We start from the raw sequence: 143,701 nt of genomic DNA on the forward strand, positions 1-143,701 counted from the left end.
GATACCTTCCTTTTTTTACTATTCAGGATTATTGTTGAATCAAAAATACCAATTATTTTATAGCATTGTTCCCAAATTCTTTCCTAGCCCAGGAGAAGCAGTTACTCTGTAAAGGCTATAATATATTGAAATATCCCTAATTAAAAAAAAATAATAATCCCAAAACTGCATACTCCTAACTCTTTATGCCTTTAGCACATTGAAACATCTACTGTGCAGCAGCTCTGGGACAAGCAAGGAATGCAAGACACATTTTTATCTGACCTAGCACAACTCCTACATGTAATAAGATATTACCAAGTTGTCTGTAAACGAAAACCCTAGTGGATCTCTGCTCGGCTCAGGGAAAGTATCACAGTACTTCAGGAAATACTGATTTGCTGGAAATGAAGAAATTAATGTATTAATTTTTTTGTAATTAGATAAACATGGGAGGTAGGTTTCTGAGTTGGCTGCGGATAGTTAATATTTTGAATGGATGTTTCCCACCCACGCTCCTTCCCTATACTCACACTCCTGTCTCCAACCTGTTCCCACCTTCTTTTCTGCAGAAATATTCAGTTTCAGGGTGCAAGTACCGGCGTGAAGAGGAACCTGTGAAGCAGAACCATTCATAAACTGCTGGCACCGCAAGAGGGGACAGCGCTGTTATGGGAGAAGAAGCTTGAATAACCAAAACCACATGGAATGAGTTTCTAAGATTCTTCCTCTGCTGGTGATCCTTCCTTGTCCACTGCTGACAAAGCATGAACCCAAACAGAATCTTAAGTTAGGAGAGGCTGTCTTAGCTTTTATGAAGGCCATGGATTGTATGTTCATTTACCACAAAGTAACTCACCCCTGCTACCTCTTCTCTTTAAGCATTGTTGGTCGTCTTTCTGCTGTCTCTCATCATGCCGTATCTGTAAGTTTCCTGGGCTAGTAAGACATTGTTTTATAGCACTAGGCAGGGCTTTGACAGACCTTGATGTCATGTTCTGATTCACTGCAAATTTTTCATGTGACCAGATAGAAGCTATAATCACTTCAGATATCTGATAACTGGGCCTCAGATCCCAGAGACTTTACGAAAATAAATCAATCAATGACATAGACAATATTCCATTAATGGGGGTCGTATGAACATCCACATTTATATCTACATGGTCTCTTGCATACAAAAGTGAGTCCTCCTGTGTCCCAAGCCAACCAGGAATCCTGGAGCCATCTCCCCACCTGCAGGAGGCTGGGTGGCTCAAATCCTCATAGCTAGAACATCTCCTGCTAAGCACGCTCAGCAGCTGACTGCCAGGGTGACCATCACATCTCATAACATTCTTGATCAGTGAGAAAACAAACAGAGGAAACGCTGCAACTTTTTATTTTTAAATACTGTAGTATTTAAACAACAGGCAATGACTGTACCAACTGCTCAAGCCAAGAATAAGTAGCTGTTCTGAGTGGATCCTGACTGTAGCGGCTGCTGCAGTCAATGGGTAAATCACCCCTTGGGGGTTATGCCATTTAGGATCGTACATTACCGATTAATACACAACACTGTAGTAAGGGCTGTTTCCTGCACTCACCCCTGAGGGAACTCTTAGGGGACACTCCAGTGTCAAGCCTAGAAAGTTCTTCCATCAGTTTGAGCTATTTTAAGGTCACCTTTTCCCTGAAGACTGTAAGAGTAGTTCCCTTGGCTGGGCTCCCTGCACAGCCAAGGTTACAGAAGGAAAACACAAATCTTACTTAATATTTGAAGAATGCTGGTATTTGAAGAAAAGTGAAGAGAAACTGTCTGCTTTTCTACAGTTGTGTTCCATGAAGGCAACGTTTTAAGATGGAGGGAGAAACAGGAGGCTAGGTGAGAAAATGGATGGGTTGGTTTGTTTAAACCTAACCTGATACCTCTTGGTCATTATGAGAATACAAACCAGTCTCCTAAAGATCAGAAGCAACGACTAACATGTGAACTGGGATTGAGAAGAGAATGCAGCTTTGTAGACAAAAAAAACCCCAGAGGACTGTTGGCCTGAAACTGGAAGGGGAAAGTAAATGGAGTAAAGTAGAAAAATATATAGCATATATAATATTTAATAGCAGAAATAGAATACACTAAGATTCATCTATTCTCCGAACCACAATTAAAATGAGGGAATGTATCAAACAAGGCAAATTTTAACACTGTTTAGGAAGATTTCATTGTCACAGTATCTACTGAAAGTCACCTGGGGAATGTAATACCAAGGCAGTTAAGCTCAGTGCTCTACTCAAATGCTGAATTTTGTTCCTAAATGAAGAGTTTCAAAACCTGTGCTTCTTCCTGCCTTTAACTGTGCATACCCAACCCGATACTGCTTTAAAGCTCCTTTCCACGGAGCGGGATAAGGCTAAACATTTTCTAAAACCCACAGCCTTTCAATGCATTTCCAGTTGAGAAATATAAAATACAGGCATCCAAAACCACTGACCTTTGTAAAGTATGAGTTCAGAGGACAGCAAGTTAGGCATAAAATTATAGGCCATACGGGGGCAGAAAAATAGCAGCCAGGCCTGGAAAGAGACCTGTCCTCCTTGCAGCTCTTTGCATGTCAGTGCTGGGAGAACAGTGGTGAGACCTGAAGGACTATGTAGCAGCAAGGTGTGCAGTAGCTCATGCATACCTTGGAGAAGCAAATAGAGCAGAAAACTGTTGCATCAGCATTTTCAGCATTTTTTTCCCTTGAAGAGTTTCCCAAGAGCAATGGTGCCCTCTCAGATGGGAAATTACATCAGGCTGTAGCTGGATTGTCCTGCCTGAAAAGGTGCAAAGAATCAGGATTAGAGCTGCAAATCTGTTCCATTATCCTCATTGTTAGAATAAGAATGTGAAATAGTCTGGAAAATACAGGAATACCTGATGTTAAACTGTACACGTTACAAGTACTTTCCAAATCCAGCTTATACAGTAACACAGAAGGGTGCCTTTACATATGCCAGAACCCACACCAAAACCGCAGGTTTCCCAATAAACACATCTTCTGCGACGACGATACACTTACAGGATTAAAGTTTATAAGAACAACTAAACGAAGAGAGGTCTGCTCACCTGCCAAGCAGTAATTCCTTCAGGCTTTCTGCTGTTTCTGCAGACACTGAACAGGGTACCCTGTTTTACGCACAACATTGACTTGCAAGATGCAGTTTTGTACGGTGAACTTGAAGTCTTAACGTCAGTGCTCAGTTGCATACTTCCACTTAAATCTTTTCAGAGCGGAGTGGAAACTATCTAAAAATTAGCATGCATTTATGCTCATGTCTTTTTCCTAATTTAACAGTTGTGTGCTTGGATCTTAGGGTACAGGGTTCAGGAGGAGCTGGGTATGGCATGAACAAAGTCTCTCAGCAATAAGCTGTGTTCTTTCCCTCTGGGTGTGATTCTTCTTAACCAAAGCATTGCTCAGCAATGTTGACATCTGCAAGACAAAGAAGAACTTCATCTGGCTTTGCGTATTTTATCTACATATATATATACACACACAAAAAATGAACCAAAAAGTGACTTAGAAGTGTTAATTCGTTAGGCGAAGAAAAGTTCTCCAGGGTGCAAAGCCTCTTTTCTCAGTGAGGTTCCTGGCACTCATATTTTTCTGTTACTTTTTTATTATTAAAAAAAGGACTTTGAACCTGTATTTTTTTCATCTTAGTATGTACCTTTGTGGTATCCAAAGAACTCCAATAGTGATATTATCTGTCTCTTTCCTCCAGGGAGGAATTCATGCCAGACCATGATATTCCTGCTTATTCCTGGAGCACAGAGCCTCACACCAAGGTTAAGATAGCAAGCCTCCTTGGGGGCGCGGGGAGGGGAATGCAGGGGGAATGCGTATCACAGCACCATCCACTGTATAACCGTACCTCCTGCAGATCCCTCCCCTCTTCTTGAGAGCTGTTCAGCACTATAAATTAAGAGTTCAGGTCTGTATCCTACTAAGGCTGATCTCTGCATGCAGATACCCAAGGCTGTTCTTCAGCAGGATATGCTCACCAGCAAGGCTTTGCCCATAGGGATATATTCCTCCATGAATATTCTTCTCAGGATATGTACACGTGGCATAACTGGGCTGCAGCCCTTGAAGTAGTCTCTGATTTTTTAAAACAGATGATCCACCTTCAGCTTGTTGAGTCCCCCAGCTTAGAAAGGAGGTCAACTGTGCCTTTAGCTGGCTGCCTGCATGCTGGTGGACCTGCAGGAACAGATGCAGATCCAACCTTCCCAGCGCTGTCAGCCTCCTTGCAGCCACCTCCCCTCCATGCCGTGTGAGGCACCCCCTCGGTCAGCAGCACAAAGCTCTCCAGCCCGCACCGGCTCAGCCTGACACCACTGCAGGAGAAGACCAGGACCCCACCTGGGCTTAAGTCTGGGCTTACATAGTACATAGGCTTAGAGCATCACACAACCAACGGACTGGTGCCCTTGACCACCATCTCATGTATCACCCCACCCCTCTCCTGCTTCCGTCACAACCCAAACCCACAACCACTCCTTCCCAATAGCTCATAAATGCCTTTCCTCCCCCAAGTTAGCAAGTGCTAACTGTATGGAAGTGCCCTGCTGCTTCGTTAGGAAAAAGCTGTGAACTTCAAGTTCTTCTGCTCTGGGAGTAACAGAGGACCAAAAAGTAAGGTGCTGGTGCTAAGCTTTTGCCCTCAACCACCATGTCCTGAAGGCAGTAGATACTGAAGTCTCCTTGTTGCTAGATTCTACCTGCTAGAAAAATCCCACTGAGGCTTCTGTGCCATGCCAGAGGTGTTGTCTTGCTGAGTCTACCTTCTAGAGGTTCTTCCAGAAGTAAGGAAAGACAGTCCTTTCCCCAGATCCTCAGACATCTGCTAGCTGAAGAGGCAACAGAATCTGAATTTTCAGACTCCAGCAGCCACGTATGTAGTCCCAGCTCTGACTGTAGACTGTCACAGATGGTCAGACTTAGTAGTCACCTCTCAGTGAAAGATGTCATGAGACACTATTGGCATATTTGCTGAACTGCCTCCAGCCCTGCCTTTCACAGGGATCTCAATTTTTAGGTGTAAATCAGTGCTGTTTAGTATCTCTCAGCAAAGGTAAAGCTGTAACAGGTCCCTCTCCTCCAGGTGCTGCAAGGGAAGCCTGTACTCTAGTCTGGACTCCATATGGTATGCTCGCAGGCTCACAGCGTGGCTTCTCAGCAGGAAGGATCCTAGGTTGCCCCCACAAATGTTTTATAGTGTTGCTGCTGGTGGAGCATGTGGTCACGAATGCACAAGGGTTTGTTGGAGGTCTGTAGATAGCACAGGTGGCCTTGGGGGATGATAAAGGCCATCATTTAGTCTGTAGCCCAAGTTCTACAGCTAGGAAACTAATATATTCCTGAAGAGCAGTGATGTCAGTTAATATGCACAGGGGGTTGTTGGGGAGTCTTATGCAAAACACTTACAAAATAGAAGAATGGGACTGCACGGGCATCTGCTCTGTCACTGTTGCACTACTGCTTCTCAGTCTCACTGAACAAACTTTACTAGCACCTGCCTTGCCTTCAAGGACGCTTCCAGGGATAACTGTTGCCAGCTAAAACAGAAGACACACAGGCATGGTTTTAAGAAAAAAGCAAGCTTGCTACATTGAAATAAATAGAAACATCGGACAACTATAGCAATAATAAAATGAACAATTATTGCATTATGGAACATGCACATTGAATTTGATTTGATTAACAGTGTTACTCTGTAAAGCAAACTTATGATGAACATGCATCTATTTTGAAACCGCTGAAGATGTGTCTAAAACTTCCAACTCAATTTTTTTGCCAACACCTCATTACTTATGATCTAGGGTTTTCTAGATCAATCAAGATCTAAAAACCCAGATTTGTAAGTACTGTTTTCCTTAGGGAAAGCAGGCAGCATTAGAGGTCTGGAAATTACTGAATGTTAAGCCTACTTTGGGATAACACCTATTGTTATTCTAGGTTAGCAACTGCTGCCTGAAACAGATCCAGGAAAGAGATTTATTTTCATCTCCTTGGAGTAACTAGGATGTTTCTGGCAACTCGAGATTTGCAGTGTTGCACAGAAACAGCACGTGGGGGGAACAGGATAGCTGCACCCGGAATCATTAAGCGGCTCTGGTCCTCTGCTTCTTTACAGCAAAACCCTCATGGCCAAACAAGCAGGATTTCTGCAGACAGTGACAGAAATAACACTACAGGAGACAGAATGCTACATGCTAATTTTTCAAAGAAGCAATTTCTGAATTTTCTAACAGCATTTCCTGTTTTCAAACAGGAATTCTGCACATGGGAAAAGAAAATAGATTTTGTATATAGAAACAAGCATTGCTTTCAAAGCACAATCAGCTGAGCAGCTAAGGAAAACCCACTTTCACTGAAATTGTATCTCAGCAGTGATACTTAAAATAATTTGAACAGACCTGTCACTTCATTACACAGAATGTGCTAAAAGCCAGGTCAAAGCAAGGTAAATACCTCAGATATACCTTGGAAATACATCCTGCCAATTCAGGGCAGTATGTTTAAGATGATAATTCCCTCTGTCTCAAGAATCTGTAAAAAAAAAAATGGAAGCAAAGTTTACCTTCAGTGATTATTTGTCCCATTTTCAGACACTTCTCTGTCAGTCTCTGACCTGCTCTAGCAATAGCATTCTCTTTACAATTATGTTACCAGATTCTACTTCAGTCACACCCTTTTGCTGCACCTGCAGAAATAAGAAGGGAGCCACTACAGCTGCAGTAAATGGTTTTCCTCTGCACAACTCTCTTCAGTTAAAGGGGTAACTACCACTGCAATCTGTGATTCTTGTGGTTCTCCGCATCCTGCCAAACCATCGCTATTCAGACTACCTGCTACAGCTTCCTAAGCGATGCACTGATGCATCTAAAAAATGAGGCATTCCTTACCAACAGGACAATTCAAATAGGCTAAATAAGCAGCTTCTGATTGATTACAATCTAAGCATCTCTGTGAAGGGCAAAGCAACGACTGAACACAACAAGCAATCAAGGCTCTTGGAGCCAGCTAATTAGCAACGCTAGTCACAACGATATGTCTCAGCTGAGCTCCGGAAGACACTTCAGTAGCTAAAGGAGTGTTTTACTGCATTTCCCTTCTTCAATTTGCCTCAGTACATTGTAAATGAGATCTTTTTGACCACAGTCAGAAAGTAGTCTTCAGCTCTGCTGGCCAATTACACAGCACTGGGTATCAATTTTCCTTCTCTGATTATCCCTATAAGCCTGGGCTCATCCAACCTGACTTTACTGGTGTGGGGCTTACCAGCTCAGAGGTCACGACCACCTCGCTTTGTTGCATTTAGCAAGGGAACTCACAGATGTTCCCAGGATAGGAAAGATTTATTTATTTTATTAAAATTGCAATTGAGATCTTTAAAAAGAGGACAATTTTCTATATAACTTCTAATTACAAAATGCCTTTAATAGCATTAACATAGATTTGGGCTATTTTCATCTATTAAGAAGAACAGAGCAAGCTATTAGCTAAAACACTTTTTACTGATAGAGACAACAATTGCATTAACATGAAACCATGCCAGAAAGCATATAACTAATAGCAGTGGAAAGAAAAGATGAAACTTTTTAAGAGTAATTTTTACTACTCCAATGTAAATAAATGCTGCTGAAAGCATTTCTTAATATGTACATTAGCCACTTTAATATCCAAGGCTACTCAGTAAAGTGTTGGGTTGTTGGGTTGTTTTTTTCCAAATTTATTCTTACTGTTTGACCATGTTAAATATTAAGAACTGTATTTGTCATAGTCCCTATAATCATGCAACTCTCTGTTGCTGGGGGCTTTTCCAACTGTAACTGGGAAGTATATAAAAGACAACTATAAATATGTTATAAAATTGACATGCATCAGATAGCTGCAAAACTTAACTTTTCAACCATTTCAAATTTAATCAGTTTCCACCTGTTTCAGTTAGACAGAACTTCCACAATTAAAAACACTGTATTTCATGCCATCTCAAAATATTTGTTTCCTGTGTCTTAATACAATGCCACTCACTAGAATTGCAAGAACAATGGAGAAAAAATTGCCAAAACTTAAAGGTACCTTACAAAAGAACACACATTCTCAGGCACAGCTTTACTAAGAAATTCAATACTATGTACAAAGCAATTCACATTTTATTTTAAATTGCAATAAACTGTACAAAAATGTTTCATTCTTGCCAAAAATAAACAGCAATATTTTCAAACTTACTTCTAGACAAACAACAAACTCTTGTTTTAATCTTTCCTGCATGAGTTTACAAATAGACAGTAAGATGCATGGGTTTGTGTCAGTCAGGATAGAACTAACAGATTTAAATGTTTGTAAAATAAATTTTAAGTTTTTAGTGTCTTTTAGGAGTTTCAATACTCCTGCCATGCTTGTTAAAAGCCTAAAGAAAAAGAAAAATTGTGTCTCACACAAAGGAATGTAAACAGCCATCGTGAGATTAAAGAGGTTGACTCTCCCAATGAAACCGTAAACGTACCTCTATATTACTAACATTCACTTTACACCAAGAACAGTCCACAGCACGGGGATCGTGCAATAGCTGAATCCACTCTCCAAAATGCCAATTTAAATATACATCAAAGACTTTTTCAAAAAGTTTTCAAGAATAAAATCCTAAGTAACAGAACTCAAATGGATTATCCTCTTTTTTAATATCTTGTGGTGTGGGGGGGTGGTGTCCTTATCCTAATTCATGAGCAAATATATAACTGCCCCATCAGATCTACAATCACAATGTACTTTTTCCATGATGCAATAACATAAACCAGCACCTAGTTAAGTCAATCGGATGTAGAAAACACCTCTGCCAAGAGCATGGGCTTATTTTCAGGCTTTGTTTTGCTTGCATAACACATTTAATGAGACTAACAAAACATAACTTGGGTCACTGACCACAGCTTCTTCTGTTTGAGACCTAAAATAGAAATACAACTGCAATGATTTTTTTAATTTCACAATTTTTTTCCTCAGCATTGAAACTCAATTAATAAAAAGCTGTTTCAACAGATCGGTTAGAGCTTAAAAAATTAAGCATCTTCTGCTCCTTCAGAGTTGTTTGAGGTCGTCTTGAAATTCCACTTTATCTGGATAGAGTTTAATGTAGGTGTCCACCATTAAATCTAAGTCATGTTTTATATCAAAGTTTATGTTCAGCAAAGCTAGGTTGCTTGACCTTTGCTCTGTCAAGGTGTTTTTCAGGTATGCCTTTAAGCGCTTTCGTCCCACTTCGTATTTTTCATTTTCCACCTTCATCACTGGAAGTATGCACAAGACTTTCAGCAGTGCATAAACATTAGGGAAAAACTTTATGTCAGGCAAGTGAAGTGCTTCGTAAATAGTAGCTGGAAGTTCAATATCTTTTCCTCTGTGCTTCCACTTGATTCTCCAACAATGAAGCTCAGCAGAAAGCGTGTCTGGATTAGGCAAGTCATTTTTGTACATGTCCGCATGATGCTCCTCAGAAGTATTGAATTTGAGCTGCCCCATGACTGAGGGCACTAACGATAAACACTTGAGAGCTTTTAAATGTTGTTCTGAGAATATATCTTTTAATTCTTGAATAATGTGCTCCACTGTGGGGACACTAAGGATTTCTTTGTAGTAGTTTTCTGATGTTACCTCAGAGTCTAAGTTCCCCTGTTGTGCCCTGCGAAATTTTCCTGGGAGTTTAATTTGTACGTCCAGTTTTGTAGCCAAATTTGTTGCTTCCTCAAACCAAAATTCATGGTAAACTTCAATATTCTCCATCACTTCATTCAGAGAATGCAACACTGCTGTTAAGCTGCTAGCTGCAAAAAACACATCTGATGTTTGTCCTTGGAGATTTTTTCCAAATGCTCTTGTAAAAGACAGAACATTTTTCAGGATTACGATAGTGACAATGAAGTCAAAATCTGTCAATGCACTTGAAAGTACAAATGCTCGACCGGTAATAAAGTTGTTCCACCTGACGGATGAGTCACTGCTTACTGCATCCAAGCACAGCACCAATGCTTGCATGAGGTCCACCAAAACCTCAAAAGTATCATGCCTGCCTGTCCACTGAGAACGGCAGATCTCCTTCAGCTCATTACCCTTCTCCTCATTGTTCTGAAAAAGAACAGAAATTGTGTTGTCCAGTTCTACTAGTAATTCTGGAGACTGATTAAACAGACAGCAAACTTCTTCAATTGTTCCTAATGCAATGGAAACACCAACAACCGGAACGGATTTTGCTAGCCAAACATTTAAGGCACACGAGGAACACAGCGTATAAACAGCTTGTGGATACTTTTCCAAGAGTCTTGTAGCCACAACTTTCATTTTAGAAGCAAACCCACTGGAGACAATGTAGGCTTGACCTCGACAGTACTCCATGTTTAGACCCCACTTTTCAGTAATAGTTGCGTGAAACTTAACAGCTAAAATTTCAGGATCAGCCTCATACGGCAAAAAGCCTATGAATTCTTCTCTTAGATTATGAGCGTCATCAACAAATCTCACCAACACTGGCAAATGTTCCTCTCCTGCTATGTCTACTACTTCATCAGTGACAATAGAAAAGAAGTGTGAGTCTCTTACTTCCCTCAGCGTCTCTTCTCTAACACAGCTTTCACAGATCTCAAGCATTTGTTTCTGCTGAGTTTTTGAACAGTACTCAAGATTGACTGCAGTCATCTCAAATCGTTTCCTCAGAACTTCGTCTCCAGCATTTATTCTATATTCCAGTAGAGCCTGAAAGTTATCTGAAGTAAAGATACCTTCTGGCAGCTCGTCAACATTATGGCCATCCAAAGGAATATTTTGTTTGCCCATTAGGATCAAAATTTCAAACAAAGACTTAAGGTAATCTTTGTTTTCTCTTTCTTCCAATGTCAAGGGGCCAGCTTCTTCCTCTTGTTCTTCCCCTCCTTCTTCTGAGACAGTATTTTGTTCATTGCTTTCGTTCAATTCTTGAGTTGCCTGTTCCCGTTCAAAAGCTTCATCAACTACAAAAAGTAAAATACTGTAAGTGTCAAGATAACATGAACAAAAAACCCCGTAAGATTTGCTTTCCCTTACTACCCCCATTACTTTTTAAGTTGCCGGAGCCCAGAGAAGAATGTTTCCAGTTTATAAGTGAATGAGTATTTCACAAAGAGTTTAGACAGCCTGTTTGAATCAAACAGGAACTCAATTATCCTCCTGATATATGTAGGAACTTAGTTATGTGTCCTGCATTACCTTGTCAGCCTTAGTAAACAATTTTTTTATGAACTCAGTTATTTTGCTCACTTACTCTTTTGTTGCTTCAGTGTTCTTATTTCATCTTCACTCTTACAAAAAAACAAAACAAAACAAAATTGTATTGATGATGTCTAGCACATGTCCTTCAAATATTAGAACACATCAAGACCAGATACAAATTCTGCAAATGAGACCATTTTAAGGGCATTAATATTTACCAGTAAGCGCTAGAAGGTGCAAGAGAAGGAGGTTTCTTCAGGTAGTGTATTGCTATCACAGCACGTATCTACTAACTAAATGACAATCACCTGCTACTACTTCTAAGACTCCCATACTTATATAAGGTGTTTGTAATAATTATTAGTAAAGAGATTCCATTCAAGTATTCTGTTTCAGTATGAGCATGCACTGTCAGTAGACAGAAACATCTTTAACTTATTTTCACTCAATAAACACTCGAACTCACGAAGAAGTTTAAAAATTGGCTGTAATCTTCCAACATACAAGCAGAGTTTAGGAGTTGAATTCCTCTTAATTGTCAGCTTACTTATAGAAAAAGTGTCTCTAGGTCCCTGTGGTTATAAATCACACAAAAGAGGTATCAGTAAGACACAATTCCACAAAAAACACTTCTTGATCTTGCTTTTATACATAGATTATCTTTCCAGAACAGTAAGCTAAAATACACATCTGAATTGGTGCAGATTTCAAAAGTTAAATGGGTGAACTGAAGATCACAATCAATTTGTAGCATGAATTTCAGGGTACCGTGCATAAGTTGTATTCAGTTAGCGCTGTAATAACAAGCAAAAGGAAGTTATGCACTTTCTTTGGAAGACAGAATCAGTTCTGGACCAACATATTTCGTTTTCCGGATTATTTCATCAAACCTTCCTTAGCAGACAGAATTTACATCAGTATAGTATTTGGGCATTTAACTTATAATCCACAAAAAGATACTAGAATAGGCAGTACAGAAAATGCAAACACTCAAGTGCTTAGTACTGTTACTTGACATTTTTGCATAAAAGTTTCACATGAACTTACTTGCCTTTATTGTTTTAATATTAAAAAATATCTTTCATTAAAAACTTACGAGCTCTTTTATCCTTTTCCTGTGTCTGCTGTGGGGATTGTTCAGGTGACTTGTAAGATCAAATATAGTTGGCACGGCATTATCCCGTAAAACTGTCCTGTAAGGGCTCTGTAAGAAGACAGACACCTAGATGAGGTATTTCTTTGGGGAATTCTCACTGCGTGTGCACAAAAAACCCCAAAAATTTCAGATGCCATGCTTTTTTTTAAAAAAAAAAAAAAAGTATTTTTACTTTCTGATGTTTGAAGAACAGAAAGCTATGCTATGCAATTCGCATTTCAGGGATATCAAGAGACCACTGAAAATGAGGAGAGGTACTAAAGAAAACCCCAACCCAAACCACAGATATTATTTCCTCCCTTTTATCTTCACATCAAGGACCCCAGATGCAATAATTTTAATTTACTGAAATATTATGATTAAAAAAAACCCCAAACATACATTTCGGATAAAGAGACATTTATGTATCAAAAAGGAAACACTTTGTTACTATTGTGCTTTGGTTTTTATCACTTATTTCACAATTCTATAAACAATCACATAAACATTTTCATTGTGAAAGTATTCAACTGGCTTCTTTATGTAGACTTACAAATTCGACAAAACACTACTGTAAAAGGTCATATTAAAGAAAAATTTATCTGCCAAAAGAGCACGAAAAGGAAAAGACTTCTAGATATCATGTAAATGTTTCTAGCAGTTAAATACTAAGTAAAACTTTTGTATTTGGATATACTGTAAACTTATGTTGTCTAAATTGACTAATTTCCAGTAAGTATGATATTTATACCTGTCATTAGATTGAAATAAGTTTCACACAAACCAAGATTCATAAAGCTTCTTTTCATATTCAGAATTACCTCCAATATTCATTTGTTTGTTTCTGAGATGCGGGCTAATGAGAGACCTTGTCACATGTAATATGACCAGGACCTCACAGTCTGACCTGCATAGTTTAATTATCCTTCTTAACTAAAGGACTGATTTTACCTATATATCAGAGTGAAATTCAAACTCGATACAGAGCCCCAGGTCCACTGTTTCCTACTCTTACGTAAGCTCTTAAAATCAACATTATCTTGTTAACAAAAAGAATTGAAAGCCATTATTTCATTAACAGAAAACACCGCCATGATTTTAGCTGGATGAAACGTAACAGGAACCAAAAGCTTGACAGATGCATGTTTAAATTTCTTGGTCACAACAGTGTAATTTAACCTGATCACACCATGTACACACTTCTGTAACAGCACATTAATGATTTTAAGTAATTATAAGTATGTAAGCTTACACACTTATACCAAATAAATTTATACAGTGTTGTAACATCTAGTGACAATAAACAAAATGAGCATTGCTTAGCATGAGGAGAACTGCAGTGAAGATTAGTGCTCCAGAAACATGTTAAACCAGCAGCAGCAGTTCTGCTCTTCTCTTCCCCGACTGCTCGTTTCCACCTCAGCCTTTGTGCCAACATCTGCGAGCCTGCGTGGTGCCCTGGACCATGACAATGATCTCAATTAAGACTAAGAGATTAATTTTCCCAGGGATAAGTTACCTAGAAGATCAAAGATTAAAATGCAGCATTCTGATGAAAAGCATTAGTCAAATTTTGCAAGATGCGATAAATGCTTGGTTTTACTTACACTTCTACATATCATAGAAGTCTCAAAATGCTTAGCACACAATCTGTAATGCTTGTTGAGTTGATCTGGAGTTTTATCTTCTAAATCTGCCCTTCGACAGTTCTCTACCCATCTTTGACATCTGCATGTAAGCAAAAGAATTAGCTAATTTTAAGTTAAAACAAAACCCCCTACAATTTCAACCCGTACTCAAAACTGGATCGCAGTGAGCCCTGCCTTTTATGTGAGGCTGAGGAAAGTTCTGTACACCTTCTGTTGTTACATACCATCAAATCTTTTTATAAATCTGTTTTCCTCCCTTTGCTCACCACTTAGCACCACCCCAGAAAATTCAGGATTCTTTTCCCTTAATTTATATATTCTTGCTTTTTCTCACACACACAACAGATTGTAACGCAGTTGCTCATGAAACCTGACCACTTAATTCTCACGAATTTAATCTTAAAAAGAAAACTTAACAAAGAGATGTGTTTGTAGACTAAAGTCATATAAAGTTTTTGAAGGCAGCTATTAAAATAGCTATCTTCTCTGCCTCCCTCCAAAACACAGCATTTTTCTTATTTATTGTGGTCATTGGGGAGTTTTGAGTAGATTTTTGAGAAGTGCCATAATAACAATTAAAAAAAGCAATCATTCTAATGACAGTGCTCAACATGCCTGAACTAAGTTATTGTTAAGATGTGTATTTTTACAACATCTACTTCTGCTTTAGATTAGTTTTCTGAGATATAACACAAAGCTAAGGAAACATTTCCCCTTCTAATACTGCTTCTCTTAAATACACAAGATATCATTTCCTCTGGTGAGCAAACCACTTGCAGTAATTGATGTAAATGCATTAGTTAGCTTGTATTTCCCTCAAAGGGGTCTATGCAATCGCTTTCTTGCTACAGATTTCTGAGCAACAACATGCAGAGACAGATGCTGCAGAGCTACTCCAGTAAAACTCACATGCCATTTCATTTGTGCTGTAAAAATACATATATATGAATTAACAAGACTCCAGCACCTATTGATATCCCTGTATTTAAAAATCTGGGGGCAGGGAAGTAATCTCCTTCCTGCAAAAATAATCCTCTGCAGCAGCATTATTTTAATGCACTTGCTTGCACCCTGTGGCATCACAGAGCCACCAATTTACAATGGCACACAAGTAAACAAAGTTGAAAACATACAATACGGAAGACTAAAAACCTTCACATGAACTCCACTGAGGATTTGTTCATTATTCTAACTGTACACAGTGCTTACACAAGCTCCTATTCCTCCTAGGGTAAATCCTTACCCAAACTCAAGAATGCCCGAGAAAACTACATTGTAAAGAATTACAGTAATACCAAAATAATTCTACAGCAAAAAGGAAAGGAACTTTCATTACAGTCTGTGACTTTACTTTAAAATCCGTCACTGTGCTACATACTTTTCAACACTGGTTCATACTTAAAAGTGTTGCGTTGTTTGCCTTTTTAAAATTGGTACATGTTGGCAATGTCCACAAAGTTCCAGGAACCTACACAGAGAAGTTACATGAAGAGTCTATTATTTCAGTACAGCAAAGTGGGTGAGATCTTCCCACAATGCAATCCTGCTGAAATTCATGAAAGTGAAAAAGCTACTCTGCCTGATTAAAAACAAAAGGCTCTAAACAGCCTTTTTCACTCCTAAATTAAAAAGAAGATGGGTCCTGACCCAAGAAACAGCTAGAAGTTGTTACTGCATTAAAATACAAAAATATTTTAAAATTATTTTTGACTACAAACATGTAAATTACTGCTCACAGGGACAAGGAGGGAGCAAAATACTTAATGATTATTCAACAACTTACGAAGGAGGGCTGTCCCCTCAGATGTTTTGGTGGGCAGCCCCAATGAGGAAATCCACAGCTCTGAATGGATTCACCATCATCTACTTTAACTGAGCGCAGTAACAGGCACCTGCGATGACGAAAGGGGGGAACCCTGAATTCTGATCTCTGCTGGGTAAACGGTTTGTGTACCTTAACTTTTAGTTCATGCAAAGTACCAAAATACCAGTGGCAGCAAGTGCCATAAAACAGGAATAATTTCTAATATTGCTCTTGGAGATCCACACATAGTATTCTTAATATGACTTAAAATAAGAAAAAAAATGGTTTAATATTTTTTTTTTTTTTTGTAGGACTGCAGATCTGGTGCTCTTGCCTGGACAGCAAGATCACCCCAGTAAGAGAACAGGAGAGCGTTCTTCGCTAAACCAAACTGTATAAACACAGTCCTTTAGCATGTAAATTAGATTGGATCTGGCTCTCATACTTTCTGAGTGGGTGCTGATTATTAGGTAACTCATAAACACTATCACATCAGGCTGTCACAAAGGCTGACAAGCCTCCCCTATAGCTAGTGGGGAGGGCTTCAGTCCAAAGGGGTATGCAGCAAAGAGCCCAGCCCTGGTGTTCTTACCTGCCTCTCTCATTGACCCAGTGAAGCTGAGGAAGACTGCCAGGGAGCAAAGTCAGAGCTCCTCACATTACGGTAACTCCTTTGAATCACCTCCTGGCAACCACACAGAGACAAATCGGTGGCAGCGATGGCACATCTAGAACTGGCACAGAGTTGTCAAGGACAGCCAAAAATCAGCCTGAATCCCTTCACCTCCAGTGTTGCTGCCAACCAGAGAACAAGTTAAGTAGATACCAGTAACAGCTAGGGACCAGAATCAAACTAATGAGCAATGGCAAAAGATACCATCAGCTCTTCAGAGGGGGCTTACTCAGGAAATGAGTCTCACAAAGATTAGATTAACCACCCAATCCTCCTTTCCGTTACCAACTTCTACCATTACACAGAACTGGCTATGGCCATGGCCTCTTGTGCCGAAGTCAACACTGAGTACATGATTCAAAAGAAGCCCTCAGCATGCAGTGCCCCAGTTTGCAGATCCGGCTCACACAGAGGCACCAAGTCCTCACACCCCACGGGTGCAGCAGATCAGTAACCAGAGCTCTACACATCTAGGAAAGCTGGAGCATTGACATCCTCTCAAGTAGCTACAGGACTAGAGGGAGATGGTAGAGGTTATGCAGCTGGACTCAAACACACAAACTCCATCTGAGTCTGAATTTGGCCCTTCAGTCTTGCTATGAGTTTGGCTCCAAATAAGTTTGACTTTCCGAGGAACAAAAACAAAGAAAAAGGAGATCAGTCCCCTGAAATCACCCAGCATAGCTCCGCAAGGTATTTCCCAAGCAACAATTCAAAAGATTTTAGAATAAAATTATGTATAAGATTTTGTCCAGTTTTTTGGTATTCAGCTAACGCAGACCGTACACTGTTGCACAGATGCTTTAGCTGCAAAGCATCTGGCACAAATTAAAAGCCATCTCAATCCAATATATTACACCACTGCTTAGGTATTGCTCATTAGCTTTTAAGGTTTTTTTCAGTCACAAACTTTACATTTTCAGAGATCTGCTGACATCTCATGGAAGCTCAAACGGCATTTTATTGAGGTGCGGATAGAGTGTAACTCATTTATGTTACCTCAGTAGTAGTCAACTGCAGCAGAAGAGCACCTCTCAAGAAGTATTTTGTTCTAAATACTCACACCTCCCTTCACTAAAACCACCGTGACAGTCACAGACATCCTTATTGAGGTCTATTTACATTCATGTTTGATATGAAAAGACTATGTACCGTTCATTAAATGCAGCTGGTTCTTTTTCAAAGCCTTATCTGTGCACCCCTTCTAGTTTTCTGAGGTAGTAGCAATAAAAGATGATAGTCCTAAATAACTGGTTAGCTCTCACAGAACTGCAAATACTCTGAAGATCTGACTTGAAATACCTTACTGGAACTGCTGAGCACTGAAATGGGAAAGTTGTAAAGGCAATTATTCAGTTATTGAGGAAAAACTGAAAGCAGTAAGGTAGTCAAGAAATACAATGGCTGTATTTCTCAATTATTTTTATTTTTTTCTTGATTGAAATTTATTTTTAAAGATGCATTCTAATGTCATTAGTGTCAACTTTCTCACCGTAAGCTGCCAAGTGCAGACAACACATTTCTGGCATAAAGTACTTTGCTTGCTAGACCAGTTTGACCTATAACGGTAAGAGGTTTCTATGACAGCAAGCAGTACAAGCAACACATTGTCACTGACAACTGCAGATGACTGCTGTAGTTCAAACCCGAGAATAAACCACTAACATGCTCCGGTCTACAAAGCCAGAAGGTTGCATGGATTTATAATATATAATCTGCTCTGGACATTTTAACATAGGTTTAAATGAGAAAGGCGTTAAGATATTGGGGGCGGGGGGGGATGGGCAGGGAACCTGTTGAGAACTTCAAGAGTGTTATCTTTGTCACTGCATGTTTTTAAGAGCACAACAAAGACACCAGAAACAGTTTAGGTATAGCTTATCCTTCCTTTAGACAGTGCAAAGGTCTAGATGATCCTTCAGGGTAATTTTTAACTCTATTTTCTACTATTCTGTTACAGGAACATTAATCGTATTAGCATGAACTACTTCAAGGGGATTATGAAGTAGACGTGCACTCAGAAAGCATGAGAAAGCATGCTTACTCACACACTGTAGAAATGTGAGCCAGTACATGGTTCCTAAAAACATGTCTGTGATCCAGATCAACATCTGCAAAAGAAATATCCATAAATCTGTACGATTCCAACCCCCTGTAGCTGGCAAGCATTCTTTTTTTTGAAAGGGTATTTTATTTCTAAACTTCCATAAATGTTAAAAGTAGTAGTATTCTAATTTTGAAATACTGGTGTGTGTGTTTTTTAGAAATTGTCTTTAGAATATGTGCATTGCTTAATTAACTGCACACTTTTTAATGTATCTATGTATTACTACCACAGAAGACATTCATTTAAAATGTCTTTCCACAGAAAAATTACGAACTGAACGGGGCATTTTCTTCACATGCCCAGTAACCAATTTTGCCCAATCTGACATGATCCAGATTTCACAGCACAGACTCCTTACAAATTAAGACTGAAATCCAGACAGCACCAAATCTCTTCAATTCCTCACAAACTGCAGTCATCCCTTGGACTGTTTAAGTCTGTGGCTCTCACAGGACAGGGTGGAAAGTGACAACACTAGGTGAAATCATACAAACGAAAGGTTAAGAGAAGGTAATCAACTATTTCCATTTTACTCTTCATTAAAGCCATAAACGTATGTAATACTGGTTGTACTACAAAACCTCACATGTATGGGCATCAGGAAAGAGGTCTGGTTACCCTAGCATTGAATTCACTCAGGAGAGCCTGATGACATCTGAAAACACAGCTTTAAGCAGCAGCTACTACCTATAGGAGCTTTTTGTATCTTAGTCTGAAATCACTTACAGGGGACTGTTTTCTAAGAAGAAATTATGTACCCACAATTCCCAAGTGTTTTGAAATTTTCCAAAAATCAGGTCAAGTAGCTTCAAGGAAGGAAGCAAGTGGATGTCAAGTATAAATCATCAAAAATTTCAGCCTTAATTACCTACTGTTAGGAGATAACTGGTATTGCTCTAGTGCCTATGCACCTTCCAAAATTGTAAGGAGCAAGTTAAGTCAAACGATTTTAAGAATATTATCTAGATTTAAATGTGAGGTTGTACGTGGGGGTTTCCATGTCTAAATGCATGTTTTATTTTTCATGGTATTTTCCATGTCTTCTCACTCACACGCTTCTCGCTTTACCAGTGCGCCACTCCTTTTCATCTGCTGGGAACTTGAAATCCTGTCACTTTTGCTGTTGCTTATGATGCTTTGCCACCAACCACCACCCTTGCAATCCTGTGACAGCTGCCTGTCACACTGGTGTCCTATTTGTCACAATGCACACCTCACTGTCCAGCACCACATCACCTCAGTACACACAGGAGGACTGACGGACTTCCACCACCTGAGCCAGTCCTGGCCCTGCGCTGGCCACCCACAATGCGTGGGCTCCCCTGGCTCATCCCATTGCTCCCGCAGCTTCTAACAGCCACACACCCCATCTCTGCCGCACACTCCTAGCAGATGTGCAGCCTCACACACACACCCCCAGCCAGGCAGGCCCCCACAGCCAGGCACTCCATCACACTTCAGCCCGCATCCCCCAGCCAGGCAGCCTTCACACCCTCAGCCCCCCACTCCCCTCACAGCCAGGCAGCTCCTCACGTGCCCAGCACCCCCCACTCCCCTTATGGCCAGGCAGCCCCTCACACCCGTTTTTGTATATATATTTATTTATATTTATACATATAAAGCACCTACCACCATATTGATAAACATTCTTTGAAACCACTCCTGACAGTAGAGGTAAGAACAGGAGTCAGTCTCCTCACTCACAGAGCCCCCACTCTCCTCATAACCAGGCAGCCTCTCACATCTCAGCCCCCCCAACTCCTGTCACGGCCAGGCAGCCCCTCACACCTCAGCCCCCCTCCCAGCCAGACAGCCCCTCAGCACTACCCACCCTCCACAGCCCCCCCCTTCCCCTCAGGGCCAGGCAGCTCCTCACATATTCAGCACCCCCCACCTCCCCTCAGGGCCAGGCAGCCCCTCACAGCCTCAGCCCCCCCCGAACACCCAGGCAGCCCCTCACAGCCTCAGCCCCCCCGAACACCCAGGCAGCCCCTCACAGCCTCAGCCCCCCCGAACACCCAGGCAGCCCCTCACAGCCTCAGCCCCCCCGAACACCCAGGCAGCTCCCACTCTCCTGACAGCCATGCAGGCAGCCCCTCACACCTCAGCCCGCGCCCCCCGCAAACCAGACAGCCCCTCATCCCCCCCCCCCCCCCCCAACATCACTAGGCAGCCCTTCAGCGTCCCCCCGCCCCGGCAGCCCCTCACCCGCCCCCCCGCAGCGGCACCGCCGCCTGCCACCGCCACTCCCCCGTCCCCCCGGGGACAGCGGCGGCAGCGCCAGCGCATGCGCAGCTGCTCGCCCGCCTCCCCGCCGCAGGCCGGAGGGTCCCGCGGAGCCCCGCCCCCCCCGGCGCCACAGCGCGCGCGGCCTCCGCCAGGAGAGCCGGCAGCTCCGGACGGCTGCGGCCCCCCCGCGCCCCTCCCGCCCCGGCCCCGCCGCCGCCGCACCCCCGCTAGGTGAGCAGGCGCGGCAAGGGGGCGCGGGGGGAAGGGAGAGGGATGGAGACGCCTCCCCGCCGCCGTATCTCCTCAGACGGAGCGGAGGGCTGCGGACCGGCGGGGCCGGAGGAGAAGAGGCGAGCGCCTCCACACCCCACCCCCCAGCCGCCAATCTTGCGGCGCGGGCTGCCTTCCTGAGGCGGCGCCGGCAGTGCCCGGCTGGGGTCTCACCTGACCGGGTCCCGGGGGAAGCGGAAGAAGGCCAGGTCGGACTGGGTGCTCTTGCGGGTGCAGTTGGGGGCCGCACAGAAGTTCGGCATGGTCCCCCGGATTGGCGCCGCTGCCCCTTTAAATGCGCGGGCCGGAGGGAGGGGGGGTTGTATGTGGGGTGGAGGAGGAGGAGGACGGGGGGGGGGGGGGGAGGGAGGGAGGGAGGGAGGGGGGGTAGGGGGGGGGAAGCGGCTCTACACTGCTGTGAGCGGCCGGGAGGATTCACCGCCACCCTCCGCCGGGACAAGAGCCGCCTCCTTCCCACAATGCGTCGCGCCAGGCCACTGGCCGGAGAGTGCGCATGCGCCGCGCCGTGCCGGCGGGGCCCGGATAAGCGCTGCGCGTGCGTCCCGGGCGCGCCACCGCCCCGCCCAGCGTGCGCGCGGGCCGACACCGAGCCTGCGCGTGGGGGGGGGGGGGGGGGGGGGGGGAGCGGCCGCCGGCAGTGCCGCACATGCGCGGGGGCTGGGCGCGCCGGGGCGGAGAGCGGATTGTAGGTGTTCGCTTCGTCGGGTGTGTGTACCTTAGAAACGGAATTGGGGGCTACAGCGGAATCATAATCTTCTTCTCTTGTGTGTTTTCTTCTGTTTTGCTTTATAGGAAGAAGTTTGCCTTATGGCCCGGATGGATAATGACAGGAGCCACTTCCGTTTTAAGTAGAAGTCAAACAGGGAGTGTACCGAGCATGAGGGCTTTGTCAGGCTAAAAATGAAACAAAAGCCTAGAAAAAAGAAACAGGAAAAATAAAACTGGATAGCTGGAAGAAGAAAAATATTTATTCACCAAATGTGGCCTGCTAGTAGTTTGAGGGAGTAGATACGGTAGCTGTGAAACATATAAATTCTGATGGCAAATGGTAATTGTTTCAGGTTGGGCTTTAGGAAGCGTAATTCAAACATATTAGCCAAAGTCTGTGTCTTTTCAAAAAAGCACATAAAGGAAAAACAAACAAAAAAAAGGTACTCAATTCCTTTTGGCTAACTTTGAAACTTCGATCCTTTTTTGTTTGGTATGAGTTGGACAAATTCTGTCTTTTACATGAGGAAGCCTTGCCGTCAGGTGCCCTTCAGACTCGAGGCATGTGTCTGTCAGTGGACTAATTGCAATAACTTCAATTTATTTGGTGGTATTTCTTTGCTAGAATTCTAACTCTGGCATTCCTTTTAAGTAGTTTTGAGTAGTTGTTTACGCCAGTGCTAAACATAAGCTTAGCTGAACCTGACTGCTTTCACTTCACTGGGTGATCACCAATGTTCTTCTACAGTGAACTGTATACAGGAGTTAATCAGATCAGGAAACTTTTTTTAAATAGGGTCATTTAGCTTTAGGTTAGATTTAATTCAGGTAACTGCCATCTGATTTGCTATGCGGATTGCATAAATGTTCATGCTGACACAAGGGAACACAGAGCAGGATTATGTTCAATCGCAGTAATAGCTTAGGAGCATATTGTATAATGTTAGTGTGAAATTTAAAACACTTAAAACAGGTTTCACTAGGCAAAAAATACTTCTTCAGCATGAAATAGTAAGAAAATTGTCTTTTGCTCAAGACTGAAGGGCCTTTTCTCCTCCAGATTGATTCACCAAATAAAAGTGTGTGCATACTGAAACTCCTTAGGGTTCTGAACAGCCAGACAAGAATGTTACAGTGGCAATATTAAAAAGAAATTAACCAACGTATTTCTGAACTGCTAGTTCTGACAGAAGCATCTATTGGTATGCATCATTTCAATCATTATACAAGGATGTTATGGCTGTTATCTTCAAATGTGTATGTAGTTACGTATGAGCTTTCCTAATGAGCTGAATGCAATGGCTTGTCCAGAAAGTTAACTTACTAAATTCTGCGGGGTGATGTTTTCTATGGGGAGACTAATTTTTAAGAGATCCCCATATAATGGAAAGAAAATGAATGTGATTATTTTCAAAACCTAACAATGTTACCAGTAGCCCATTATTTTAAAAGAAAATTGGTTTACATTACTACTTAGTTGGAAAATTCCAAAATTAGCTTTTGTTGTTGAGTACAGGAAATCACCAAACCCTTTGATTTTTCTGGCAGAGTAGCCTTTGTAGTGTACATGTATAATTTCTTTCCTGGTGATTTTGTGTGTTAAGTGATCCTCCAGATCATTGAAGTATTGTTCACAGTGTGTTTCTAAGTGTGTCTGTCTGTTGACATTGAATGGACATTATATACTGTATTAGTACTGTTGTACATCTGTATTCTCTGGATAAACTATTAAAGGAATTTTGTGTTTGTGTGGATTTTTTAATAGCTGTTTTTTCCCTGCTGTGTCATTAAGTCAGCTGTATCTTAAATCCAGGATGCTCTATCACATAATAATGGTTGTAAATTAACCTTGTAATGTACTTCTGGAAATCAACTGCATGTCTCTTTCCCAGGCTGAAAGTCAGGATGCCTTTATTTTCCGATTGTACCATGTTAAGTACAATTGTGTACTCCTTCAGGTTTCCTGCTATTAAAAGTTTATTGGCAAGGGAATATTTGAAGTCTGAAATGCTTTCATGACTCTTACTACTATTATGTTACCTTGCAAGTCATACAGCCCCATTGTTGCTGGGATAACCTGTCAAAGAACTACATGGACATCAGGTTAATCCCGTAGATGTATTTTTGTAGATCTGTATCCAGGCGTCCTGAAATTCACAACAACAGAATGAAAAACAAGATGGTTCTGTCCAGGGTTTGCCTGCAGTTCTGGAGAACTGGGAGGCAAAGGTGGGGGAATAAGTCTTGTACACTGTATGACTGCAGCCCTCTGACACTGCCTGAGTGTGTGCTGGGCATGTGATACTGGTGAGCAGTGTGCAATTTGGACTCCAACCCTAAGTTGGAGCAATCCAGCATGCTGGCTCCCTCATGGTTAGCTTTTTGCAAATGAGCGTTGGCAATGTCTAGGATGATACTCAAAGGTTATAAGACCCATTTCCTGTTAGTGTTTTCTCTTGATGGATTTCTGTTAATTCCAATTCAAAGAATGATGATTTTCACAGGTTTTGTGTCAGGTCTTCAATGTAAGGAAATCCAGAGGGCTGTTGGCTTCGCAGTACTGGGCTTTTATGCGAGGGTGTGGTGTCGGGGTCTACCCAAATCGCATGATTCTATGCACAGGCTGGCTGTATTCTTGCCTACTCGCCCACTCTGTCTTTACTCATAGCTGTCTGTATTCCGGCTTAGAGATTCTCTCCCTGCATAGGAAAGCAGCCTTCTAAATTACAGGCAACTGCTCTGAGTCCAGTCCTTGCTTCCACCTGCTTCCACCTGAGCTGCTGGAGTTTCTGAAGTGTTCAGCCAGCCCACGCAGATGATCACAGCCTACCGTGCTGCTCTGTGAGTGGCACATGCTAAAGGAAAGACCTTTGTATCACCATGAAGGAGTTAAAGTGAGAAAATGTGAGCCATCATTTATTTTCCCTATTTGCTCCTTTTGCAGGGATTACAGGTTGACTTTTATTTGTTTCTGCAAGCCTTGCTAACTGCCAGTGTTAAACTCCAACCTCTTAAAAAGTACATGAGCCGACCCCAAAGTTTCAGCAAAGGGTGTGCAGTGACAAAAATGTTACTCTTTCTGGTTTGCAAACTCGGCACCAGCTTCCTTTCCTTTTCCATTGCTGTTTTCACCCTGCAACAACACTGTATGTTTAAGTGAACTTTTATTTGCAAGGTGTTCTGGGATCAATATAATTTATTGAATTCAGGGCACAGCAAATGGATGGGATCCTTCAAAAACTGTTGGGCATAAAGAGTTTCCAGATGATTGTATTGCTAGGAAAAAACAAGGTCCTGGATTGTCCAGATAAGTGAATGCCTAGTTTCATTGGCCATTAGGTAATTCTGATCATTAACTGTCCTGTTGTCTGTGGAGCTGCCGTTGTTGTCCAGTCTCCACAGTGATTGAATACATCCTTTACAGTTGATAGGTTTGCTTGCTCCCCCAGTGTTTACAGCATATCTAACCTTGTAAAAATCTTTAGTCAAAATCAGGAGCAAGTCATTCACCAATGAGTTGAACTTCAAAGCAATCCACAGTCTGTTGATCGGTTAAAGGTGCAACTGGAGAAAGAACATGTGAACTCCCCTAAAATGCAATGCAAATTAGGTCCTAGCCAAATTCTTCTAAGTGCTAAGCTGGGGTATGTTCTTTGCATTGCAGAATTATGCTTGAATTACCAATGGTTTGTAGAGCACATATGTGACCATAGATAAGGACACAAGTTGTGCAGTGGGAGTGATAACTTTAATACTGCGCTGTGATCCCAGGCTTTCTGCTCTGAGAAGTGGCTTTGCTTTCTTCCCCACAAGTCTGTACGTTCTTCACCAATACAGCACACCACAAGGAGGATGGAGGTTTGCATCTGCCTCCCCAGATTGTAGAGGATGCTAACTTTAATTTGCTCTTTGATATGCTGTAGGATGACACAATGAATGTTGTTTTCATTATCTGAGGTTATATAATAAAGTTTTTGCCTCAGTGCTTAAACAGGTGCTCAACTCGATGCTTAGTGGTGTTTTGATGGATTTAAGCCTTGCTGAATTTAGGTACTTTCAGCACTGAAGCTCTTAGGATTTGTAAAATAAATACGTATGTTGAATATAATATGCATTACTTATAATGGGGGAGGGGGGGGAATCTATGTTAACTGGCAACACAAAGCTATCTTCAGTGAAAGTAGCTGAAATATCTGTGTGGATTTAAATAAATAGTCCTGAGTGACAATCCCTGTATCTGATAAGGCTGTATATAAAAGGCTGCTCTGGCAAGCTGCCAGCACCTAAACACTGCTGAAGCTTCTGCTGTTATCTTATCCAGGAGAAAAAATGTGACGGGAAAGTGTTTGAGGAGGAAGAAAGAGTTTAGGAGTGGTCTGAGGGTGATAGAATAAAATTAAAATAGAGATGCTTATGTCAGGAAAATGTATCAAGTCACTGAATAACCTCTTTAAGAGAATTAGAAGCTCCATTGGTTAGGCCATTTAACTTGGGGGGGTGGGGAAGACCAAGAAATCTTTTTAACTTTTATTAGAATCTAGGCTATTTCTCTCTTATGCAAGACATGGGAGATAGTTTAAACCATCTTTAAACTCCCTAAAATTTAAAATTACCAACAGCATTGCATTCATCTTAGTATAAAAGCGTAGTGGGTTTCTTACGTTTCTCAGTTGCTGGAAGACTGATACAATTTTTGTTTGTTTTCCTTGGTTTTCCAATTTTACTTTTGTAATTACCAGCTTAAGACTCTGGGAAGCTGAAAATTCTCTGTTTACAGCAGAAAAGCAGCAGCTGCATGAGCTGTGCACGGTTCTCATCTAGTACCGCACTGACGCACCTCTCTTCTACCCAGGAAAGGCTGCACTGAAGAAAAAGGATTATTTCGGAGTCTGTATCAATCAGGTTGCAGCGATGTGACTGGATATGCAGTTAATAATCCAGCAAGAACTGCAGTGAGGCTGCTGTGCTCGTTTCCTCTGAGCCCCCAAAGAGCTGGGAAGCGCAGCTTTGTCCTGGTGACCTGGGCTGCATACAAATCACCTTCTCCATGTGAAAATCACAGCTCCTCCCTTGGGCCAGCTCACCGCTGATGCTTCCAAGCTCATTGTCTTCCTCCTCCTGTTGTTTTCGGCTACAGAAGGGAGTGTGGTGAGACGTAGATGATTCTGTTAGTGCCCAGAAAGTTTAACTAATTAGACCAGTGTCTGTATTTGATGAGAATCATATTATTTCAGCTGATGGGGAATCCGAGGATGTCGGGTAGAGAGACCATAATAGAAAGTAGGAGTTTTCTCTTACTGGAAGGAGGAAGAAATTTTGCTTAAATGCAGGTAATGGAGCAAAATCTTAAAAAGAATCCCCAGCACTATGCTGTTATAAATAATAATGCATGGCTTTTATGTAGTGCCATCTGTTATTAGTTTTGAAAATGCTTTATGAAAGTGGGAAACGGAGGCACAAAAGAGGTGATGGAACTTGTGTGGGTTTGCTCACTAGGCCACCATCAGATGAAGAACACTCCAGATCCTGACAAGTTTCATCCTCTGCTGGCTGTAAGGGGAAAGCCAACGGTGAGTTGCTGTTAACACATTTAGAACTAAAGTATCAGCCTAATATGCCCAAGCTACAAAGATTCAGTGATTTGCTGCTTGAAGCTGTTTTAATGACGTGAGTTCTTAGCTCGCCTAAGAACTGCCAAGTAAAATGGATTATTACAAAATACTTTTACCTTGTGGTTTTGCATTCTTGAGCCTTGCCTCCTTGGGCATTATTGCTATCGACAAGTTTGTTTCTTGTTTTACTTTTTGAACAGTTAGAAGATGCTCTGTAATTTTGGGCCTCCTTAACTTGGGACCCAGGGATGTAGGTGATGAGAACTAAGAAAGTGATTAGCATCTGGAAGGCAACTAAGACTAGAAAAAACGCTGGCATTTTCACATTCTGCCTTTTCTTTCTTTACCCACAATGACTTATTTCATATGAATTTTCTGAGAAAATGTGTGACATTTAGCCACATTTCTGTATTTATGAAGTAAGCCTAAACCATATTGTTTTTATTTTCATTTTTGTAGTCTATAACTGGAACACTCTTGACGTTTTATTCATTAGATGTAAAAAAATACTGTCAAGTCTATCTCTTATGGGTGACCTCCCTGGATTAGGCTAGAAGATCCTAAACTGGCTGCATGCAGTCATTCTGAGTCCAGATAGCCTTAATTTAGTCTTATGGAATGATCTGTGCTACTCCTGAGACTGATTAGGGCTGTACAGCAGATTGGTGATTCTTATGTGATGGTGGGACTTGATTCAAGAAGAGCCTCCTGACCAGAGCCTGCTGAGGGTGGCTCTGACGCATCTGCTGCGCCTCATCTCTGCTTCTCTGCAGGGACAACCTTGGTAGATCCATCCAAGTAGATCAACCACTGCAGAGCTCTGGCCTTGGTTCAGGTTACTTATGCTTTTCAGGACTCATAATTTATGTGCTTTGTTGGTTTATTTTCTTTGTCCATGGTATCTCAACCATCTCATTTTTATGGAAAATGGAGAATGGAAAATTGATTGTAGGTTAGTCTGAAGTAAATGGCAATGTTGGTGCCACAGCTACAAGCAGAATTTGGCCTTTGGACTTTCTGGATCTCTCTCATGTGTTTCCAAGTCTGGGCCTGAGTAAAAATAGGAAGTATTCTTGGAAATCATCTTATAACATCTGTAGAAATGCAGCAATCTGTAGTGTTTTAACCCTAGCCATTTACCAAGTACCATGGAGCTGCTGGCTAATTCCCCCTCAACCAGAGGGATGGGGAGGAGAATCAGAAAGGAATGTAAAACTTGAGGGTTGAGATAAGAACAATTTAACAAATAAAGCAAAAGCCCTGTACATAAGCAAAGCAAACCAAGGAATTCTTTCACCGCTTCCCTTCAGCAGGCAGGTGTTCAGCCATCCCCAGGAAAGCAGGGCTCCATCATGCGGAATGGTTACTTGAGAGGACAAACACCATAAAGCCAAATGTGTGTCATTGTCCCCCCTCTCCCGCCCTTCTGCTTCCCCCAGCTTATATATACTGAGCATGACACCATATGGTATGGAATATCCCTTTGGCCAGTTCGGGTCAGCTGTCCTGCCTGTGCCCCCTCCCAGTTTCCCGTGCCCCTCCAGCTTCTCGCTGGCTGGGCCCAGGAAACCGAAAAGTCTTTGATTGAGTATAAACATCACCCAGCAACAACCAAAACCATCAGTGTGTTATCAACATTGTTCTCACACCAAATCAAACACAGCACTGCACCAGCTACTGAGAAGAAAATTAACTCTATCCCAGTTGAAACCAGGACACAATTGCAGCTTCTGACTCTTCATACGTAACTGGCTTGTTTTTTACATCTCTCTTCTGTTTCATGTGCCGAAGGAGATGAAGTGTATACCGTTTTCTTGAGTACATGCATATGTAAGTATGTGAGTATCAGTGTGTGTCTGTCCACCTTGCCCATACTAACTTTTGATCCTGTGGCTAGTTTCATTCGCATTTGAAAAAAACCTAAAGATCTAAAAAAAAAGTAGCAAATTGATCTAATTAGTCTTAACGAATATAGCTGCTGAGCAGGGCTGAGAAAATGCATTTGTGCTCTCTCAAACTGCGTTGTTATCAGAGATTTCACTGGAGAGCAGTATGAAAACAGTGCATTAATAAACACACAAACTGGAAGAAAACATTTAGCTAAAATCTATACCTTAGTGGGTAAATTTAGGTTTTGGTAGTTTCTTGCTCAAGGAATGATTTGTTCTACAAATACAAGGACGAGCTGTTGAACACCTCAGATGCAATAAAACTGATACTCAGCTGCAGTATCACAGTTACAAGTGACAAATAAAGCTCAGAAAGGTTATTTTATTCTGGTAAGTGGTGAGGTTGTCCTGCCTGTTCCTACTGACCAGAGTAATCCAACTAAAAGGCGCATATGCAGATCAGTTTGCAGTGGAGTCTCTGACCTGCAAAGGGAGATGCTAACTTCTGGCACTAACCTGGACTGCATCTTCTTCAGTTTTGTGCAAAGCTTAGGACGGTTGTTTTTATTAAGGAATATTACACAGAGATTAGGTTTGCCTTCAGCTGGTTCATGTTTAGGAAGGCAGTAAAAAAGGAGGAAAATTGTTCTAGCTCTCCTGTACTGTTCAGCATTGTTTTCAAGTACTTCAGATTTATTCTGCTGTGAAGAACAATAGGAAATTGCAACTGAGAAAATGTTCATCAACCATCACAGGGAAGAAACATTTTTATCTATAGTTAGGTGGCAATAACAGCACTTGCAGATCTGGAAATAGGTGTTGTGATTCAATGCACACCATCCATCCGCCTTGTCTTCACCTCAGCAAACCTCCAGCTGTTTCTGGCATTCTGAAAGCAAACTATAATACACAATTTTCTGGGAGAGAGCAGAATAAGGAGGAGCCCTTCCCTCCTCTTCATTAAACTGTGCCCCCCCAGGGCGCCTGTTTGCTTCGCAAAACCAGAAAGCGTGCAAGATGAAGCATGGAAAATAAGAGCCTGCAGCAAAAATAATGACGCCCTGGGAGATGGAGAGATGGGAGCAAACGCTCATCCTGAGGGACCTTGGTGCGATTTTCCAGCCATCACCTTCCAGGCGGTTCCATGGATGGGATTTTTTTTTTTTTTTTTTTTTTTTTTTTTTTTACTTTCTCGCTGCAACGCACAGCTCTGATCAGCAGTGTTGCTTACAACTTTCAGCTGTACCCCAGAGATATTTTATTTTACGCTTCTAATCGGATCTAGGGACTTTTAAAGAGATGTAATTTACAGCTTTTCCTGGAAACCTGCCAGAAAAAAAAGTTCTGATGGCTGTTAACAGGCAATACGCAGCTGCCAGGCCCAGCGCTGCCGGCCTGCGGCCCTGCTCGCCCAGGGGTCACAGCGGGGAGCAAAACCTGCCGGCCGGGGGTGCGGGGCCGGCCGTGGGGCGCGGGTTGCGTGCCCTGCGCGTCCGCGCTGCCCGCCCACGGCCCCGCGCAGCTCCCCGCTGAACCGCTGCCGGTTTTCAGTCAGAAAAGCTGAAAACGGCCGAATGACGTCAAGGCTAATGTCGACCCTGCCAGGTTTCCTTCCCGAAGCAGCGGTCAGCCGTTAATGCCGGAACTTTAGGGGTACGTGGGAACGTTTCAACGCCGCCCCTCTCGCCCCGCGCTGTAAGCGGTTTCAGTCAGCGGCGGTGCAGCGCGCCTCAGCCCAGCCGCCCAACGGCCGCGGGGTTTTGTCCCCTCTCGCCGCCCGTACCCAGCCGCCAGGCCATGGCGGGACGGCCGGCGCCGCGTCCCAGCACGTCGACAAACGCTGAGGGGACTACAGCTCCCAGGCGTGCTCCGCGCCGCCGTGCAGGGCGCAGCGTCCCCCACCTCCCCACCCCCTGCGCCATCTTGGCACCCGCTTCTTCCATCTCCTCGCTCGCGGAGGGTGGTGGCCAGGGAGGGCGGGAACTACAGCTCCCGGCGTGCCCTGCGGCTCCCGCGCATGCGCTCTGTGTCCCGCCGCCATCTTAACCCGGGGCAGCGCTGCCGCCGCCACCGCCACTAAACAAACCCGAGAGCGGCACCGGCGGGGGGAGGAGGAGCAGGAGCCCGAGCCCTGTCGCTGAGGAGCCTTTCGATGTGCCAAGCACGGCCGGGCAGGTGGGTCCCGCTCCCCGGCAGCGCCGCCGCGCCTCCGCGCTTTGCCCCGGCTGCTTCCCCTCGGGGAGAGGGGCAGCTCCCCTTCCCTGGACGGCGGGGACTCGCCGCCCCCTCACGGGCCCCGGCCCGCAGGCAGCGCCCCGTCCCCCGCCCGCAGGCCACCGGCGCTGTCTCTGTGCCCGGCGCGGGGAAGCCGCGGCCGCGGACCGCTCCCTCCCTCCCTCCCTCCTGCCGGCGGGGGCCCCCGGGGACGGCCGCCCCCGAGCCCGGTGGGGACCCAGCGCCGCTCGCTCCCGCCGGTCCCCCGCGCCGAGGGCCCTGGAGGGCCCCAAGAAGGGCGGGCGGGGAGTCCCCGGGTGGCGGCTGCCTCCGGGTGCCCTCGTAGAAGATTCTCCCTCCCTCCAGCACCGCGCTGGAAGCTGCGACGGCTCCGGGGCTTTTGTTCCCGGTGCCCAACCCCCGCCGCCCCCCCGCTGTGCCGTTCCCTGCCCGGGGCGCACGGCGCGGCCGCGGGCTGGTCCCAGCCGGCTCGCCCTGCTCGCCTCCGGCTCCTCGTTTTCCTTTATTATCCTCGTTGCAATGGGGAGATGCGCCCTCCCTTCTCGTCACCCCCGGAATCTCGCCGCGATGTGATCGGGCGAGGGGGTGTTCCCGTGTTTGGGTTTTTTTTGGGGGCTGGTGCTGGTACGTGGAAGGCAAATTTCCACGGTGTTTTTGCCATTCTGTCATATAATAGGCTAGTGCTAAATGCATTCCCCGGGGGGAAGGGGGAGCGTGCGGTTAGCTGGAAGAGTTCTTATAATAGGTACTCAGTGCATAAAGAGAGGGAGGAGACTTGAACATCAATTCGGAGAGCGTTTCAGCATGAAAAAAGGCTGGAGAAGGAGAAAGCAAACTCGGTAAAAAGGCTTGGGTGATGGATTCGAGCAAGGGAGTGCAGGAAGTCCGTGCCCTTGTGAAGCTGCTGAATTCCTGCATGGCAAAACATGCCATTACAAAGGTTGGAGCCTGGAGCTGGAGTGCGAGGGAGTATGTTGGTGGAGATGTGAGCAGGCTGAAGAGAGTTTACATTAATTGGCTTGGGAAATCGATAAATGATGGACTTGCATTTACTGCATTTATATTCCTTTTCCAGCGAGGCTGAGCTCAGTGGGCACACAAACACAAGGGAAAGATGCCTGTGGTGTGGCCAACTCTTCTGGATCTTAGCAGAGATGAATGCAAGAGGATCCTTCGCAAACTGGGTACAGTAAGATACAATTTGTGGGTCTGTATGTTTGCCCTTTTAAGATTTGCCTGCCTGCTGCTTCCACGAAATACTTTAATATGTCTACAGGCAACTTACAAGTCATTTCCTGCATTTTGCATGTGTCATTGGTTTGACAGCCCTGGCTTAAAATGATGTTTGGCAGATGCTCTCTGCCTGAGCAAAATGAATAGCACAGAATTGTTTTGGTTTGGTTGATTCTCTGACCATGGATGTCCTGGTCCATCTCAGCCTCGATGTTGCAGTGTTGTGCTGTTGTTCTTTTTATGACTATTAACGTGCAATGGGATGCACTGTGAGAGGAGGGTCTTCATTTTTTTTTCTAATCTGTATTGGACACCTTTTTGTACCAAAAGAGGTGATGGTACCCTAGTTTAACTGGCACTGCGGGACTGAGGTCAAGCAGTAAAGACTTGAAACAGGAGGAAAAAAAAAGATTGTGATGGTTTGTGATTTGCAGTTGCACAGATTATCAGGGAAGTGTGAAACAATGTTCTTACTTAACTGTCATAACAACAGCAGCTTTTTGCATTGTTATAAATGTAGATCAATATCAGAGTCCCCTGCCCATTAGATAGGTATTGGCAGACTTTTTTGTGCTCTGTCCTTGTAAATATATGTGTACAAGGAGACTTGCTTTTGTATTTTGGAAGGTAATAAAAATATTTGCTCTTTCCTTATGTATCCACTTCCAACTACCACAGGAGAGGGAATCCTTTGTTAAGCCATTGATCTGATCTTGCATGGTTGTTTTTGAGTTCTTGGAGATTAAATTCTTTTTAATTTAGGTGTTTTTTTGGTTTTGTGTGGGTTTTTTTTTTTTTTTGCCAGTTACATGATGCATAATAATAGAAGGGAAGAAAAACCCCATAGATTTGGTTTCAGACTTTCTTCTGAGGAGCATAATCTAGGAGATGATGTCAGGAAGAAAGCTGAGGCTCCCTCTAACTTCCCGTGACTGTCAAGTCACAATTATTCTTGTTCTCATTTTACTTGAACGTTAAAAGATGATGTGCTGTACTTTTTAACTATGCCAAGGTTCTTGTATATTGTGAAGCCATCCACTTTATTTTCTGAGAGTTGAGGATTTATTTTCCCTCTATTTGCCCTTTTTATTTGATTTCTTGGGAATCTGGGATTTGCGTTCTGTTGAAACAGCGATGCAGATGTTGCACACAGCATTGCAACTAAGCTGTGTATCCATGAAGGCGACAACCCTGCACCTTAAGCGAGGCTCAAGAAGTATGAAAGCTAGGAGAAAGTGCAGGGTGCCAAGATTTGGACTGGGTCTGTGCTACTAAATTTTGTTAACGTAGCTCTGCTGGCTAGGAGCATGGAAAAAAAACTTCTACCCCAGCTGACAGTGGTGTGCTGGCAGAACCTTGCTGGTGCAGCCGAGCCAAACAGAACTGCGGCTACACCTCCTTCAATGACATAACCTAGGCTGACAGGAAATTATTTTTTTTTTCTTACTGGCATGAGCAGTGTCCCCACAAGAGGGCCCTGCCAGCGTGATAGAGGATTGTAGCAGCCCTGTCTCTTCTGGGGTGGAGAAGCTCTTCTGTTAAATAGATGTACCACAAGAGTGGAGGGTGAAGGAGCAGTGGGAGCAGCAAATAGCTGTCTAACAGTCATATCCAGCAATATTTATAGAGTCCCACTTTCCAGCTCTCAGCCCAACATCTTGTTTGGCTGACTGTTCAGCAATTCCATCATGAATGAAATGCAGTGGTGTAGGTGAGGCTGAAATGCACCTGAGGTGTGCAATACCTAGGGTTTTTCTGCAGCATTTGTGACTTATAACTGAGTAAGGGGGTGATGGTAGCACCTTACACTTGAAATAATGATATTTATTTGTGAAACCTGTTTTGGCTGTTTGTATGTTGTGTTGGAAAGAGAGCGCACCAGCTAGTGATTGCTATGTAGACATAAGGGTAAGGAAGCTAGTTACAGCTGTTCTGTAATCTTTACTACATTCCAAACAGCCAGAATATGCATTTTTAAAGCCCTAGTGTAGTGGATCTCTATTAAAAATGCAGAAAGAAGAAAAAAAATCTGTCCTTGCTAAATAATTATATGGTTGTATCTGAGAATTACTTTATGTTGTTAACAGAGTAAAATAATTAGTATCTTAAATATTGTAACATGGTTGTCTAAATAAATGTTGATATTAGTAATAACCATTGCATTAATTAGCAAATGTTTTATAACTGAAGCTGTAAATGCTTCTGTAGGTCACTCGGCATCCCTGTGCAGCCTGCATAGTTAACAAAAGCGACTTTGCTTTGTGTTTTGCCTGCTTAATCAGGACAGGAGAGCAGGACTTCTTTTCAGCACAATTCCTTGATTTGATTTCTAAATTAGCTCTTTGGAATACCAAACTGAAAGCTTTTCAGAATGGTATCAGTCTTTCTTTTGCAGCAAACTTCAGAGGTGTTAGGTTTTGGCCTGCCCATTTGATTCTTGCTTTTGGTTAACTGGGATCTGTTGTGGGGTTGGTTTGGGTTGGCCGCTGAAATGGGTGTGATACTTACATAGAAGGCACCTATGTAAGTATTAGAAGAATTTGTATTTCTGGTTAAAGCAGGAGTTTCAGAAATGTTTCCTTAAGCTGTGCTAAGCTTAGAATAGAAAGTCGTTCTTTGCCAAATTAGCAGACTCCATTATTTGTATTAGGTATATTGTCACTCTGTTTACTAGGACAAAATTCAGACGTTTCAGTAGTCTTAACTATTTTTTAAAACACCAATGGCATGACATTTACATAAGTCACCTGGAATTACAAATACATGTTAAATCAGAGTTGTATTTTTGAGAATTAAATCTTCATGATGGCTCTACATTTAAGAGTAGCTGGATTGTTTCTTTTGTGTTGAGCAGATTAAATTCGGTGTGTTGCATTCTTTTCAAATTCAAGCAGTTGTACATATGAAGTAAATGGGCATAAAAGATTATGGTGATCGTATTTAACAAACTAGAGCTGATGTTCTCCATGGGAATTGAGGAAGGGCATTACAAAAAAAAAAAAAATATCAGTTGCTCTTTTGATAGTATATTTCTTTTTCAAGCCAAGCTTTTCCATGGAACTTTCAATAATGGTACGTGTTAAAGATCTTCTGCTTCTGGAGAATTCTGAGCTATTCTCTCCAAATTTGGGGACTATTTCTTCAAGCTTTCTGGCTGAACTGTCAGCTCAGAGAGAGCTTGACATATTCGGTTGGTTTTTAAACTGGATAATCCTCTGTGATGATACAATTGTTTCATAGAAAAGCTGTATGCTGCAGAGTAATTGACTGAGAGAGTTCTAAATCATCAATCTCTTTTGAAAAGCACGAAATAATTGAAAGACATGTTCCTCTTAATGATTTTGAAAATTAATGGAATACTGTCAGTAATACTGAAAGTAACTACCCCACCCCCCCACCCCCCCTTTGCTGTGAGCATTAAATAGAAATACCGTTTGTTCTAATTCTTCAGAACTGGAGGCATATGCAGGTGTCATCAGTGCCTTACGTGCACAGGGAGACCTTACGAAAGAGAAGAAAGATCTTCTTGGAGAACTCTCTAAAGTGCTTAGGTAACCCTGACCTTTTTAAAATAAGGACCAATGACCTGTTTTCTTTTAAAGTATTGCATGCTCTTTCTAGTCACTACTATCACAAAGCAAATCTTAATTTGGAGGAGTAATTCTCCATCTTGTGGAGATTTAATTCTTATTCTGCTCTGAGGTTTTGATAAAGAAAACAACTGTGCTTCTGTGGCGGAAGCGTTTCTGTTTTGTGGGTACTTTGTGAGTTATAGAGTGTTAAAAGGATTACAGCTAGCTCGTGAGCATGTGCTAGCTTGCAGTTTTGTCAAGGTAGGACTTCAAGGTCTTTGGGCCCAAGTTCCATCAAGAAAGAAGGCTGCATGTTCGGTGTGAATTTTTCTACTGTATGCTTTGCATTTATTGCTCTCATTAGGAGGTTGGATTCTAGCTGTTTTGCAGGGGTACCCTCTGAACAGTAGTGTTTCTTTTATTCTTCGGTAATATTTTTAAACAATAATACATTCATTCTTTCTCACTGTGATAGCACAAGTTAAGTGACAATCTCTTAAATGTAAATGACTGTTCCCTTTTGTCTCTTGAGTAGATTATTCATAAGTTTAATTTTAGCTAGAAGTTTTAGATAAATGTTCATGTCTCCCTCTGACTAAAATATATTGCTGGTTTTTTTAATAGTATTTCAACAGAGCGACATCGTGCTGAAGTTCGGAGAGCAGTAAATGATGAACGACTAACGACTATTGCACACAAGTAAGTTACAGGTCATTTTCTACATGATTTCCAAAGGTACCCTTTGGAAAATCCATTATGTCTTATATGAACGATAGAACTTTGGAAGATTGATAATGGTTTAAAGAACAGTAGTTAAAACAATGTATGGATGAAGGAATGATGGTGTCAGACTTAAACCAGGGAACTAGAAATGGTTGTTTAGTACTGTTGCATTTTGGATCTGAAGACATGGCAGTCACTGTACAAGTACAATATAAGAAACAGTCTTTTGTCTTGAAGAAGTTCCTGTGAGATAGGTGAGAAGAAACAGAGTGGAGAAAATAGAGAACTCCATTTGCAGGATAAACATGTTTGCTTTATTATTATTTGTTTTGCCTTTAATTTTATTTAAATCTGTTTGGAAAGGTTGTATTAAGAGGGACTTTACATAGAACAAAGAGGGAGAGAGGAGGCAGAGATTAGTGGAAAACAGTGTATCAGCACAGAGGGGAAAAAAATTGTCAGAATAAAAAAAATGCAGCAAGCTAACTGATGACATCAGTGTCCACCATTCGCTGTTTAATGCAGCTGCTGTGCTGGTATTAACTGGGCTGATTCCTGCTTGCATTTGCTTTCGCAAGCTCCACATGATTTTGAGAGGTGGAGAGGAGCAAGAGGGCCAGTGCTTACATGTCTTTGAGAGTTATTTAACAGTCTTACGATTAAGGACTGTCTTTAAACAGAGCTGGATTGTATTTTTTTTCTTTTTTTGTGTGTGTTAAAAACATTGATTTTTAAGTTTGACTACTGTAGCTTAGGTGTTAGGGGGAGAAAAGAGGAAATCCTACAGATTTCCTGTAGCAGGCCACTTGAAGTTAGCAAATGTCTGATCCAAGACTTGCCAAAATCAGCATACTGTTTTGAGTGCTGCAGAAGGACATTTTCACATTTTAGTGTTTTAATGTTCAAATCTGAAGAGTTAGATGTATGCTGTTTACCAAACAACAACCACCAACTTCCTTACGCTCCTTTAAAGAAAGGGTGGGGGGAGGGGGATGAGCATTTAATTGTCAAATCAGGATTCTTTCTTGAATAGTTTCCTTTTTAAGTATTAGTCCTGTTTTTAGCGTTTTACAGAATAAGTATAAAGTTTGTCCTGAGGTGTTGAACTTCAAATGGATGAAATATAATCCAGACAAGGTGCAATTGTGAAGTGGTGCATATTTTTATTTTTCCTGGGGTAATTCTTTGTGTAAGTGATGGTTGGTAATACAGTATTTGACTTACATAATTCTCTAACTCTTTCGGAAAGCCAACTTTGTGCTAGCTTTGCTATGGGCAAAATTTCTAGTCTTACTTTTTATTTTAGAAAAGTATTTTCACTTCAGCTGATGTAGCTCTGCTTATACTATATAAATATGTATGAAGAATGCTGAAGCATATCAGGATTTAACGACAGAACAAATCCTTTGCATTTTACAAACTAATTTGTGGTAGTTTTTGCTGGAACTTATTTGCAATAGTTCACTTGAAGTTGTTTTTCAGAATATATTAATGGGTTGATTTGCTTAAGAACATAACATTGAAAAATAATTTGCTTTTCTGGTTTTGCTGATTTGACAAATGACTCATGTAAAACAGCCATAAACAGAAACATTTTTCCATCTAGATAAGAACAGCATTTTTTGGAAACATTCTCATTTGTGTGTAAGTACTAAGGTTAAGAGAAAATTAGAGCAGCAGGCTGGTTTCTGCTGAGGAAGATGCGGAGGGTGTGTTTAAATCACCTTATGTTCTGTTACCTTGTTTGGGACTACTTTAGTAAGTCTGAGAAACTCTTCTGCTTAGGTAAAACAGGATTTGCATTAAAGCAGAGGGCTTTTTCCTCTAATGTAATCAATTTCAGTAGTCTTGTATACAGTCTATTCAATGCCTAGGGATTTTTGTCATCCAGAATTGGAGAGTGTACCGACTCTATCTGAATTCTAGGTAATCTAATATGGCAATATTGAGTATGACATGCGCATACCTCTGGCCCATTAAGGGCTTTGTAAAACAAAACAGTAAAAGAAGAGGCAAATCTTACATTTTTTATGGGACGGTTTCTGCATGAGGTGGGAAAAATGTAAGGGCTTTCATGAAATGAAGAAAGTTGATGATTGCTGTACTGTGTCTTTAGAAACTGCTTTTTAGGCTTTCATTGTTGAAAAAAGGCACTTAAGAATACTGCATATTTTGGAAACTCTGCAGGATACTTACAGAATGTGCGTTTCTGTTTAGTATGTCTGGACCAAATAGCTCTTCTGAATGGTCTATAGAAGGTCGTCGACTGGTACCACTGATGCCACGGCTTGTTCCACAAACAGCTTTTACTGTTACCGCTAATGCTGTTGCCAATGCAGCTGTTCAGCACAATGCATCTCTTCCAGTTCCTGCAGAAACTGGGAACAAAGAAGGTGAGAGAAAGACGGGATTCTACTGCAGTCTGTGGGAATATAAAAAATGTCACAGTTGAAATTGTTATCTTAGATGTGAAGTGTTAGATTAAAAAAAACCACCCAGATTTTCTCTTATTATATTCATAGAAATATGAAAAAATACCTTTGTTTTTACTTCTTAAAGATGCCTTTGCAGCATCTGCAGCAGAACTCAGACAGCTTTGTGTTAATGAACACAGAAGCAACTGAAACTTAAAAAAGAAAAAAAAAAGCCAGGAAAATAGGGGGAAATTCACTGGGTAACTTGTTAATTTCTATAAACTATAAAACCTTGACTGATGGCTTTAGATTTTATGAAGTTCTGTAAGTGGTGAAAGATGTTTCAGAACGCTATTCTAAGAATGTAAGTAGGTTTTGGTGAAAGTCAAGAAAATTTTGTTGGGTTTCTCCCTTCCCCCCCCCCGCCCCCTTCCCCCTTCAGATGAAACATACTGAGTTAACAAGTTAAGATTGCTTTCTGCTTTCCCTATACCTTTTAAATAATGCTAGTACACATTTCATCTGGCTTGGCTGAATGGGCTTGAATTAGGCTTCATGCAACTGGAGAATGTGTAACACTTCTTGAAAGAAGCTGTTTTATTCTGGTTTTGTGAGAAGTACTGGATTGTTGTTCTATTACTTATAAGCAACAGTTTAAAAGAGCTGATTAGCAAAATCAGTTGTTCATTACTGAAGGAATATTTTGGTTTCTTCAGCTGATGCGCTGTTGAGGAGCGGCACTAGCTATTTTCTATCAGCAGTGTAGATATGGTCATTTACAGAAAAGCAAAAATTGAAATACTGAATTAATGCTAAAATGACAAATAACAGGTTGTAAAGTAAAACTTCAGAATAATACAAATAAAAAGTCTAGAATGGGCAGTGCAGATTTCTGGGATGGGTGGAGGGAGGTTAGATTTCTGTGTTGTCTTTGAAGGCAGTTAATTCCATGGCTATGCTTAAGTCAAGCTGGGGAGTATTCAGCAGTAACAGGATTGCAGAGGCAAAGATGTGGATAATGACCCAATAAGTCTTTGGCTTCCATTTCTATTGTTAAAAGAGTGATAGAATAATGGGATTCTGCACTTCAGTTATATGGAAGGTGTCTTTTCTCCTCTTCAGTGGTGGTTTGCTATTCCTACACAAGTACCACTTCAACCCCAACATCTACCCCTGTTCCAAGTGGCAGTGTAGCAACAGTGAAGTCCCCCAGACCCGCCAGTCCAGCCTCCAATGTAGTCGTCTTGCCAAGTGGAAGTACTGTTTACGTCAAAAGTAAGTGATACTAGCAACTGATTAACCAAAGGGAAAGAAAGGGACAGTCTTGTGGCTGAAGCATGAAGTGAGTTAAACACTCTGACCCTGGGCAAGTCATTTAATGCCTTTGTGTCTTCATTTAATCTAAAGAATGAATTTGTTGCTTCCCTTTTTCAGAGAAATTGTGTTCAGAATAAATCCACTCACTGTAAAATGCTGCAGGGAGCAGTAATGGCAAAGTCAACAAGTGAGAGGTGTTTTGAAAATAAAATACAGGAATTGCTGTATATCAGTGGATTTCTAATCCAGCTTGTTAAGAACTAGTCTTAAAGGTGGCTCTGCTGGTTGCTTCTGCAGAGGACTTCCCTTTTCCTTCTGTTTAAATAATGCATAGTAGTCACTTATTTGAGTTAGGAAAGGTCCCTCCTTTCCACTTTCACAGTTGACCTAGATTATTTTAGAATACCATAGTTTGGTAAGCATTTATATGCTTACATTAACTATGTCTGGCCATTTTGTGATGTATTTGGAAGCAAATCTTAATGAGGTTTGTGTTCCTGGGCAACTGTGAAAACTCCATACAAAATCCCACCAGATACCCATCTTCATGTTTTTAACTTTGGAAATACAAGGTTCTATCCATGTCTAGAAACAGTCTTTTTTTCTTGTCTCCCCCAACCTTTTTTTCATTAGCTAATAAATCACCTAGTTCTTAAAGCAGAATTACGTCCTCATACATATGCCCAGCTCATCAAACATAGTTTTATTTAACTAATAATTAAAAATTTTTCCTTCCGCCTTTTTTGGTGTCTATCAAAATGTAGGTGATAAATACAGATTAATAGTGAAGTTGATAAGTGCTGGTTTTATGCTTGCTGTGGATACCTTTAATATTAAAAAATTATTTTAATCTTTATGCTAGATGTGCATGTTTGTATAAACTTCGAGCTAGTCAGAAATGTCACATTGTACGTAAATGTAATGTTACCTGCAAACCACCATCTTTAACGGCTACATTAACCCACAGAACCCATTACATTAAGATTTTTCATTTTTCTGATTTAATGCACTGATCACTCAGCTTTAGTTTAAAGATTCAGGGGAAAATGTTCTTAACCTCTTAAAAATTTAATTTAGAGTTCTATTGAATTATTACGTGGTAATGAGTATAAAACCAGTGTAGACACACGATAGAGGGATGAAAGGTTCTCATTTTTATTCTGTTCATCCCTAGATTTAACTTTTCCCCCACTTCATGCACTTCATTTTATTCTTTTTCTTTTTTAAAGGAATTGTGTTTTTCAGAGTATATCAGTCACATTAGTTTTAACAAACCTACTTAAGAACAAACTGAGGAGGCCTGAGTTAGTTGTGACTTTGCCACTGATCTGTTATGTGACCTTATCCAAGTCACTGTCTGATTGAGCCATTAACCTCTCCGTGCCTCTGCTTCCTTGCTCGTCAAGTGTGAATTATGGTTAAGCTGTATTACCTTTCAGCTAAATGCTTGTGGAAGACTTTGTGCAAATGCAGTTTCTAACGTGAAATTATAGGAATAACGTTCTTAAAGCCCCAGCAGTGAAAACAGGAGATTAAATGAGCTGTACTAACATGGAATAATGTTGTGCTAGTTTAATCTTACTTTCTTACTTCTGTGGTTAATTGGGGTGGTTTTTTGGGTGGTTTTTTTGTGAATAACAAATAGCTTTATCTTCAGTATTTCTTGGTGACCCACCAAAATAACAGCTGTGTCCTAACATCCTCTCGCTTGTGGATTTTTGATTCAAATGGGTTCTGAGATTCTGAAATTCCTGCACATTTTCAATGCGATTGGAGACCTCAGAGTTGAAAGTTTGTGTAGTGCACTCACTAATACTTAAAAGCTAGTTCATAATAGACCTTAGTCATGTAACCAAATCTCTGCTTTATAGATGGAGATCACCACCGGGCTTCTTCAGGGCCATAAAGTAATTGCTGATTAGAGCTTTGAAATCCAGACTTGTAGATCCGCTCTTCATCTGTACTGTTGCAGCCAGCTAAAACTATGTTTTGGAGTTCAAAGCGAATTTGAAATAGAGCCTTTGCTTCTCTTCTCTAGTTCAATTTCCCGTTTTTATGTGAATGTAACTGTCAGCCTTCTGAAGTGTACCTGCAAATGAGCTGGTACTCATACTAAGGGCAAATCCCATTTTTCAGAAATCACTTGCTATGCTGCTGGGCACTTTCTTGTCCATGTCAATTCCTGCATCTTCACATTTTGCATGCCAGAATATTTAGTTATTTTAATTAGAGATTGACCGTAATGAGATACTGTCTGTAATTAGAGGTTGACTGCCAACCAGATTTGCTTGGATTACGAGCAAGTCTGCTTTTTGCTGTGACAGCATTTTTTGTCTTGAAGCCCCAGGCATAGGGAGCAAGATCTTCAGTCTTGTTCAGTATAGAGGAGGTAGTGTCTTTTCAGCTTATGGATGTTTTTCAAAATTTTTTTACACTGGCTAATTTGGTAAACATAAATGCTACCCAATAGCTGTAAGAGATTTTCAAGGTTATTAAGCTGTGTCTTTCTGTAATGTATACCAGTTTTTGAACCTGTTGCCTACTTTGGAAGATTTCATATGGATTCAGCATTCATTGGTCACGCTGTTATCCTTTGCTCAGCTGAATATTGCAGCAGATTTGATTTTTTTTGTATGTACACAGATAGTGAGGAAGAATGAAACTCCTTGAGACTGGACTTTTGTTTTTAATTGTGTTAGGTGCCATTTTACATCTGTTGCACAAGATGCACCAAACAAGGCAGAAGCTGATAAAGTAAAGTTTGACCTTTATGGTTAAAATATATATAATTAAAAAAAAGTATCTCAAGATGCAGTTCAGATGAAAGGGGGGAGTGGTACTGTAACGATATAAGCATGGCATGAAAGCAGATGCAAAGCCTGAAATCAGAGAAGACTACAGGATGACAAGCTTAAGGGACTAGTTGCTGTTAACAAAACCACCACTACCAGTGTAGCGTGAAGTTTTAAACCCAAGTGTGCATGATGTTTCCCCACCACCCTTGTGTGTATAGGCTCATTGGTCAAACTTCTGTAGACACCATGAAATCCCTGTACTGGTTCTTAAGTCCTTTTAATCTCTTAAACTGAATGAAGTGACTCAGTAACTGAGTAGCTTGGATTTTGGTTTTTTTTTTTTTCTTTGTTTTATGGCACTGGTGGTGTGGTTTATATCAAGGGCTAAGACCGTCTGTGGTGTGGTACAGGTTAGTTGTGACTGTAAGATGTAAATCATCCTCTGTTTCTTTTTATTATATTTGAAAGTGGGTGTAACACTCAGCAAGTTTGTAGTGTTTTAGGAAGCACTGAGTGCCACAGACAGAGAAAATATAATACAGAAAAAGTACTTCTTTTCCAGGTGTTACTTGCTCAGATGATGATGAAAAGCCCCGCAAAAGACGGCGAACAAATTCTTCTAGTTCTTCCCCTGTTCTCCTGAAAGAAGTCCCGAAGGCTGTGACTCCTGTCACTAAAACCATCACGGTGCCTGTAAGTGGCAGCCCCAAGATGAGTAATATAATGCAGAGCATTGCCAACTCTTTGCCACCACACATGTCGCCTGTGAAAATAACCTTCACTAAGCCCTCAACACAGACAACAAACACGACAACACAGAAGGTATGTGGGGGAAGCTGCCAAATGTTACTTTATTCTGGTATTATCAACGAATAAGATATGATGTTTGACTCTTCCTTTCTGTGAACTGTCTAGCTGTTTTCTAAGGATTGCACTTGGGATAAGGCAATCCCCCTTTAAAAAGAACAAAGAGAAAACCAAACTCTTGTATGAATTTAGTTCACCTGTGTGTGAAAGGACCTGGATTGACAGCCGTGGAGACTGAAGCCCTCTTTTTATCCACAGAACAGGTACAGCACAGGCAGCGGGAGTGCAAGCTTCCCCCAGACTGCCCCACCAATGTGCCTCAACCCTGACCTGAAGGGACCACTTCTAGGGATGAGAGGGGATTCAGTCTCCATGCTCATTCAATTCTTGGCCTCTCTGGTGAGACTGCCAACAAGGTTGCCAGTTAGTACCATTTGTGGTGTTGGGTTTTGTGATATGGACACTAGTCCACTGAGAACTGGATCACATAGGCCACTGAACAGCCTTCAGATGGTAACAACTATTGGTCAAAGGTAATCTTTCTTATTTCTATTTTCCTTATTTATAATTATTCTTTGCAGTAGTAGAATTCCAGGAGAGGTGGCATGGGCTTTCCCTTGCCAAGCCTTTTGTCTAGAAACTAGTTTTTTGGGGTCTATAAAGGTTACTCTTGGAGTTGATCAAAGACTTGGGGGGGGCTTTATTTTCCTTTCAGTACTAGGGTGCCATTTCTCATTCTACGTTAACAGTATTATAGTGGTCAAATTCAGTTGCATTATTTCAGCGGAGCGTGCCCAGCTTTCACCAGAACGCAGTGTGTGAGAGAGGTTTTCAGTGTAAAATTTGTTTTGGACTCAGATTTTTATGTGCTTAGTCTATGGCATGACTATTTTCCCATGCTTTAGGAAGCATTTCAGATGCACCTACTTTTTTTGTTCTTAAGGTTTAAAAAAAGATTAATGGCTTAGACCAACTTCATTCTTGGTACAGTTATTAATTAAGGCAGACTTGGGGCAGGGGGTGGTCTGTGGAATTAATTTGGCCTTGATACTGACAGGCTGATGGTAGGCTGGCCACTAACAAGCATATTTTTTCCAACTGTGAGAGTTTGACTATTGAGCTCAAACCTTCACGTGGTATTTGCTTTTCTTAATTGTTTTATGACTATTTGGATTAGCAGAGTTCCCATGTCCTAGTTTTTGGAAACCTTAAAGCCAAGGAAGATTAACTGAAGTAACATGCAATAAAAAGCTTGCTTTCTGGCCTTTTCCCGCTTCAGAGCTCTTTGGTGCTTTCGTTTGATTCGCTGTTCTTTAACAGTGTCCTTAATCAAATTTAGTCTCTGAATACATGTATAGAGATCTGTGAGTGAGCATAAACCATCAAGTAGAACGTCCTGCATTCAGTGCAGCAAATCCACAGTTCGTATAGGGCTTAACCTACCCATCCTGTTGCTCTTGTTAGACTCATCTTTTGTGCAGGAAGAATTTTTTTTCCTTAAACGTCTGTAGTCTTGTATTAAGTTTCACTATTATATATCATGGTAGTTAGAGATGGAGTGTATTAAATCTCCAAAGGGAAGAGAATGGACTGTTGATACAGTCTTTTCTGTAGTTGTGCCTTTGCTTGATCTGCTGTGGAAATTTCAGGGTTTGCTTTGCATAGTATTTGACTTTCTGAACGTGTCACACTGCCCTCTTTTGTTGGGTTTAGACATGCCAAAATATGTAACTGGATTGTTTTAGTGGGAGAAATCCCTTTTAGTAGTTTTAAACTGTCAGATTTGTTACACTCAAATTGGAAGTGTACTATTTTAAACAAGTGCTGTTGGATAGGAGTGAAGTTGTTGGCTATGAATAAAATTCTTCATTTCTGCATGCCAACTTTCTGAATTGTTTTGACGTTTAGTAGGTTGGAGGAAGACTAATAATGTCACAGCTCCAATTTCTGGATTGTCTTATAATAAAGTCCTCTGTCTAGGACACAGAAGGAATCTAGCTAGCGAGGCTTCTGGCAGTTAATGCCTTTATTTCTTCAAGGACTAGGTTTTGATGTCTATCAAAACACAGCTGATGACTAGTTTCAATGTATGTTAGGAATTTGTTTTTACTGTAGCAATTAAAATCAACAGCAACAAAAAAGCAACTTGTGGTTTTTTTTAATAATTAAAAATCAGGCAGTCTTTCTGCTGTAAAAGAGATGTGGTGCGGTTTTGGTACCCATGATGAGGTTACTTTGATCATTTCAAGGTACATGAGAAAACAGTATCTCAAAAATACAATTGTTGTGATTTGAGCTTTAATACTTCTAAATTTTTACTTCTAAATATCCAAAAAAATTTTCTGGATATACTTCATACATGCAGCTCACTGAACTTTGTTTTGCTGTGTTAATTTTGGAAGAAGAAATAGAGACCCAAACCTGCTTAGTCGCAGGACAGCAGTTATTGTTGAGCTATAATGCTTTACAAGCTTTCTTCCTTACATGATTAAATAAAGTTTTATTAAATGATAATCTTGACTGATGGTTTTATCTCTGTCTTTGAATGAAGAACAATGGTCTTCAGGAGTCATGATGATTCCCAGATTCATCCTACATGTCTGTACCTACTTGGTTGAAATGCTGAACTTGCCAGGTTGCACTACAGATTAGATAGGAAATTAAATGTGAATAATCTGCCTTTTTTAACTGCAAGTTGTCCTGTATTTCTAAATTAGTTATTCTAGGTGGAAAGGAGTTGGCTCTAAAATTCAAACACTAGGGGAGTGTTTCTAGTGTTAGCTGTCTATTTAAGAAATAGGATAAAATAGCAGAGGCACATTATAGGGTCTTTCCACCTGCAAGTCTCGTACCAGAATCAAGTTGTGTTGTGTTCAGCTTGTCTGCATGGTTGTAGCCTAAGAGCAGTTTCAGAAGGGTGTTCTGGTTAAATCAAGGTTAGGCAGAAGGCAAAAGCAAGAGTGGTGCAGAGAAAACATTCTTCTTGGAGAATGCAATAAAGTGGTGGAGCAGCAGATGTGGAATTCTTGTCCTTCAGACATTGGTCAGTTGTGGTCAACCTGCTGTAGCTTGTGGCGGTAGTAAGGTTCTGGTTTTCCTCAGGTCAAGATATTAAAGGCTTAGCTGAGGAGTGGGGACCATAAAACCAAACACTGGGTCAAAAGGAGAGGCAGAGGTAACCATGGTGGTGAAATTAGCTGCTTTTACTCCATCCATGTGGCTATTGCTTTTTTTGTTGTTGTTATTAAATGAATTATATCTTAATCTTTTAGTGTTTGATCTGTCACTAAAGTCTCTTTCTGGTACCATTACCATATTATTTATTTTCTCTATCAGGCAAGGTTTCAGAAGTCCTTGGGTAGTAGTGTAAGACTTTTGGTTTGAGCTGACCCAGGTTTTCTTTGCTCTTTCTGTACCTTTTTTCTATCTGCCTTTGTTATGTCAAATAATAAGTTTTAATTTTCAAAGTTTTAATAAATGGATTTTTTATTAGGACAATTGCATTATTAAAACAATTTGTCAACGTTCTTGCATGGTAAACTGAAAATGTTGTATTTCTGTGGTGTGTGTTTCTATTTTCACTGTAAGTACAAGGAGGTACATGTAAGCAGAATAAAAGGAATCATTTTATGTGAACAGTTCCCATATTCAATACTTAAAATTCTTAGTTTTCTAGATCAGTTGCGTAAGAACAGTTCTCTTCCAATGTTATAATGAATTCTATGTTTTTCTGTGTCAGATCAGATTCATGGCATTGTAATTGTAAGTCGCACTAGGGGTAATGTTTATTCTCTTTAGACAAATGGTTTTCAGACAGATAAGAAATAATTTCTTGTTATTGAGAGCACTAATTAAAGCAGAAATTGTTTCAAACCTAAACCAGTTTTTTCACTGATGAAATATTGTTTACAGCCTTGTGGGTCAAAAATGTTTCCTGTTACTAACTCAGCAACTGCTTGCTAATTGTTAAAGAGGGGAAAAAAAAAACCCAACCCAAACATCTATTCCCTCATTGCCATTTCTTGAAATATGTGCGAAGTTTGGGAGAACGGTGTTTAAAACTTGCTGGAAATCCCTTCAGTTGCATTTAAAATGACCTTCAGGCTTCCTGGCCCAGTGTAAATAAGCCAAGCAGTTCATTCCTGTCTGTTTGTCTTCAGACATAAGGTAATTCTACTTTAATTAAATAGTAATTGTTTTCCTCGGAAGAAAACACCTTCTAATTTTAAGGAACTGTTTAACACTATTACTTCAAACTAATTAATTTTTTTTGTTGCCAGCAAATGTGATTATGACAATCTTAAATGGTCTTAATAACGTGTATCCTTAAAAGTAAATACACATAGACAGATACAGTACTGAAATTTTATGCTTTTAAATAAATGCAAAGAACAAATGAATTTCGTGTTGTTCTTTTTCTTCTTTCAGGTGATAATAGTAACCACCTCTCCAAGCTCAACTTTTGTACCCAACATCCTTTCAAAGTCCCACAACTATGCAGCAGTTACGAAACTTGTCCCAACATCAGTCATTGCCTCAACTACTCAAAAGCAACCAGTGGTTATAACTGCTTCTCAGTCCTCTTTGGTCAGTAGCAGCAGCAGCAGTAGCTCTTCCACTCCCTCCTGTGCTGCAAATACTATTGCTGTGACTGCTGTAGTATCATCAACACCATCTGTGGTTATGTCAACAGTAGCACAAGGTATGGTAATAACATTATGTTTATAAAAACTCTTTCGCTGATGAATTCTACTTTGTGTTGAGAATAGCGTAGGGAAGATGCACTGTATGTTTACATATGATGAGCAAAGCACAGGAGACATGAAAGAAGTCTACTGATGAAACTAATCCAAGATATTCCCCAGAAGTTCTTGTTGAACTCTTTTCCTCTCTACTTAAACAATTAATGTGCAGATCCTTTTTAAAGAGAATGTTGTGAGACTGTGCAGCATAGCTTTTTATTTTGAAAAGGTTTTACTTTTGCAGCATTAAAACACTGTAGTCTCAAAGTGACTGGCTTTAACAACTCTGATGCATGGAAAAATGGATGTATCCAATATTTGAAGGTGATTGCTTCTCTTAAAGCCTGATTTACAAAAACCTGCAAAGTTAACATTAAATAAATACAAATTACGCTTGACATGTCCAGTCTTAAGAATATTTCTTGTGGTAGCTAATACTGGTGACAATTCTGAAAGGTAGAGGAGTGTTTACACCTTTTTATCTGTGTGTTTTATCAGCATGTCAGTTTTCAAGTCCTTAAAAATTAAGACCTGAGGTGAGCCTGGATTAAAATCCCTAGGTTTCTGATGGCTAATTCCAACTATGTGTGCTAGCTTGACTGTTTTAGCTCCACAGCAACTAGCTAACATTTGGAAGGGCAGCTGTGGATGAAAGAAAGGATCTCAGTGAGCAGCACTTGAAAAATGCGGTGCCTGAGAATGACAAATGTCACATTGCAGTTTTTCCTGGTTCATATTTTCCATTCTTGTTCCAGTCCACAAAATGTTAGACAATCAAGTCTTTTTTTTTTCTTATGTATATCTATGTATTTTCCAGTTGTAAAGATAGTTTAAATGCAAAATTAAATTAGAAATTGTAATATTTTTCTTTTGTGTTGCACTGTGCAATCTTAAACCATTTACTCTTCCACAGGTGTGTCTACATCGGCAATTAAAGTTGCCTCTACCAGACTACCTTCCCCAAAAGGTTTGGTTGGGAATCCAACTCAGATCTTAGCACAGTTTCCCAAACAGCATCAACAGTCCCCCAAACAGCAGCTGCACCAAATACAACAGGCCCAGCAGCAGCAACAACCACAGCAGCAGCAGCCGCAGCAGCAGCAGCAGCAGCCACAACAGCAGCAGCTGGTACAGTCTTCTGTAGCTCAACAGCAGCCACAGCAATCTCAGTTGCCACCTGGCATCAAGCCCACCATTCAGATCAAACAGGAATCAGGTAGCTGGAGTTATCTTGTGTCATATTGCTGACTGGTGAGGTCTGACCACAGCTCGAGAAAGTAGGGCAGAATTCAGTCCCAAAACGTGCATGGGAAGCTGTCATGAAGGCGTAATTACTTGAGTACAAGATTTAGCATTAAACTTGGATAGAAGTAGGTAGTGAAGGATGTCCTGATGTTTTCAGGTAACGTTGATTGAAGAATTTGGTTCTGTCACTCTTCTTGTTTGGTTCAAGTATTGCAGACCATGCTTTAGGAATAAATGTTTTAACTTTAGAGATTGAAATGTGTGTAAATATCTTCAAAAGTAACCTGATTTGAAACTGGAAGACAAGAGTGTTCTGAACATCCAAGAGCTGTTCAACTGTATCAGCTAGAAAAAGTTAATCCAAGTTTTAATTCTTTTCTTGGGTTCAGAAATCAAAACCTGCTTTTGAGGTACTTGTCAAAACAAATACAATTAGATCAGAAACTGGAAGTTGGACTCTATTCCTTTTGTAACATTGATTCATTCAGTTGACTTTGGGCAAGTCATATAGTCTTTCTGTCTTGGCTTTACTCTGCTGTAGAATACAGTTCTTATCTCCATAAGGTGTACTAAGAAGTAATGCTTGCAAAGTTGCCTAATTCTGAAGGAAGAGGTGCTGTAAAAGTGCAAAGTATTTTTATCTCCCTGTTTTATATTAATCATGTCAGTAAAGTTATTATTTTATATTCATATATTTTATATTCGTACTATTTAGATCAGATAATTCAAATAGACCATAGAATGAAGAAATAAACAGCCCTACTCCTGTCCTGTGATAAACTTCCTTTTGGATTATAGGACCATTGTCTATGAAAAAATAGCTGCTAATGAAGACAGATAAGAGGCCTCCATTGTCCAGTCACTGAACACTACTTGGTCAATAAGAGCTTCACTTCTTGCCTTCTACCATGGGTTTAGGCTCAGTGTGCTTTTTTAGTTCCTATTATTTCTGGAAGATGTGAACCAGTTTTCACAGAGGCTTTGCTTTTTACCCAGTTTTGTGTCTGGATGATGCAAAGGTTTCAGTTCCTCTTTCCCAACTTCATTGTATGGAGCTTACTGGCTCTGTACTGTTTATATAGTCAACATAAAAAGAAGGAACAATCTCTGGAGGATGTTCCACATCCTGAGTGGAAGAAATTGTTCACCTAGAAACATTTGTACACAAATACAAGTGCCTACATTTAGATGGGATTAATTTATGCTGGGTGTTTCACAGCATTTCACCAACACAATACAATGCATTTACCTCACTGTGGAACAATAGAAGATGTAAGTGCCCTGGATATACTTTTGAACAGATGACATGAATTTCCTGGTTTGCAACTGAGAAGTAAATCTCACAGTTCCCATTCCACGACACAAATAGAGAGAGAGGGAGCAGAATCTTTGCTGTACCAAGGTGTCCTCATCCTTCGTTCTTGCTGATTCTACTCACGTTGTTTCAGCCCAGTTCCTTTGTAGCTTTAAGATAACCAATAAATCAAGAGGCGAGTGAGCAGTTTACTTAAAACAGCCTTCCCTAGCCTAATACTACATTCTTTACACCCACTAATACTCTTTGTGCAGAAATCTTTACTAAATTTATTCACAGGGATGAAGTCAACTAGGCTAATTAAGACAGGTTAGAATTTACAGGCTAAAGAGATGAAGGTCTATTTCACTTTTAGATGGTTCATTGTGTATGAACCAATTCAGTATAGGTTGTAACCTGTTGGTTCCCGGGAAACATTCTGTTTTTCAAATCATGGACCAGAAAAGGTTAAAAATCGCTACAACAAATCTGTGATGGAATGGAATCCCATGCCTCAGTGGGAGTAACTAGGAATTGAAACAGGCACATGAAAGGCAAAGATGATGAATGTCTTGTTATTTACCAAAAAAAAAAAACCCACCAAACCAACAAGAAAAAGGCAAAAAACTCCAACCCAAACTAAAAAAATAATTCTTTTCAGGATCAAGAATACATGGGCTCAGAATGGAAGCCTTGTGGGGCTACTTGCCCGTTAGGGCTTGGTCTGAGAAAGCATTTCAAAAAGTAACTTTTCGTGCCTGTGTTTTAACAGTGACCTTTCTCCTTTCCTAGGTGTTAAAATAATCACTCAACAGGTGCAGCCCAGTAAAATCCTTCCCAAACCAGTTACAGCGACCTTGCCCAGCAGTAGCAATTCACCTATTATGGTGGTTAGCAGTAATGGGACTATCATGACAACTAAACTGGTCACTACTCCCACTGGTAAGTTACGGCTCTGAGAAGGGAAGGGAGGGTAAACCCAGACATACAGATGATCAAACATGGTTTATTAGGGTAAAAAAAAACCCACTTCTCTCTTGTGAACAGTGAGTACAACAGCACGTTCAGAGTCCTGTTGATACTTGTTCTAGATCAGGATTTTTGCACTGAGTACTCTTTTATTCCTCTGACGGTCTTTTTGAATTGGTACTTAAAAATATGACTGTTCCTTCCTTACTGAGTTTATTTTAAAGGAGGTTTTCTTGCAGCATATACTGATACTTTGCACTTCTGTAGCATCTTATATTAGACAATTTACATTAATTTTTTAGGTATGTCAAGCAGATAGGAATGATGCCGACCTATTTTACATATATGGACTTTAAAAGACAGGTGACTTGCTCATAGTCCTGTAGTGAATTTATAAAAAGGGCAGTAAATTGAATTTTAAACTCCTAGTGTTTTTCTGGGGATCTAATTGTATTTGTGTTTTCTTAAAGATCAGAAATAATGCAGACTGTTCAGATTGTAAACTTGTGTGAGAAAAATTTGAAGGGCATCTTTATCCTAGTTTTCAGAAAACAGTAACTTTTAGCATGGGTTGGGAATATTAGCATAAATTAATGGTTAGTATTCTTTTTTTTAAACTTTTGAAGTACTTCACAAAAGCATTCTTAAATACATTAAAAAAAATCTAGCAGGCTTACAGTTCGTTTAATTGGTAAAACCTGTATTGTGCTCTCTTGGATTTGAAAACATGGCTTTCTTGTTAGACTGTCTTGCTCTGTGATCTGTAGCAGTTAAGGTCTAATGCACTATCTGCAGCACTACAAGCAGAATGGAATTACAATGTTCCTGTAGCTGTTGGCTGATATTATTATTTTGAGCAAGTTTCTTTTGGGGACTCAGTTCTGTTTGCATTCTGAGAAGGAGTAGATCTGAAAAAAACAACACATACCATGGCAGGAAGTTTGGTTTTTACTGCTGAATGCTAAAACCGTAAAATTGTATTATCACTGTAAATGATGTTTTTAGTCTTGGAGTGATATTTAGACCAGTCATTGGTGTGTTCTTTATAAACAACTTGTCATATAGAAGAAGCAATAGTATAGGTGTCTTTCAAGAGAGAGTAGGGATCAGTTCTGGTAGTGTCATCAGATGCCTGACTCAGGTATCTAAAGGAGCAAGTGGCAAACATACAGCAGAATCTGAACATCTATTGAAAATTAAAATCTTGGGCACAAGGATGTGTATTAAAAGATGACAGTTTATGAATATGAAATATGAAAGTTTAAAATACTTTAGAAGATTCTTAAAGTTGGTATATACTTGAGTATTGCTCTGTGGGTTTAAAAAGTAGCAGGAGAATTGTAAAGGGTGGTAATAAATCAGTGTTGGTCTTTGAATAAATCTAATGCTTTTCACCTAAATTAACTGATTTTTCCACAAATACTAGTAGAGGATCATATTCTGACAGTGAACTTTCTTGTTCTGTCTTTAAAACAGGAACTCAAGCAACATATACACGGCCAACAGTTAGCCCCTCTATAGGGGCTCGGATGGCTGGAACTCCAGGGGCTGCTACTTACGTGAAAACTACAAGTGGTAGTATCATTACTGTGGTACCAAAATCACTGGCTACGCTGGGAGGGAAGATTATCAGCAGTAATATTGTTTCTGGTAGGCATATGAGTACTTCTTGTGCTTACATATCAAGACTATTTCAAAAGTAACTTCAGACTTGCTCTAACTGTTTCCGGGCTTTTTGTGGGTTACATGGTCAAATAATTAGTAGGACCTTTAAAGGAGAAGTTGTTAATTCAGAAGAAAAGCAGCTGAGGATGAAGAAAATAATGGGTAGAAGTTAATGATGTAAGGTGATCTTAAAGATTGCAGCAGTTCTTGTGTGTAAGGAGGAAGCATCTAATGTGAGGGAAGCCTGGGAGGAGAAGAGAAATGTTGGGGGAGGAGAACTACTGTGTTAGAGGGTGGAAAGATCAGAAAACTGTTGGCCCAAATTTAAAGCATTTTATAATCTGGGTGCTGCCCTTTTCTATTCCACTGCATGTCCAAAGAACCAGAATAAAAATAAGCTCTGTATGTTAAACTCAGTGGTGTAGTCTCCGCCTTATCTTGTTCTTCTTTTATTATTGTCAGCCTGTCTTTCCCTTACACAATGTTCTAACTTCAAGTTTTTCCTCCCAGCCTCACGCAGACCCTACTGCTTATCTTTGTTAGTCTGCTGACCTACCTTGATGCTCTCTGCCTGTATAGCCTCTAAACCTTTGGGACCAGGACCAAGCACACTCACTGCAGTCACAGTTTCTTAGTATCTGATTTGGACTTTTAACAGTGCTAATGCAGAGAGGGTCTGCTGTGTTTTCCTGGCTAGGTACATATGTACAGCAAGATCTGCTGGTTCTGTTCATCCTGTCTGGTAATATCTTTAAATTACTCTAAGGTCCCATTGTTGGTGTTTAGCAAAGACCTGGCATGGCACCAGTCAGCCACTGGAAGCTGCTGCACAAGCTGTCCAGTCAACCCCCTCTGAGGAGTAGTCTGGTAGAGGTACCTCAGTTTTTTCAGATGCTGATTTCTACAAAATGATATTTAGAGCTTCTTTGGGAAAAAGTAACTTTTTTAGCCTGTTGTGGATATCATGAATTGTTCAGAAGACTTCTAGATCTACTAGTAGGTTTATACACAAATGCAAGTATAATTCTCCTGGACACTAGCTAATGTGGGGAAGCCCATGACTGACCCTGTTAGTGATAGTAATGATTGTCCTGAAACAACACAGGTGTGGAAAGGATGCTTGCCTTTTTTATTTTTGCTTTGTGGTGGTTTTTTTTGGGGTTGTTTTGGGGGTAGGGTGGTTTGTTGGGGTTTTTTTGTTTGTTTTGTTTAAGGAAGCAATCTTTAGATGCCTTTGAAGGTCACTAGAATTGAGTAAATCATGGTCTTGTCTCAGCACATATTCCCTTTCCCAGAATTAGTAAAATTATTAATCTGGAATATATGAGTGAAGTATCTACAGGCATGACTGACGGAGGGAATCCTTGGGTCTGCAGCTCTGCTGTGACTGAGTGCTACTTTCTTCCAGGAGAAAGTGGAAGGTAGTGATAAAAAGTTGTCTGAGATACTGAAATGGCAGTCTGGTAATGGTGATGACTTACGTATCGGTACATATGTACTCTTGTAGACTGGGGGGGCTGACTAGAATTACCTGTCATGGCAGTTAAATAAAAACCTGATACAGGGAATGGAACTAATTAAGTTCTGGGAGAAGATCAGAAATAGCCAGCACAGCTCTTCCTAAAAAGAAACACCCCACCCCACCCCCCACTTCTAAACGCAACTTTTAAGAACTGATTGTAAAACAATAGCATATTTTTCTTTTTTCCTTCTTCCAAGGCACTAGTTGTCACTTTCAGTGTTACAACATTTCAATGCCCAAAAAAGCTGGTATTTCTCTTGACAGATACATTCTTGGTATGTACATTCTTCTGCAGAAGAAATCTTTAGAAGAATATTTGTGAGGTCAGATAGGACCTTGAGTTGAGTATTAGTGGTGTCCTTATCTCCCCCAATTTCTAGCCTTTGAAAAGTTAGACACGTTAGCTTGAGAATATTAGGTTGCTCCATAATTTGTGAGAAGGGGCTGACTGTCCTAATATAGATTACTCTGTCCCTCACATGCCTGTTATTACTGTAGGTGAAAGGTTTGTGGAGTGGGAATTTAATCTTTATATGTTGAGTTCCATGACATAAATTCCTGTTCCAGATGCTGCTTTTATTTTGTCGTTGTTGTGCTGTTAGATCTAAATACGCTGTTAGCTCTAAATACAGTGATTCCTGTATAGCTCACCATCTTCTGTAGTGGTATATAAACATATGATAAACTACTCATTATTTCTTTTCCCACAAAAATTTAGGAACTACAACCAAGATCACTACAATTCCAATGACATCCAAACCCAATGTGATCGTTGTGCAAAAGACTACTGGAAAAGGAACTACAATTCAGGGGCTTCCAGGCAAAAATGTTGTTACAACGCTATTGAATGCTGGGGTAAGTAAGAGATTCAAGTCTCAAATTGATAGCCAAGTGACAGGCTGTGTGCTGGCTGCTGCATTCATTCTGTTAAAGTCCCTATTAAAAGCAACCTGTGTGAGCTCCTTAACAGATATAGCATGCCTTAATGTCAGGGATATTTGAAAAGCAGTTATGTTTTGTGGGTTATGAAAGATGCTTAAAACAAGCTGTGAATGTTCTCAAAGTTAATGGAAGATAAAAAGATTTTTGAGCTTGCCTTTTTGCCATGGTTAATGATTTTGTAATCCTAAAAGGATTAAGCAGAAGAAAACTACTAGAGTCTTGCCTGCTTTGTGCTCCAGTGAGAACCATGGTCCTGTTACAAACTTGCATCTCCAGCTGTTTATCTTTTGGATGTAAAGGGCAGAAATAAACTGTCCTTCACAGTAAGAGTACCACCTTTTGATCTATGTGGTGTGTAACACTGTAGCATCCTGTACCTCAGTATTGTACAGCATTGAATTATTTTTTTGGTAACGTGATTTTGGTCTTGCACGTCAGGTTTCCAGCTTCATCTAGGTTTACCTGTAAGTGCTAGTAAATAAATATGGTGATCATGCTTTATATTCCTAGATAGAGTTGTGAGTTTTAATGCATTAATCATGTAATCTTTAAAGGTCTACCTGAGTAGCAGAGCTGAGTAGGGAGGTTTGGGGGTTTTCCTAAACCTTTTAGGAATTTTTAAGATTGTGAACTTCCGTAGTTTACAAAACTTGAAGATGTATTTTCACGCAAGTGGAAATCCGTTGGTGTTACACAGTAGGAACCATCAGAATGTGATGATATTTCTGAAACAAGTATGGTTCATGGGTTTTTCCCGCTACTTGATGGGAATTGGTAGGAGCACTGGAAGAACTGGCAATTAATGTTGCTCAATGTCTTTGCTGCTCTTAAGCTGTCGGGGATCTAGTCATATGTCAGCGCTATTCCAAAGTCAAGTGTTCCCTGTGAAACAGCTGTGAATCTGCTTTATTTTTTTTTTTCTTAGTTCAGAGAAAGTCCATTCATAATTAATGTCTTGGTCATGAGGATAATACAAAGATCTATAAATAACTTTTTTTTAGAATCCAAATTAAAGTTTTGTAGATGTCTTGCCGAAGTTAGTGTTAATAGAAATAAGAGGTTTCAGAAAACATTTGTGAAGGATTTGAGGAAAGTTCCAACTTATGTGAATTCTTAGAAGCAACCTTGAAAAAACTTGTCAGTGTCTCTTAGTTACTGCTTTTTGTTCACCCCTTCAGAGCTGCTCAAAAGGTAAAGTAATGGAAAAGGGGATTTTGGTAGCTTTTCTATTTAAAGCTGTAGGGTTTTTTTGTTATTGGTCTTTAAATGTTTTTTGTATCAAGTAAGTCTAGTTGCAGTAGCAGCAGTGACTTCATGGTACACAAACTTGTCTATAACTGTATTTTTTTAGAGACTGGGTCTTTCTGAAGAATTTCACCAAGTTAACCTGTAAACTTTGACTTCTCTGCAGGGGGAGAAAACTATTCAGGCAGTGCCAGCAGGAGCAAAACCTGCTATCATCACTGCCACAAGACCCATCACAAAAATGATTGTTACACAGCCAAAAGGAATAGGCTCCACTGTCCAGCCAGCCACCAAAATCATCCCAACTAAAATTGTTTATGGTCAGCAAGGGAAGACGCAGGTAACAGTGAGGACCCATTTTTCTTTTGAAATGTACCCCTAAATTTTAATGGGAAGTAAATAGTTTTTCACTGTGGTGTCGTATTTGTTGCAGGAATAATATAAGTCTATGGGGAATAAGACTTGGGGCGTAATCAGTTGGCCTTGATTCTTCTTTCTTGAGCGTGGTGTTTGGGTTTGTTTCCTTTTTCTGAGCAAGCCAGAAGGATTTACTAAGTCTTTTACATAGCTGAAACTGTCTGGTTGTGTCTCTAGATGCCTCTTCAACTCCTACAGTTAATACTAGATCATGAGAAATAGACGCAGAGTGTGGACATAGGTCATCCATCAAATCTGAGGTTTTATTGAAGTTATTTTCTGGTTGATGTATGTTCAGGTTGTCCCTGCAACCATGTGTAGTAGGTGGGGCTGTATACAGAGAATCTGGCCTATTTCTGGATGCTCTCAGTTTCAGCTTTTTCTCTGGTTGCACTTAGTATTTAAAAAAGCTAAACTTGTGTCACATACAATGTTTTGCATGTCTTGATTGTTCAAGACTGTGTTTACAGTGGGCTGTGGAGGAGAAGTGCTTGTCCTTATCAGTTCAGTGCATGTTCCAGCTCACTTGTGTAGCTTTCTCTTGTCGCACCATAGTTGTATCAGCCTTGAAAAATGGTTTAGTGGTTTTGTGTTAAGTACTCCAAATTACTGAGTGAGAAGTATATTCTTGTGCATTGCTATGTACTTGGGCTTTGTGGTTTAATAATCAAAGCTGCTGAATTTACAGGTAGACTTTTCATTTTCAGTAAATAGTGAATATTATGTAGGTCTTGCACATTGATCTGTTTGAATAGCACCCTGTATTCGTGATTGCTCAGATCTGTTTTCTTGAGCATGCTTACTGAACACAAAATTTGTCTTTCCAATTAGGTTCTCATAAAACCAAAGCCAGTGACATTTCAAGCAACAGTTGTGAGCGAACAAACTAGGCAATTGGTGACTGAAACGTTACAGCAGGCATCAAGGGTAGCAGAGACAGGAAACTCATCCCTCCCAGAAGTGAAAGAAGAACCACAGACCTACACTGATAGCAGCTCTTCTTCTACAGAGTCTTCCCAGAGCTCCCAAGGTGTGTATTAGTGTTGCATAAAATACAAATGGACTGTCTCCCAAGCATGCTAGCTAGTTTCATATAACTGACTGCATCTCCTTTTAGCACGGCTTTTCACCCAGTCTGTTATAGTGAGTCACTGTTCACTTCCCTGATGGCTTTCTTTGTCTTTTATGAACTATTTACTGTATTGACTGCATTTCCTATGTGAAAAGTGGAGATAATGGTTTCTTGCTGGGTGCCAACTTGTTAAAATGCTTGTGGCCTGCAGCCTGTTCCCTCTTTGGGGAGTCTGACAGAGGTAGGCAGTGTAGCAGTTTTGGGGTTTTTTTGGCAGCTCATGCTCTGCCAACCCTTTTTCCTGAGAGTATTGAAGCTTCTGTCTGCTGCGTGACTGAAAGCTGTCATGTGACCACCGTAAATTTTGGTCCTTTTATAGGCACATGTGAGTGGATCAGGACATATATCAGACAATCAGTCCTGCTGCTGTGGCTTCAAGCCATGGTACGGATGCAGTTCTTTATGTGGTAGAGGAGCATAAATAACGGGGCATAAATAACACCCAGACTTCAGTCAGGAGTGGCCGTAGGGTGTATCGCTACATTAAATAAAACCAAATATGTCTCAGTGAAATGTGTGTACTTTACTACGTGTGTTTCAGCCACCTTTTCTATATAATTCTGTCATTCTTGGTCTATACTGCCATTTTAAGTAAATTTTTAAAAAAGTTTTGAAGCTTCAACAAACCTATCAAAATTTAGGAGCTCTTAATTCAGAATGCTCAATACACGTTGATCGCCTGAACTGCTGAAATCCTCTGAAAAAAAGAGTTCATTCCAAGGCAAATTCAGTATACAAGGAAACCTGCTTTAACTTTGATTGTTCAAACCAAAGCTTTTATGAACAACTAAGATAAGACCTTTTGGTTTTTTTGCTGGAAACTTCATAACATCAGCAGCGTTTTACTTCAGTAGTTAATTGTAATAAAAACTAAAGTGTTGCAGAATGAGAGTATGCATCCTTAGCAGTGTTCAAAATGCTAATGGATAATGAGTAGCTTGGTCCAATTTTGAACTGTAGCCCTGCTTTCAAGCAAGGAGTTGGACAAGAGACCTCCAACCAAAATGGTTCTGCGATGATCTGATGTGCTTTTGTTCTTTTGCAAACAGATTCTCAGCCCGTAGTCCATGTGATTGCTTCAAGAAGTCAAGATTGGTCAGAACATGAAATTGCTGTGGACACAAGCCCTACGATAATTTACCAGGATGTATCCAGTGAATCTCAGTCAGCTACTTCCACGATAAAAGCTTTGCTGGAACTTCAACAGACAACAGGTGTGAAAACACATATGGTTGTTTAGGATAACTTTAAAGCTTATTAGTTGCTTAAGCAGCGGTTTGTACTAAGGTTCATAATTGAAAAGCACCTATCTTGAGTCAGCTTGATTCTTTTCTTCTTATCCTGTAACAGTTTCTTTGAATATATTATATAATGTTCCCTGTCTATTTAATTAAACTTTTGCGTTTATATTGGAGGTTTATTTTATTATGGAGGTTCATATATTGGAGGCTTATTTTATGCTTTGTTTTTCTTCTGAAGCAGTGAAGGAGAAGTTAGAATCGAAGCCAAGGCAGCCTACCATTGACTTGAGCCAAATGGCTGTCCCAATCCAGATGACCCAAGAAAAGAGGCATTCTCCAGAGAGTCCTTCAATTGCTGTAGTGGAGTCGGAACTAGTTGCTGAATATATCACAACTGGTAAGTGACTAAGGTGGTGTGATGGTGGGTTTGCAGTTCAAGCCTGGGATCTTAATTTTGAACTTTTCTTACAATGGGTTTCATTTTTATGTTTTCACTGTCATTTGCTGTAGAGGAAATGAGTTTTCTTCCACTCTTGAGACCCTGTACAGGGGACAGAGATTGTATCTGCTTTTCTGGGGCGTAGTGGAGAATGTTTCTAGCTGAAACAAAGGGTTGTTGCTTCAAGACATCCTACTTGAACAGGTTCCCTAACCTGTCCCACTTGTCTTTTAAAGAAAACACTTAGTAAGGAAAAAGAAAACTAAGAGTACAGGAGCTGTATACTGCTTTTGTACATAACCGGGGGAGTCCAACTTTTGACTTTAACCCATGTTTGCAAAATGTTACTTGTTTACCAGGACTGAGTGGTGTTTTTAAGCCAGGTGTGCGTTTAGAGTGCTAATGTAGCCCCCCGTTTCTTCACTTTCTAGAAGGCTTTGAACTGAGAAATTTGCACGTTTTAAAGAAATTATTCAAACTGAAATTATGGTTGAGATTCAACTCTTTCGAAACTCTTGACTCTTCCTATCTGCTTGCCCATTTTGTTTAAGTCCTTGACTCCCTTGTCTCTCTGATGCTCCCTGCTACCTCAGAACACTAGCCACTTCCCACACATACATGAGAAGATCAAATTACCTATTTTCCATTTTAATTTCTGAAATCTACATTTTTGATCTACCTACTTTATTTGGAAAATGAAATCAAAAATGTGTTTAAAATCCGCATTGGAAAAGAGGAATAAAACTAGATTATATTGAATTGTGTAAGTACATATCTGTAACTCCAGTGTTTTTAGTGTTAAATGTCTTAAACAGTTACTTTAATTTTTCATTTACCTGCTCTGGATATCCTCCCCTTGCTTCCATCCCTCATATGGTCTAAGTTTAAGTTGTGTGAAATTGAAGCAGGGAGGGATGTTACTTAAAAAAAGTAACAATAACGCTTGCTGTGTCTGGCTTCAGCTGTGAATGTTTGAGTCACCTTCCCTTGGATCTCTTTTAAAACAAACTCAAAAGTACAATAAATAGTGTTAAAGTGATTTCCAGTTAAGTCAGTTATCTTCACTGACACAGACGCTGTGTGTTGAGCTTCTATTCAGGGTTCCAGTTTTTGCTGGCTCCTGCTGTAAAAGTCGATGTAAAATAGGGCCCTTTGCAAGGAGGATGGGAAATTGCAGTCAGTATCTTTATAGATTTAAGTCCTTTTCTGCAGCGTAGAAGCCACACAAAGTATGCAAGTTGAAAATTTCTTTGAGTTGTGATTACTGTTTGAAATACTGGGATTTTTGTAAACCTCGAGTTGATATACAGGGATCTTCTAGAAAAATGCAGGTTGCTGAGAGTTGACTAGCAGTTTCTACTACAGTGCAAAACTGGTTATTCTGCTGTTAGATTTTTTTTTTTTTTTTTTTTGGTCCCTTCCCCCAGTTTCTGTGAATGCTGACAGGGAATGCAGGTAATTGAGTGTTCCTTTTTGTTTTAATTTTTGCTTCTCAGGATTCATCAGTAATCCATGTAGCTATATTTTTCTGATAAAAATTCAGTAGTAAGATAGTAAACAGTCTATAATCTGTTGTGAAATCTCCTGCATTCATCTAGATCAAAGGATAAGGCACACTTTAATCTATATGGTAGCTGGGATTCAGCATGTGCTTCCTTGTGAGATGAAGGGAGCGGTTCACACATCTTTGTGTCACCATTTTTTGTCTGTCTACAGACTCAGGAAGACAACACTGTATTGGTTCACATTCGGAAGAATATCTACACAACCATATAGGTTAGAAACTTTATTTTTAAATGAAATTTTCAATTGTACAGGAATTGTTGGGGGATATCCATGACGGATCTGGCACAGCATGCAGGCTGGTATTGATATAATCAGACCCCTTTCTTGGAGTGGGAAAGTAAAATTATCATACTAGTTTAAAACATGACCTTTCTTTTAACTTTCAGGAAAGTCACTAGAAACTTCAAGTTAATGTTACAACTGAATTTAAACTTCACTTGTTCTCTTTCGTTATTAATTATTTTGTAAATAAAAAATTAATAACATGCAAATATTTGCTTTAATTATGGACAGGCACAAAGTAATTGGATTCATGTCTTATCAGTGACTGCAATACAGAATGGTTTGTGGCTTTTTCTCCTCAGCAGATCATTTCTCTGTCAATCCACTATTTAATTACAGAGCCATCATCATAGCTCATGCTGGATCTGTTCTAAAAAGTGGCATAAACCCATTACAAGGTCTCCATTTTTTGGTCTGTAATTTCTGATCAGCCTTGCTTTCACAAAATACAAACATTTTCTAATTGCTAATCTTTCAAATTTATCCTGTGCTCTGGACAGTGTTTATTGCAGATTATCAGTGGTAGAAATTCAGTGAGCAAGGCTTGCTGTTCTTAATTGCAGTCAATTATGCAGGTAAAAACCTACAGTATTTAGCAGTGTAAAAACCACAGACTAACTTGTGGTCTGCAGTGCTGTATAAAGAACCCAGATGAAAATAAAGTATAAATTCTGCTTGCAATGTTGGTGTGTTGGGAGAGGGAGGCCAGAAGATGTTTTTCATACTCGGATTACTTAGGAAAGAGAAACAAAAGCAAAACCCCTGAGTTACTACTTGAAGAGGCTTCTCAGAATAGATCTACACTTTAAGGTTGAAGCTAGCATACAGTAAAAGATGTTTTTCATACTCGGATCTTTATTTCACCCGTGTATGCTTCCAGTTGCGGCTTAAATGCAAATAGTAGAAGTTACTGCAGTTAGTTCTGGAGAAGTGCCACTGACCTCTTTACTTTCAGTCAGTCATCGGTCCCAGCCCCACCAGCAGTCATCTCAGCCTCAGAGGACTCTGCTGCAGCACGTGGCTCAGTCGCAGACAGCAACGCAGACTTCTGTTGTGGTGAAATCTATCCCCGCATCCTCCACTGGCGCAATTACCCATATCATGCAGCAGGTTGTACCCTTTCTTTTCCCAACAGTCTACAAACAGCAGTAGGTTGTATGTGTTACATAGGACCAGGGCTTGCTCTGAAGGAACATGTCATGTTGCTACCACTGAAAATGCTAGGTGTAAGGGCAAGTTAATAACTTATTGCCTGTTTTTGGTGGTGAGGGTGGTGGGACAGAAGGGAAGCAGTTAATGAGATTGCTTAAGACTGTTAAGAGGTACTAACAAATACTGTGGAAAAGACAGTGCTTCCTAGATGAGTTCCTGCTCTCTGCATGTCATCCTTCAACAGCAACAAGCTGCTATTATATGTTGCGTTGCAAGGGCCTAGGCTCTTTAGATTATGTTGGTGTTAGTGTAGGGAGAAGAGGGATGAAGCAGCATCTGGTCAGTACAGAGAGCACATGGTGTCTTTTTCATCTGAGGGCTTTAGTTTGTGGATAGGCAAACTTCTCTGAATCAAAAAGCAAGGTCTTAGACTACTGCTGTAAGGATCCCAAACACTTCAAACGGTGTAGCTTGTAGTGAAATCTTACTGAAGTCACTCCAATGCCTTTGTTCAAGACCTCCTCAGCTCTGCAGTGCTTTCACTTCTAGGAACTTCAGCTGTGGACCAGGACAGTACTGTGTTAGGGTTATAAACCCACTTCAGAGAGTGTATTTTCACAGGTGTTTGAGTAGGCTGCTGAGGCCATTTTTTAATACATTTGGACCATGGTATACAAAGCATAGTAATGCAGATGTCTTGTTCTCTCAAATCCATCACAAAATAAAACAATTTTTGTGCGGTTCCCAAGGAAAATTGCAATAAAATTTTGAGGAAGGAGAACAGAGGATCTTTTCTCAATCTCGGAATCCTCTCGAGGCAGAACAAGAATTTACTGTGCAGAAAGACTCTGGCTTTAACGAGGAGCTACTGGTTCAACTACCTGCTAATCCCTGCTGCTTCATATCCAATTATCATGCAACCTCAGGGGATCTGAACCTTAGTCTGACACGTGTGAGGGCTACATCATTGCCACTGAGGATTAGTTATGTGGTTAATGTCACATAGATATATATGTACCACATTTTAACACGATAAAAAATAGCCATGGATTACTTATGTATTGTGGAATCTTCATGTAAGGGTACCTTTTCATACGTGAATTGGGAGTCTGTAATGGTAAAATAAATGAAAGTAGTCCAGTTGAAATATTAAAAGTTATTTTTTAGATTGTGTATTCTTATAATTTATATTTCTCTTTACTAACTTAACTCTTAACTTCTTCTTCTTAAGGCCTTAAGCAGTCACACTGCATTTACCAAACACAGTGAGCAACTTGGAACTGAGGAAGGAGAAGTGGAAGAGATGGACACCTTAGATCCTCAGACTGGCTTGTTTTACAGATCTGCCCTGACACAATCGCAGGCACAAAAACAGCAAAAACTGAGTCAGCCGCAGCTGGAACAGACTCAACTGCAAGTGAAAACTCTGCAGTGTTTCCAGACTAAGCAGAAGCAGACAATCCACCTGCAGGCCGATCAAATCCAGCACAAACTCCCACAAATGCCCCAGCTTTCTATAAGGCATCAAAAGCTAACCCCCCTGCAGCAAGAGCAAGCACAGACCAAACCAGATGCACAGCACCCCCCACACCACATGGTGGCCAAAGAAAGGCAACTCCCTACCTTAGTGGCACAGCCACAGCAAACTGTAGTACAGGTGCTTGCAGTAAAAACCACGCAGCAGCTGCCCAAACTGCAACAGGCACCAACGGCACAAAAAATCTACGTGCAACCCCAACCCCCCCAGAGTCAAATGCAGCTACCTGCCTCTTCAGAGAAACAGCCAGCAAGCCAGGTAACGGAATATTGATAGCATGCAAAATACACGTCGCTGTTCAAGGAAAAAAAAAAAAAAAAATCAAAACACCAACCCTGTTGCTGTAGCAGTGTTTTGTCCTGGCAAGAGAACTCCTCATTCCGCTGGTATTAATTACCCCATCAGAAGGTTGACACTAGGAAAGAGAAGCACATGTTCTAGGGGAAAAATCCATAGAGCTCACAAACGTATTTTGTTGGACAGTTTTTTTTGAATTTCTGCCACCACTGGTGCATGGAATTTGTCCCTAACTATTTTATTTTCATTTTTAGATATGAGACATTATTAATTTCCGTTCCCGTAGCACTTTTTATTTCTGTGGAAATAAAGATGAATACACTGCAGTCTCCTAATGCTCTCTCCATTGTACGTCTTCCTTTGTAGTTTACATCTTCCTGAAGTTATATGGCTTTCATGTACAGGAGTAATTTGCTTTTCCTTGGGAGGGAAAAAAGTAAAGACTGAGGAGCATGGAGGTAAAAAAAAAAAAAATAAAAAAAATAAAAAAATTTTAACTAACTCCAGAAAAGTACAAGTAGGTTTGGGGTTTTTTAGCCCTTTCAGGAATGCATGTGAAAACAAGAGGGTTAACAAACGTTACATGGGGATGTAAATCCCAAAGGAAAACGAGGCTGCTGTGGTATTATACTGCTACAATCCTTATCTAGCAGCCTAAAAAGCTGCTTTTCCCTAGGCTTCAATTAACTGTTATTATATCGTTGCTAATTCCTTTGTTAAAACACTGAGTTTCAACTGTCTTCCTAATAGCAAGTATGTTGTTTGTGCCATACTGCCTTGGAAATATTGATTAGCTTTTCAATAAATCTAGCTGTAACATGCACAACAAAAATTTGATTTTCAGGTGCAGCATCCAATTATAACGCAAGGATCCACTGTTACAAAGATAACTTTTGAGGGGCATCAGCCTCCTTCTCTTTCAAAGGTAGCAGGTGGCAGTTCTGTGCCCAAACTGGCATTGCCAGTTACCAGCTTATTTCCCATGCAGGCATCTGTGAAGACAGCACTAGCAGATATTGTGAGAGTGTCTATGGTGGAAGCTCAGATTGATGCAAATGTAGAACATGCAATAGTGGATCCCCCAAACAAGGCCATGTCCACTAGTAAACTTGCTAGCGAAGCAGAGCCGTCACCTTGTACCCAGGTGCCGAGGGTGACTGCAGTAGGGATGACGGCAACTTCCATCCCCCAGCAACAGACATGTACAGAATCCAGTTCAAGTCCTCCTGCTGTTGGTCCTACTTTAACAGAGAGGAAACTCGATGCACAAGGAATGTCTACAACAAACCAGTTTATACAAATTCAGAATATATCACAAAAGAAAGCTGAAGAGATTTCATCAGAAATTGTTATCCAGGTAAGAGAAGATCAGAGCAAATAAGGCAAAGGTTGAGCAGAGCAAACTCGTGTCTAATGTGATGATAGCAACTGAACAATGTTCGAGTATTTTTGTTTTCCTTACCCAGTTTTTGGTTCTTTTTTTCTACTCTTATGCTTGTAATGGATTACTACAAAGTGTGTAATAATTCGTAAACTGAGCTCGAGTTTGTTTAGCACTGTATCATTCACTGTGTCTTCAGTGTCTGCCTTTCTTTTTCCGTTAAGAAAATAAACCAAGCTCATCTAATTTTACAAAGTACTTTTATTTGAAACTCTTTAAAACGTGACCTTCAACGCTTACTATGGAACAATGATTAGAAATTTGTATAGTGGCTATTAGTGTTACTTCTGAATGTAAGTTAGCGCAAAAAATGGAGTAGTGGGGTTCTGCTTACTGGGAAAGTTCAGTAAATAAAGTCTGGATTCAGAAGAAAGCTTGCTAACTTCACTTACAACCAGTCTTGCCACTTCTGAGATAAAATTACTTGATCTCTAGCCCAATGCATTGAGTCATTGCCTAACTGATGATTGGTACCTTCATTGATGCTGCTGTCTTAAATATGATGTTTGATGATTTAATACGTGGTCAGAATATCAACTGAGGAAGTATTTAAGTCATCAGAGGACTCATAGTGGTATAATGTAGTTCTTCGTAGGCTAGTTGGCATGGTGTATGTTCACACAAATGGTAGTGTGGACTGAAATGGTTTTATTACATATCGTATTTGTGTTTCAGTGAAAATGCTTCTGAAGTGGAAAATAATCCGTATACAGAGCTTTCAAATTTTTCATGCTACTTTGTAAAATCTTCATTGCATCAGACTTCGCTTTTGTAGAAATCATCATTTTTGTACTCATTTTTAGTCCTCATTCCCCTAAATAGACAAAGGTAGATTGCTGTTTTACTTCAAATCTGTGTATTTTGAGAATCTGTATTGTTTGTCATTGTGGCATGTTTCAAACGAGCTGTTTCAAAAGTAAAATACTGCCCAGAATGTGAGTTCTATAAAGTTGCAGATTTAGTTCCTAGAACCTGTGAAAGTGTAAGCAGAAATCAATAGCTTGGATCCATTGCATTTCCTCAGCCTCTGTGCTGCTGCAGCTCTGAGCAGGGCCAGAGTTTCTATGTCTTGTCTGAAAAAGATTGAGAAAAAATAAGGCTGAAGAAAGGATTTTCTCTGCTTTGCATTTGAGGAGTGGTGGGCACTGGTGGTGTAGCTGTTTGGTTATACCGTCACAGACCTTTAGTGAAGATCCAAGGCCAAGATCAGCACGTTAAGAGCAAGATTACTAAAATTTTATCTTTTACAGCCTAATCTGGTGAAAGGATGCTTTGAAGTTTTAGCTTGAACATAGTCACGTGCAGCAGGCCTTAGCTGGGGAAAACTGCTCTTGAACACAATAAACCTTTTCCATAAGTACCTGCACTTGTGCAGATGCCTTTCCCTGTGAAAACAGTGCGTGTTAAAACTTAAATATTTTCTTTCTTTCAGACTATCCCTCACTATTCCATCCCTTGTCACTCCAGCTCCAATGTGGTAGTGGAACCCAGTGGGCTCCTGGAGCTCAACAACTTCACCAGTCAGCGCCTCGACGATGAGGAGACAGCAATGGAGCAAGACGTGGACAGTAGCACTGAGGATGGCACTGAGCCCAGCCCCTCTCGAAGTTCTGCTGAACAATCCTAAGGAATTGGGACACTGGAGTGCACTTTAAAATATCTTGGGATTTTGAGTATCCAAGATACCCTTGTATTGTGATGTCTTAGAGCACTTTGCCTATTAGAGTTGTTCATTGGACCCTTGAAGCATCAGTGTGTTTTAACAAGATGGTATTGCAAAAGCTGCATCTTAAAAATTGTTCCCAAAAAAAAGAAAAAGTTACCAAGATTTAGTAAACCTGTGACAGTGGAATGTACTCCTGTTAAAAGGCAAATCTGCAGCGAATTCTACAGCTCGTGCTATTGAAGCCGTTGCCCAGATACTGAAATAGATTTCAGTGAAAAGGGATTGTTACTTTGCTGTGTCTTTTTGTTAGCTGTTGAGCCAAACAACCATCAAAAAAAGAGGATGTTTAATAAATATTTGTATTTTTAAATAGCATGTGAGAGAAAAAGTGTCTCTGACAGTGCTGAAAAAGCCCCAGGAATTTTGGAATTGGTTAGCTTTCTTGCACTTGTGCTCACTTAGAGTTAAGATTTTTTTTGTAAACCTAAAAATATAGTTTATATTTTTTCAGTTCTTGTTGGTGAATGGTTAATAAGCAAAATCACTAACTGGCAGCAAAGTGGATTTGCTAGTGGATTTTTTTTTCATGCTTTAAAAGAAGGGTAACGGTCTATGAGGCATTTCTTTGTGCCATAAGCACACAAAGTGCTCATATACGCTAGTTAATCTTTGATTATTTATTTAAATATAAAATTCAAAGTGAGGCCAAGTTGTTTAGAAAGTTCCTGTGAAACAGGCAGGTGAGTTAATTCTAGTACAAACAGGGTGTGGGGGGTTGTATTTTGCTATAAATCAATTTTTCAAAATTGGGGATAAATGGTTCAGCATCTTTCCAAGTTGAACCTCCGAATTTAGAAGTGAGCTAAGGCTTTTAAAATCTGTATTTTACTCTTACATGCTGTTTTTAAAGTGACCATTTTGGTAGTTTAAAAGCTTAAATCAGTATACAGTGTTAGGTTTCAGAAATTAGCCTTATGACTTGGCTTGTTGAAGCAATACATTGGGTTTTTGTGATAGTTACAAGCCACAGAGAGGGGGTTGCGTTCAGATGGGATGAGAGAACCAGTTTTAATACATTCTGCTAATGAGACAATACTTTTTTTCCCAAATGTATATAAACCCACGTTTTTAACTGTTTTGTATAGATTTCATTATAAATAACTAAGCATTTTAAGACTTTGACATATCATTTAATTGTATATACATCTATCAGCCTAACTGCCCACTTTTTGGTGCTGAAGTACTACTGTAAGTAGATTTCATCCAAAGTCTAATACAGCTTTTTGCGTCAGTCTTTTTTAAGTTATGATTTTACTGTTGATATTGTAGTTAAGATTAAATTCCAATAGGGTAACTCAAACTAAAAATACAAAACCTAAAAAACTCACTTACCTTACTTGTCCTGAGTATCCACCTGTGTAAGAACATGCAGTAACCCCAAGATGGTGCTGTTGTTTTTTCATGTAACTTCAGTTATTTTATAATTTCAGTCCTTATGACTTTCATACACTTTTTATTCCTTCTGTTTCCTTTTCCATCAGCCTTAGTTCCAAAATAATGTAGCTTATTATGGTGGAGAAGTGTCCTGATAAATTCAGTGTGCAAATGCCAGAATAGTGGGTTAGGAAACTAACTTTTTGCATTACCTTTACATTGGAATAGGTATTGGTTTGGTTTCTGCTGTACTGAGTGCTCAGGATGGAAGAGAATAATATATATGAAACGAAGCATACCATATTTTTTCCCGTAGTGGGGGGAGGAAAAAAAAAAAGCCTACCACTATGCCATTCTAGATCGTTCAGGTTTTGATAGTTGTTTGGGAGCTTCTGCTCTTGCTTTAGTGAAATAATGGTGACCAGCAAGAGTGACTAAGTTACGATCCAAGTCCTGAAAGTTGCGCGTTGCTGCAGAACAACAAAGAGCAATTTAATACAGGTTTTATTGCCGGTGGGATTGGACAGTCTGTTGTGCTTGCAGATGCCAGCATAAGGCATTGTCTGTAGTTTTCCATGCACAGTTACGAAGAGCCCAAAGCAGATGACAGTTCTGGCTTGTATCAAATTATCACCTGAGGTCTTGCAGTATTTTTGAGCATCCCTGACATATCTAGGACTAAAAGGCCATGAGAATATAAAGTAGAGCAAGATTTTTCTTAGTGCTTGTGCCCGAGAACTTTGCCTTAAATTATGGTTTCTGGTTTAGGTGAATGTATATGCTCTCTCCAGCCAAAAGGGGATACTAAGAAATGGCACAGGGTGAGTTTGATGCTCCTAATGCATGAAGTGTGTTGTTGAGTTGTGGTCCAGCCTACTCCGATATTTTATGTAAGGCTTCTGTTTGCATCTTTAGTGATGACTTTACAGAAAAGTTATGAACAACTACAGTGAATTATTTAACAGATCCTTAAAGACAGCAAATCTCTTTTTTAAAACATGGAAGGTTTTAGAGTTGCTATGAGAGCTAGTTGTTTTCAAATTGGCAAATGGAAGCACGTGGTGGGGAGATCTAGGGCTCGTGAGAAATTTAGAAAAGGGACTTTGGTAATCAATACATTCATTCTTGAAACTTCTGTCTTGATGCTTTCCCAAAATGAGCTGATTGTTTTCAGATTATTTAATTTGTTCCAGCATTTCGCTATACAATACCTTTAATAATAAGGAATATACAAGATGAGCTAAAATGTAGGGTCAAGATGTTAATTTTTTTCCTAGCTACTTGGTTTTTGAGAACAAACTATAAGAAGGTGTGCTCAGAGCATTTGGCCTTCTGCCGCTTTTCATGAACTCCAGGCAGCACTGCCTGTTCTGTGTCCTGCCCTGCAGGTACGCAGATTTTTCATACCTGCCGCTGGGATACTTCCTGCATCTCCTGCGGCCATGTATCTTCTCCTTATAGCCTTATAAATATCACTAAGCTGCTAAAAATAAAACATCAGAGTGTAAGGTAATATTTGCATATCCCTTTTCCCTAATAACGTACATCTTCCTTTCTGAAATGGATTTGTTGTCCCTGCTTGGAACAGAAGGAAAGGTGAGCTATGGTGATGATCTTTGGTACTAGGGATTAGCAGGTAGTAGCTGTGGATGAACTGGAGAGCAAGTGAAACAGCATTAAAGAGTTGCTTTGAATTCAGTGTTCTAACAAATGTGCTCTGGCACTGCAATAGTACAAACCTGAACTTTTAAAAAAAGGCTGAGCAAAATGAAGTTAGAGGAAGTACTGAATCGAGGGAGAAATATTTAAAGATGGGTGCGATCACAGAGGACTATGCGCTTTCTGGAAAGGTTTAACCACTGGGGTAACAGTATTTTCAGTCTTAGTCTTTCTCCTGTGGACAAAATGAGCTTTTGAAATTTCGAGTTAAAATAGAAGAACAGAAGCTACTTGCAGTTGTGTAACCTTAGATGTGGAGGACCCTTTGAACTGGATGCATGACAAAATAGATGGGACTTAACAAAATCCCAAACAGCCACCTAAGACCTTTAGAAAAAAATCAAAAGTCTGGGAAACTTAAGACTATATGCTTTTGTCTCTAGTATATAAATAGTTCCTGAACTCTCAGGGTTTCACTAATGATGGTGATTATGCATCCCCACAGGTACACTGCAAAGGCAGATGGTTTCAGCTTGGCAATGTGCAATCTAGAGAAGACTGATCATAACCTAAGATAATGAACTATAAAAATCATACTATTTGGGGGTTTGCCTGTGCTGGAAAAATAGTATGTTTGGCACTTGTGTGTCTGTGCTGGGCTCAGGACTGGCTTCTTTCTCTAGGCTGGATGTAAACCATGAGGGGTGATCGTTAACAGCCTGTGCAAAGTTTGCATCCATGCTATGGGGCTTCGAGTTTTTCCCCTACCCAGAGTCTGTCCTGAAAATCTGTGAATCTGGTTTCTTCCAGCAGAAGTGCAACACACAGCTTATGATAAATACAGAGTTTAACAAAGCTAATCAAAGAGAAAGTTAGGGAGGAAGTACCTTAAGATGTATTTGTGGGTTCTCGTGCAAGAAGAAATTGCCATTGGGGACGTTTTAGTCTGGTATAGAGTCATAGAAACAGAAACTTGAAAAAAAAACTAATAGTAAGATTGAGGATAATTAATTAGGGTTACCACAGAGCATCATGTTTCTTTGTCATTTGGAGTCTCTTCTTTCCAACAAGCACAGAGGCTGCAGGTTGAAATCCAGTGACCTCATATCTGATGTAGTGGCAATGAGACAAGGCAGTTGCATTGGTATGTTAAGGCTTTAAACTATGAAAAATGTGTAGTACTTGGTGGTACCTTGGGGCAGCTAGAGCTATGACTGGCAAGTGGAGGTGATTGGTGATCTCAGGTGGGTTGTGGTGGCGGTGGTTTTTTTCATGGTACTGGGGTGAAAAGTTGGTGGTGGTGTAAGTAGAATGAGTACCTGGGAATTTGTTAACAATTTCTAGAGAAAAGGGTCTTTGAATTATTTGGGACAGGAAGGAAATCAAAAGGTTTTAAACACAGGGGACTGAAGAGTAACAGCATGGCTATGAATCATTTCTGGAGTCCAGAACTGTTAGAATTGTCCCATAAATATTACTTCAGATCAGGTCTGACTCAAAACTTCGTATGATTTTGGTTTTGCCCGGTACTTGGCCACTTTTGAAAAACAGAATTTTTTGGGAATGATATCTTGGATGTTTTTCTCAACTTCCCATCTTTCAGTAATTTTTTAGCAGTTCTGAAATTTTCTGGGATCCCATTTTCTGTAGCTGCCTTTATTAAATGGATTTTATTGTAAAGAAAAGATACTCCTGTCACCTGACTGGGTGTGGGTTATTAGGACCGTGGGCTGTTTGGGTTACCCTTCAGAGGGTGCTCGGCATGTCAGCCAGTCTCTCATGGACTACGCGTGGGATTTAGACTCCACAGAATGGTTTGGGTTGGAGGGGACCTTTAAAAGACCAGCCAAACCTAGCATGAATCTTCTGTGATGGATCTGTTGCAAAACCTGAGAATTCTTAGTGTGAGAGCCTGTCTAATTTATTACTCGTTAGAGCAAATGCTGTTCAGGAATTGCTGTGTTTCATGGTAACAAATCCAGTTTTTTGCAGCCGCCAACCAGAACTGTGCAGAGGCTCACAGGACCCCAATACTTTGGGACATCCCTTCATGTCAGTCTCTAGGAGAAGACAACTCTTTGGAGTTTGGAAGTCTCTTTGCACAGGCTTTTATTGCTGTTAAGGATGCTGCTTGTTTTAATATTTGCATATGCAGTGTGCAGCAGGCTCTAGGGATGATGGTGCGTCTGTCACTGCTGCCCTGTAACGGTCACCGTGGCTGTTGACTGTCTCCATAGGTGTAAACCCTTTGAGTTGGGTGCTTGGTCAGGCCAGACTTTTTCTGAAGACTAATTAATTCTTAACTGCCAAGTTACTCTTTGATATTGTATCCTTTTTTTAAAAGCAAAGCAAGCCAACATGCAGGGTATCTTTCTTAGTGTCTGTTTCAGGTCTCTTTTTTTCCCAATTCTCTTTGTTCCTAGGAAGCTGTTTTCCCCCTTAAGCTTAGTTTGGTTCTGTAATCTGCTGCTGTCTCCCGTAACTGCCATAATTTCCAAGGAGAGAACGGGAATGCTTGCATCCCTTCCTTAGAATGGGAATGCTTGCATCCCTTCCTTTCAAGAAACTTCTCAGTGCCCGAGACCTGAATACAGCAAAGGCCTAGGAACAATTATTCTTGCACTCGTGGTCAGTGAGGTTGGCAGGAACCTCTGGAGATGACAGTCTAGTCCAACCCTCTTACTCAAAGGAGGGTTTATCCCCCCCCCCACCCCCCACCCCCGCTTTTCTTCTTTTCTTTTTTCTTTTTCTTCTAATGTGTGTGCTGTGTTTTGTCTTTTTTCCTCGGTTTGTTTTGGATATGAAATAGAAATACTATATTGGTTTGAGAAGACGTTAAAAACAGCATGAGAACAAACCACAAGAAATAGGAAGTAGCACAAGTTTAGTGAGAACAAAGTTTTGTAGCTGCAGTGTTCCCAGAAATAGGGATATTTGTTTTCCTCTCCGGACTTTTACTCGTACGTTCTTCCTGCAGCCACATTTGGACTGCGGTGACGCAAGGAACTAATAAAGGACTGTAGCGAGCTCCCACTTTCTAGTATTAATACTGAAAGAGTGTCTGGAGAAGGATTTGGGTCTCAGATGTTTTTTCAACTGTGTCAATCTACGGTTGGATGCAGTAGCTGTTAGTGAGCACTGTGCAGCCTCCTCATTTTGCATGCCAATATATTATATAGATCCATGGGTGGCCATGGCACAGGTTTAGCTCTGACTTTTTCCTCAAACCTACCATGTAAATGTGCGACACGCAAGCCCAGAAGGACTAATTTGAGAACCAGAGGGCTGCCTTCCCTGTAAAGCAATGATTTTGGTCAGGATGGAGCCTGTCTAGCTTTGCTTTGAGGACACACAAGCTCATTCGATTGCTGGTACTGCTTCAGTGCCTCCCTTTGAATTTGTCCTGAGGGATGGGTGAGTTCTGCAATAGATAGGTTTGAGGAGACCAAAATAATAACAAAGATCTGCCAAAGCATCTTAAGACAGCCCAGGAGGATGCTGCAAACCAGAGCTGGCTGAGTACCAAGGCCACAGGATAGGGCTTTATTAAAAATAATTGTTACCAAGTGGCTTTATTACAAATAATTGTTACGAAGTTAGACTTGTATTATTGCGTGAACTCAGTGAGCGATTGCCTGGTCTGATCAGCTGCTGTGAATATACCATGGGGCTCGGAGTTCCCCTTGGGTTAGGGTTAGCACAGGTGCTCTATGGAAGATTATTTTGACCGTGTTTGGAAATAGAATAGGGGCCTCGAGCTGAAATAAACTGGGGCTGGGGAACGGGGTTTGCAAACTTTGAACCCGAGGGTAAACATAACCTGGATCATTTCAATTCTCTCAATCAAGGTGCAGGAAGACACAAAGACATCTCTGGCCCTGGAGCTTTAGTCCTCTTGCGAGAGTTGAGTAGAAGAAGTGATCTGGGAAATTGCTTGCCTTGGACATATGTGGTATCTACAGATGGTGAGTGGGATGTGTGAAATGACAGCAGGCAGGTGCCAGCCGACAGCTGGAGGGGGACTATCAAGATCCCCTCCTGAGAGCTGCAGCTCCTGTTACGGTGAGACACGGTTAGCCCCCAGATGGTTGATTTGGTGGCGGCACGCTTATTTGCAAAGCTTACAAAGGCTCTCAAAGTAAAATAAAGCTATCGAATTCCTGGCTGAGGTGGACTAAGCACCCCATTACATCATTCCTCCTCACCTTCTACCCCTAGAAAATAAACATTAAATTTCCCAACTTCATTCTGAAAGCTACCAAAAATCACTTTTCCTGTCTGACAACTTTCTTATGAGTGTGAGGTTTGTTTTCATCACAAATCACACCCTTGTTCTTGGTTCTAGCAGAAAGGATGTCCTTTGTGTGGTTGCCAAAGAACTTCATGGTTTTTCTTTCCCTTCTTCTCTGTCCTTCTCGTCCTGGAGTTTGTGGTCACGCTACAGTAGTCACTACAGCGTAGAGATTAGCAGGATGGCTGTAAAGTAATGAGTGGAGGTTTTCGGGTCAAATCTAAGTGAATCATAAAATCACAGAATGGTTTGGGTTGGAAGGGACCTTCAAGACCAGCCAGTCCCACCCCCTGCCCCGGGCAGGGCCCCCTCCCCCCAGCCCAGGCTGCTCCCAGCCCCGTCCAGCCTGGCCTTGAGCCCTGCCAGGGATGGGGCACCCACAGCTGCTCTGGGCAGCCTGGGCCAGCGCCTCGCCGCCCTCACGGGGAAGGGTTTCATCTTAATATCTCATCTAAATCTCCCCTTTTCCAGTTTAAAACCGTTACTCCTTGTCCTATCACTACAGACCCTACTAAAAAGTCTGTTCCCCATCTTTCTTATAAGCTCCTTTTAATATTTAAAGGCCATTATAAGGTCTCCTCAGAAAGTTCCCCCTGGAAATCATCAAGAAATTCCTTAGTTGGTTAGGACAGCTCTGCAAAAGCATGAGGCTGCTTACTTAAGTAAGTCTAGAAGTTCTGGTTTCTTATGCCTTTGAGATCACCACACAGGAGAGAGGTCTGCTGAGGGATGGGATGTTTGGGAGGAGTGTGTGCGGCGTGCTGACTGCATGGCACAGAGCAAGATGCTGATGTTATGTGTTGTCTTTGGAGAGACCATGAGCTATCCCACCAGTAGATTAAGCCCATGTGCCATTGAGAAGCAGGAGGGAAGAACGGGGACCTTTCTGGGTCTAGGACCTGTGAGCTCAGTAGGTGAATTGACGCAGGAGCTTGCAAACTTGTCAATCATGCCATCGAGAGGTGTGGTGACATCAACCATGCAGTCACTCCCACTGTCCCATGGGATGTGTGAAGAGTCCTGGATGTGATGAAATTTTACAGTGCAATAGCAAGGACAAAAATGATATGAACCCCCAAGGACCTGTGGAGTCTCCTGTGAGGAATCTAATGTGCCTTCATCCTTCACCTTGATTTTTGGTCTGTGTGCTCTTCGGTGATACAGCACTGTTCTCTAGAAAGGAGAGGGTCTGCACTGCAAAACCATTCATCCTTCCTGGACTCCCTGTTTGCTCAATGACCTATGGAAATATCCCATAAGTATTGACACCTCCTTCATTGTTTTTTGGGATCACTCATGAACTGTGGAAGATAACAGGCAGTGGGAACGCCAGGATGCACCTGGATTTTGTTCCTGTGGAAGACAACAATTGTTTCTCCTACAGACTTAAAGATTCCTTTGTTCTAACTTAATGTTTTGTTGATTTATCAAAATTCAAATGCTTGTGATTTGAGCCCTTCATTTAATATATTTCACCCATGTTGTTCATCATACTGTTGGTTGCAGAATGTGCATCCCTTGTTGCCACCAAAGCACTGCAAGAAGCCCAATGAAACAGAGCAGTCTCACTCCTGCAATTCGTGCTGTCTGGTGTGACTTGTCCACCAGGCTTGTCTTCCCCTTCCCTTGGCCCGACCTGTTGCGTATTGCCGTGTAGTAAATAGTAACTTGTGTTAACGTAACGCTCACTGTTGCTGCTGTTGGAGTCTTGCCACAAATACTGTTTGTTTGTCAGATTTTAATACCAAACTATATAAATTATCCAGCCCATGAGAGCTTAGTGTAGATACCTTCTGGCTGGCTTGGCAGGGACCCAGCCTGTCTGTGTGTTGACACAATGCGCTCCATGCTGAGCATAGTGTCTTGGCTACAGTCTTGTTCCCTCCACGTCTGTGGCAGGGACGTTCCCACTTTGCTGTCCTGGTGTATTCAAATTCATCCTGTTCTCCCACAAACCATCCGGTTTTGAAAAGTTTCCTCTTAATGCTAGTGCCTTGTGCTGATCCACCTTCTCCTGACCAGAGAGGAGTCACCGTGGAGGCTGCTTGTGAAAGAAGCTCTGGGAATTGCTCCTGCTTCCTCTTCCCTACAGTCTTGCGTTAGCACAGTTTTAGTTTTATATTACTGTTTAGGTGGCACCAGTCTCTTCTGAACTAGGTAGGATACCGCTAGCTTGTGGTAGTAAAAAAGCAAGGACTCCTTGAGGTTTCTGATGCGCTAGGGACAAGGAGGAGCTCCCAGCCACGTGTAGCGTGAATGGGATAAACCAAGGAACTAAAGGCCACTGTGACTGTGGATTTCCCTGGGTTTCTGTGCTTCAACTTCTGTTTGCTTTTAAGTTCAGCTACTGAAAATTTCTTGTTTCATAAAAGACCCAAAATTGTTTTGCCAATATAATAGAACTTGATTATAACGGAAGTGGAGAAAGACTGCTGTTTGGGAAAGACTGACTCGTTTAATTGGATGCTTCATTTCTGAAACACGAGCCCACAATGTTGTACGTTTGTGTTTTTCTTTTATGGATGCTGAAGGACTGAGCTGGCAGAAAACATACATGAGTTGTGAACTAAACCTATGATTTCCCGCCCTCCCTGAAAACATATTTACTGACGTAAAAGACAAATCAAAGGGTCAGGTGTCTTTATCGGATGCCACCTGCGTGAAGCTCTCTAGGAATGAAGCCAGGCCTCTGCAGCCACTGTGCAAGCTCGCTCTTGTTTTGCAGGAACATAAACAATTCTGTGCAGATGTTTCACAGCGAACCCAAGCCGGGACAGCACAAACTGCATCCTGCTGTAAACACAGTTTCCTGTGAAGAACAATATAATACTTAATCACTTTTTTATGTTGCCGCTTGAGCTTGGTGGCAGGCTGGTCTCCTTCATGATCACTTGACAAAGGAAATAGCTCAGAAAAATCAAATTGCTACCAGAAAAACCCCAAATTCTTTAATCTAGTCATGCCATGTACCATGACATTATAAATATGTGTTCTTCAAGTCTTTCCCAGACTCAAAGAGAGAAATAATGCTTTTTACCAATCTGCATTTAGTTTCTTATTCAGCCATTCATGTCTTGACATTTGAGGTGATGTCCAAGAGTGAACAAAAACAGATTCTGGTGAAAGTCCCTTTTAGTTCTTCGTATGGTTTTTTTGCAGCTCCTAAAGGGCAACATTTTATCAGTGATACACACAGGAATAGAAAACCTGGTATTATTCTGATCAGAAGCATCTTGAACAGACTGTTCTCTGAAGCCCACGGTTGAAAAAACTGCGATGGGATTAACTTCCCAGGTTAAAATATTTGTGGAAAATCCTCTGTTATTTGTCCTTATGGGGAGGAGGAAGGATGGTATTGTCCTATAATGGAATCAAGTGCTTATGTTAGCCACTGAAGGCAGTGTATGTGAGAGAAATGAGGAATGGAGGGAAGCAAGCAGAGAAATCATAAATTCTTGCCTGCATGCAGCAAGTTGACTTTGCTTAGGGTAGCAGCTCTCCTGGTGAATATCACAGGGTTTCTTGAGAGATGGAACTGAGCAAGGATAACATTTCCTGGTATTTAGTCCAGTGCACTTTCTGTTATATTCTGATGGAGTCTTAAGGCCAGGTGGTGGAAACCATAATGAAGACTCCTGGGCAGAGCAAAACCATGGGGCATTCTGTAAGGAACCAAACACAAACTTTCTGTGAGTCATGGAGATGCCGTGGTTAGTGGCCTGGTGTTTATTAAATTTCCAGGGTTGTGATCCAGCTTACATTTCAGAGGTTAATGTAAAATGCTGGTGGAAGAGAGAAATTAAAAGCTCCTATTTCTGGAGAAGTAGTGATGAGTACCCATAGCAGAGGATGAGTTCTGACTGTTGCGTAGATGATGCATCTCCTGTACTCTCTTTTTTCAGGTGGAAATTCATAACAGCTTCTAAACATGAAAGCCTTTTGCTGAAGCAAGGAAGAGTGTGCTGGATCCATGTGACTGGGACATCATCCAGCAATGGTTGATTTTGCATCGGTACTAAGCAGCCGGCCTAAAAACCTCAAGGGAGTGCTTCTGTGTTGGTGAAAATGCATCACCCTCACCACGCTGTTCAGATGGTGGGAAACATACCTGGGAAACCTGCGGCTTCCAGATCAGGAAGGATGCAAAAGTCCTTTTCATGCAGACTATGGAAAAAATCCACGGATGGCCATAGTGGACCAATGTCTCTCCTCTCATCAGGACCCATCCCATCACCCTCTCTCACGAACGGACCCAACAGTGCTGTGCGGATGAGCTTTGCCCTGATGTGTGGACATATATAATAACGTAACTTTTTTCCCAGTGGAAGACCTTTATAACAACAAAGTTATTTTTATGTGTATGTGTGTGTGAAATTTCTTTCTATACTCTATCAGTGTTTTTCTTATCCTCAAGCTTTTCTTCTCAAATAAATACCGGCAGGTTGCTGACCAGCTTCCCTCCTTCGGGGAAAGCATGCCTTTGTGGTGAAGACGCTGAACTAGGTCTCACATCAGCTGGGTTAGATGGTCCCTATGACCCCAGGCAAATAAATCAATTGCTCTGCTTTTTGCCTTGGCTCCCCGAGCATTTGGCCGTCTCCCTGCTTCACAGGGTAACGTAAGGATAAAATCCATTTGTGATTCTGAGTTGCATGGTTACTGTGTGGACTTGGGGCTAAATAAAAAAATAAATAAATAGAAAAATGCATCTTCTAGAGTCTTCTCTCTGGTCTCCAGCTCTCCTCACATAATTAACCAACCACTGTGTCTTTCCTCGGGCCAGTTTGCCATCCCAAGCTGCTACTCATCTGGTGTCCTCGCTCAGCGGCTCCCCGCAGGGCCCTGCAACTTCTCTCCCTAATTGGCAGCTTTTAATTGGCAAATCATTGCCCTCTTCCAGCACAATTCCTCCCTTCCCTGCAACATCCCTGGGTGATGCCTGAACGATAAAACACAACTGACATCCTCTTGCAGGGCTTCCCCACACTGTCTGCTCCGTGGAGGAAGCCTATGCCATTGATAATGAGCAGTGCTCATTTTTAGCCTTATTTTGCTATAGGTTATATATTATATAGATATATAAAAATAAAAATATAATCTTCATTGCCTAATTCCAGACCAAGATTATGAACTAGACTGAAGAATCCTTAGAAGTCACAGCTACAACCACACAAATATTGCCATGCAGTGATGTCTGACGTTGTTGTAGATCTGTTATAAGATCAAATGCTTTGCAGGGCTGCACCCTGCTTTTGCAGGGGTGTACACCCATAAGCCCATGCTGATGGTAGTAGAGCTACCCTAGCTGAAACCTGCTCACAAGCCTCAATTCCAATTAATTATATGATGAGATTTATTTTTCAAACGAGAAAGAAATGACATGTTTTACCTTAAATTTTAGTGTGCACCAGTACATGCTATAGGAAAATACAGACTTTTAAATGCCATTAGCTAGAAGCCAGGTTTGCAGAACTTCTGGCAACTGTTATATTTTGTGTATATATATATATATATATAAATGCATATATATTTTTTGAATGGCGTACACCATCTGAGGGTTGGTGAAGTATATTGTTTTCTGAAAGCACATGACAGCAACTCCTTGCTCCTCCCCTGAAACCACCATAGTTTGCAATGTTCAGCAACTGATGATACTGAGATGCTTTGGGGAGCATTCACAGCAATTGGGCTTTATTAGCTGCTGATAATATTTATTTTCCTTCCTCCTGGCCCCAGCACCAAGGCTACACTTGGAAAGGCACCAGGGTCAGCCAGAATCTCTCTTCACTTTGGTGGATTATAGGCATGTTAGGAACAGATGCACATTGTAACTTAAATTTGCAGGGAAAAGCAATCTAGGTGCTGACTTCATATGCAAGATACAGCAGCTACTGCCATATGTTCTGCTAAACCATTTGCTGAGGGTGGCTGGGCAAATGCGGAGTATGTTTGCAGCGATGTACTTTTCAGAGCTGGAGCGTGCTTCAGGGGGACTCTAATACTATAAGCTGCCTTCCCTTCTATTCCCAAATGATCTTCCTACTGCGTAGAAGGTCAGGAGGCACCGCTTCAGTGACTGTAACAGAACTGAAGGTCATCCTGGATTCTTCTGTTTTCAAAAGCTACTTTTATCTTTTCTATCTCATTCCCTACTGTCCTGACTTATGGCAGTACATGTGCTCCCAGTAGCCTGACTTCATGGGTCACAACTCTCCCAACAGGCCAAACAGGGTCAAAGCACGGTCCTGTGGTTGTCAAGACTGTAACTGTTAGCACAGCAATGTGAGATGCTTAATCACAAATCTGAGCACATGCTTCAGAGTAAATTCCTCCTGGATGGAAGCAATGAAGCAAAACCCAGCTGTTTGCTCATACGTAGCTGCAAATAATGATTTCTTTACAGTACAAAGCAAAATCTCACTTCAAAAACAATCTCTTCTTGTCACTGTGTTCTGTGGTTTAGGTTTTAAATGGTTAACTGCACATCTTAGCTGGTCCTCCTCATCCTTTTGTAGCTGCTCATAAATACACTGCAGTGAATTCCATTTGTTAGATAACATTTGCAGAGTAGCATAGATGTGAACAGTATTTCATAGATTACAGATAAGGCATACTCCCTCTCTAGGAGACTTTGAAATCTAAAGTAGTCAACTTACACACATGGAAGAACACGAGAAATTTTTTCACTGCAAGGATTGTCTGGGTTGCCAGTGATTAGAAAAGAGGAGTGCTGCTTGAAAAGCCAAATTTTAAGCAGCGATTTGAAGAAAAGAAGATGTTTGACAAATGAACATAGAGAAGGGGCAAAGGCACAAGGCCAAGAATGTGAAGAGAGAAAAAAATATTAGATGAGAAGATAGAGGTAAGCCAGTGCACTGTGAAATAATGGTCTAGATCTTGGTCCTGGCAGGAAAAACTCAAGTTGTCAAGGTTGGGGGGCACTGCAGGTAGAAAAGGAGAGGTCTTAGGACAGTTGTGTTTATAACTTCAAGTGCACAATTGCATACCGTGTGAGGTCTTGGTCTTCAAGAAAGAAAAAGACCTCTTCATGAAAGAAAAGAGTGACATGCTGCAGCAAAGACAGGAAAGGAGGCAAAAGAATAAAAGGTCTGGGTGTCAATGGAAGGTTGAGAGATGGGATTTGGAAGGAAAATGTGTTCATTTCTGGAAAAAAGTGTGTTTGAAATGCGGGTCTTGGTGGGGGAGGTCCCCATGGGTAGCGTTAGGATAGAGAGGGAAGAGAGGTCAGAGCCCAGTGCTGAGGTTCAGCATTGTGGCTGTATGGCAGGAGAAGCATAGATTAAATACATCAGGAGAGGAGGTGGATAGAAGGAAACACAGAGGACCAAAATCAGGCTCCAGTCCAACACCAATACACAGAATAAGAGTAGAGATAGAGGAGCCCTTGCAGAAAGGTCTGTAGGAAAATGTTCAGGAACACCTACTCCCTCTCCATTCTGTCGCAGACATCGTTCCCTCCATCTGCTCACACCCAACATGGAAAGACCAGCTGCTTCTCTTTGGATTTGGTTATCATTGCTTATCTATTAGACTTCCAAAACCACAAGTCTGTACTTTTCCATTCTGTGCCTTATCCTTGATAAAATTCCCCCACAAACACCCGCAGATAGACCTACACCGTCGATGTTGCAGAAACCTTGATGGCTTCTGGTGGGCCTGACTGCTGCTGGTTGGTCTCAGTGCTTCCTTGTGCTCCCCTGTCTGTGTTCATCTGTCTGCCCCTTGCTTTATACTTTGACTGTGAGTCAAGGAGACCCTTCAGTAGACCTTCAGGGTGCTGTGGTGATACAGGAAAATCATGTCCTGGTCTAGATTTTCCTCCCTGATAGCTGATGAAGAGTGGGTTGTCACCCTTCTCCTGGCAGGATTGGTGGAACTCTCTCCCTTGGGTATATGTGTCAAAAATCACACAATCTTTACATTGCTGTAATTCACTCGAGAACCTGAGAAGAATTTAGCATGGCAGTAGGGATTCAGGAATTGGTTTGGGGCAGGTACCCAGACACAGGATCTGGGAAACCCCCTGATTTAGCCATATGGAGACACAATAAGCTGGCTCCAGCAGCACAGAAGTTAACAGAGGACAAGTATCAGCAATCAACGGGGGAGTAGGTGGGTGGATTAAAGACAAAAATACAGAAACCCATGAAAAAAACAGTTAGGAAGACAGTTTTTTTCTGTCTGTGCTTGGTGCAACAATTCCCAGAAAAAGAATGAGGGTAGAAAAATAACACCCTTCCACAAGCCAAAATTTCATTGTGAGTGGAAAAACAAACTCCTCTAACAGCAGCTGCTGTTTTATATGTTGGCCATAAAGGACATAGTATTATGAAACTTGTAATAATATTTAGCAACTGCAGTAATCTCATTAATTTTTTGATAGATGTTCACTTACATCCTGTTTATAAGATGTCCCTGAGCATCTGCAATATTACAAAGACATATTGTCATGACAAGGTGATTAGAGGAAATTGTTTGCATGGGGTGGTGGTGATTAATTAGAGTTTGATTTACAGTCTAGAAAATAAGTGGAACAGGATAAGACTTTGGTTGATATTAGGACAGGTCTTAAGCTAGTTCAGCTTGGCCTGGGTCATTTGAAGACTAAATTCTGGTCTACTTTTCTGTTCTTGGTTTTAATCAAAATCATATACAATACCTTGAAATTTGTTTGCCTATCTATTTAAGGTTTTCAGCATTATTTATACCGTGTTTTATTTTTATGTTACCCAAACCATGTAGATCAAGTCTGAAACTGAACCTGAATGTTTCTAAAAAACCCAGGTATTTACCCTCAGAGGTTTCGACCCACAAAGTCTGAACGAGATACATAATCAGGAGAGAGTTGTGTAAAGATCCCAAGTTCAACGCAAATTACCCAGATTATAAAGTTCATATCAGCAAATGTTCCCATACAAGGCTGTCCTAGGAAATATCTGTGCATGATTGAGGAATGTCGTGCTGCTTCTGGGATTTGGGGTGACTGGGGCAGGGCCAAGTGCTTACACAACTACTTGAAGGATTGCAGATTTACCGGGTAAGCAGGAGGCGAAAGACTCCATTTCTTACTGACCTGAGCCCTGAGCAGCTTCATTGACTTGCTGGAGGCAGCGAGGTGCAATTCATGAACCAACTTAGCGGGGTGGGCAAAGCTTGTAGCCGGTTTCCGTGCTGGCACAGCTGATCTCATCACTTCTTGCAGCAAAAGAAGCAAATATGGAGCAGAAGCAGAGGTTCAGCCTGTGCCTCACTTCAACATGGTGGTGGCTGCAATTTGCCCGTGTAGAGTAGGGACAGCATGCATGGCCATAGCCTGTCCTCCCCTCATCCTGCGGACAAACAAGAGGTTTCTTTCCCAAGACCTATTTGGCAGCTTCCAACAGCTCCAACGTTTTTAGCAAAGAACTGGGGTGGGGGAAACCCTCACCCTGATCAGTGTGCACAGCGGTAGCAGTGAGTGTTTCCGATAGCAGCCAAACGTCTTCTCTTCTGGTGTGTGTGGGTGTGCAGGAGCGAGTCCAAAATCAATAATACCCAGAAACATAACAACAGTTAGCACACATACATAATTAAACCTCCTTGCCTAAAATATCAGCTCAGAGCACATATTTACCTACTCATGCTTCCCACTAAAAATAAACAGATTGAAGTCACAAACCTACTGTGTGAGTAGGTGGGGGGAAAAATACCACATGTGAAGCATAGCGTGTGACAGAAATTCCTCTGTGCAGCGTGTTCAGGCTCCCCTCCCATCTCACCCTCCCTTCAGCACTTTGGATTGAGTTGCAGGACAATTCTTGCCAACAAATATTGGGACAGCGTGTCTGCTTTGTGTCTATATTGTTATCAACTATCTGCAGCCACCACAGCCACATTTCCAGGCAGAAGTTATCAGAAATTCTTAGTTTTGGGAGGTTTTGTTTGTTTGCTTGCTTTTTCATTGTTGCTGGAGACGCTGACCACCAGGTTAGGACTCAGATCCTAATTTTTCTGCTTTGCCACTGATCCACTGGCATTGTTGGGAACAGGTTGCACTCATGATCTGTGGAGTAGTATTGTTCTGTGCCCATGCAAGGGGTTTTTCATCAAAACCAAAATCATTTGACTAGTGCCAGCACTGTTCCTTGAGTTCTTTCACTGTCAGCTTTGTGCAGCTGGGCCAAATCTCTGAAGTGGCAAAGAGGGGTGTTTGCACAGCAAAAGCAAGGACGAATCAGGTTGCTGATGGGCCTTGCCATGTTCCCTGCGTTTGATCTAAGAAACGGTAAGCAACGACTCAATATCTTTTGATCGTGACCTCCATATTCAACCCAAATAGCTAAACATGCTGGCATTTCTGCGAGTCCTTTCCCTGAAGGCATGACTATCGTTTCTGTTAGGCTCAGGAAATTACCATGGAACCTCCCTTTCTTTTGGGTTGAAGCTGCACAAGAGCTGTCCCATCAAAAAGCCCGAGTTATTTCTGTCTCCCGAGCATGCCTTGAGTAATTCATTCTCCAAGGCTATGTCTACACTAGGAAATTGAACTTGCCCATGATTGCTCACCAGCACTGAGGCCAACTGGCACGGGACAGCCCGTGTCCATGCTACTAAAGTCTGTTTGTCACCAAAACATACTGTCTGAACATCTTGTGCTTTTCCCCAAACCAGTGGCACTTTAGGAGAAAGCTGGTTCATCCAGGGCAGAGGTGTACCAGGGACAGCTGAGCAGCACTGACACTGACAGACAGACTCTGAATCCACATAGCACCTAGTTTACTAGAGCAGATTATGCTTGAAAGACTGTTCTGGGTTGGATATTAATTTTCACAGGGTATTTGCTTATCTTCTGAAGTCTTCTTGATGGCAGTTTCTTCAGAAACTGGATAGTCCTTGCCCATTTCTTACCATCCAGAGAAGAGGCTTCCAATTATTTGGGACCACAAACCTTCAAAGTCCTTGAAATGTCATAAAAACCAAGCTGCACCTTTCTATCAAACTTTAAACTGAAAATATTGTGAAGGTGCTATCATTCCTGATCCTTTATGGCTCACTAGATATGGCTTTGCACACCACATCTTGAGGTGCTGTGCACCTCATGTGAGGCGGGTGGGGAACTGGGAAAGCCTAACTGTGCTGTGGTAGTGGACTGCTGAAGGGAATCCAGATGAAACACCATTTCAGTGAGAAAACAGCTAAATGTGTGCGGAGGGACCAGGGTCCCTCCTTTTGAGGGATCTCCCTTTTGAGATCTCCTTCCTTTCCTCCCAACTGAATCTTTACCCAGGACTGGGGTCAACCCCCTTCCCCAGCTCTCCTTTTGGCCTCGTCAGTTGTAGGACGTGTAAGTGCTGCACGGTTGGCCTGGTCAGTGCGAGGAGAGGCTGGGACAGGGATGTCTGCTGCACGCTTGGACAGGAAGGCAGGGTGTGGGCAGGGAGCCCTGAGCCCTGCCTTGGCATGGTGAGGTCATGGTCTACGCTCATGCGTTGTAAGCACACCCATGCCTTGGGAAACTCCTGCTTCTGGCTCAAGTGTCATGGCATGGATGGGAGTGGTGTGTGCCCTTTCAACCACCGCTGGTTCCACACATGGACAGCTTGGGTGCCCAGCTGGGCATCACAGGATCCTTCCAAGCTGTCTTCCTGAGGGCCATGCGATGGGGCATGTCACAACACCTCATGTATCACCCAAGTATCCTTCTGGTAGAATGGGGGTCTGATTCCTGTTTGTCTTAGTAGAAACAGGAGACAAAACTCTTAGTAAGACTCAGGTGTGTTTGGTACAGCCCAGGTAGAAGCTAGGTACGCAAGTTCAGGAGAGAAACCAAAAGCCTCTTGCAAACTCTTCTGGCATTCTTGAAAAGCTGAAGTCGTGAGTTTATTTCAGAAACTTGGTAGGGAACTAAAGCTACATTAAACGTGGAACATCCCTTACTTCATCTGGGCTGATTGTCTACCAAGCTATCTAAACTTCAGGCCAACTGCCTCAGCCAGAAGACCTGCTGGAATGTGCTTTGGCTCCCTCCCGGTACACGTATCCAGGTTTTCCTTCTTGCTGGGGAAACCAGCACAGGGAAGAGTAGGAGGAAGGGTGCAGCTGGGTCTCCTTCCAACACGCACTCAGGAGCTGAAAAGTACTGCCTGTTCCTACTATTTTTTCTGTTCCCCTGATGCTCATGGCACGTTCCAGCCATTTCAGGGTACACGTAATAAGTGACCTTCTGACAAAACTCCTGTTCCTTCCACACCTGTTCCTTCCACCCAGGTATGGGTTTGGGGACCAAGCTTGGGCATCCAGTGATTAACTCAAGGTAATCTTCTGTTGGATCCCCATTTAATTCAGGGTGCAAATTCTTCTGCTGTTCATCCCCGAGGAGATTATTAGAAATACTACCTTGGTGCACCTGTGCAACCTGCACAGAGGAGCAACTAGATGAAAACCTGAGCTGTGGAGCACAAATTGCTGCTGCCACTGTCTTCTGGATGAAGATTACTTATGAAGCTCTCCACTTGCCTTGAACATTTTGTGGTTGTTAAGTCCTCTTAAAAGCCCCATACAGAACCACTGTTACAGTCTTTTTTTTTTTTTTTTTTGAGAAGAAATATCTTTTGTGGTTTATTTCACTAACAGCAAGAAAATAGGTAACAGATCTCTTAGTTAAAAACTTAAATGAAAAATCCATCATGCAGCAAAAAGAGCTTTGAATGATATCTTCCAGACTAACTCTGAGAAAGGCAAAGAAGGTCCCCTATCTCTTAGTGATCCACAGCCCTGAACATCTGTCCCAAAATATTCAGCTCCAGGCTGCCAGCAAAAAAGGACTGGAGGTTAAGGGCTTGACCTTCCTGAAGAAACTATACTTGGCCAATAAAGACTTTGGCTACAAAGCTTACTGGGGGATGGATGAAGACTCATCTCAAAGCAGAAAGTGATGCCAGTGGTTTGCTCAGATGTAACATTTTAACTGGAGATTTATTGAGGATTTTTTTTGTTGTTGTTTTGCTATTGCTTCTCTTTGCAAAGTTGAAACTTGTCCAGCAACACTCTGTTTTGGTCTTTTATATGGATTATCAGACACTTCAGAAGAACAAACTAACAAAAATATAACACAATTTGCCTGTGACATCTGCAGTTTCTTTTAACCAAAAAAAAAAAAAAAAAGAAAAAAAAAAGAAGAAAAAAAGAGCATCAGCAAGTTTGTAATGAAAGGAGGTGGACTGGGAGATCTCTTAACAAACTTTCAGCTGAGATCTTGGCATAACAAAAAATGAAGAGTTGTTTTCCTTAGTTGCTGCCAGCATTTTTAATGTTTCCACCAGCTTCATTGGGCATCAAATGGGCACTAAATTGGGATGATATAATTTCCAGCACAATGCATGATGCATGACTCCTTTGACATGTGGGAAGTATTGTACCTTGTGGTCTTTAACTAAACACAGGTGAAACTCTGGGTTTATTCCTAAAGGCTGGAATTACTTTGGCCGTCATCATGGAACAGAAAGATAAACAGAACTAATAAAGTAATGAAGCTTTAAAAAATCCTCTTGAGACTTCAGCCCATCTGTAAATTGCTCAGTGATTTAACAGAAACTGCACATGTAGAGGAAGAGAAATACGGGGCTCTAAAGCCAGTTGTTGGGGCTTTGTGACAGTTTTGACGGGTAGGCAGAACTCCCTCCGTATGTCCAAGTTACTGTCTATCTAAAGGCATCCCTGAATCTGTTCTATAACAAAAGAGAGTGTCACTGAGTTCAGGATCAGGACCAACAGCCTCAGAGTTGCAATGACTGACTCTCTCCATCGATTTACGCTGTTTATTTAAACCCAAGCTTTTTTTCCTGGTCCAGCCCAGATGTAACCAAGTGTAGCCGGCACCTCTGACCTTGTGAAATTTCCACTATTTATATCTCATGGGATTAACTTCAATATGGACCCAAACCTAGCTGTCTCCTAGGCTAAATTTTATAAACTCCATGCTTTAATTTATGCCTAATCCACATCCATCTCCCACACTACCCTTGAATCCCACCCTGATGGAGGGAGTGGGAAATTTTGGATAATTTCCTTATCCAAAACCTGTGAAGTACCCAGGAGGACTCACGATGCCCATGATGATACTTCCATGTGGTTATACCAAGTTTATGTTTGTTCCTGCTTTGCAACAGCAGAGGGAACTCGCTCAGGGACTTCAGTATATAAAGCACCCCAGCTGGCACCTCTTGTCTGCATTAAAATTCAGAGTGAAGACGAAGGTGTTGAAAAATAATAGCAAGATGATTGTTCCCTTAGGAGGACAATGCTTTTACTCTCTTGCAGCAATGCGGAGAAGAATAAAATCTGCTTTTCCAGGGAAGTTGCCAATCAGTGGTTCACAGCTGGAGGGGATTGACTCACAGATATAAATTGAAGGGCGTTTAGAATCTGAAACAAAATAATAAAAAACATTGACCTTTTTTTGAGAGGGAAGTGAATTTCTGCTCAGGATGAGTTGTATAAATGGGCTGGAATAATCATAAGATATGATTATTGATTAATCAGTGTATTGGGGCAGTCAGGAAAGACCAGGCTATGCTTCAATGACATAAACAGGGAAAAAAATTTCTTCAGGGCTCTCATTAAGCAGCAGAGGGATACAGTCGGTGATGCCATACCTCCATCCCTGCACACCGGTGAAATTCGCTCAAAGGGTAAGTAACCATGTAATATTATTAATTCATGTCCAATCTCAGTGCTTTCCACTTTTGTTCCCAGACTGGTGGCTGCTCTTTCACTTGTTCCCCAGATTCACATCAGTACATCTCCATGGGAATGGAAGTTTTTGCTGGAGTTAATGTGGCAAAGCATCAAGGAAAATCAGTGCACTGGTCACTCTTCCCGATCAAGCCTGTAAAAGGCACAGTTGGTGTGGCACTCTCCCCACCACGATCCAGTGCGGATGTGTGGATAGAAATAACTAAGCAAATAGTTTTTTTCCTCTACTACGCTGGGAAGCCAGCACAACACAAGGTTCATCGACATTTATGGAAATCTCGGTGACCCTGAAGTTTTTCTTCCCAGAGCAATCCCAGCATATCTGGGAACTGCTCATAGCATCGGTGTGACTATTAAAAGCCGGGCTCCGGGCACCTGCCTAATGCCATACCTAATCACCTCCCATTGCACAACGCAGACCAAAGCTACAGATTACCTTTGCACAAAGAATTAATCCTGACCGTTGCTACCTTACCACCATTTCATTGGTTTTCTACCTTATAAACGCTGCATGCATCCCACAGTAAATGACACAGATGCCTGCGTGCCCAGCTACGCTTGTGCATTGGTTGGCTTCTTCTCTGCAGCCCTTTAGCCCTAGCTCACTGCTGTAAACTCATGACTCTTTTTCTCTCTGAGTGTTTGCTTTTGACCTGGAATTGCTGGGGATTTGCTGTTTAATAATTATTTCTCAGGAAGCCTACACTGTATGGTGATTTGTAAACATCACGGTCTTTTAATCTGAAAGACCAATCTTTTTTGGTGTGTGGGAGTAATGTGTAGAAGTTGCTCATCAACAACTTTTTTTTTGGTCCTTTCTTTAAGCAGCTTCAAGCTCTATGGCTATATGTAAATTGTTGGGTTTCACCATGTAAGCTTCCCCTCATTTACCTGTAAGAATAAGAAGGAAGCTCAAGGGGTCCTAGAGTTATCGGATTTCAGTATTTTCTGTCCCAAAATATATCAAAGCAACATTGTTTCTGCTGTGCCTGGGTCCTGTGGGACAAAAGGGGTTGGCACCATTTCTTCACCTTCCCTGCACAGCCGCTGTCAGTGCTTCGAGGAGCCCCTGCGTCTGAGTTACCACCTCAGCAGGCTGCTGAGCACCTCCTTGGTGGTTTCACCTCTTGTGGTTTCCAGGCTGTTAATCAGCATGCACACAAAACCAGCCTCCAAGGCAGCCCCTGGGGATGTCCCCACACCTTGCACATTTGAGGCCACAAACTGTCTGTCCAGTGGTGCTGGGGTCTGCACAGGTCCTTGCAGCAACATCAGGAGCCGAGCCTCATCCCATCTTCCTCTTCTGCAGGTCAATGGAGCCAGGCAGCGATGGAAGAGTGGGAGCACGACTGAGCCAAGCACCGTCTCTGAGATGTGATACTTGGGTGTCACGTCACCCATCGCTGGAGTGCTGTTGACTACTCTGCTGTTGGGTGGTTTGTGAGCAACGCTGCCTTGCAGCCTGGGAGGAGGGATGGAGTGGCTCTGCCAGTCTGCAGGGGTTTGGCAAAGACTGGGCTTGTCATGAGCAAAAGTGATCAAAGTTGGGGATTTATGTCTTTATCTATAAGATGATGGAAGCCTACTGACCTGCTTTTATAGTGGATTTGTTTGGAACAGCTGCTAAACTCAATTCTACACAATACTGTTTAATAAAATATACTGAACAAAAAGTAAAAACCCCACAAAATACCATTAAAACCCCAAAATTGTTCTTTGTAGCTCACATTGCCACTAAACTCAGTTGTCTGAGTCTTGTGTTGGGCCAAATTTTCTGAGGCAAAATCAGTGTATATTTTGTGACCGGCACAGTTTTTGATAGCCCAGATGTTTTCAGGGTTGTCTCAGCTATAATTAGCTCTGAGGACTCACAGCCTGAGGAGGTTTAGCAGGATTTAAGACTACCTTCCCCTAATTTGTGGTAGTTGTTTCTGAGAAGGGCAAGAAATACTTGCAAACCTGCTGCTGCCTTTGCACGTGGGTAGAGCTCAGTGTGAGTCTAAGCCGGTTGCAGTCGGCATGACCCCACCACCAGCAGATCTAGAGGGGAAAAACTCCCCCAGATGTGCTGCTGCCACTGTGGCTGTGCTCCAAGACGAATGATGCCAGTCAGAGGTATGATGAGATGTTTCCTCCAGCAGCGAGGTCTCCATTGCATAGGCTGCTTCCATTTCTTCATTTCCTCTACTCTAGCCTGACGTCGTCTTCTGCTTTCACTCCTACTTAGTGACCTTTGCATCCTCAAAGCAGCTTTCATTTTAATTGCTTTTATCAGTACTCGCTTTCAAACCAAGTCTGAGGACGCCTCATGTCTGTGTCTGGTGGAGGCTGGGTGCTTGTTCACAAAAATGGGGCTGAAGTGTACCATTTCAGCATCGCACCCAATTAACTGCTTTTGAAACTCACCGAATTATAGGTCTGAAGGCAACGCACACTTAAACTCTTCACTCCTAAGACCTCTAAGGGATGCTTGCAGCCTCCAGTGTGGGATGCATTCACATCAAGCTTTGCTGAGAGGTCAAGTTTCTTAGGCGGCTGTTGCAAATTTGGTTGAAACTGAACATAAAGAAACAGAGCTGCTGTCTAGGACTTGTCTGATGGTCAATAATAAGGAGAGCCTAACAGATAGGAGCCTACAGATTATTAAAAAAGATTAAACACATGACACTGTGGTGTCCTGCTCTGCCCTTTCAGACCGTGGGGAGGCTGGACGTCTGGGATATGTCTGCACTGAGCGGTAGCGTCTTCCTAAGAACTTGTTGCTGCCAAGAGAAATCATCTTGTGCAAATCTTTGCTTTCTCAAAACTGTTCCTTCTTACCACATTTCTCTGGGCTGCGCTCCCACTGCGAGGCCAGGGGAGAGCAAATCACCTCAGCAAACCATTGACTCACATACACTTTCACCTCTAACTGGCAAAGATTGCTGAAAGCCGGGCCAGACACATTCGTTGCACAAATGAAAACAACTTGCAGCTAGATTTTTGCTGCTTTTCCTGTTGTTGAGGAAATTTTTTCATACTCCAGATTCAGTTGGTTACAGCTCATTTTGTTGCTTGCTGTTCTGATGCTGCTATAACGCCTCGGAGGTGCATGTTATTTGTGTGGCTGTTGGTGCAGAGACAATTCTATCTTCAAGGCTTGGTTTGATCCCAGGTCTTCTTACTGGAGCCACACCACATGTTCCCACTTCTTGGCAATGGATAAGGGATCTCAACAGTGTTTTGGAAGAGGTGGGAGACAGCCTCAGGACCTATCATCTGACCTAATGACATGGTCACACGCAGCGGACCATGCCGCACATGACTGCAGTTGATACGCAACCCCAGAGCTCTGGCTGGGTTTGCTATGAGGAGCAGGGGGCTTTCAGATACACCAGGGAAGGCCACCAGATGCTTTGGAGACAATGACCAGCAATTGTCACTCAACTTGATGTTGGTCAGAAGAGCAGAGATGGGATCTGCAGTTTCCTCGGGAGCCCTTGTGAGTGAGGAGGTGCTCTGCAACATGCTGTGCATCTTGTGATGGCTTAGAGGCAAGTACAGACTGCTCTGGATCAGGCCCAGGATGCATCATCGTGGCCTTAATGTGTGGTAAAGTCCTTTTGTGTACATGACTCTGTTACCAAGTAGGGTTTCTTCTAAGGATGTAACTGGTTGTGCAGCAAGATTGTGGTCTTACAGGGAGGGGACAATATGAGCTCATTAATTTTTTAAAACCATGCATTCTTCTCCCCTTCTTTTCTTTGGAGTTTAATTTTTAAAATGGTCTGTCAGGTTTGTTGCCAAATACCGGTTCATCACTTTTTTTGTGAAGTCTTTGCAGCTGGGGACTTTCCATGGGATGGGTTGTTTGGAAAAAGTGATGCAAATTGTAAATTGTGTCTTAATTTGTCTTAAAATATCTAAGCCTGGGAAAACATGTCATCTTACTGAAGATAATTCACACGCTCAGAAACTCAGCAGGTATCTTTTGGAAACACACCAGCAGTAAAAGTCACAGTTATTTTTAAAAGCAATTGTTAAAATGTATAGCTGATCCTAAAAGGAGATAATTACATTTATGCATCAGATAAATCTTCTTTTCCTCCCTAACTTCCTACTGATAATAAGACCATACAAGAGAATAATTGGGCAGAAATAAATGACAACTGAACCCTCTTTAATGAGATTTCAATAAGCAACTGGTAAGTTAGCTAGTTTTCTTTCAATTTCTTGCTCCAATGCAGAAAAAAGCATGGCCTGGAGTTCAAAACCTACGTCTTGAGCTAAACATAGAATCATAGACTCACAGAATGGTTTGGGTTGGAAGGGACGCTAAAGACCACCCAGTCCCACCCCCTGCCCCGGGCAGGGCCCCCTCCCCCCAGCCCAGGCTGCTCCCAGCCCTGTCCAGCCTGGCCTTGAGCCCTGCCAGGGATGGGGCACCCACAGCTGCTCTGGGCAGCCTGGGCCAGCGCCTCGCCGCCCTCACGGGGAAGGGTTTCTTCCCAATAACTAATCTATATCTACCCTCCTCCTGTTTAAAACTGTTACCCCTTGTTCTATCACTACAGGCCCTTCATCTTTCTCGAGGGCCCTTTTTAGGTACTGGAAGGATGCTATAAGATGTTCAACAGCACTGGTCCCAGTGACACCCCTGAGGAATGCCACTCATCAGTGGTCTCCACTTGGGCATTGAACTGTTGACTGCAACTCTTTCGAGAGCAACCCTCCAGCCATTTCTTTATCCACCCAGCTGTCCATCTGTCAAGTCCGTGTCTCTTCAATTTAGAGACAAGGATGTCACACAGGACAGCACCAAACGCTTTGCACAAATCCGGGTTGATGACATCAGTTGCTCTTCCCTTATCCACCAACACTGTAAACCCGTCTTAGAAGGCCACCAAACTTGTCAGGCACAATTTGCCCTTAGTGAAGCCACGCTGGCTGTCACCAGTCATCTCCTTGTTTTTCACATGCCTTAGCATAGTTCCCAGGAGGATCTGCTCCGTGATCTTTCTGGTCACAGAGGTGAGACTGACTGTCCTGTAGTTCCCTGGGTCTTCTTTATTTCCCTTTTTAAAAACGGGAGTTATGTTTCCCCTTTTCCAGTCTGTGGGAACTTCACCAGACTGCCACGACTTGCCAAATATGATGGATAGTGGCTTAGCCACCTCATCTGCCAGTTCCCTCGGGACCCACAGATGCCTCTCAGCAGGTCCCATGGACTTATGCACATTCAGGTTCCTTAGATGTTCTTGAAGTGGGTGGTTCTTCATTCTCCCAGTCCCTGCCTTTGCCTTCTGTGACTTGGGCAGTGTGGCTGGAGCACTTGCTGGTGAAGACTGAGGCAAAAATCTGTTGAGTACCTCAGCCTCCTCTATGTCCTGGGCCTCCAGTTTCCTTCCAGAGAGGGCCCACATTTTCCTTAGTCTTCCTTTTATCACCTATGTACCTACAGAAGCTTTTCTTGTTGCCCTTGATGGCCCTGCCCAGATGTTATTCTATCAGGGCTTTAGCTTTCCTAACCTGGTCCCTGGCTGCTTGGACAATTTCCCTGTATTCCTCCAAGGCTACCTGTCCTGGCTTCCACTCTCTGTAGGCTTCCTTTTTGTGTTTGAGTTTGCCCAGGAGCTCCTTGTTCATCCACGCAGCCTCCTGGCATTTTTGCCTGACTTCCTCTTTGTTGGGACGCATCGCTCCTGAGCTTGGAAGAGGTGATCCTTGAATATCTACAGCGTTCCTGCGCCCTTCTTCCTGCCAGGGCTTTATCCCATGGTACTCTACCAAGCAGATCCCTGAAGAGGCCAAAGTCTGCTCTCCTGAAGGCCAGGGTGAGCTTGCTCTGCACCCTCCTTGCTGCCCTGAGGATCTTCAACTCCACCATTTCATGGTCACTGCAGCCAAGGCTGCCCCTGAGCTTCCTATCCCCCACCAGCCCCTCCTTGTTGCTGAGAACAAGGTCCAGCACAGCACCTCTCCTCGTTGGCTCCTCTAGCACTTGGAGAAGGAAGTTATCATCAACACATTCCAGAAAACTCCTGGATTGCTTATGCCCTGCTGTGTTGTCCCTCCAACAGGTACCGGGGTGGTTGAAGTCTCTCATGAAGACCAGGGTTTGTGAATATGAGGCTGTTCCTATTTGTCTATAGAGGGCCTCATCTGCTTGGTCTTCCTGGTCAGGTGGCCTGTAGCAGACCCCCACTATAATGTCACCTGTCCCTGCCTTTCCTTTAATTCTGACCCATAAGCTCTCAGTCAGCTCCTCACCCATCCCTAGGTGGAGCTCCACGCACTCCAGCTGGTGACACCCCCTTGTGTCTCCCCTGTCTGTCCTTCCTAAAGAGACTGTATCCTTCCATTCCAACACTCCAGTCACAGGAGCCATCCCACCAGGTCCCCCTGATGCCAGTGAGACCATAGCCCTGCAGGTGTGCGCACATCCCTAACTCTTCTTGTTCATTCCCCATGCTACGTGCATTTGCTGGGCCCCTGATGGAGCTGGCTTACTGGCTGGAGTGGCTGGAATTCCTTTGCGCTGCTCTTCAGGTGCTCTCCTGCTGACCCGTGATACATCTCCAGGCCCTGGGCATCTCTTGCTGGCACTGGCATCAAACTGGTAGGAGTGGGATGGATTGAGGTTCCCCTCCCCCAGCAACTTTAGTTTAAAGCCCTCTTCTCCAGCTTGGCAAGCCTATGACTGAAGATGCTCTTCCCCTTCTCTGACAGATGGACCCCATCAGCCCCCAGCAGACCAGGTTCCTCAAAGCCAGTCCCATGGTCTAAGCAGCCGAAGCCCTGGCTGCGGTACCAGCCCTGTGACCATCTGCTGATTCGCCAGATCCAGTTGGCCCCTTCAAACCCCTTCCCTGATGAAAAAACTACCTGCGCTCCAGAGTCCCTGGCCGCCTCTCCCAGGGCTCTGTAACCCTTCTTGTTGCCCCCGACTGGTCCTGGCTGTGTCACTGGTGCCCACGTGGAACAACATCAGCGGATAAGAGTCAGTGGGACTGGACGGGGCTTGGTAGTCTCCTGGTGACATCTCTGATACAACATTCTCATGTGATATATTGCTGTTTAGGAGAGGGGCAGTTTGAGAGATTCTGTTGTTTTTTGGTGGGTTTTTTTTTGGTTTTTTGTTTGTTTTTTTTTGTCCCAGATGATCCCATTGCTCTTCTGAGTATTTCCCAACAAAAACACAGGACAGGATGTTAAGCTTAATTCAGCCTGTAAATTCATGTCATTCAGTGAAAATTCATCATAGGTCTTGATTAAATGGCATCTTACCGAAGTAAATGTTCTCTGCTTTCGAAAATTGGCATAAGGGATGTGTACATATTTGTACATATTTGTTTACTCCAGCTTTATTACACAAGAGAAGTAAAAACATAGGTCCCCAAGATGTGCATCTTGAAGGAGTTCGTAGGACTGCACTCAGATACTTAAAATAGTGATTTTTTTTTTTTAAATTATTTAGAACAAGCTTCCCCCAAATGCAATGAGACAACAAGTATATGACATTAAAAGTAGTCAAACAAACGTCTCAACACTACTGAAATGCAACTGCTTGGTAGGTGACGTATTCACAGTCACAAGTATTTGATAGTTCACTGCACTAGACCTTTTACATTCTGTAGATATGCAAGGGGAAGAAAACCTAAACCACAGAATTTTTTAGACCAACATTCTTAAATTAGGTTTTAAAGCCTATATTTAGATGCTTGAAGTCTGATAATATTTAAAAGGTGCTAAGAACCTCTGCTTTCCCTTGACGCAGAAGACTTCTCAAGACTTCTCTGAATGAGATCACAGTTCTCAGCAAGCCTAAATATGGCTGTAGGCATCCAGTTTTGACTCATTTGCCTGAAAATTTCACAATAAAACTAAGTCTCCAAACTAGAGACTGTAAATAATTACTGAAGCAAACCCAAATACTTCAGGGACTTACGAAAGACACGCATGGTAGTTGTTATCCCCTACAGGGGAATGTGGGTTTTTCAAGGAATTTGATCAAAAAAGTTGGGGCAAAGACACCTCCAGGAAAGGTAATCAACAGTAATAAAAGTTATTTATAATTGACTCTCTCGTGTACCTATAATGTAGGAGCCGGTATAGGTTTCTTAGAAATTGTAGCACAATCAATGAAGCAGCACTTGAACATCACTCTCTATCCTGGTACAGCCAGGGCCATCCCAGCAAAGAGCAGAGTTCATACCAAGGTGTGGAAAAACCTCCTTGTTGGGTCTTTTCCATCTTCTTATTTCAGTTGAAGGCACCACTCTGCCATTTCAAGCTTTCTGGTGGTTTCAATCTAAAGACATTGTGAATTCCTCCACCTCTTACAGCTCTCCATGCTGTGTCTGCCGGAGCCAGCCTCGTGACAAGGAAAAAGCAGTCTCTGAGGACAACCAGGAAACTGGTACAGCTCCAAGCAGTCTTTTGGAAGTGAAAGCTGCCCCAGATGATCAGCAGCTAGGGTCACAATTTTCCTCGTAGGCACCTGACCACTGTTGAAATGCCCTGAGACCACCAAGCACAGGCTAATGAACCATCTCCAGATGATAATACCATTTTTTTTTACCACTGACTTTCTCTTAAAACTCACAGCTCATAGCACTGGTAGGGCTGGCATGGTTTGGGCTCGGTCTCTGGAGTTCACACCATTTGTTCCAAGTACCATATCCATGGGGGATGTGCTGGAGTCCTATTCCTGCTACCAGGAGGAAGCTCTAAGAGCAGTCCAACTGCTCCACTGCTGTTTTGAACTCAGAAGCACAGGAGTAACTGTGGGAAGGAAAAGTAATACAAAAGATAAATTGCAGGATATTTCGGGTCAGGTTTTCCACTGATGGTGTTTCAAGCTTCCATGCTTTGTGCAATGTATTGTGGGACGTGAAGGCACTCGCGTCACCTGTGTGCCCCGTAGACAAAGCATGAGCCTGATCCCCCGCAGGTCCCCAGAGTTTTCATTGTGCCTGGCAATGCCATTGCAGCAGAAAGTTGCTACATATCCCGTAGCCCACAATGTACTGACTTCCTGTTGCTACAGAGATTTAAAAATGACAAATAACAGGGTCTGAGTCAGATAAAGTAGTCAGATCTCAGACCAGAGTACCAGTTAAGCATATATATATGTATATATTTTATTTTATTTTATTTTATTTTATTTTATTTTATTTTATTTTATTTTATTTTATTTTATTTTATTTTATTTTATTTTATTTTATTTTATTTTATTTTGTTTTGTTTTATTTTGTTTTCTAGTGGTTTAAGAAGAGCTTCAGACTTTGCTGCAATAGCTAAATGGCTGTCAGGTCTTGGGCAAGCCCCAGAAGATGTGATTCCTCACACATGGCTTTAGGTACATGTTGTGTCGGTGTCTGTACATGATGGAGTCACTCATGACTCTCTTTACAGTCACTAGAGAGTAGTGGGCACTTTTAAGCTGCAATTAATCTGACCTGGTTTAGACATTGACTTCCCAAAAAGGTGACTCGCACCCTAGGAGTGTCTCCCCTTTGGTTACAAGGAGAGCCCAGAGTGACACCAATCCTAGGATACTTTTGGTCAGACTGATCCCAGCCTTGTATATGCCTCTGTTTCCCATCTTTGACATGGGTACACCTTACTCCCAGGGTCAATATGGTCAGTTGGCTGTTGTCCACACTCTTTGAATGCAAGGGGTGACTTAGAAGTGAGAACTGTTGGTTTTCACTATCAAGGCCCTGCGGTGTTCAGAAGTGGCATGTAACATGTTAGATACGGTTATTTATTAGTTAATTTGTGGTAGTGCTTAAGAACTCAGAAGAGTGAAATATGAAACCATAGGAGCATACATCTAAGGTGTTCCAGTGGTATTTGAACTCTGATTTCCACATTAATTATTTCAAATGGGGATGAAGAGAGATTTAGGAAGCCACATTTTTCATGTTTCCTTGAATCAACATGCCCTCAGGTTTCCCCAGAGGACCTGTTTTGCTGTCCTTGCACTTGCTGAGCTGCAGATGCAGAAATGAAGACCAAAGATTGGGCATTGGGCCATCTGCAGTTCACTACTGATAACTTATTTCCTGCAGTGTTTCCCAGGATTATTTGCTGGGATCTATTTAAAACATTTAAAGCCTTTCTTCCTATGCAGTAAGACATGTCGAGGCTTGATAACACAATTTATATTGGCCAAATTTATCTGTCAGGCTAACAGATAGAAGTGTGGGTTAATCACGGGTAAATCCAACCTCCCTGGAATCAGGAACCTGCCCAGCTGCAAGGCAATCACTACATCAGGAGGTTTTGAACCATGTCCTACCAATACTGACCTGAGCTGGGGTGGTGGTGCTGGGGAAATCTTGCCCTTTTCTTGCTCCCAGAAAAAAATACACTTTGTCGTGATGCTGAAAAGGTAAAGTCAATACAGGCTAATTCCGTGCAGGGTAGAATCACTGCATGTGAAGTGCTGACTTCAGACTAAAACGATGACAAATTATTAAAAAAGGGTTTAGCGGACGTTTACTTGTAGAGTGCTCAGAAAAAAAAAGAAAAAAAAAAAAGTTGTTGAGATATTGCTACACTCATTCACTCCCCAGGAATTTCCCTTCATGCGGCATTAGATTCATGACTAAGATTTCTTTTCCGACTCATCTGTGCTGTAATGGAGTAAATGAAAACAATCTTGACTGTGTGGGGCAATAATTGTTTGCACCAGGGCTTTTTTTTTTTTTTTTTTCCCCAGTACATAAGGATGATCAGTTTATGAGTGGAAAAAAAAAATTATGTAAGTTAAAAATACAAATACACGTACTCCCAAAATATCCCCAGGCTCTGAATTACTAACCGCTCCTGTTGAATAGTTGGAGAGGGTGTGAAAAACACCTACACACCTGCAGCGTGTCCAGACTGCTTTTGGCAATAGCTTTTTCTGTTGCTTAGGGGATCTTGATTTCTTCCAGTGAACATTAGAGCAAAGGACCTCAGGAGTCTGATGTCCTCTGCTCTGACCCCATATAGCAGCGAGAATAGGCCTCTGCTATTTACTATAGTTTATCTACCATAGCCTACATACTTTCAGTATTTCTGAAGACATTTCTGCATCCAAATAGCTGGCATCATTGAGAATTACTCATTGACAACCTAGAGGGTTTTCTTTTCCCAAAAATGTCATTTTAGTTCAGGTCCTGGTAGTGTCCAAAGACTTCATCTACGATCAGGGCTTTGCTGTGTGAGATGTTCTACAAACATGGACTGAACAGGCATAACTGACGTAAGTAGTTCAAAATAGTGGGCAAAAAGGATAATTCTTCTGTATATTGTGTGGAAACTGAAGTGTAGAGCAAAATCCCACAAGAAGGGCATAGCCAGGAACTGAACCATGTCTTCCATGATTTGCTCAGAGGTCTAGGACACAGCAAAAACATCAGCTGTAGGTGGGATCTGAACTTCTAGACCCAAAACAAAAAAGGTAAGGCAAGCATAACTTGAAAGAGACCTGAGTTAAGAAAACCAGCTTGGTTTTGATTATGAGCTAAAAAAAGAGAAGCCCATGTTGATAAAGTTGGGAGAGATGCTTAAAATGATTTAAAATGATTTAATGAGTAGCAAGAAATCATTGTTTTGTATTTGTCAGAATGAGAGTAAAGGAAGTTGCAATAACTGAAGCACCAAGATGTTGAGAATATCATACTGTGAGGATGGTTAGGAGGGGCCATAGCATGAACATGTGTAACAGCAAGAATGTGCAAAATGACCTATAGCTTAGATGGAAAAACTCAGAGAAAGTTTGAGGCTGAAGAAGACAGCATGGGAAGATGTTGATAACTTCCAGGCTTTCAGGTCATCCTGACCTCATCATTTTTGCAGTCTTAAAATTCTCTTTTGCATTTAATGGAATATAAGTGTTTTATGCCTTTTGGTCACAGCCCTGGGCTGGTGGGTAGAGGGATGATCTCACTTATTTGTTTGCAGAATCTCAGAGCAAGGTAGCCAGGTGTCTTCTGCTCACTATCGTGCGTTGGGTACCATGCTCTGTGCTAGTAGATGCCCTCAGGACATCTCTTCATCTGTTTTTCATGGCCTGCTCATCTGTAAAGGATGGATAATAAGGATTTTTTTTTTCTTTTTTTCCGCAGGTTTTTGGAGATTTGCTGATGCAAAATAGAGGTTCCATGTTTATGCATTTTCTTGCTCCTCCTGTTCCTGTGATGGTGCTGCCTCAGGAGAATACAGCCTGGAGAGCGGGTCGTAGGGATCTCCCTCCTTCCTTGCAGGCTCTAGCAAGTGGTATCAGATCACACGATGAGCAGTCTCTTACATGGGCCTCAGCCCCTTAACTAAACTAAATATGTGGAAATTAAAAACACATGTGGCCCATGCTAATGCTTACTCAGCTATTCTCAATATGTTTTTCTAATCCAGGTTCACTAAAGGGACAAATACTTCTTGGTTCGTTCTCACAGCCTATTGGCTATGAGGGTCTGAATAATGTACCTATCTGATGATTTACATCAGCAGTGGCACAAGCCATAATTAAGAAGAGAAAGTGCAAAGTGAAGTCTGAGCTGTGGCCCGCTCCACAAAATGTGCCACCAGCTGGGAGCAACATCTCATCTGGCATACTTCAGTGTATGTACTGGATATTGCTTGGATGAGGAGGTCTCCCATCTGTAGCTACAATAAATGCCAGCCCCAAGCCAGGACTAACCATATAAGGTTTTACTCCAGTAATAGGCTTCCTGCAATGCTCATGCAAATCCGCTTAATTGCTGCAACAGAATTGTTGCAAAGAAAGAAGTTTTGCCATTAGGAAGAAGATGCCAACTCCTCTTTTGCTGCTACTTCACTCCTGGACCTGTGAATAACAGATCACCCATTTGGTGACTGCTTCTGTGCTCAGGCATGATACCCACTTCCCAGTTAAGGTGGTCACATTCCTGTGTGTTTCTCTATTATTGATGAATTCACTTAATTCATTTTAAATGTCTGCTCCTGTGAAAGTAAGAGTGCTAACCATGAGATGGTGATAAATGATGTGACAAGAGAAATACTGCTAAGTACAGATCCTGCACTACCTGGAGCTCCAGTTCCCTCAGAGACAGACACTGTTGCTGGAGCAAGAGCTAGAAAACCAAGCGCTTGTGAGTGTCCTAATAGCTCACTTTTTTTTTCTGACTTGTTTTCCATCAGCAAGTGAGTTTGTTGCATGCTACTAAATATTATATTTTTCATGTATCAACGAGATAAAACTGTGGTGGTGCTATCTTCAGGTAATGAACTTGAATTCTTAATTGGTATTCTCAGTAATTCATAGATCTCAGTCAGCCCATTAATAAAAGAAATGAAGATAGAGCCAGCAGCAAGAAATATGACAGTCACATTTGGCTCAAAACTACAGGAATAAGCATCTGGATTTTATGTCTGTAATTAATTCTTCACCACTTGAGCAGACCCCCCAAAGTCTTTTCTCATTGAAGTCACCAAAACACTTAGTACGTGCTCAGTGTTTCAGGTCTAGCAAAGCAGAGAGGCACGTGTTAAATCCCCTGCACTTTAAATGGAAGTTAAGCTCTTTGCTTACTAAAAATGGACTCTTTGAGCAGGATGTGCTCTACAAGACCTAGAGCAGATGACCAGAAAGTATATTATATATTCCCTCCTGGCTTGAGCTTCTCACTGAAAATCCCCACACCCTTTTCCAAACCATCACATACAGCCCTGACTGTGCAGTCACATTTCTAACTGTGCTAGAGAAAAGCAGTTTCCTCCGGTGCATCCTTTGAGGACCATCCAGTACATCCAGTGCACAATGGCAAGGCTCTTCCAAGAAGTTATTTCTCCAGTTTTAAGACCCTTTGGCGAAAGGCAGTGCCCTCTCACCCTGACCTAATATTCATATCTTCGCACAGCTCACCGCTGCATTCCAGAAGCTGCCCACAGCATAAGCCAAATATTTATCCAGCAGTCTGTAGTTTGAAATACAGAGGGTCATAAAGGCATGATGTTGTACTGGCCTTTCCAAATTCCCAGTAAGTCGGCTCTGCAGACCGCAAAGATGATGTGTGTTTGCTCTGTAACACATTCAGTTACCACTCTGAACACAAGAAAAACACAGTGTGTGAGTGAATAAGCATGCATGGTAATCTGCTAGGAAGGAGATGTGCAACTCTCAGAAGGGTTGCGTGTCCACAGTGAGACCACATGCTGAAGGATATTGTTGCTTAGTCCAAATGCTCAGAGAGATTTGGGATATTTTAGGGTTTTCTTGCCAAGATGGGCAAAACAGACAGGCTGTGAAGTGTTGGATCCTGGAAATCTTAACCATCTTGGATGTTGGATATCCAGCCTGGGGTTGAAAATGGGCTTTTGGCATGGAATGCTTCTGGGAGATAGAACTAGATGTCAACACTTTCAAAATTCTAGCTTACCTTGTCCCCTTTCTTTGTGACTGCAGGACACGGGGATTGTCAATATAACTTCATAATTTATCTCCCTGAGTCATTCCCTGTCCTGTCTCCCTGATCATCCAGACTAAAGAAAAGCTAATTTATCCTTGGGAATGAGCCAACACTATGGCTTTGCACCATTCACTCCACATGGTCCTCCAGCACTGCCCAGGAAAGCTTGCACCCACAGTCACCTCTGGGACACTCTCACATGCACCTGAAGATGGGCATGTGTCCTTGCCACCATGGTATAAAACACCATTCTGGGGCTGTGACACAGAGCTGGTGAATTCAAACACTTTCTCTGAGAAGACACAAGCACAAAATACATACATACAGTGCCAAGAGCTATGCACTGGAAATGCAGAAATAGGATGCCCCAGGGCCCCTGCACTGCGGCCAGGGCTCTCTCCTTGGGCAAATGTCTTTAGGAAAGTAGTTGTGGCTTTTGACACCTGCCAAGGGCATCAGAGGTCAGGCAAAGGCCCTTCTTGATCCTGAGACCCACTTTCAGAGACAACATGTTGGCATGATGATGTTTGTGTGAGTTTGTGCCTGGGTTCTTGAGTTTCTGTAGATAAAAACTAAAAATGTGGCTGGTCCATACCCCTGTGGCAGGACATGGCTTGAATGCGATGTGACCATGTCTGTTTCACAGTGAAAACACAGTATCAGCAACCATGAGTTCATCAGAGTCACTAGTGGAAAAGGCAGCTGGATAGTGTTCCATCAAACAGTAACTGCAGCAGGTTTCATAAAATGTTGTAGCAGCTGGTTCAACCCATGTATTTCTAACTGGATAATGGCAGCAGGAGGAAGATCAGGGTAGAAATGTCTCTCTAGGAACACAGAGCATTTTCTTGGCTGCTGGCACATTGCACAGTCTTTCGAGATCTGTTTATTACTTGATGCTGCCATGGAATCTTTCTGCACACAAGATGCTTGAGATAAGCTCATCCCAAGACCTACGTGTCAAGGCAGCTGCAAAGCAGATAATTTTCTGTCTTGGGAGGGCATGGTGAAAAAACCCTCTGCAATGAAATATGCTCTTACCAGGGAGTGAAAGGAATGCTTGGAATGATTTAGCTGAGCTGTGTATAGCCCAAGGCTGTGCGCCAAGAGACAACGGAAGACAGTCAGATCCCTTTTATAGCCTGGCCCCACCCGGCTGGAAAGACACAGAGCAAAGCAGCTGAAATAGCACAGATGGAAAATGCCAAGAGTTGAAAAGCAAGAACAGGGAGCAGTGAGAGCATCTGAAACAGCACTTGTGACGAGTTTTGCTCCCAAGAGAAGGCTAAAGCTGCCCTGAGTTCCCACAGCGAACAGGTTTGGGCAAGTAGGAATGCAGGTTAGGAGTTCCCAAGACAGGAACCTGCAAGGGCACGAAGCAGCAGCGTGCGCACTTTGTGCTTCCAAGTCTCTGTTTCTGCAGAGACATGAAGAGTTGGGAGATATGAAGAATATCAGCTGTCCCCACCAGTAGCTGATCTTTGTAGCTAGTTTAACTCTTGGGGGAAGGAGGGATTTGAAGAGAGCCTGGTGGGAAGTCACAGAAAAGGCTATCGCCATGCTTGTTCCTCATGGAGGGGCAGCAAATGCAACAGCAAACCTGATGACAGCCATTAGGGCAGTGACAAAAACTTGTGTTAGTATCTGTAGGACTGCCAGAAGGTGTTTAAAAACCAAGTAACAAAGTCAGTGGCTCTTTGTAAGGTTACAGTACCTAAAGGCTTGGAGTAGTGAACAGCATGTAACGTCCAGACTCCAGTGTTGAATCCCCACCAAGACAGAGAGGTTCATTTCACTGGCCATAACTTTCAGGTTCTTCAGATCTCCATGTTCCTCCCTGTTTTGCTTGAGCTTCTTTCTACCCACCAACTTCCCATGGACAATCCTGCTTAATTTAGGGGATCTGTTGGTCCCTAGCCAGCAACAGCTCCCCAGCCATCCCCCAGCTCTTTGGTGGCCCGGCTGCGGTACTTCTGGACCACTTACCTCTTCTGCATACAGTGGAGATGCATTGTGTGAAGGACCAGCACATTCATGGCCTTATTGCTGAATCCCCTGAAGTATTGACTTGTTCCTCATGTCTCAGAAAACTCTTGCTGTAATCTAAATGGCATAAACTTCTGCTTAGATGAAATTCCCCATACCATGGTTTAACTGCACAGATTTATTACTGTACTTAAAATTCCCACCTTGCAATCCTTGTAATTAATGAACACCTGAAGAACAGGCTTTATAGACAACAAGGACAGGAAAGGCTTTAAGCACCATGAATCTGCTTTTTGTTTATTACAATATGCATTTGAAAGGGACTTTTTTTTTCCTTATGATCAGGAACAAATTAGGTATTAAAAATACAGTAGAGCTCATGAAAAGGGGGAGCAGATAACACAACAAATGTATTCATGTGGTTAAAGCACTAGGCTGAATCTCAAAGGGTCACATTTTGTTTCCAGCTTTGCCACAGGGTAGTCTGTGATCTTGGCTAAAATGCTTTGCCAGATCTGGACTAAATACTTTAGTAATTGTCTGTCACTGTTTTGGTGGACGTGGCAGACAGAACTGCTACCCAGCCACGGTCTAGACCCAAAGATGCTATATTTCTGCTAGCAGGCACCAACATGTTAATATCTTCTGCAGCCAATGACTTGATCGGACTTTATGCCAAAGCCCTAAAGAGGAGTCTTAAGTTGGTCCCTTCTACTGCCTGATCCTACAGAGAAGCTCTGAGCCTGAGCTGAATACATCCTGCACGAGGGACAGCCAGGTGACAGTGTGCATGTTCTCATAGGTCCTTCTTCATGCAGGTGACCTGGGATCTCATTCTTGCTCCATTGGATATGAAGAAGAGACTTGACTTCAATCCCCCACATATCCAAGACTTCTATCACTCTTACCTAGAACATAAGATGCCAAGCTCCATACTGTCATGGGGTGGGAAATATTCTTTGAACACAAATAGATTCTTTGAACTGAATCTAGCACCAAGGATACAAAGACTGGTGCTGAAACAGAAGGAGGGTCACATCTTGGCTAGATGTGCTTAAGGCATGTTCTTTTTTTTCCAGCCTGGCTAGTGGAGGAAGGTCTCTTTTCCCCTGCATTTGGAGATGTCTTCTCTACACACACTCTCTCTAGGAAGGATGTAACTTGAACCCTACAGAACTGAGGATCTCATCGTGGCAAGGGAAAAAAACCCCATATTCTATAACAGTCACTAATTGTTTTGAAAGTAGAGCCTGAAGTTCTCAGCAGTACACAGCTGCCCAGGTCCTGATGATTTCCATGGGATGTGGGTGCCATTGTGCCGCATTAAACCTACTCAGTTACTCAGCTGTCAGGTGGAAGAGACGACGCATGCCTCCTTTGGCTCATGTTTATGGGATGCTCTTTGAGAAAGGGGAATATCTTACCAAATGTTTACTTAGTGTTTGGAGCAGGTGATGATAGCACCACCTTGCAACTCTTGGTAATACAGCTGATGATGGAGAACAGCCCTGTTGAGAAGGACTTGGGGGGTACTGGTGGATGAAAAGATGGACATGAGAAAGCCAACCGTATCCTGGGCTGCATCAAAAGCAGCATGACCAGCAGGTCACCAGGGAGGTGATTCTGCCCCTCTGTTCTGCTCTCATAAGACCCCACCTGCAGCACTGTGTCTGCTTTGGGGTCCTCAGCACAGGACAGACATGGATCTACTGGAGCAAGTCCAGAGGAGGCCACAAAGATGGTCGAAGGGCTGGAGCAGATCTCCTATGTAGACAGGCTGGGAGAGTTGGGGTTGTTCAGTCTGAAGAAGAGAAGGCTCCGGGGAGACCTTATGGCAGCTTTTCAGTACTTAAAGGGCGCTCATAAGAAAGATGGCAACACATTTTTTAGCAGGGCCTGTAGTGATAGGACAAGTGGTAATGGTTTTAATGTAAAAGAGTGGAGATTCAGACTAGATATAAAGAAGAGATGTTTTACACTGAGGGTCGTGAGGTGCTGGCACAGGTTACCCAGAAAGATGGTAGATGCCCCATCCCTGATGGGGCTGTGAGCAACCTGGTCCAGTGGCAGGTGTCCCTGCCCATGGCAAATGGGTTGGAACAAGATGAACTTTAAGGTCCCTTCCAACCCAAACCATTCTGTGCTTGTGTGATTTTATGATGGTGCCAGGAGTCTGTATGTGAGTGCCACAAGCCCTTATAAAGCTGCCAGAGCAATCAGAGGTTCTTTGTGAAGGGTTTAACTGGGTGCCTCCCATGTCTGTCATCTCTCCCATTCAGATTTTTAAGAAATATTCGTGCCCAGAGAGATATCTGGATGTAAATTTCAGGTCTTCACTTGCCTTGAAGCTTTTGCTCTGTGTAAGAATCTGCAGTCAGTAGCAGGAGGGGGGGTTTCTTCCAAACAGCAACTTTCACACACACACCAGGATGAGTATTTCTGGGGAGCCGTCACTAACATTCCCGGACCACAGAAAAATATGATCATTTGGTGGCTCCAGAGATGACTGAAAGATATAAAAGGAGAAAGGGTGGGGCTGGGGGAGATCCCAGAGGACAGACAGTAGCCTGTTCCCACACAAGGACTGGAGCGTGTGATGCCAATCCCAGCCATTCGTTCAGGGTAAACCAAGGGCATGTTAACAGAAGTCAAGGACATGAATTAAACTGGGTGGCTGGGAGGAGAGCCATTTCCAGAGGTGGCATCGCTCACAGATGAAGTCCTAATGGGACCAATGTGTTGAGAACTTTGTAGACTGCAAATCCCACAGCAGTGATCCAAGTGACGGGGTAGAGTACGGAAGTCCACCAAAATCATAAGCTGAAGTGTTAGTCATCTGTAGAAATGAAAGCTGACAAGGCAGCAGCTGCCTTGGTCAAAGCTGTTTCATATTTGAATGGCCCCATATATAGAAAGTTTGAATCAGAAATGCAGCGAAGCCAAGACGGAATGAGACACTAAGCTGCTACAAGGGATAAAAGGGAGAATATTTCAATCTGTAAACAACCAGAAATCTCCCGGGTAGCAGAGATGAATATTAACTTAGACCAAGAGGACAATGGCCAGCAATGACACAGAGTAAGAGGGGCTGAAGCAGATTTAGTTTCACTGTCTGCTCTAAGTTTTACATGCAAGTGGACGGGAAGGTCAATGAATAGGCATTTCCTGGCTGAATTCTCGTTGTTCAGACACTCCTGGTTTTAGTTTAGCATAGAATTGGCATTAATTACTTGCAGAGCATGACAGATGTATCATAGAGCTGCAGACACCAAGTCATGGGACCAAAACTTGGGAAACTGGCACCAAACTCCTTCCTGTACTGTCCCACCTCACAAGGCGTTTGGCCAGACTGTTTAACTGGGTCTGGGACATCTCTGCAACAGAGATAAAAATCTGCTGTGGCCTGTCTTGCTTGCTGAGATACACGCTCTTAATGCCCACATTACTGAAGGACTGCCTGGGGTTCCCCCAGCTCTCCATCCTTCCTGGGAAGCAGTTGCGTTTGCAAGGGCTCAATGTGCTGAAAGAAAGCAGAGGTTTGGGTCACTGAGCAGATGATTCTGCTAGCTTGGAGCTGGCCAGAGACCTTTCCAAGCTGTTTTACAAGCATGTTAGGGCATAAGTGACTGTGCTGAGTCAGAGCAGTCTGCAGCATTTCCCCATCCCTCCTGAGGTGGAAGCTTAGGAAAGGAGCATACGAACAACACCAGAGGGTAGTGATACTGCCCCGATACCTCCTCTGTGCCTGCGGAGTTCTGGCTTAGACATTTGCCAAGCCACAGGCTGTTGTACATTGTGTTCAAGAGCCTCTGATGAACATTTATTCCCTTAGCTACGCAATTGCCTTTGGGATCTGTAGAAAAGTTTGGTATTCATAATACCTGCTAACAAGGAGGTCCACAACTGAACTCCAGACTTTGTGAAAAGGCAGAATATTGAGATTTTTTTTCTAAGCTTACTGCCCAATAGCACCATTTGATGACCTGATATCTGCCATTATTCATTACAATGAATAATTATTCTCTATGACATGTTGTACCTGTCCATAGAGATATTTGTTGTGCCTCTCTCATATAAACTCTTATGAGGCTGAACAGTCATACTCTTTTTATACAGTCCTTGTGAAAAAAACATTTTATACCTCTGATCCTTTTAAAACTTTTTTAATTCTGCTATACCTTTGTTGAGGAATGAAGCTCAGAGAGCAAAATAGCTTTCAAGACTTGGGTACTCTGTGGTTTCTTAAGTGACATCATCCTATAGTTTTCTATCTCTTCTCAAGTATCGGCTTCCTCATAATAGCTTTTTAAAAAATGTTTTTTAGCCACAGCTGAGTATTCAGTTGACATTTTCATAGAACTCACTCTTATGACACCAACTTCTCTTTACTGAGTGCTAAAGAGTGGTTCAGAGACCTTCTCTTTATAGGAAAAAAAGAGTTATGTTAACCCACACAATGTAACATTTACTGCCTTTGACTTTTAACCCTCAACCACTCTTTCTGCAACTTTTCACAGGGACTTTTCTCTTTAGGATTCCTAACAACAGTGTGTCCTTCACATACACTGTCCCCTCACTTTTCACTCCCTTTTTAAGATGATTTATGGATGTATTACATGGCACAGACTGTATTCTAGAATCTGTGGATGTCCCCTGGTGATATACCTCCACTCTAAAAACAAGTCATTTATTTCTACTCCTCAAGAGATATCAAACCCTGAGACTTCTTTTGTTTCATGGACTTCTTCATTCAAATGTGGCAAATTAAGGGTTTGTATGAATTAAAATTTTCTATTCTTTCCCCTCTTCCCACCTTCTCAAGAAAAGACCGCAGAAAAAAATAGCATTCATAGTCTTTCTGATCCAGCAGGAAATGTCATTAAGCCCAGTGCAGCCATCATGGCAGTTATGTATAATTCAGGTACACCTGGGCAAACGTTCAGTTGAACAGAATCTTCAAGTCTTTGTAGGTGCCATGAGGGGTCTTTTCAGGTTCTCTGTTGGTGCAGCTGTATTTGGCTGTTTCTCTCGTCTGTTGATGGGAAACAATCCTTTGATACCAGGCTAGCCATGAAATTCTACATGTGTGCAGTAACAGAAAACACCAAATTGTTTTTTTGGCTTGATATGGGTGCTGTATGAGTAAACCATAACAGTCTTGTGACCCTTTATAAGCTAACATTGGCACACGGCCAAAACTTGCTCTGTTCTTCCAGGCTTTCACATCCCTCTGTCTTTTACCATATCCCAAACTGGGGAGATACTATTTGTCTAGCTCTCTTCCCAGCAGAAGGGAGAAAGAGTCTGGGAAGGGGGCTGTAGTCCTTCTCACTGCCTCTGCTTGGCACTGCCTCAGCTCTGCCAATGCTGCTGCCTCTGCCCAGCAGCCTCAGAGCTGAGCAGAGCTGGCCAGCGTCTGGAGGTACTTCTCCTGGAAGAGAGAATCAAAAAACATTTCCCATCTCTTCACTGTTCTGCTGGGTGGCAAACCTCTGTTTAGTTCTAGCTCCTGCCTTGTACCCTCTTTCTTACTGGGCCATCGAGTCTGCCTTCCATGATCCGGGTTGGGCACTGGGGGCCAAACTCCATACACACCCGCAGCACCACAAACCTCCAGTGTTTCCACTGAAAGTTCCTCAAAATCATTTTACGTTTTCACCAGCAAGAACAGAGGTGACTGCGTTCCACTGGTACCAACACTAAGACCATTTCATCTTCCTCCACTACCAAACTGTTTTTCTGCTCCTGTTGTAGTCAATAGTCTTCTAGATCTTCACTATTCACTTAATTTACTTCTTTTAGGGTATTTTTCATCAAGGGCCAGCCATCTGCCTTTGAAGTCTTCTACTGACTTCAAGATTTCTCTTCTGTGCTAGAGAAAAATTAGTTCCTGACTGTAAAATCAGCTTTACTCCTCATGGACAATGAGAACACAATTTCAGGCTCTGTCTTTGTATGGCAATACACACAAGATTGATGAGGAATGCACACTGCACTGAATTTTTCTCACTGAACTTACTGTCCCGTTTACATGTCAGTCTGTAAAGTATCCCTCCAGATTTTTCATTTCTAGTCATCTTTGTGCAATGCAAAATGAAGCGTGCATCAGAATTATTCATACCCTAAGATGACTCGTAACATTTTTCTACAAGAGGCGCTAGAGTTTGAAGTAGCATTAGATGAATACAGGAAAATTAAGAAGCATATTGAAGGATATTGTATCAGAACCAAGGGCTGCAGGCAAGATACTGGAAGGCCCATAATTTTCATTAATAGATCTGTAGCCTTCAAATATGAAATTAACCCAAGATTAGATTCTGTCATCCAGCCTGGAAAAAAAACAAAACCCTGTGAGTGTTACAAGGATTTTATTTGGCTTCTGTGAGCTGGGATTCAAAGACACTGTAAGTAGGGCACAATATCTCTGTAGTCATCAATGCTTCTGGGTCAATAGTTTCAAGAAAGAGGAGGTGAATTGTGTGCCTAACTGGATAGATCCAATCCAGGTTTGTGGCAATTTCCTTTGGTTAGTAGAATTCCCAGCATATGTGATGCCTGACCGTCCCTCTATTGCATTTGCCTGCTTCTGGCAGTGGTCAGCAGCAATGTCTTAGAGAAGGGGAGCATGACAGAATTCTTCCCCAGCAAACTCTTCTCTGCCAGCAACATCTGGCTTGGCAAGCAGATGAGCAGGTATGGGGACCAGGACAGTTTCACAATCGTAATGAACTGAAGCACAGGCATAGCACTTTTTAATCATGATTTTTTGTCCTGCCCAGGACTTAATCTGCCTTTTCTTCACATCCATCAGAAGAAATCTCATCTCCTTCAATACTACCATGAACCATGGCCCTCCAGGTGAGTCACAAAGAAAGTTCTTAGCAGCAGGCAGGGAGCCTGATCATTTCTTAATTGCCTCTCCGGGAAGAGTTCAATTATAACCATTTCCTAAGTGTGGAAATAAACACTTTGTGTAGGTTGCTCCAGTGGTTAAGAACCTCCTACCATATCCTGACTTACAGACAAAAAAATTGTCCTCCTGCTAGTTAGGAATAAAACAAAAAAATGTATCTTGTTTTAGCCTTCCTAAACCTGAAACCTTCTTAAAAGTCTCAGAAAAGCAAACAAGCAAAAAACCCCAAACCCTAGCCAACCAAAACTATTCCTCTGTCTCTTCTCATCCATGCTCCTATGTGGAACAGCTGGGAGCAGCTTGTTAGGAGACACCAGCTTGTGGTCAGCCCATCCTACTTCACAGAAAGGGAATAACAGCTGAAAACAAGAGTGCTTCCAGTGACAGCCACCATCCAGGGAACACTGGGTAAGAAAGCTGCTCTCCCCTTTGCTCTTCATAAAACCCTCATTACCTAAACGGAGCTGACAAAGCTCTTTCTAGGCACCTTGACAGGTTAATTTATTACAATTCTTTTCTCTAGCAAATGGGCCCAAAGCAAAAAAAAATATTTTGGGGGTATGGTCTGAAGTATATATCCCTGAAGATTCAGGGCAATTTATCATTCCCATCCTCTCTTCAGTGTGTACGATACAGAACTCTCACTTCCAGCTGAGTTTTGGAGCAATAAGCTTTACTGACCACAGTCACAGGAACTACTTCATCGACACGAAGCTTGACTTGAGTTGCCTTAAAACACACACAATTCAAGTCACGTCAAGGGTCTGATAATATTTTCCTGCATGAGGGCTACTCTTTGAACTTTGTGGGGTGCCAATCACCCCAGAACAGTGGGGCGGGGTGTGTCAGGACATGGGGAGAACTGACCCACCCATCCCCTCAGAGGCATGGTCCTTTTCATGAACCCCAGCAGATAACAGGGCATGACTGCACTCACCCATATATAAAGTCCAACAGATGGCTGGATTATGTGGGATGTACGAGCCAAGGGAGGCAAAGCTCTGGCTGCGGGAGGGATGTCTCAGAGTAGCTGGAAGTGATATCAGAGATGAAGAACATAAACCAGCCCCAAATCTGCCTTCTGAATGACTAATGGGGCTGAGTATTGACTGAATATCAGATGGTGTCTCATCTACAGCCAGACTCTGCTATCATGCTTCACCGATGCTAAAAATTAATAGTGTGGTAAACTCCTCTCCGGAGGAGAAATGTTTGCAGTGTACAAGATGCACATCAAACTTTTTGAAACCTCAGGAGTTCTGCAAACAATAGAAATGATAAAAGTCCAGTTTCTTACTAAGCTGGGGGTCTTGGTCAATTGGCTTTGGTGGCTGAAAATCCTGTGAGCTCTAACTTATATTTTTCTTGCTGTGGGGTCATTTATAACATCTCTCTCGCTAATTCTCACCCCGCTATATGAGTTCCCAAATGAGCATTTGTAGGATCTCCCTCCTGCCCAGATGATGGGAACATGATACAGCTGAGACATGGGATAGACACCAAGCACCCACTCACGACCCACAAAAGCCTTCTTTTTGGGGATTATCCATAGACAAAATGGCTTACACCCAAATAAAAGGAATTAAAGAAAGTTAGTAATTTCCAAGGCTTTGGGACTATCTGGGAACTTTGAGATAATCTTATCTGTCTGGGTTGTACAACTCGAGCTAAACAACTGCACTAATGGCTTTTTTTTAGCAAACAGACATCACCTTAGAGAAGAAACAGTAAACTGGGATTTGAGATCAGCATTCAGTATCAGATCTCCTGTTTCACTTTGTGTTGCTTAATTTATTCTCTGCTTCAATTCCCTCTAGGCAAAATATAAACAACAATACTTCACTGTTTCACAAAATTATTGTAGCTGTTAAATGTTTGTAAAGTCATTCAGATACCACAGTGGTGAGAGCCATGGAAAAATCTATACATAAATCAGAACTGTTTATATTTCTGCTGATAGCAGAGATATCACAGAGTTTTTCTTGTATGGTTTTTTTTCTTTTTTTTTGAAATCCCCAAGTGTGGAGAAGATGGCGCTTCTGTCATATTACACACTGAAAAAAAAATCAAGCTCATCAACATCATAGCACAAAAAAGGGGAATAAATACTTCTTAGCAGCAGTGTCCTTCTTCACATCTTCAAAGCACTTCACAAATATCTGCCAGGAAGCTGACTTTCCACTCTGACGTTCAGATTCCCAGGGTATTGTTTCTATTTTGGTGAAATGTTTGTTATGACAGCATGACCTTCCTGAAAGAATAGCTTCAACATTTGAGAACCCATCCCTGGCAGAACTACATCTCAAACTGCATTTTTAAGTGGCTCTTCTAAAATATATCTGAAAACACATATCAATAATCCCATTTTTTCTTATGATTGGCAAGGAGTTGTCTGTACAGATGAGAATGAATGGAGTCTTTCTCCTCCAACATGTAATAAGGAGGCTGGAGGGATGCCTTCATGGGAGGAGTTGGGATTAACATCATAAACATAGTTTTGGGGAAAAAAAAGGTGAAAGCTGAAATGGCGTGTACTAAGGAGACCGTCCTCCCACCATTCCCCTCCTCAGTGGTGCAGAAGGGCACAGAGAGCTGAGGGGCTGCTCCTGGGGCAGTGAATTGCAAGAAGAGAGCTGAGCTTTGGGTGAGATGCTTTGGAGGACCTGAGCAGCTAAGGTCAGTGGTCATAAGAGGCAGTCCTCTACAAATCATCGCTCCTGGAGAGCTCCGAAACGGAGTTGCCTGAGAAACTGAGACCTCAGAACTCATGCTAAGGACCGCACAGCGTGGCCCCTCCAAGCTCAGGGTGAGAATGCCCTCCCTTCGCTGTAAGTGAGCAAGGCAGCATGGTCAGCATTGGGGCTGGGGCTGTTTCCTGGGGCGGTGTGACTCTGTGAGCCTCTTTGTGCAGGAGGAAGGGTCTTTTTGCCATACTCCTCTTTACAAACCCAAGACTGAATGTCATCCAGAGGGTTTCAAGATGTTGTCATGGAAATGGATTGCTCAGAGAAAGTCCCAATAAGGGCTCCAGCTAAGAGAAAAGCTGTGGCATGAGCCCAGACTTTCTCTGACAGCAGGAATCACCTGCATAACCTCACTCTGGACACCACGAGCTTCTTTTGTTTTGAACCCTAGATTCAGGTAAAAGTTGCTCATTGGGAAGGAGGCAGGAGAGCAGAAGAGAAGAGTCTGCTCTCACCAGAGATTTTCAGCGTTGATGTTTTTCAGTGTTTTTTTGGCTTCCTTCTCCTTGTCTAATGATTAAACTGCACGTTTTCTTGCGAGCGAGCACAGCCAAGGCTTCCAGCTGCAGCACGGGCACTGAAATCCACCATGTTGTAGGACAGCCTCGCTGTAGCCTCCTGTCACTCTGGTGCGATGCAGAGCAGCAACAAGCAGCGTAAACAGATCAGCCTGGAGAAATAAACATTAGACTACAGATTACTTAATGACTGTTTTTAATCAAGTAATTTACTGACCAAGGTCAGTGGCATGGGGTCTCGCCTCCCATGAAGACCCTGAGGACTGTGGTCTGCAAGAGGTGTAAATCAGGGGAATTTCTTTGAAGTGCAGAGACTGCCCCAGTTTACACCCAGATAAGGATCTGACCCTGTGAGTTTGCCACTTGCTTTGGCTGGAAGAAGGGCAAGCCCAGGTTTTGCAAGACTAAAAAAGATCAAAGAGGTACAGTTTCTTGGAAACAGCGGAGGAGGGAAAGCCGGTCCCTAAAGATTTCCTGCTCCTTCTGTAGGAGAAATGAACAAACAGCCCAACAGAAAAAGCAAGCAACAGGGTTCCTGGTATAACCAAGCCTCCTTTTAAACATCTCTCTCCATCTGGGATATGTATAATTGCTATCTTCCGGTTTAAGCCACAAATAAAAGGCACTGTAAACATTTCAGAAGAGCCCGGCTTCATCCTACCTAAATATAGGCAATGAGCCGTGCTTTCCATGTTAAAAGCACGTCACTCTAGGCTCCCTCTATGATTAATAGAAAGTGTATACTTTCTACACCACTAAGCCAGAGGGACAGTGAGTGCGACCCGGTCTAAGACTGATGTTCATTGCTTATGGTTGTCACCCTCTGGAGTCAACAGTTTGCATTGAATTTACACCACCTTGACTCTGCTCTGGACTCTGTGGTTCCAAGACCTAACGAGCCCAGAAAGAGAACTGCACATCCCAGGCTGCATCCAAGGAAACGTGGCCAGCATGTCGAGGGAGAAGATTCTCCTCTCTACTGTGCTTTCCTGAGACCCCACCTGCAGTACTGCATCCAGCTCTGGGGTCTTCAGTACAGGACCAACACGGACCTGTTGGAACAAATCCAGAGGAGGCCACAAAGATGATTGGAGGGCTGAGACACTTCTGCTATGGAGAGGCTGAGCGAGTTGGGGTTGTTGAGCCTGGAGAAGAGAAGGCTCTGGGGAGACCTTAGAGCAGCTGCCAGTACCTAAAGGAGCCTACAGGGAAGCTGGGGAGGGGCTTTTTTTCAGTGAGTGTAGTGATATGACAAGGGGTAACAGTTTTACACTGAAAGAGGGGAGATTTAGGATGGACATGAGGAAGAAACCCTTCCCCATGAGGGCGGCGAGGCGCTGGCCCAGGCTGCCCAGAGCAGCTGTGGGTGCCCCATCCCTGGCAGGGCTCAAGGCCAGGCTGGACGGGGCTGGGAGCAGCCTGGGCTGGGGGGAGGGGGCCCTGCCCGGGGCAGGGGGTGGGACTGGCTGGTCTTGAAGGTCCCTTCCAACCCAAACCATTCTGTGATTCTATATGCATTTCCATTCAAAGTATCTGAAATAATGTAAGCAGTGCTGATCCCACCAGCATAGTGCAATGATGAGATGTAACCACAAAGATGTTGAATGCTCTGGGTGGTGGATCAGGGCATTGGGGGGTGTCTGAAGGTGCAAAGTTTGCTGAACCTGTGTTGGAGGACTGCATGACCAGTTCTTCTCCTGGATCAAGCTCAGGCCTGAGCAGAGGCAGGGAAAAATGAACAAGCCAGAGCTGAGGGCTGAAGCTGGTCTCTGACATGCTTTTGTTCAGTACAGTGTATAATAAACGTTTATTTAGGAGTGCATTAATACACTCAGAGACATGCTCTAAGACCTGGTGTCCAAGGATTCTGTCAGCTCACGTGGTCACCCTCCCAGTGCAAGTGTGGCATAGAGGTGGTCTTACATCCTATTAGAACAGTGTGGCAAGGGGAGATTGGTTGCTGTGCCCCAGGAGAAGAGGAGCACTCACGTGGGAGCCTCACGAGAGCTAAACCTGTGCTAATACTAGCAGATCCTCCTTTCTCAAACAATTGTTAATAAGTTGTGTTCCTAGAGACTTCAAATTCTTACATGATTTCTTGTATTAGCCTTCAGTAAACTCATCTTGGTGTGGTTAGCCTGCCGTGTTGGGACTCACCAAGTGTAAGAAAGGAAATAATTCTTTATCCCCAGCAGAAGATAACAAGCTGTGTTTTAGTGTCACGTACACAGAGACAAAACCTGGATGCTAGGAATAAACTGGAGAAAAAGAGTCAAAGATGATGATGTATTGGTGGATCATGCTTTTGACCTGGCAGTTTTGATGGGCTGTACTTCTTGTCAAGCAGCCTGCTGATTCACAATCTGCACTCCTTGGAGGATATATTCGTGATTGCACCCAGATGTTCTTGAATGGGAGTGAACAGTGTCTGTGATAAAAATGGAGAAACTGTTGGTAGCTCTGTTGGCCACAGCTGAAAAGTGAAAGGGCTCTTGCAGCATTGTACACACCAGGGTGAGTTCTTGGGAGAAATGAGTAAAAGGTGATGTGGTCTGTCTGGTTTATTGGTGTTTGTTTCCTAGAGACCTACTCAGTCCTTTGGGGAAACGTTTGGATTAACAAGAATTTTGCCTGCGGGCCAAAGTACTCTACGTTACCCCCTCTGTATGCTGGCATGCCAGGATTTTCATCCTGCAAACCTCCAGAGGGATATGACACATCTCCTTTACATCATCTTTGTTTAGAAATTTGGAGTTACTTGTTACTTAGTGTGATGTTCTTCTACCTGAGGCTTCACCATACACATAAATGGTGCTGCTGTGCAGCTAACAAAGCAGCAGAGCCTCCTCTTTGAGCTAGAGGAGCACTCAGGTTTATTTTAGGACAGCATATTTAGAGCAAGTGAAAGGAGATGATCTGATGTGGCATACAGCACTTTTGTACCGACACAAATCTTGATGGTAGTTATTACATCAGTTTGTTTTTTGGAAAAGAAAATTGCCCTCTAAACCAAAACAACAATAATGGTAAGAAATTTGAAGGTATACCAAACCTAGACCCACAGACCTATTTCAGCATCACAAGTTGCTATGCAAGGGCGTGCAGGGAGTGGAACAGGTGGGACACACATGATCAAAATAGCAAACCCAGTAAGCCTTATTAGACAGGGTGAGTATGGGACGAATATGTGACTTTCTCCTGTCACAGTGGTTGTCTAAGGGAATGTGTGTTGAACCAGATCCTAAATGTCTCACAATATTTTTACGCACCTGGATTAACCCAGAGTAAAGATTCCCCTCCCCACCAAACTGCAAGGAGCTGTGCCCTGAAAAAACCCACATCCTAAAAATTCAAAAAGCTCCCCTAGATACTTTTTGTGACTACAACTGCCAAAATCATGTCACTGTTACTTGAGCACAGGGAGTGGTTGTGAACTAAAACATAGCTTCTCATTCCCTGGAAAACTGTGGGTCCTGGGAGTCTGATAAATTTTATTGTGGGGATTCCTTCTTCAAAAGCCCACAGGGCTGAATAAGACAACTTCAAAATAACTGAAGCCTTTGCCTGTATTTCTTTGAGCAATTTTGACCTCATGTAGGGGCACAGAAAAAATGCAGCAATTCCTAGCTAAAATGTCTCAAGCAATGAAGCCTGTAGGAATTCCTAGGAATCAAGCTGAGTTAAAGGAGAAATGAATAATACTTAATTAATGGAGCCAGAAAGGTTAGGCTGGTCAACAGAAAATAATTTTAAATCAGTGAAGATTGTTTACTCCCTCCACATTTTTGTCTTGAAGAGGCGTGTAGAGTGAGCTGTCGGTTTAACGTAAACAACTGCAGATAAATGCCATCAGATGCTGATGCACTTCAGCTTTATTTCATGATGGAAAAAACCCCAGCAGCAACAACAACAAAACTGCCAGGAGCGGGACCTCACCCCCAACCCCCACTAAGGAAAGCTCTGCCAGGGTCTCAGTCTGTCACCTACAAGGACGGAGGTTTCCTCAAACCTTTGCTTTGAAGGAATATATTTTGGCAGGGGGCAAAATACCTTTTGGGTCTTGGACTGGGAGGATGCGATGGTGCCTGCCTGACTTTTGGTCTTGTCAAAGGCTTGTGTTGCTCACCTGGGTGGATCTGCTACAAGTCACCTGTTTATTGCTTGGTTAATATCATTACTCCTGTTGGTTGTTCAAGTCCCAGTTCTGCGTTGCTTATCTCATGGCAGCAGGAGCTGAGCAAGCAGAGAGATGCTGGGTCGCTGAGCAGGTCAGCAGTGGTACTCATACCCAGCAATTAGTAGATAGCTAATTATCTGATAGCTTTTCGTCTTTAAAAATCCTTGGGTTTGCCATTGTCCAGGTCAGAAAAGAAGGCAAAGTAGGGTGTTATTTTTGACACGTTATTTTTTCACTATCGTAATTTCTGGACCAGAGAACTGTTTTAGTTTTCCAGGCTTCAGTGGGACTCCATTAGGAGAAATATATCCCTTTGCTCAGAAACTGCAGGTTTTTTCCCCTTCACTCTTCTGCTGCACGTTCTCATGGGGTTAGCTGATCACCCCATGGGTGTGGTAGGAGAAGCAAGACTGATAACTATGCATACCAGGACACATATTCAGAAAAATATTCTACTATTTGGGGCAGATGAATTGGAAACATATGCATATCCACAGAACTGAAAGCCAAAGCAGAGCTGTTTATCTGCTTGATTTTATGTACTACTGCTCACAAAAAAAATCAGTGAGGAATACACACTATTGAAAAAATGAAGTGCTACTTCAGCATTGTCCTTACAAATGCCCTTTCTTCTCCAATGCAATTATCCAAATGGCACCAGCCTCCGAGCTGGCAGATGGTGAGATTGCTGTATTCAAGCAGCTGGGTGGTGGTCCCAAGGCTGTGTGAAAGTCCTGGTAGGAAATGCTAATTTCAGATAGCACAAGCTTTATGCACCCGGACAGACATACTGTCCACAGGAAGACCCTGGCTGTCACTTCCAAAGCAAGGATTTGTTATGCCTGAGACTGGGCAGTCCCCATCAAAGGCAGCTTGGCTGCCCCTTCGAAATCCTTAAGCCAGAGAAGTGGAAAGGCAGGTCTGGGATTAAAGGAAAGAAATAGAATCTGCACAAGAAATTGTGACATCATTTAAATGGATCCATGGTCATCAGGTCATACTTGGAGAGTGGGTCTCAGTGCTCCCGGTGTCTCAACATTGACCCATGACCTGACACCCAAGGTGGAGCAGCCAAAGGAGACAGAAAAGCAACACACAATTTTTTTTTTTCATAAATGCTCCCATATTTTTTTTTTCAGTTAGTTCCTCAGAGCATAATAAATGGGATAATAAGTGGCGTCAGGGCATTTGGATTTTGTGTCCCATTCCTCTTTTTATGTGAAGCTGTCTCTTGGATGAGTTGAATGCTCTGTTTTGAAGACAGAATTTTCAATTCAGCTGTGTGGGGAAAGGGTCCGGTCCCAGGGCAGGCTTGGGAAAAGGTTAAGCCATCACCAGCACTCATGCAACACAAACATCACACCTACAGAGATAAACCCTGAAGAAAGTGATTGTAATGATGGTGGTGGGCCTGAAGACCCTGCCTGCAGGACAGTTGCGATTTGTGAAGCTGACTTTATATATATCCATGAATTCAGAATCAGCGATAGAAAGTATATGTGATATTCATAGATATATAAACATAAGTGCCATATGTGCCACCAGCAATGCCTCCTTGCCAGTGTTTATTTTAAATTCTGTCTTCTGATTTGATTCCCCTTCCTTGTTTTTGTTGTCAGCCATGTCTGGACATTTTTGTCAGTTTCTGAGACTTGAAAGCTTTTTCTTCTAAGCACTAAGTTCACAGACTCTCCTTCTGATAAAGCAGATAAACATCTGAAGCACAGGGGCGTCTACTAGAAAACAGCCCAGCCAGCCTGGGGACCTCCGACACCAACTTAGCTGGATACAGCTGGAAAGTCTGGGAGAAAGGGACAGTCTCGGCTCAGATAAGACTTTTTAACCCCCTGAAACAAATATTCAGCTGCAAAATAAAATCCAAACTTTGTATCTTTTGGGGATGGAAAATGTACAGCTATGACTAATTTCATGACTATCTCGTTTTTCCTCCTTGCTGATTCTATTAGGATGTTTTCCAGAGAGAACCTGTGAGAAACTGATGTCTTGTTCTCAGTGAAGTGTTGAGATCACAAGGCATGTGATTTCCCCCCGCCTTTTTTTTTTCTTTTTGTCTGGTCTCAAAGCAGAGAAGAAGAGCAATGAAGAGGGAGGTTAGTAATGAAGTTATTTTGCACACATGCAAACACACACTTTAGATCTCAGTGATGCAAACCAGATGTTCCCTGTCTGACTCTTAGGAAGACTCTAATTTAACTCATCCAGAGTTGTAGAAAATATGGAGTATTCTGTCAAAGTGTTGCCAAAAGAGGATTTAGCTATTTCTAATAAGAACCATGCATTTTTACCTAATATAGTTGTTACAAATTAATCCTTGGTTGATTAAAACATTGTTCTTTAATAATGAGAAATTTTGGAGACTCCATTATTACTTGTAAGAAAGGAGTTTCACTGAAAATTTTTCATCTTGTGACAGGAGTTCCTGATTTCTCCTCCTGTGGCTACAGTTCTGAAATTTAACTCCATTTTAATCAGCCTTGATGTCCTCAGTTAAAAAATAACTGAATTTCCACTAGTCTCATAATCCTGTTCATAAATCCATTGACCTCTCAGCTGGGAGCTGCTGCTAGGTGCTTGGCTGTTCTCGTGCTGTTCATTCAGGTCTGTACTGGCCTCTGCTTCTATTTTTGGTTTTGGTTTTCTTTACTACATATAGCTCATATGGTATCATTTAAGCTCCCTGGTTGCACACAATCTAAATAGGAGGATGACAGCTCCAAAATACAGTTTCAGTGACAATTTTTAAGTGAATAAATGTTACAGTTCATTTCAGGATTCCCAAGCGCACTCTAATCACCCTCCAACAGCCAGTAACAAGACCTTGCCAATCAAAGTGATCCAAAAGCTGGGTTTCCATTTAAGAGCATACTTACAGCTCTGGTTTAAGGTTAACGTTCTGCTCTCTGGCTACCAATCACTATCACACTGCGCTTCAGAAACAGACCACTGTTTTAGTTAGTCTTTTGATGTTGCTGCAGCATTTTAGGTGAAATTCATCTCCCCTAATTTTGATGTGTATGTAGTGGAGGCATCCCCAGGAGTTCTCGTTGCCCAGGTCAATTTTATAGTCATTGAAGAGAAGCAGGCACTTTGGAGACTCATCTGCCTTATTTTACACATCTTCTGGAGGAAGAGGTTTCTATCCTATCACTGCATATTTCTCTTCAGTGGTCCCCTGTTAGTTCTCCCAGTCCTTGTCCACTGAAGGATCTACTCTGTTGTATTACAACTACCCTACCTGAAGGCAGAGATACAATCTTTATGCCACTACTGTTATGAAATAGCTCTAAAACCTGCTGGAACCTTCAAGGGAATTCCGTCCAAAAGACCTTGGTCTATTGCAGCCTCCAAAAGATGGCTGGAAGGAGGCTTTTCAGGTGTCCTTCATGCTTCGTGTGGTTCAGGGTGGGACTGAACGAAGATGGTTTAAGCAGAACTTTACTTGCACCCCTGTCCCAAGCTACATGTACTCCACAGCTGTGGTAGGTCTCCACGCCAGCATGCCATTCATTTCTGGGAACCATGTTCCTGGATAGCTATGGATGTGTGAGAAAGTATTAAAGAGACTGATACGTAAAGCTTGGCATGGAGATGACTGAGGAGGATCGTAGAATAGGAGTCAGCTGAGATGTGAAGGCTGTGAACATAAAAGGAAGCAAGGGATTATTCACTGAGCTTTGCCGAGAGGAAATAGCACAAATGGGATGAGGCCCAAAAGAAAACGTCAGCCTGGCTTTCGGGAAACTGGATGCATTTTTAGGATGCCCGGAGTGAGGATTAAATAAGCAGTGCGTTATCAGATAAGATGCTGAATCATGTGAGATAATTATGATAAAACATGGAAGAGAGCCCCAGCCTGGCAGCTGGGAGCCAGAGTCCTCTCCCTGGCTTTTTCATCTGTTTGCCGGCCTTGGGAAACCTGCTTCTTGCCCTCCCTTGTTATTTCATTAAGCCGTAATTGCTTTGGGAAAAGACTTTTGGGACTTATTTTGAGTTTATTTTACAACTTCTGTCCTGAGGGAACTATTTTCTGGGTGCTGCAACAATAACATCAGTAGGTAGTCTTCACCACGGTCAGATTTACAGGGAGGGTTGCTCAGTGTAGTGGTGTTCTGGGTGCCTAACTTCTCCTGGGCAGCTCATGCTGGATTTGGATTTGCCATAAAATGTTATGCACCAAGGACAAGGTTTATGATGCTGAGCAGAGAGCTACCTAAGACAGAAAACGGAAAATGTAGTGGAAGGACAGTGCTTTATTTTCAGGCTCCAAAGAGGACCAGTCCTCCCAGTGCTTTCCTGGTGGAAGGCTCTTTTCAGGTTTCATCAGCTTTCTTCTTGTGCTGCCTAAATCCTTTCTCATGCAACGTGTAGAAGAACTAAAGCTTCTCCCTTTTAACTCCAGGTGACCTCAAAGTGTTCATGGAAGACATGACATGCTGGATCCCTCCTCTCCCTCAGGTGACTTGAAGACAAAGCCCCTTCACCAAAATGAGTGCCCTTGCAGCATGCTAAAGGACATCGCAGAACCACATTTCCCTGCTGATGTTTTGTGGGACAGGGCAACATCTGGATGTCTTTACCAGGCCAGACTGGAGAGGACACAGAGAAACATCTTGTTTATGAGCTCCATTGGGTTGTAGAAGTAAGCTGAGTACTGAAAGGTTGATGCCAAGACTTAGGCAGTCCTTTTCATACCACCAAAAGGCTATTGTAGGCTGCTATGGAATGCTGCTACTGGGCGCACACACAAATAGGTTTTTAGGGATCTTTAGGGACAGCAAGCAGCTAATTGAAGGTGTTCGGCATTATTCTGATGCCAGAAGTAACAACGAGATGCTTAAGTCTTTTGGTGGGATTTAGCATTTAAACTTTGAAAACTTCTTCTTCCAGTTTCTTGAGACCTAACAGTGTAACAACCTTCCAGCAGGTTAAGATTCCCAGTGAATTGAGAAATTTTCAAAACAAAGCAAAACTGAAACAAGACCAGGATGTGGTAGTAGCAATAAATACAATAGAGCTTTCCTTTCCTCTCACAGCAATGTTCCTTTGCTGGGAACTTTGCCTTCAAAATGCCTGCTGGGAGGTTCCCTGGCAAAGACAGAGCAGGTGAAATGCTTCCAAGCTAATGAGCTCCAACAGATAAGAGCAGGAACTCATCTGGCAAAGACATGACTCCTTTCTTTTTTCTTCCAAAGGAGCTTTCAGAGGAGCATTGCTGGGTAACCACAATTCACATAACATAGTTGCTCTTTGGAAAAGGAAGCTGAGATATAGTCTTAAGTCTGGCAGAAAATCCCAATAGTCCCCAGAGAATATGGAACGTGAAGGGGAAATACTGTTGGCTCCGCAGTTCAAAGCAGAGATAAAAACTCCACAAACTACGATTTTTCTTTTAAACAGTATTTGTAGCCTTTAATGTAAACTCTTCGCGTGCAGTCCTCTTGCTCTGAATTTCTCCCTCACACATGTTGCTCCCGAATCTTTGGAGTCCTTAAATGGCAGAGAGGACAGAAGTTCACATTCCCTTTGATGTGTGCATGCGTGTGCGTGTAACCTGCTGGCAGAGCTGCGATAGCGTTGGCCACCGCATTGTATAGATGTACTGGAACTGGATCCTGCTACACTTGGTGCCACAGACAGATGTAAGCGGTGACCATCTTTCTCTAAACAAGATTACAAATGATATAACAGACCTATGAGACACATAAATAAATGTTATTCAGTGAAAGGAGACAAGATGATCAGCAAATATAGTAGGGAATGTTATATTGTCTGCTGAAAGGCCATTCAAGGCAAAACGTGGTTCTTGGTGGTCTGTAAGAGAGCTGCCCCTTGTACCTAATATTGGAAACTGGACTTTGAGTCCTGAGCTTGGGTCCTGCTGGCAAGCCATGGGTGGAATGCTTATTATGCACTGTAAGCACTGAAGTGGGGAAACTAGTATTATCAATAATTTTAAGCACCAGACAAAATTATTTTGTCCATCTCTGAACTTAGCCTGACTTTTGGCAATATTTGCTTCAGCAGAAAGCTTTGGGACAGGGGATGAAGGTAATGATGAGGAGGTAGTACCGTAACAGCCCTGGCCAGGACTGTCCAGTGGTTTAGTCTGATTGTGAAAATGGAGACTCAAACTCTGCTTTGACCAAGGACATCAGAACTCCTCAGGTTCTTCTGACACAGCAACACAGCAGCTTTTTTTTGCCAGTGCTGTCCCTGGGTGCTCCAGCCTTTCAAGGGGATATCCTCCCCCTGCTTTGTGAATTTCATTGTGGCAGATTTATTAATTTTTTTACCCTTTCATGACAGTTAGAATTATAGCGTGTTCACCTCCAGATGAAATAGATGATAGAAAGTACTAAGGAAATGTTTGTAATAAAAACAGCACAAAATCCTCCCCAATTCCCCTATCCTGCTGACTTCAAAACACACTAGTTGGCTCATATTGACCTAGGAATGACTACTAGGACATCCGAATGTACAGGATATGTAATATTTCTAGGAACAGCTGCTAAGATGCAAGCCAAGCATCTTATGTTGGGAATCACATTCATAAACATTGGGAAAGAAGAACTTTGAACTCATTCTGATCCTTGCTCATGGTCCTGGAGGAAGGTCACCACAAACTCAAGAATGATACAGACCTGTGTGTCCTTGCTTCTGACATTCTTGAATTCTCTAGTGTTTCAGATGGGATAAATATTTTGGCCCAGATCATGAGCTAGCAGCACGTTTTTCCCCAGAAGGAACAAACTGTAAGTTGTAATCTTAGATCTAAACATTCCTTATTAACCCGTTTTTTAATCAGTGATAGCATTAATTAAAGTACACATTATTAAGAGCAAGAAAAAACAGGAAAAAACAAATCTATTCTAATATGTTTAATTAGGGCCATGTTTAAGTCAAAACAATGTTTTCCTTACAAATACTCATTTGTGCAAATAGAAACTTGCCCCAAGGAGCCCATTCCCTGCATTATACAGGCTATCAGGCTGAAAAATCAAACTGATCCACTCTGGACACCTGTGACTCAAACTCAATTCTACTAGTGTGGCTGAGAAAGAAGCCATATCTAGACAGCAAGCATCACCAGACCATAAGCAGATATCTGTCCTTTTCTACAGCCCATTAGACTGGTCCTCTTGGACAAGTAGGCAGAAACACACTCTTCCAAGCAAAATAGAGGTGGCCCAGTTGCTTTCAACTGTTGCTTAACATAGCTAATGAAACATTTACAGAAAATAGGACAATGATTCAAATGAAATCCTGTAGAAACATCAATTCCTGGTAGTTCCAGGGAAGTCCATGTTCTAATAGTGGATGTTTTCCAAGTATAACTTCCACACAAACCCATCATCCTATAAGGAACAGAGAAGAACAAGCTGTGATAGCAAAGACAAGTAGATGTGAGGAAAAGGATTACAATGGGCTTCCTCTTGGCATTAGGCACAGTGCCTGGGATGTCAAAGAACTGAAGAGACAGATGAGTCAGATGGATCTGGGCTTTAGGGTCAGGTATACTCAACACCCTTATTCCTCGCAAGTTCATGGAGGAGCTTCTGGAGAGTCCTGCTGACTTCTCGGAGTTGAACTGGTGTAAAAGAGTAAAAAAATTTGACCTGCGTGTCTCTTAGATGTCTCTTCTTGTAATGAGGAAAATCAGGAACTGAAGCCAAGAATAATTATTCTGAATGAAGTTCTACAACTGTCTGATTTCCAAATGCAAAAACTATGCCTCCACCTTGGCTCACAGAAGCAATTCACATACTAGACCCTCAGGGCCACCACTGAAGCTCCCTGCAATATTTTTTTCATCTGGGAACTGCCTTTAAGTTTTTATCAGAACTCAGCTATCTGCCTGCATTATTTATATGCATACACATGTGTAACAGATCCTCAGTTAACTAATTTATAGCCACTGAAGAATGCAAGAAGCAATATGCCATAGCTGTACTTGGAGCTGATTTTTTTATTTTTAACAAAGTTTTTCCTTTTTTTAGAAAACTGTGACATTATTCTCAAAATAAGTGGTTTTTTTATTTTATTTTTTATTTTTAGTGTATTTCAGGGACAGTAGTAATTTGAGTTCTGTGTCATTGCTGGGTTGGACCCCCGACTCAAGGTATGAAAACATGTGTTTTGGGACATTCCCTTGTGATTGTCTACTTGAAGGGGCCAATGCTAATTGTCTCTTTGATGACCAAACCAGTGGGTTGGTTTTGAGGTCAAAGCTATGTGCGTGCAAGAGGGCTTTGTGGTAAGCCAACTCATATCAAAATCTCTAGTGGTTTGGGATCAAAGAAAATGGTGTTGTTTTTAATAACTTGGAGAAAGATCTGTGGACATTTGCTGGAAATGAGCTTGTAAGGATTATAAGACTCCTATATTCGACAAACTGGCGGGTTTTTTCCCCCTTTGCTTCTCATCAGTGCTGTAAGTGTTAATGGCTGTTTTATGTCAGCTGAACTTGATAAACTCATTAAAGAAGGCTGTGGGATGATAAAGCCTTGTGTCAGGAATAGCTGAGTCAGGTCCCATAGCAGAAGGAGAGGTCTCTGTTTTGCTTTGGGTGGAGCTGACAGCTGCTGGTGTGGTTGATGGTTAGAAGGGGAATGAGGTGGATCTGGAGCTTTAGTAACCACCTAAGTGCTTCAGGGACCTGGAGAAGGCCTGGTTTCTGCTACCAAGTGGCCAAGACCCTGGGGGGGGAGGGGGGGTTTATGCATCTAAAAGGCTGCCTCCTCCCACTGCTGATGGGATGATAAAGTGGCATCCCCATCTGGGGCAGTATGGACCAAGGTTATCAGTGGGGCTGTGGGGACTGTGATCTGTGGACTTTGCCCAGCAGCCTGCAGTAGCATCCCACCATGCCTGGGAACACACCCCCTTGGTAAATAGCCTCTTCCACTTTCCACATGACAGGTCTGGTTTAGGCAAGCTCAGGCTCATGCCTATCTTCAGATAAGCTCATAAACTCCTGTCCAGCTGAGGAGACATCCAGAATCAGCAGGGAATGAAGGGGAAGCACTGTATTGTCTCCAGCACCTCTGCAGAATTGGATGCCTTTTCTGTGGGTAAGAAAAACTACAGGACTAGGGACAATCCATGTCCAAAAAGAGGACTGTGAACAAACCATTGGGCTTTTCTCCAGAGAAGGAAAAATACCATGTTTCAAGTGGTGATCTGTCCAAGACTGAAGTAAGGTACTCTTGATGCAAACTTGATGTGGAAAGGTAAGGACACCAGACAACACTTATGTTCCATGTAACACAAAGGTAAAAAAAGAACCTGTCTGCATTTGAAGAATAGCATCAGTTTCCAGATTCTATTCAAATTCATAAGTAAGTAAGCTTAATAGAAGCAAGCCTTTCCATATTCTGCTACTTCTCATTCCATACTAATTTCCTTACTTAATGCTGGGTCTTGTGGAGAGACGTTCTTGACTGCATGCTGTTTGATAATTCTATCAAAGCCTTCGTGTTACTGAAAATCATAATCAGTTCTTTACAGATGACACAAACACTGGCAAAAAGGCAAAGGATAAAGAACAAAATTTGTAACATAAGAAAATGTAAATTCATATATACAGGATCAAGAGATGAAAGGCACACTTATAAGGTGAAAAAGATTATGGAACGCAGCAAGGCTGGAAGAGGCTTGAGGAAGTTACTGCTCGAATGAACATAATCATCTGTTCAGAGGGACCTTGAAAGGCTTGAGAAGTGGGACTGAGTGACCCTCATGAAGTTCAATGAGGCCAAGTACAAGGTCTTGCATGTGAGTTGGGGCAACCCTCAGTATCAGTAGAGGCTGCGTGGAGAATGAATTGAGAGCAGACCTCAGGAGAAGGACTTGGGGATGCTGGTGGACAAGAAGCTCAACATGACCCAGCAATGTGTGCTGGCAGCCCAGAAAGCCACCCGTGCCCTGGGTGGCCGGCAGCGTGGCCGGCAGGGCGAGGGAGGGGGTTCTGCTCCCTGCTCTGCTCTGGTGAGTCCTCCCTGCAGTGCTGCATCCAGCTCAGGGGCATGCAACATAAGAAGGACATGGACATGTTCAAACAAGTCCAGAGGTGGGCATGAAGATGGTCAGAGGGCTGGAGCCCCTCTGCTGTGGGGACGGGCTGGGAGAGCTGGGGCTGTGCAGCCTGGGGAGGAGAAGGCTGCGGGGAGACCTTAGAGCAGCTCCCAGTGCCTGGAGGGGCCGAAAGGAAAACTGGGGAGGGGCTTTTTACAAAGGCCTGTAGTGATAGGACAAGGGGTAACAGTTTTAAACAGGAGGAGGGTAAATATAGATTATTTATTAGGAAGAAACCCTTCCCCGTGAGGGTGGCGAGGCGCTGGCCCAGGCTGCCCAGAGCAGCTGTGGGTGCCCCATCCCTGGCAGGGCTCAAGGCCAGGCTGGACGGGGCTGGGAGCAGCCTGGGCTGGGGGGAGGGGGCCCTGCCCGGGGCAGGGGGTGGGGGTTGAAACTAGGTGATCTTGAAGGTCCCTGCAAGTGCAAGCCATTCTATGATTCTATGATCTGACGGCATCATTGTCTCCAGAATAAGCTACTCCTTTTCAGTGTCTATTAAATAAAACACAACCAAACCAAGCTTGGAAACATTCAGGCAAGAGAACCAAGAATAATAAAGCTGCTGAAAAATTTGCCTTGTACAAAAGTCACGAGGTGCTCAGGCTGTGTAGCTGTCAAAGCTAGAGAGAAAGAAGTGTCTTGATCAGTTTCTGACAGTGCTTACTTCAGAAGATGATTTAGGAGAATTTTCAGTCTTACAGATGAAAGTAGAATGAGACCTAATGGATGAGGGTTGGACCAGACAAACTGAGATTTAAAATAAAGGCATGTAAAAAGTCATTGGAACAACCTGGAACAGGGAATGTGGTTGAATTTCCATTGCTAGTGATTCTCCAAATCATCACAGTACATTTTTCTCCATTTCAAGTATGAATTAACTGCCAGAAACCTAATGGCCTCTTACGCAAGAAGTCAGACAAGACGATCACCATGGTCTCCTCTGATCTTACAGCCTATGACTAATATATCATGTGTTTGTTCTCTCATTCTCTCTGGGGGAGAAGGAGATGCAGTGGGCTGTTTTGTTTTGGAAGTATTATTGGGAGTTTTTAGTGTACTTATTTTAGTGGTGGGATGTCAGAAACGTGTGTTGTAGTTGGAACAGAGAGTTGCAATGTTTGTGGGGGTTCTCTGTGGAGAGCTTGTTCCATCCTGGCCCTGAGAACACTATGTATTTCATCCCTCCTCTGTTAAAAAGTGTTGCAGTGCCAGAGGACTGAGATGTTCCCAGTCCTGGAGCTGTGGATGATCTTTTGCCAATACCACTGAACCCTTAAGGAGCAGGGTTATGACATGAGCTGTCAGAAACTACTGTGCACAAGAGAGGCATTGCATTTTCCCATGTCTGATGCAACTGGATGTGGTGCTTTGGGATGCATGGAAAGATAACCTGTTGATGATGTGGAAGACCTGTCTTGCCCTTCTGTTCATCCACGGCCTTTCTTTCATAGTAAATGAGCAATATGCAGCCAGTGATGCTTGCTGAGGGGATAGCATTGGCCTTCTGAACTGTGTCAAAGGTTCAAAGATGAGTGTCTGGGCTTCTGAGTCACTTTTCAAATATTAAGATAGCTCATAATATCAGTTGCAATCAGCCAAAGATAACTATCTCACTCTCATATATCCAAGCTGTGACTAATCAAAATTATTTTTAAGGAAAAAAATATTTATCTGGGACAACAGCTTTTAGTCTGATTTAAAAATGTCATTGCTTTACAGTGTTTAGTGAAGCATCCAGTATCAGCCTTGCTGTTAGATTCGTCTGTAAGGAGAAGTTTATAGTTTCTTCTGCAAGAAGAAACTATGCTATCTATATATGACACACAATTTGGGAAACAAAAAAGGAGGAGGCAAAGTTTGTAAATATACAGCCAATCTTTACAATACTATTGAGCAAAACATTATTGTCCCTCCATGTGACAGCGCAACAGACCACTGAACTAAGGAGAGGGTTATTATTTCACATGTGAAGAGGGACTATGGACTGCATGCACAAAGGGAGTCAGGCGCCTCAGCCCTCTGAAGTAACAGGGACTTGGGTTTCCAAGAGCCTTTTTAGGTCTGACCATGACTAACTGGTCCAAAGTCACAGACAAAGAAATATAATCCCTGTTCATTCATCACAGCCTGTAAGCAATAACTGTTGAACTATTTTGGTTAATGAGACCTTCGCTTTCTGTTATGGAGGAATTGTAATTTATCCAAACCAGAGCACAAGGGCTAACAAGCCTGAATCTGAAGTAAGTTTGGAATCTTGTTTTAGATTTAAGCTTCTTATTTTGGTGGCCAACCATAAAAATATGTGGGCAGTGAGGGTCATTGGCAGTGTTTGCAATTCAAGGCATAGGGCTTAATCTGCAGCCTCTCGCTGAACAATTCAACCCTCAAAGCTTTGATGAACAGGCAGAAGTTATCCACAAGATTGAGCCCTTGTTCACTGTTTGTGTAAGAAAAACATTATTTGCATTGCAGGTGCTAGTCATATATACAATAAGACTTTCTCTGAAAATCTCACTCCCTGTGTAAGGAATATAGAGGCTAATAACATAGGGTGAAATGCATTGCTCAATAAGAGGGGTTGAAATCGTGATTAAAACCAAGATTTTTTGAGCTTTATCATTGTTAAAACTGCTCGAGGAAGAGGAAATCCTGTTCCCTTCAATTCAATGGCAAAGTACCAACCTCTTCCTGGAGGTTGCACACTTCAATGAACTCATTCTTGACAGGTACTTTTACCCTCCTCACCAGAACTCTTCAGCTCTCAAAGCAAGGGTTTTTCTAAGAATGATCCATAGAAAGTGCAGGCTCCCACTTATATTTGGCAATTTCTTAAGATTTTAGTTTGGGGGTGAACCCTGTGGGGTCTCTGGTATGTCCCAATCCTGCTGCAGCCAACTGCATTTGGGACGCTGAGCTTTGTTTAGTAGCGTTTTGAGGGTGCTCAGCCACTGATGATTTTGCACCTTTGAGGAAGGAGGTCAAATCAGAGAACTCATCCTGGCAAGTCTGAGTGGAAATCTAAATCAAGAGACCAGACCCAAGCTCAGAGCATCACATCCTCTTGTTCAGTTAGATGTGGTGCTTAGCATATCGCCTCCTCTTGTCTGGTTCAGACCAAGATAAGTCCTTCCCAAGATCCATTATGATTGTTTTGGAACAATATTCCTTTTTTAAATCTCCTGTCCTTTGCAATGCTCTTTTACAAACTTGTTGTGAGATTGATCTTGACACGGGCTGGTGTGTGCTCCTTAATGGTGCCAAGATCTCTAAGTGGTTTATGTTTCCTTTCTCCCAGCACACTTCTGTGTTTCTGACGAATGAGCTATTGTAATTCACATGACTCAGGTTTATTCAGAGTGCTGTCAGACCTGAGGCGCTGTCAGACTTGTTTATTGGTTTTATGTCTTTCCAGGCCTTTTATAGGAAATCACAGAAAGCCGCTATTTCACCTCATACACCTCTCATATCAACAAACTGCTGAATAACACGGTCCGCCTTCCTCTGCGTGATAGCTTGATGTATAAAAATTCATGTCTTGCCCTCATTTCTGAAGGTAACTGGTTTTACCCGCACAGATGAAGCAGACCCAGATAAGCTGACGCATTTTTTGTAATACATCCTACACTCAGATTTGAGAGTTTGCATGCCATTTCTCAATTCTGAGACTGCAGAGAGGCAGCAAAAAAAAGTGATTTACAAAGAAAAAGTTCTTTAAAATGTCTCTTTTAGATGTTTCTGCTAGTCAAGAATCACTGTGTTTGGATTAAATGCTTCTGAGCAACGTCAATAATCACTTTGGCTGTGCAAATCTTCCGAGTGTTGCTCCTTCTTGAAAAAGACAGTGTTGAAATAAAGATTTCTTTTTCAAGGAGGTTACAGCTTTCCCAAAACTTACAGCAAGATTTGTACAGCTCCCCGAGCTAAAATGGAAACACGCTCCTCATCCACGGCACAACCCCTCCTATCACTTGCAGGACTGACTTTTGAAAACGTGGTTTTGAGGAAGGGTGGCTCAGGGATTTTGGCAGCTCATCTCTGCTGACCTTTACCAAATTTCGGCTTGCTGTTGAGCTGCTGTCACTATGCATGTTCCTGTTTTCAGTCTATCTCAGCTGCACAGCAAAATGCTCATGCTTAAAACTATCCTCTGCCACTCATGTCAAAGCAGAGCTGTGCTCTTGCACATTAAGAATGTGCACAAGCCAAGTAACACAGCTGAGCTGAAAAGCTATAACCTCTTAACTACCCACTTAGTTACATGTAACTGTTTGCCTAAGGGTTTGGTTTTTTTTACTTTTCCACTCCCTGTGCCGATAATATTTAACTTCATGTGCGCAAGGATCTGATGTCAATTAGCCCACTCTAATAAATGAAGCATAGCACATATGTAAATGTTTGCAGGAAGGAAGCTTTGATCCTGTTTATGTCTTTCATATCTCTAAAGGAAAATAATCTATGGTTTATAAATCCAGTCTCTATAAAAAATTCATCTTGTCACATCATTTTGCTATTGCCCAACAATATTACTGCTGCTGTGGTACATGAGCGCTGCTGCAAGACACTGAGGACTTGAGCCAGCCAGTCCTAGGTAATGTTCCTTCCACAACCTTTAAATCTGTATCAAAAATGTCCAGAGTGAGGGAGAAGTGTCCAGAGTTCAGACTCAGGGGGAATTTTTTGCCACATTCAAATCAAAACCCTTGCCCTTACTGATGCCAGAATTTTACCACAGGCTTTTGGTTTTGAGCTTGCTAGGAAAGAAAGTATGCCAAGTTGCCAACTTCTAGTATGAAGTTAACATGGCATCAGACTTAGAAATGAGGTGGAATAGGTGGAATAGGGGCTATAATTCTGTTGAACTATGTTGGAATGTAGGATGCTGTTCCCAGAAGTAGCTGAGATTGTAGCCCAAGAGGTAACATCCACCTGAAACTGCAAATGCTCACCCGTTTTCTGACAAGACTGATCTATCCCATCCCTGCTCCTGTTGGGAAGGCCCATTTAGCGTAACACTGCAGTGGGCAGAGAGAGAAGGGGGTCTCCATATTAATCCCTGCTTTGGCAGTTTGGTTTTATAGTCAGGGGTTTAGCTCCTTTTCCATAGACACAGGAAGAAATCTTTGCCTTCTCCAAAGACTAATTCTATGAATTGCTTGGATTATTATGTGCTGCGCTCATTTATCCAGTGAACTTCATTGTAAAAGTATGGTAGAAAGCCACCTTCAGTTAATTTTTTTAATTCATGCTACCTTGAAATGCAAATACATTTGCTTTCATCCCACTAGTTGATTAACTCCTGCCAGACTGTAACTGTTGTCACTGTTACAAATATTCATTTTGATGGAGGATGTATGCAGAGTTTGGCTCCCAATGCAGTTTGAAAAAGCCTACTGTGATTTATAGTCACATAAGATTCCGGAGAATGTGCAGTTTTCAGTTCTGCGTTATCATCCTGTCCTCAAACCTTCCACCTACTCAGAGTTCATCATTTTCTTACTGAAACATCTGGTCTTTAGGCAACCAGAAAGTGTACTGAATTATAAACTGTGAGGTTGCTCTTCAGCCTCGCACATTATCACTCAATCGCAGATATCAGAGACGTTTTACTTCTAATAAACATCACATGCGTTGCAATGGCTATGGAGATCTCTCTCCTTTGCTAATAAGGAGATACCCAGCTGCACTATCAAAACTGCAAATATTCGAGACTAAATTGCACAAGATGTGCTTTCTATTTGAACCATATTGGTGGGATTTGCCAGATTAAATATAGATGTATGTGATGTAGATGTTTGTGTCCAAGCTCCTTTTTTGTTTTGCCAGTGGAGAGAAATAGGCACTGTTAGAGACTGCTTGTAGAAGAGTCTTGTCCAGCAACTGGTCTTGATTCCATATAGACTAACAGAGGTACAGGCTGGGAAGGGCCTGAAGAGGTCACTTGTGTCCCTGGTCAGTCTCCTAGGCTGGATCAAGTACTTCTGGACCTTCCTCAGCAAGTGTTTGTCTGAGCTGTTTCTAATAAAAGGGAAAGACCAGGTACCATGTTGACTTCAGTAGAAAAGATACACACTGGTTAATCCTACCACTAATTGATGAAGCATTAATGGTTGGATCTGACACTTTTTATTTCAGCTTCTGAAAAGTTATGTACTTGCTTTAAGCTACCTTTCTACTATTGGCCATGGAGAAAGAATCTCTGAAGAGCATCCTGCCCAAAAAGTTGTAAAATCACTTACTGGTAGCATGACTCCTCTGGTAGTACTTCTATCTCTCTGTTGGCTATAGACCAACACCTCAAATTATCTGCTCAGCTTTAAGTGCGATGGAGTGGGATGGAATGAATCTGATCATCATCAGGCCAGGACTCAGAGCCCAGATCTGAAAAAAGATTTTCATGAGATGACCTTGAAAGTGCTAAGACTAAACTGGTGCCAGGTTAAAAAAACAAGAAGTGAAGGGGAGGAATAAAAGAAAGAGAGAGAGAGAGAGAGAGAGAGAGAAAGAATGTAGCCTATACCAAAATGAAGACTTACTAGGTCTTTCAAACATGTTTCTGAAAAATGTCAGCCCATAGAGCTTAGGTGGAAGAGGTTAGCTATATATAACAAAAAAATCTGAAAGTGACAATCTGACCTCCTTAAATGCTTAATTTGATTCCAAGGTGACATGAAGATTATTGCAAGACTGAAACCAAATGGGTAGAGCTAAATGACTAGAAGACCACCAGCCTTCTTTACCCACCATCTGTTATTATCCTTCCATCAGGGCCTGATGGATAAAATAGATCTTAAAAATTCAGCACTCCCCTCTGATTGCAACTGGAAGAGTGCTTCTGTCATTTGCAGTTGGCACCAGGATATTTTCTAGATGCTCAGAACTGTAAGTGCTGCTACTGTCATATCATAACCTTTAATGGACATTTAAGGGACTACTTGGGTAGAGGTGGATCCGTTACATTTGAAAAGCATTTTTGAGTTCTAGTAAAAAAATGGAATTTGGGGAAAAAAAAAAAAAACTAACAAAAAAAAGTTTTCTATATGTGAAGTGAAAGGCACTTCCTAGAAATTGTTCTTCTTTTATTCAGTCCCAGTGCTGTAAATGGTCCATCCTGATTCTTTCAGAGCTCCCAGGTCAAACCACACCTCTTTTTTTTACAAGATTTTTCAATAACAGAAGTGCACATATGGTCCGAAACCTCAAAGTTATGTCACTAACTGCAAAGTGCATAAGAAAGTAGGAAAGTAAATATTGTGGAAATGAATAAGAGGGCAACCATTTTATAAATAAAGGAATTACTTAAGTGTCTAAGACAGGATTTCAGATGACTGTTAATTGTTACGTTACTATTCAATTTCTATGTATCATTAAAAGTCTCCTTTTGTCATCTGCGTATTTTTCTAATTTAAGATTCCTTTGATGATGGTCCATTTTATTATGCTTGGTGATGTTTCTAATTACCAGTGTCAGTGCATTGTTACTTTTGCTGTTATTGCACTCATTAGTGATCTCTAAACTTTTTTTCCTTTTTGATGTTTTTTCCCAGCTCAACGTATCATTAAACAGAAAAAACTTCACTGTAATGGGAAGTATAAATTTGAGAATCAAACTAATTTTCCCCATAAGTTTTTTTTCTGATACTTTCCCATTTTCTGTCAAAGCCTGAATACATTTGTAATGTCTCTTGCTGTCAGAATGCTGTCTACATTTTCTGGAAACTGAGACCTAAACTGGACATTTTCCAATAGCAATGATGCAATGATTGATACTGGATCCTTTCAAGACTGACTCTTAGGGCTTTTGATGTGCTCAACCAGTTTACTTAAGCTTTACCTGAACTTATGTGGGTCCCAGATCTCTTTCCAATCTGAAGTAATGCTATAGAAGTAAATGCAATATTTCAAGTGTAAAATGGCACATCTTGAGACTGGACTACCAAAACTAGAATGTAATAAATCTGAAGTCATTCAGCAAAATATCGACGACATACCTGCTAGGAGTCAAAAATGGAAATAAAAATTTCTGAATTTTTTCATTCTTCATTCATTCATTCTTCATAAGGGAAGAGATTATAAGGAACAGGTAAGATTTTTCTACATTGTTCATAAGAAAAAAAATGTCAAATACAATGTTTGGGATAGCTCCTTTAAGAAAGAAGCACAAACCAAGTTTGGAAGCACGGATCCAATTTCAGTTCAGTCTTTGAAATATGGATCAAAGTTGTCTGCACCACGGAGGCGTCAGTCAGCTCTGCTCTCTTTCTGCTTCTTGAAGGCATCTGCTTTGTGTTTCATTGAGACTACTGCAAAATTGCTTTCAGCTAAAAATTTACAGCAACTTCCCCTACTGAGCTGCACCACCCCTCCACCCCCCCCCCCACCCCCCCCCCCCCCCCCCGAAAATGAAAGACATAAGTGGCAGCTTGCTAGCAAATGAACAGTTCCTGGGCCCAGCTAAGGCTGCATATCCTTCTCTGAAGGGTGACTGCCTCTGTCTAGACTAGACTAGAGTTGTTGGAGCTCTGGTTGGTGAAGATTAAACCCATCAAACATATTGCTGATTCAGTTACCAAATGGGGAAACTAAACAGATAAGTTGGATGAACTTGAAATGAAATTTGCAAGTCATTTTCTGTTGGGGTGGTTAAATAAAACAGTTGGGTTGAGCTATAAAATTTAATGTATTTGGACCAAAAATCAGCAGAAACCAAGGCTAGTTTTATGTGCCATTCATGAAATGGAAGATTAGGAACAGCTCAGTATCAGCCTCGGCAAAAAAGAATGTCTCTGGAATAGAGATCAAGGGTTCAAATCCTTTCAAGTCTCTCCTAATAAAGGGAGCCCCACTCCAAAGTTCTGGGGGTGTCCTCAGTGGTAATTGCCATTCACTGCACTGAGCTGGATGGGGGACTCGGGCAGTGTTACAACCTCTTCGCCATCGGATAACCATAGTTAAGAGGTTCATAAGTTAGGTAGCTCTGGAATAAGAGCACAGCACAGATCAAAGCTTTGCTTTAATTCTTTTAAATATTGTTTGAGACAGGGAGCCTCCTTCCTCCCAGAGGTCCCCTTCAGGAGCCTCCTTCTCCTTCCTCCTTCTCCTCCTTCTCCTTCTCCTTCTCCTTCTCCTTCTCCTTCTCCTTCTCCTTCTCCTTCTCCTTCTCCTTCTCCTTCTCCTTCTCCTTCTCCTTCTCCCTCCTTCTCCTTCTCCTTCTCCTTCTCCTTCTCCTTCTCCTTCTCCTTCTCCTTCTTCCTCCTTTCCAGAGTGCCTGGTAGCCCAGCAGTCTGGGCTTATGCTTGGTGGTGCGAGATGGGCACTGAGATGCTGTTTCTACATTCCTGGATCTGGACTGCTGGACCAGGCTGCCCCATCACAGCATCTCTGTCAGTAGCATCAGAGGACCTGTCATATGTGTCATCATGAGCCATCAATGGTGTCAGCAGATTCATGCTGACTTTCTATCATTATTCATGCAAATTTTCATGTTGCAGTTTGGCAGGACATTCAGCTCAGGTGCAGCCATGATTTCAGGTCAGCTTAATTTTATTTTTTTTTAGAAAAAAGAAGTAAGATCTCCTCAGCCTTCTTAGATCCATGTGTCTGTGCAGTGAGGCCTCTCAAGTCCACAAGGTTGTGTGATCAAAGCTCCACTCCACTTCCTCTTGTTCCAGCTGAGTAGGATAATGCACAGTGCCCTTTCCCTTGATTTTGGTGAATGAGATAAGGTGGAGCCACATACGTAGTGCTGGGATCATGTTGACACATTGAGTTAAGTCAGTAGACCTGACAACTGAGGCTGTTATTTCTCCTCATTTCCATGATAAGCTCTCATAAACTGATGATATTTTATTCATATGCAAGATGCTTAATAAAGGCCCTATGCAACTCAATAGTATATGATGTCTTGTTCAAAACACTTATATATGATGACCATGGTTGTTCCACTGAAAACTAATTTCTGCAGCTGGAGCTCAGGCTGATAATCTTTTGAATCTTTTGAAACTGGATTTTTGTATCTCAGATGGAATGAGCTAAAAATATCAACCTGTATTCCCTGGTCCCTGTAAAACCTTGTCAACGTGCTGGAGGGAAGGGTGTCATCTGGAGGGACCTTGAAAGGCTTGAGAAGTGGGCCCATGTGAACTCCTGAAGTTCAACAAGGCCAGGGCCAAGGTCCTGCACATGGGTCAGGGCAATCTCAAGCACAGATACAGGCTTGGAGAAGAATGGAGTGAGAGCAGCCCTGAGGAGAAGGACTTGTGTGTGTTGGTTGATGAGAAGCAAAACATGACCTGTCAAGGTACATTTGCTACCTAGAACTCCAACCATATCCTGGGCTGCATCACAAGCAGCGTGGCCAGCAGGGCGAGGGAGGGGGTTCTGCCCCTCTGCTGAGACCCCCCCTGCAGGGCTGCATCCAACTCGGGGGCACCCAGCATAAGAAGGACATGGACCAGAGGAGGCCACGGAGATGGTCAGAGGGCTGGAGCCCCTCTACTATGAAGACAGGCCTGGGAGAGTTGGGATGGTTCAGCCTGGGGAGGAGCAGGCTCCAGGGAGACCTTAGAGCAGCTCACAGTACCTGGAGGTGCTCACAAGAAAGCCAGGGAGACACGTTTTTACAATAGCATTTGGTGATAGGATAAAAGAGAATGGCTTTCAACTGAAAGAGGGGAGATTTAGATTTAAATTAGATATTAGGAAGAAACCCTTCCCCCTGAGGGCGGCGAGGCGCTGGCCCAGGCTGCCCCAGAGCAGCTGTGGGTGCCCCATCCCTGGCAGGGCTCAAGGCCAGGCTGGACGGGGCTGGGAGCAGCCTGGGCTGGGGGGAGGGGGCCCTGCCTGTGGCAGGGGTGAGGGTTGAAACTAGGTGATTTTGAAGGTCCCTTCCAGCCCAAGCCATTCTGTGATCCTATGATACATTTTCGTGCCATAGCAGCATGAGTGGCTTAAGAGATCTTAAGTAAATACTGTATATGTACAAGCACTGTTTTTATTTCCTTCTGCATGAACAACGTCCTGTTGTGTGGTTTTAATCTGTAGTTCTCCTCGTGCTCCTTTAGCTTCCTTAACAGGTTCTCAAATTTCCCATTTGACTCGGCAGTGGTGTCCTGGCTGGAGTCCTGCCACCCTCTGTTTGGATACACAACCAAAACCCCAAGTGGCTCTTTTTTGGTTGTGCCATCAATTAACCTTATTGGGAAGAGCAACCTCTCCAACATGCACAACCTTTCATGCTCGGGATGTCGGGTAACTGTTATTTATATGTATTGGTTAGTCTTTTGGGTATTTATTTCTCTGATGTTAATTCTGGATTGTTGTTTATTTCTACTGGGCTGGCTAAAGCTGCCAGTTTTCAGAAACTGGAGCTCTGCAAACACTACAAGCAATGCAAACAATACAGGGATACAAGCAAGTGACTGTGAGTCACAGCTGCTACATTCAATTTCCACCTACACTTCTACACTCAATTAACTC

General features: G+C 42.3%; 2 protein-coding genes and 3 long non-coding RNA genes across 23 annotated transcripts in view; 2 read left to right on the forward strand and 3 right to left on the reverse strand.

Annotated features, from left to right (window-relative positions):
* Window positions 1-3,999, reverse strand: part of LOC114016317 (uncharacterized) — a 6,574-nt gene extending 2,575 nt beyond the window's left edge. Inside the window, exons 1-3 of the long non-coding RNA XR_008730908.1 lie at window positions 3,877-3,999; window positions 3,068-3,434; window positions 1-2,775 (exon numbers count right to left, since the gene is read on the reverse strand). The exon at window positions 1-2,775 is cut by the window's left edge and continues 2,575 nt beyond it. This is a non-coding gene — a long non-coding RNA (uncharacterized LOC114016317). The remainder of the gene's footprint in view (window positions 2,776-3,067; window positions 3,435-3,876) is intronic.
* A 4,147-nt stretch (window positions 4,000-8,146) lies between these two features.
* On the reverse strand, window positions 8,147-21,477 carry THAP12 (THAP domain containing 12). Of its 3 annotated transcripts, XM_055702067.1 has the most exons (7): window positions 21,288-21,441; window positions 16,427-16,629; window positions 15,814-15,922; window positions 13,989-14,109; window positions 12,343-12,450; window positions 11,299-11,335; window positions 8,147-11,008 (listed from the first exon to the last, which is right to left on the reverse strand). In XM_055702067.1, exons 4-7 carry the CDS (start codon window positions 14,001-14,003, stop codon window positions 9,087-9,089), a joined length of 2,082 nt encoding a protein of 693 aa, XP_055558042.1. In that variant the 5' UTR covers window positions 14,004-14,109; window positions 15,814-15,922; window positions 16,427-16,629; window positions 21,288-21,441; the 3' UTR covers window positions 8,147-9,086. The 3 variants fall into 3 exon arrangements, with proteins under 3 accessions (XP_055558042.1, XP_055558041.1, XP_055558040.1); XM_055702066.1 differs by lacking the exon at window positions 15,814-15,922; XM_055702065.1 differs by lacking the exons at window positions 15,814-15,922; window positions 16,427-16,629 and having other exon boundaries at window positions 21,288-21,477.
* LOC129735360 (uncharacterized) lies at window positions 18,274-20,392 on the reverse strand. The gene is made up of 2 exons (XR_008730909.1): window positions 20,244-20,392; window positions 18,274-19,088 (listed from the first exon to the last, which is right to left on the reverse strand). It is a non-coding gene; the product is annotated as an uncharacterized LOC129735360 (long non-coding RNA).
* LOC129735359 (uncharacterized) lies at window positions 20,894-23,596 on the forward strand. The gene is made up of 2 exons (XR_008730907.1): window positions 20,894-21,322; window positions 21,927-23,596. It is a non-coding gene; the product is annotated as an uncharacterized LOC129735359 (long non-coding RNA).
* Window positions 23,597-31,362: 7,766 nt separating this feature from the next.
* Window positions 31,363-81,310, forward strand: EMSY (EMSY transcriptional repressor, BRCA2 interacting). Of its 17 annotated transcripts, none has more exons than XR_008730855.1 (21): window positions 31,363-31,518; window positions 32,654-32,762; window positions 36,263-36,362; window positions 37,008-37,082; window positions 39,324-39,499; window positions 40,643-40,795; window positions 44,195-44,454; window positions 48,868-49,141; window positions 50,095-50,397; window positions 52,513-52,662; window positions 54,166-54,339; window positions 56,595-56,731; window positions 58,230-58,409; window positions 59,312-59,510; window positions 60,662-60,826; window positions 61,092-61,250; window positions 63,009-63,068; window positions 64,096-64,250; window positions 65,524-66,087; window positions 76,175-76,291; window positions 80,520-81,310. XR_008730855.1 is itself a non-coding variant. In XM_055701782.1 (21 exons), exons 2-21 carry the CDS (start codon window positions 32,737-32,739, stop codon window positions 69,192-69,194), a joined length of 4,023 nt encoding a protein of 1,340 aa, XP_055557757.1. In that variant the 5' UTR covers window positions 31,363-31,518; window positions 32,654-32,736; the 3' UTR covers window positions 69,195-70,620. The 17 variants fall into 17 exon arrangements, 16 of the variants coding, with proteins under 16 accessions (XP_055557757.1, XP_055557753.1, XP_055557754.1 ...); XM_055701782.1 differs by lacking the exons at window positions 76,175-76,291; window positions 80,520-81,310 and adding exons at window positions 66,971-67,483; window positions 69,000-70,620 and having other exon boundaries at window positions 32,654-32,767; XM_055701778.1 differs by lacking the exons at window positions 76,175-76,291; window positions 80,520-81,310 and adding exons at window positions 66,971-67,483; window positions 69,000-70,620.
* The last annotated feature ends 62,391 nt before the right edge of the window (window positions 81,311-143,701 follow it).

This window comes from Falco cherrug, chromosome 2 (assembly GCF_023634085.1).
Source record: "Falco cherrug isolate bFalChe1 chromosome 2, bFalChe1.pri, whole genome shotgun sequence".
Lineage (NCBI taxonomy): Eukaryota > Metazoa > Chordata > Aves > Falconiformes > Falconidae > Falco > Falco cherrug.

Bases quoted from the DNA above. Each gene is read 5' to 3' on its own strand.
- THAP12 (XM_055702065.1), bottom strand. From the start codon at position 21,376: ATGCCGAACTTCTGTGCGGCCCCCAACTGCACCCGCAAGAGCACCCAG. The intron at 12,451-13,988 runs GTAAGTAAAACC...GTCTTCTTACAG, and splicing joins CTTCTATGATATGTAGAAGT to AGCCCTTACAGGACAGTTTT. The intron at 11,336-12,342 runs GTAAGTTTTTAA...TTTTTTTGTAAG, and splicing joins GGAAAAGGATAAAAGAGCTC to AGTGAAGATGAAATAAGAAC.
- EMSY (XM_055701778.1), top strand. From the start codon at position 32,693: ATGCCTGTGGTGTGGCCAACTCTTCTGGATCTTAGCAGAGATGAATGC. The intron at 49,142-50,094 runs GTATGGTAATAA...ACTCTTCCACAG, and splicing joins TATGTCAACAGTAGCACAAG to GTGTGTCTACATCGGCAATT. The intron at 60,827-61,091 runs GTGTGAAAACAC...TTTCTTCTGAAG, and splicing joins GGAACTTCAACAGACAACAG to CAGTGAAGGAGAAGTTAGAA.